Source organism: Platichthys flesus, chromosome 10 (assembly GCF_949316205.1).
Source record: "Platichthys flesus chromosome 10, fPlaFle2.1, whole genome shotgun sequence".
Lineage (NCBI taxonomy): Eukaryota > Metazoa > Chordata > Actinopteri > Pleuronectiformes > Pleuronectidae > Platichthys > Platichthys flesus.
In genome coordinates this window covers 11,213,018-11,356,135 of record NC_084954.1, presented here as the reverse complement: position 1 = coordinate 11,356,135, position 143,118 = coordinate 11,213,018, and the positions used below count along the sequence as shown (strand labels likewise).

At 42.4% G+C, this 143,118-nt stretch overlaps 8 protein-coding genes and 1 long non-coding RNA gene across 12 annotated transcripts in view; 5 read left to right on the top strand and 4 right to left on the bottom strand.

Moving 5' to 3' along the window:
* The window catches only part of grhl1 (grainyhead-like transcription factor 1), an 18,328-nt gene extending 6,798 nt beyond the window's left edge, over window positions 1-11,530 (bottom strand). The window contains exons 1-11 of one of the 3 annotated variants that reach the window (XM_062396869.1): window positions 11,384-11,530; window positions 9,095-9,284; window positions 8,711-8,784; window positions 7,506-7,639; window positions 7,054-7,289; window positions 6,304-6,386; window positions 5,760-5,913; window positions 5,560-5,671; window positions 5,343-5,437; window positions 2,200-2,443; window positions 1,258-1,385 (exon numbers count right to left, since the gene is read on the bottom strand). In XM_062396869.1, coding sequence (XP_062252853.1) covers window positions 1,258-1,385; window positions 2,200-2,443; window positions 5,343-5,437; window positions 5,560-5,671; window positions 5,760-5,913; window positions 6,304-6,386; window positions 7,054-7,289; window positions 7,506-7,639; window positions 8,711-8,784; window positions 9,095-9,284; window positions 11,384-11,403 — 1,470 coding nt within the window. In that variant the 5' untranslated portion in view covers window positions 11,404-11,530. Of the gene's footprint in view, window positions 1-1,257; window positions 1,386-2,199; window positions 2,444-5,342; window positions 5,438-5,559; window positions 5,672-5,759; window positions 5,914-6,303; window positions 6,387-7,053; window positions 7,290-7,505; window positions 7,640-8,710; window positions 8,785-9,094; window positions 9,285-11,221; window positions 11,239-11,383 lie in introns of those variants that run through there. The other 2 variants (XM_062396870.1, XM_062396871.1) reach the window with 2 other exon arrangements.
* Window positions 1,379-3,859, top strand: LOC133961630 (uncharacterized). The gene is made up of 2 exons (XR_009922031.1): window positions 1,379-1,756; window positions 1,834-3,859. It is a non-coding gene; the product is annotated as an uncharacterized LOC133961630 (long non-coding RNA).
* A 28,311-nt stretch (window positions 11,531-39,841) lies between the features above and the next one.
* LOC133961619 (14-3-3 protein zeta-like) lies at window positions 39,842-48,559 on the top strand. The gene is made up of 6 exons (XM_062396846.1): window positions 39,842-39,960; window positions 40,509-40,940; window positions 44,266-44,389; window positions 46,612-46,775; window positions 46,867-46,962; window positions 47,472-48,559. The coding sequence occupies exons 2-6, from the start codon at window positions 40,623-40,625 to the stop codon at window positions 47,550-47,552; spliced, it is 783 nt and encodes a 260-aa protein (XP_062252830.1). The 5' UTR covers window positions 39,842-39,960; window positions 40,509-40,622; the 3' UTR covers window positions 47,553-48,559.
* Window positions 48,560-50,350: 1,791 nt separating this feature from the next.
* On the top strand, window positions 50,351-64,754 carry adam17a (ADAM metallopeptidase domain 17a). Its single transcript, XM_062396847.1, has 19 exons — window positions 50,351-50,566; window positions 50,881-51,013; window positions 52,084-52,217; window positions 52,561-52,649; window positions 53,041-53,221; window positions 54,777-54,907; window positions 55,110-55,196; window positions 55,740-55,865; window positions 56,205-56,349; window positions 56,663-56,754; window positions 57,771-57,923; window positions 58,543-58,742; window positions 58,901-59,004; window positions 59,129-59,263; window positions 59,848-59,978; window positions 60,130-60,208; window positions 60,304-60,392; window positions 60,549-60,605; window positions 62,756-64,754. The coding sequence occupies exons 1-19, from the start codon at window positions 50,461-50,463 to the stop codon at window positions 63,188-63,190; spliced, it is 2,607 nt and encodes an 868-aa protein (XP_062252831.1). The 5' UTR covers window positions 50,351-50,460; the 3' UTR covers window positions 63,191-64,754.
* iah1 (isoamyl acetate hydrolyzing esterase 1 (putative)) lies at window positions 64,056-67,385 on the bottom strand. Its single transcript, XM_062396848.1, has 6 exons — window positions 67,273-67,385; window positions 67,108-67,160; window positions 66,353-66,516; window positions 65,939-66,100; window positions 65,721-65,842; window positions 64,056-65,066 (listed from the first exon to the last, which is right to left on the bottom strand). Exons 1-6 carry the CDS (start codon window positions 67,336-67,338, stop codon window positions 64,890-64,892), a joined length of 744 nt encoding a protein of 247 aa, XP_062252832.1. The 5' UTR covers window positions 67,339-67,385; the 3' UTR covers window positions 64,056-64,889.
* A 777-nt stretch (window positions 67,386-68,162) lies between these two features.
* Window positions 68,163-70,625, top strand: LOC133961877 (uncharacterized). Its single transcript, XM_062397244.1, has one exon. The coding sequence runs from the start codon at window positions 68,323-68,325 to the stop codon at window positions 69,346-69,348; it is 1,026 nt and encodes a 341-aa protein (XP_062253228.1). The 5' UTR covers window positions 68,163-68,322; the 3' UTR covers window positions 69,349-70,625.
* A 108-nt stretch (window positions 70,626-70,733) lies between these two features.
* LOC133961875 (cleavage and polyadenylation specificity factor subunit 3) lies at window positions 70,734-76,186 on the bottom strand. Its single transcript, XM_062397243.1, has 18 exons — window positions 75,991-76,186; window positions 75,828-75,891; window positions 75,296-75,393; window positions 75,037-75,165; window positions 74,784-74,961; window positions 74,599-74,688; window positions 74,354-74,504; window positions 73,993-74,168; window positions 73,725-73,883; window positions 73,391-73,537; window positions 73,125-73,277; window positions 72,895-73,003; window positions 72,557-72,655; window positions 72,347-72,441; window positions 71,879-71,966; window positions 71,705-71,771; window positions 71,488-71,584; window positions 70,734-71,391 (listed from the first exon to the last, which is right to left on the bottom strand). Exons 1-18 carry the CDS (start codon window positions 76,059-76,061, stop codon window positions 71,290-71,292), a joined length of 2,073 nt encoding a protein of 690 aa, XP_062253227.1. The 5' UTR covers window positions 76,062-76,186; the 3' UTR covers window positions 70,734-71,289.
* Window positions 76,187-76,232: 46 nt separating this feature from the next.
* itgb1bp1 (integrin beta 1 binding protein 1) lies at window positions 76,233-80,977 on the top strand. 2 transcript variants are annotated; one of them, XM_062397246.1, is made up of 7 exons: window positions 76,233-76,462; window positions 78,179-78,305; window positions 78,849-78,927; window positions 79,013-79,143; window positions 79,230-79,322; window positions 79,566-79,715; window positions 79,810-80,977. In XM_062397246.1, exons 2-7 carry the CDS (start codon window positions 78,234-78,236, stop codon window positions 79,879-79,881), a joined length of 597 nt encoding a protein of 198 aa, XP_062253230.1. In that variant the 5' UTR covers window positions 76,233-76,462; window positions 78,179-78,233; the 3' UTR covers window positions 79,882-80,977. The 2 variants fall into 2 exon arrangements, with proteins under 2 accessions (XP_062253230.1, XP_062253229.1); XM_062397245.1 differs by having other exon boundaries at window positions 76,233-76,526.
* A 346-nt stretch (window positions 80,978-81,323) lies between these two features.
* asap2a (ArfGAP with SH3 domain, ankyrin repeat and PH domain 2a) lies at window positions 81,324-131,816 on the bottom strand. The gene is made up of 28 exons (XM_062397584.1): window positions 131,256-131,816; window positions 113,257-113,329; window positions 107,201-107,346; window positions 105,615-105,689; window positions 100,000-100,049; window positions 97,623-97,752; window positions 96,993-97,078; window positions 96,824-96,899; window positions 96,629-96,715; window positions 95,555-95,658; window positions 95,206-95,275; window positions 94,671-94,758; window positions 93,982-94,030; window positions 93,378-93,544; window positions 92,260-92,393; window positions 91,918-92,012; window positions 90,854-91,043; window positions 90,648-90,733; window positions 90,111-90,226; window positions 89,334-89,401; window positions 89,113-89,220; window positions 88,173-88,383; window positions 87,176-87,328; window positions 86,649-86,730; window positions 86,106-86,164; window positions 85,844-85,923; window positions 84,791-84,910; window positions 81,324-83,182 (listed from the first exon to the last, which is right to left on the bottom strand). Exons 1-28 carry the CDS (start codon window positions 131,382-131,384, stop codon window positions 83,108-83,110), a joined length of 2,907 nt encoding a protein of 968 aa, XP_062253568.1. The 5' UTR covers window positions 131,385-131,816; the 3' UTR covers window positions 81,324-83,107.
* Window positions 131,817-143,118: the final 11,302 nt, after the last annotated feature.

Below are 143,118 nucleotides of genomic sequence, written 5' to 3'. Positions count from 1 at the left end.
TGTTGCTGTCAATAGAATTCTATTTTGAGCAGGATCCCAGTAAACTCAAGGTTTTTCAGAAACTGATAGCGTGGTCTAGGACAGTTCAGCAAGGATCAATGTCATCGTCCAAACCAAAAATAACCTGCCGTCTGTGTCGCAGCCTCACTGGTAGCAAAGTCCACTTAGCCAGAATGAGGCAACGGGAGAAGAGAGTTTGTGTCACTTGTGTTCAGCTGGGATTGGTCGCATTCTGACCAGCAGGGGGGGCTCTAAGTTCACTAATAGGGACATTTCTCAATTGTTTCTGTGTAGTATTTTTCCTCGTAAATAAAGCAGTTCATCGGACTCGCACAGAAAAAGTGAAAAGTGTCTAATCTGTGCAGGCTGGGTGGACGTGCACAAACATCTTAAAGTGTCATGTGACGCGTTCGTCCTGATTGGAAGAAGCAAAGCTCAGAGTCCAGTCGCAGAGAAGAGGAGCTGCTGGTCAGCACTGATAAAAACATGACAAACTACACACACGCCACGGACTGTAGGATCAGTTTGTAGGTTGTATGTGCCTGTCAACTGTCTTTTATATCCTTATATACACTATCAAACTATATAGCTCCTATTTTATGCATCTGTAACAAAAGTGCTGTCTTCTCTGTATCTTCAGTTCTACCTTTATCCTTAACCTCTGAGCAAATTCTGGGGGTGAGAAAAAAGCATCTAGAACAGTTTGGTTTTATTTATTGTTTTATATTTTAAAGAGTTCCAGAATTGAATAAAACATAGATCTATATAAAAATAACTCTCCTGCACTTATTTTAGTTTAAATACTCATTATTAAGCTCATGATAACATTTTTTTTACTTTCAATGTTGTTTCAATTCAATTTCAATAGACTATTTATCAAATAAACAAAACCATTTGTTGATCTGACAGCTCATTTGGTCTGAAACACCCGATTCGTCTTGTGTCAATGGTAAATGATTAATCTGCTGGGTAGGCAGCCTAAAATACATCCATCACTATGTCGTGCTTTCGCCAGAGCTCGAAAACAGAATTCTCTGTTATTGCCAACTAACAAGCGAGCTGGTCAGCCCGACCCAGTTGGCTGACGAGTGGGTGGCAGCTCAAAAACAAAGTGTTTACGGACCACCGAAGATGCCGCGAGTCGTACGCAACTGTAGCAAAACACATGTTCTTACCCAGAGATGACTGAGATGACTGATTGTTACCGTGTGTTCTACTCTACAGTGCTTGAGCTTTGTGTCTGTGACTGGCACTCACGTGGCGCTGGAAGGTGGAGAAGTGGACGTCGGGAATGAAAAGCACAGGCTGGGTCTCATGGTCGGACATCATCTTGAAGATGGTCACGTCGTTGCGCTTCTGGAGGATGGGAACTTTGACATCTGTAACTGGCGGAGAAAAAAAGAAGCAGTTTAATGAGCGTGTTCATGTTGAAGGTTATTTTAGAAATATCTATTCATTTATTTGTACTGGGACGACACACTCCCAGCCTCAGCGCAACTGGTCCGGCTTCGTTATGTAAGCTGGTGGCAGTCAGCCAGTCTCTCTCTCTCCCCAGACTTTTACCACGTCGTGTTTGTCAGTAATGTTAATTATCTATTCAGTTTTGTAAAAAATATTTATTTTCAGTCCCAACTCATGTGTGGTCTCCTCTTTTCAAACAGGGTTGCAACAAACTGGGGGCTTGTCTTAGATCAAATGAATCATTTGAGTAATTGGACCCGGTTCGGTTGGTGTGGTTGCTACTTCCTGTCACAATGTGGGTTTGGTGCTTTGGTAGGTTTTCAAACTTGGGAAGTATAATACATGAGTGTTATATTTTTCCTTTTCCTGCAGAGTCAGCGTTTTGGATGAAACCCAAGCTAGTTTCAGACATGCACTGAGGTCCGGACATTTTCCAGAACTTTTCCTGGGTGAATGGGGCTGACAGGGAATGACCTGCCAAACTTCTGGTAAGTAAATGACCCAGTCTACCTCGTGAGCCACAGCTGCCCTAGAACAGTTAGGGCAGTTTGTGTATCAGGGTTTGTTTTGCTATGCTTTATAAGGTGTGATGGATCTAATCACTACATCTTTCCTTAAATAAATCAACGCATATCCATTTAATCACTAATATAGCCATGTATGGACACGGAGAACAACCCACAGGTTCAGTCCAGTGTTTGATCAGAATTCACAACAAGTAGCTCGACAGTGACTCACAGGACAGGCCAGGGTTGAGGTCGGCCACCTTGCCTTTCCTGCGGGACTGCTTCCTCTCCTCGTCTCGGATCTTCCTCTCCGCTCCCTTGTCACAGAACACCTTGATCTGGCAGAAGGCGCGGTGGATGGGCTTGTTGCTGCGGTTGTTGTAGCTGTAGGTGTCGATCTGCAGGTTCAGAGGGAGACCCTTCACCCCCTTCTGAGAGGAGAAGTCGGTGCTCAGACAGTTGACGGAGATGAAGATCTGGGGAGAAGAAGACAGGACCAATAAGACAAAGACGAGACAACAAAGAGAAAAAAATCTAATTTCAGAATTGAAATGGATTATAATTATAATATTTGTCAATTAAAAAGGCAACTTATGTGACAAATTCACTTATTTCTAAATCATTACAACTTTTTACTTGTTCTCATCAGTCTTTGTGAAACACTTGAGGCAGCAGTGTATTCTGTGATCTGTGCTGCCCTCTATTGAGTGACTTCAGTCATTACAGGCTTTTTGAACTGGAGACAATCTTCTGTTCACCTGGGGCCTGAACTATACAGCAAGGTCTGAGGTTAGAGAGGTAAGGCCAGGTTAAACTGGGATTTCAGGGCTAAAGTCAGTCTTCATTTCTACAGGATCCTGTAGAAATAATTAATTAAAGGGAAATGGCAATTTTACATATCGGGGCATTTTTCCACAACCCAAACAAACTGAGGGAGAGTTTATCACAATAAATATAAACATAACAACGATTTCATATCAAACTGACTTCTCTGAAATTATTAATAATTTGTACTATTTTATCGCTGTTATTCTATAACATTAGGAGACTCTCTGATGATAATTTGAAAAAAAAAAGCTAACGGAACTCATTAAAAAATGATCACAGGGCTCATCATTATATATGAATATTATAATTTTAAACTCATCAGATATTAACTACTTTTTCTTCTCTTGCTTCTGCATTACATGTTCATGACAATTTGTTCATCATCAGACAAAGGAGCAATCCTTCGTTGAATGTTGCTTTTGGACGTTGCTACAACTGAATTTATTTTCAGATATCAGTGTTTCCTCTCATATAATATTGAATCTTTTATTAATGATGAGTAACTTTCTTTTATATAAATGAGCTCGTAGCAACGTTTAACGGAGCCAGTTCGTAACCAGCTTTCTGATGCAGGTTAACTTATCCCAAGGCGGCTGATGTTAGGTTCAGTGAAGCCAGATAAACAAAAGATATCCTGGCCGTGTCGAACTTCCTTTGTAGAACAGGCCTCTGGTGCTTGTATTGAAAACAGGTTGTCATTATGTCAACAAAACAGTCTCAGAACAGACGGTTTGAAACAACTAACGGACGAGCAGGTCACACTGATATCAGTCATACTCAAATGTATTTGTATTATTTCACAAGAATCATGCATTTAAAAAAAAAAAAAAAAAGTCGATAAAGATTATTGTGCGCCCGGAGAACAATGCACGCTCTATTCGTTGAAACATAACTTTATTTATATGGAATGTGGAGACAAGCTGAGGAATCCAGTTAATCATGCTGATGTAAAATAGTTAATGTCTGGGAATGATTGTTTTGGAGGAAGAGTATTTTAACAGAATTTACAGGCATATCCAGACTTTAAATGAATAAAGCACAATAAATACATATTTGAATTTTAAGGGGTGACTGTGAATCTATTTTTTTTTTAATATATTTGTAGTTTCTGGCATTCTTATGTTGAATTGATTAAATGATAAGTCTGAGTTTGTGATGAATGAAGGACATCAGGCTGAGTAGTGAGGAGAGTTTAAACTGTGCTTTTAAACCAAGCCGTGAAAGATCATATGCACATGTTCTTTGTGATGATTCCAGTGAAATAGCCCCAGAGAAGGTAAACATTAAAAGGAGGGGCTGCCCTTCGCAAACACACAGCAAAAATATATATACACGCTGCAGGGTGATCACCACGGGGGGGAAAGTCACGCTTACACACAAATCATCACCTGTCATCCAACACCGCACTGATGAGACGGCTAAACAAGATGGTGGGCGGTACTTCCAAAAACACACACGGTGAAGTCATGAACACACACACAAGGATGAACATCCTATGGACACAGGCCTCGAGTCATGAGACAGTTGGGCTAACATCCTGTTGTGTGTGTGTGTGTGTGTGTGTGTGTGTGTGTGTGTGTGTTGAATGTGTTAAGTGCAGCGCAGCCTACAGGGAGCACGGCACCATGTTGTCTCTTTATGCGTTTGTCTGCCTGCCCGCCAGTCATCGTCCATCTCAGGCGGACGGAGAAACCGTACCACAAAGCCCCGCGACATCAGGGTCAACGACAGACAAAACAAATGGAGAGCGGAGGAGAGGACAGGAACTCCTCCTTTCTGTCACCTGCTGGAAGCGTTTTTATTTGTCAACCGACCAATCCGGTCCTCGCTGTGTTTCCTCATTCCTGCACACTTTGTCGCAGAAATACCTTAACGTGCGGCATCACAATAGGGGTGACAGGCAGGTTGGACCAGTAAAGAGTGTGTGCATGTATGCATTTGGATCAAACACACGCACACTAACACACGTGACGGCCTCCTCACTCTTATTTCACGCCCACATTTTCCTCAATAACAATTGTTTTGAAGGATCACCTCGGACAAAGTAGATGCTAATCGACAATGACGGGGGTTTCAACACCTGAAACCTCGACTCGGTCACCACAGCAGAAACCGCAGAGGAGAATGAAAAGAGTGGAGCGGTCTATTTTTGGCTTAAGGCTTTAAGTGTGTTCATGCGAAAAGTTAACAGCTCGTATTAAGAGTTCAAAACAAGGAGGTGCATGGAGAACATGGATTAGCAGTGAGCCTGTGAGCCAAACACTGCACTTGTTTTTATGGGTAATGGGTGTAAAGAAATCTTTGGACTGTATTTATATAGAACATTTATTATCTTTTCAAACAATCAAAGGGCAATTTCGGGTTTTTCTTGCCCAAACTTCTTAAAACTGGGGATTGAACCACTGACCTTGTCATAAGTGGACGACACTCTCTACCTCCTCATACATACACATCTAATTTGTGTGTGTGTTGTGTGTGTTGTGTGTGTGTGTTTGTGTGTGTTTGTGTGTGTTTGTGGGGGGGGGGGGGGGTGTTTTATAGTCTTACTTTGGCCTCCTCATTTGTGTCCCAGGTGAAGGAAATGGCGTTGTAGGAAATTTCCTCGATGTTGCCAATGGTGTTGAAGCTCTCCTTGTAATCAGCTGGAACAACAAACAGGAGCTCAGTGACAAAGGAATAAAGTGAACTGAGACCTTTAGACATTTGAATGAGGAACTGTTGCGTCTTTTAATTGAGAGTGAAACGGAACTGCAGTGGCTCTTACCGATATCCAGGCACCTCTGCTTGGCAGTGTGCTGTCTGGAGTGCCAGTACTTCCAGTGCTTCAGCTGATCATCTCTGCACTTCTCCTCTCCAAACACCACCATCACCACACTCTGGAAACGACAAAACACACAGTTCAGACTTAACCAGTCGTAAAGAAGATAGAGTGTGTGGTGACCGGTTTTTCTCCCTCTCACTTACCCTGACTTTGGTGATGGGTTGCTGCATGCCTTGTCTGTCGATCTCCCTGAGGGTGATGGGGTAAAACTGGCCCTTGTTGAGGTAGGTCATGGTCCCATCGCCTGTCTTCTGACGCAGAGACTTGGACGCCTCCAGTGTGTACTCAAAGTTATTCCTGAAAGGCAGGGAAACAGATCCAGACGATAGTTAATATCAAAAACTAAGCAAGTACGACTTTACAAACAAGAAAAACTGTGCTTTTCTTTTTTGTGTAACGTGATCTCTCTGCATTTTAAATTGATCAAAATCTCCAGAGTCGCTGCAGAAATAAAACAGTTTGGTTCAATTTAATGGGGCACGCTTCATAAAGCCTCCGCAGCTGAACTGTGTCAGAGCAGGGGCCAGGAAAGGCCTGTGTGCAGCAGACTCTTCTTTCACACAGGTGGGAGTCTGGTGTCTCCCCTGTGACCGCCCTGAATGAGGCCATTCTGCCACGGCGTGTCCAAAGCTGAATGGTGGTGTGGCGCTGCAAGTGGAGCGGCGGGCCGACGGCGGCAAGACTCACCCCGGCACGGTGTTGAAGTGAGTGTAGTCCTCGGGCGCCATGGAGGCCATGCGTAACTGGAGATCTCCCGGGAAGGAAAACACCTGCGAGCGCACCAAGATGACACAGAGAGAAGGATGGAGAAGTGTAAATTAAGAAGGAGCAAAAAGAGAAATAAACAGCCACTTCAATCTGGTTTCAAATGATTTATCAATTACCTCTCCCTTTAATTCACCAGAAGAATAATCAGCACTTTACATTCGTGTCTCTTCTGTGTTTGCCTCTCTTCCCTCCACCACTTATCATACTTTGTTTAGGTTCTGTTTATTCGTCCTTCCCCTTCATCTCCTTTTTCTTTTTGTTGGAAAATGCCTGTACACTCCGTTTCTAAAACCCACGCTGCCCCCCCCCTCCTGTACCGGAGTTTTGTTGGTTTACGCTTTTATAAGGTAATTCGCCTCCAGGTTAAATAGAAAGAGGAGAGAAAGGGCTTTGGCTATTGTAGGAGAAAAGTACAGCACTTTATTGTGTGGGTGAGACAATGACATAATAACACACTAGCCACTATTTTGGCATGTTCAAATAAAACCAGGGGAAGACTGAGCCCACCGCTGGCTCCATGGGATCGGGTGAAACGTCCTATTGTCTGATGGGAGAGTTCTGAGAGAGGAGAGGAAAGGGAAGGAGAGGAGGCGGAGGAGGAGGAGGGGAGGCGGTGGCGGGAGAGCAGCGGCAGGGTTTTTTAAGAAAGAGGGGGATCGAAACACTCACCTCCTGGGAACCATCCTTGTAGCTCTCGGAGAAGGTGGAGTCGGGCGGCGTGCGGGACTGGTTGCTGGGGCTGTACTGCACCCCGTTGTGGGTGAGCTGCCGGTCAAAGACGCTCACGTGGCCGTCGGTTTCGGCGCAGTTGTTTGGCACGGTCACTGAGAAGCCGTGGGTGGGCACCTCCGTCTTGACGGGCGGGTAGTTTGGCAAGGCAGCGATGGAAACTGTGACGGTCGTGTCTGATTGGACAGAAATCGGTAAACTGATGCTCGAGTTTTCTGCTTTTAAGCTGCTTACAGTGTGTGTGTGTGTGTGTTTGTGTGTGTGTGCGTGCAGGCTTTACTCAGGTTGTGGGGACCAAAATCTGTTTATAGTCACATTATAAAGGACCTCCCTTCAGTATGGGGACACAAATTAAGTCCCCCAAAACGAATATCATCTCATTTTAAACCGACCTGGTGAAGGGAACTGGTTCCTCTTGTCCTGGGCCAACTGAAGGAGGTTGAAGGGCCCCTTGAGGACCTGGATCCTGTTCTCCATCCCAGCCTCCTGCAGTGGAGCATTGGGGTGTCCAGCCTGGATCTGGTGTCTGCAACAAAGGAAAATAACTCATATTAAGTAAAAGTCTTATCTGACATGTTTAATTAAGTTCTCGTACCAAAGCTCCAAAAGTACTGTACCTCACATTTTCTCTCTTTTTTTACATGTCTCGACAAAACTACTCCACAGTCTTTATCGTTAACGTATGTGTGTGTGTTATGTATTTACACATTGTTCATGTGCATTACATTTTTATCTTGTGCTTAAGGCATCATTACCTCGACCAAGGCGGTCATGTTTTTTTTCTCAATTCTTTGTTTGATTGTAAACAGGATCACACAAGAACTACTCAACCACTTTCCATGACACTTTGTGGAGGAGCGGGCTCGAATGGCGGAAGACACCATTAACATTTGGTGCCAGTCCAGGATTATGTTTCTCTTTCTTTAACATTGGGAGATTTTCAACCTTTTCCTTGATTTTTTCTGAAAATAATTCTTGGATTGTACATGTTTAGGGCACTGATGTCTTGTGTGCAAGTTGGTGCAGATCCGAATAAAACTCTGGCTCTATTGAATTTAAATATGGCTTTGCATGATGTAGGTAAAACGGTTAAGTGTGTTTCTACTTTACAATTAAATAAACAGCTCTTAGGACAATTTCTTAAAATCCCCTTTTAAGATTTTAAAGCTTTATATCTTGTGTATCTTTTACAACTCTTGTAATATGTGTCACTTGATTTTGAGCTCAGTGACATGCCCTGATGAGTAAAGGTTCTAAAACCATTAGAACAGCGTGTTAAGTAAAGAACAAAACCAGCTTAAGTAATAAATGAATTGGTTCAGGCTTGAGCTTAATGGTTTTCTTCCTGAAAGTCCACTTTTTGAGCTTTAGGTGAAACAACTTGTTCATCCAAGGATATGACACACACACACACACGTTAGCATGTTTCAATAGACTTTTAATTAATGAGCTCTCGTAAAATAATCCTCAAACAATATTCAGAGAATGTTACGGAGCTGCAATCTCTTCATTTTCGTCGTGCCCTCGTTTACCTGCTGTGCTTTTGTTTTTAAAAAGGTGGGGTCGGGGGGGATATTAAGTGAGGGCCGTCGCTCACCTTTTGTTGGGATCCACATCTGAGACCAGTGCGTCCTGCTTGTTCTGGGTTATTGTTCTCTTTTCCCTGGGCACCTGTATGGGAAGGGTAAACACAGCCGCTCAGTATCTGACCACATCACATCCAACAACTCGGGTCATCCTGCTGTCTATATGGGCAACCGGATCAGTTACATGACACTCGGCTGGGCTTCACAGATGTTGCCTGATGCTGTGTTGTCAGTGTGAATGACGATCACATAGGTAGAGCTTGTAAGGATTTGTAACAAAACCCCTGACGTCAGATTTTGTGCTTTGGATTCATGACAAAAGAGCTCAGATAGTTGGAGATTTTGTTTTTTCTCTGCATGGTCCAGGAAGTAGTTCTCTAAAGTTTCCCCGGTACCTTGTAGTAGTCGTAGAGAAGGCCGAGAGCTGCAGCGCTGTCCTCGTCTCCATTGATGCTCATCATGGCCTTGGTGGCGGCTGTGAGTGGGTTCTCCAGGAACGACTTCCAGGCTTCGTCTTCTGTGGTGAAGGATCGACGCTGGCCGCCATAGCCCGGCTCGTTCTGGAGAACCAGGACCGCACGTTTACTGTGGGGAGACGGAGTTTCATATGTTAGTCATCAGGCTCTTCATGCTTCTTTAAATGCAGAGGTCTGGTTATGTTTCAGAAAAGGAGGTTGAGTAGATGTGACTTCAAATACACTAAATGCGCATGTTTCATACTACTCATTTATGTGAGTTCACCCGGGCGAGGACCTACAATCACGGCCTCCTCAAAAAAACAGACAAACAGGTTATAAGACGCAGATCAACCATGTCAGAGAGACCTGTTGTTCTGGATTTTCCACGATTGTGCAACAAATCTCAGCCATCGAACCACCGGGGTGTCTCGAGACAAAAAAATATGCTCTACAGGCTCGTCCAGTGCGACGACTCTGGTTCGCGACCGCTCATTGGCTGAGGCGGTGACCGCAAGTGACGCACCTGACCGTGCTGCATTCCTGTGTTTAACAGCACTGTGCTTTGTTTTTTTTAAGTGAACCTGTTTGTGAAAAGTAATCACAAGTCTTTTTCTACATATGCACAGTCACCGCCTGAAGGCATCGCGCTCCTCCTCTTCCTCACCTGCTTGTGAGGCCTCATGAGGTCTTCAGAGTCTGTGCTTTGTAAACAGGACAGTGCGGGACCAGAGATAATAGAGCAGCTTGTGTTCTCTGCTGCTTCTAATGGTCTTTATTATGAAATTAGGTGCGATTAACTCATTCAAACAGAAATGACTTTGTTTAACATGTGAGAAAATACTGAACAAGTTGCCTGTTTACAATAAATTTAAATGTTTGCTCGGCTTCTATTTACTTAAGACACGTTGGGCCTAATGATGAGAACACAGTAAAGGCTTCAGTCAGGCTTTTGTTATCAAAGTTTCATCTACATGATGAGCGTTCCCTGTTCGACTGTGGAAACTACACACATACACACACCTTCAATAATCCACCTGCTGAATTTCTGCCACAACAAAGTCATTATGATGGAGTGCAAACGGGACCGGCTCAGTTTCCACGTCCAGTATCTACAACAAATGCAGCTTTTCCTTTCTCCTCTCAATGGCCCCAGCCAAGTGATAATTAGTAATCCTAGATCTAATTGTGCTTTGCTGCAATCTGATATAACATTGCAGTTTATTTTACTGGCAGGAAATGCCACCCATCAACAAAAACAACAGAACGAAAAAAAAAAGTGATGATTGTCTTGCTTTTCGAGCAGTAGTGAAATTAGAAGTCAGGGAATAAACAAGGCAGCATGAATTCCCAGGCCTCTTGAATGCACATGAAGCGTTGACAAATACAATTTTTTAATAACATTTAGACGTCTTCACTCACCACCCCCCCCCCCTCCCCTCCACAATATAAATTTGACAAAAACATTGGAGTCATGTGGAGTAAAATCCTCTAAGACCTCATATAGCCCTATGCTTGCTGACATTGTCTGTACCGGGGCCAACGCCTAGCAGGTGTACAATTTCACTCCCCTCAAAAGTCTCCTTGTCATTACACTCAAAAACATGCGGAATACGACCGATCACCCTCACGTGAAAAATATGAAAACATGACCCTTTAGTTTTTGGGGATTTGGTTTCTCACATGAGCAGGAGAACTCCTCCACGCACACCTTTTCTCCCCCTTCTCTTCAGCTGCTCATGCCCGAACAAACATCGGTAGGACTATCCACATAAGCCAGAACTGTTAAGAGCTTAAAAAGGAAAACCAAACAGCCAACCGCCCATCACGGGACGGTGCTTTTATTCTAACAGGCGCCGCGGTGCTCGCACGACAGGTGGAGGGAGATACACCTGTACAGGCTGGGACATGACAGGTGAAACAAGCGCACCTACACCATGGGAAAGCAGGAGGCTGCGAGCTGCAGTCACTTTCCCACCGAAGTTTACTTGCCCTGAAGAGAAAAATGATTATGTTCTAATTCTAGATAAACGTGCTGCCTAGAATAAAATGGGTCAGAGGTGCGACCTGCGCTTTAAGCGATCCACATGTGCCACGGGGAGTTCTTTAAAAAAAGTGCATTAAAGTAACAAGTCAAAAATCAAAAGTCCAGAAAGCCCGAGTATTGAAATGTTCTGTTGACAAGCTGGTCCCGGTGCAGGCTACAAATGGCGAGTCAGGTTAACTTACTTGTCATGCTCCTGTGACATCTCGGTCGGTCGAACTGGACTTTCTAGTTGGTACTGAAAATCCGATCCGTCTTCTTTGGCCGTGGAAAACACTGGATGAGGGCCGCCGCAACAAACAACGCGTCCCCGGCGGAGTCAAACGGGTTTTGTCGGCTTTTCTCGCTTTTTTGGGGCAATGCAATGAAATCGAGGCCGGTTTTACCTGTGACGGGCCCGCGGATTGGATTACAGGTGGCCGGCGGGGCGGGGCCATGCTGTCAATTGCGCACTCCCAGGTTCTGATTGGCTGAGCCGGTCGCCCCTATACCTGCAAGCTTTGCAGAGGGAGGTGAGGTTGTGGAGGAGCAACTGAGATTTTATCAGTCTGAGGAGAGGAGGGAGAATTATTAATATAAATGGTCAAAGGTAAACAGGGTTAAAGGATTGGGAGGGAAATAAAAACAGTTTGTTTTATCAACAGGCGTCTAAACACACAACTCACATCAAGTATAGATAGATAGATAGATAGATAGATAGATAGATAGATAGATAGATAGCTAGATAGATAGATAGATAGATAGATAGATAGATAGATAGATAGATAGATAGATAGATAGATAGATAGATAGATAGATAGATAGATAGATAGATAGATAGGTAGGTAGGTAGGTAGGTAGGTAGATAGATAGATTTCTCTTTTCTTTGTGTGCTTTTGGGTTTTAAGGTTTTATTGTAGGTTCATGGTCATGTGTTTTATCTTTTTATCTCATGTGGCCCAAGGCTAGTTGTGCAGGATTATGACGAGAATAATCCAAGTACTAAAAGATAATCTTTATTACATTTAAAACACATGGTGCTGACACATGAGAAGGACCGTTAAAGAACAAACATAAAAGATACATACATGAAAACAGGTTAGTGTGCTGTGTCTGTTTGTTCAGGATGGTTATTGCGGATGGAATTTATAAGTTCTTGTAGATATTTGTGAGCCCAGGAGGGACTTTGTATGATGTCTGCCTGATGGCAGTGTATGTGAAGGAGTGGTGGAGGGGGTGAGAGGGGTCCTCAGTGAGCAGGGTGTTTTTCCTGATCACTGAGCAGCTACACAGATCAAATAGTTGAGTTTGAGGTGAACCAATTATTTGCTGGAGCGGTAAACTACAGTTAAAATGTCCTTGCTGAAATTAAATGCAGCTTAGCAAAGCAGACAGGCAGGAAGCCTAAACCGTGTGGAATGATGGCACTTGGGCGGTCCACGGCAATCCTGCAATTCAAGGTGCCAAATGTGGCCCGTATTTGTTTTGTGTTATTTGGGCAAGATTCACTATCCTCCACATGGGTAAAGTAAGGTTCACTTCCAGATTATACCACATAGCGCACATCATGTTTGCCATAACAGGCCCAAATTTTTTATGGGATATTTGGGGCAAATTTTACATGTTCGCAACATTAGGCTCATGTCCGTTTCCCCCCTGCCACAAGAAGGCCTGGAGTGCCTGAATTTAAATGTAATATTTTCTGAGCAAACCTTCAACTTCAATTTATAAACTTATAAATGATATGTCTGAGTTTACATCATTTATGTCAAGCTGAGACCAGCTTCACTTGGCATCAGTATCTATGCAGAGTATTGGCAACAGTGCATCCCCTCTCAAAACCAGCAGTTTCCTCACCAAGGCCATGAATATGGTAAACTTTATCATGTTTGATGCGGTAGACAAAAGCCTCAAATAAGGGACTTCAATCATTAGTATCTCTTAAAAAATGATATCTGAACATACAAACTCCTTATGAGCATCCGGAAATGGGGTCGAAAGGTAAAAAATATTGGACCTTATGTCCACTCAAAGTTTCAGCTCACATTAGTGGAGGATAGCAGATAATTTGTTTACGTTCTCCTGCAGGACAGATTGTTGTCAGCCTGCACTGCTGCTGGGGACAAGCAGGCAAATGAGTCTGTTAAATCATCAAAAGCGTGCAAATGAGACGATGAAGCTTGCAAATCAATGGGTATCTCTCTCTATCTCTCTCTCTCTCTCTCTCTCTCTCTCTCTCTCTCTCTCTCTATCTATCTATCCCAGCCACCCATCTATTCATTCATCTATCCATCATATATTTTGTCACATTTGGTATTTGGATTTGTCTCATCATAATCCTCCACAACTAGCTTTCGGCCACTTGTGATAAAAAGATAAAACGCATGAACCACAATAAAACCTTAAAACCCAAAAGCACACAAAGAAAAGAGAAACTGTGAGTGAAAACAAACAGCTTTGTCTGAGACAGAGGGGGCTTAACTGATGCTATCAGCAATATTCAAAGTGTCTCCCTACATACACACTGAGACAGAAACTAACTGTAACGCCCCCCCCCCCCCTCCACCACACTCATTCCCCCTCTCTGTGACACAAACACACACACACCCGCCTGCTCCTGGATCCTGGTTTAATGTTTATTTATCTCATTGGTAGGACACCTGCTTCTCCCAGAGCTTGTTTGTGTAAGCACTAAGCACATTGGATAATACTGTAAGGGGAGGATATACGAGGATGTGTGCATGTGGGAGTTTGGGCCTGATGGCGGGTCTGACGGGATGCTGACTCGACAGAGTGCACAGAGGCCAGACCATGGGGGGTAAAACAGACAAAAGAAAACAAGAGTCGGCATCAAAGCACAAGATCAAACCTGAGAAAAGAACCGTTGAGTTTCTCCCGGGAAAAAAGAGGATGATGGTGATGCAGACAAAAATCCTAAAAGTAAAAGTGCCACTTCGACAAAGCAAAACAAAGGTGTAGCTTTAAAAATACCACAAAAGCATCATAGTTGTACTCATTCGGTACATTTTAGATTGTTATTACTGATGCAACAATTCTTAAGAAATGTTTTACTGTTGTAGTTGATCAAGATGATGATACTTTGTGCCACGTTAATACTTTGTAAGCAAGTTCTGTGTTTTGAATGCAGTAGGTCTCTGGATGAGCCTTGGATTGGTTCCTACCTCTCTGATAGGGTTTCAGTTGCTGCCAGTAACTATGTCTTTCTATCTGCATGTCTTTTCTTGTGGTGTACCACATTTGGTAACAGTTGGTCTTTGCAGTTTTGAGCAGTAACCAACCTTGATTTCCATTTTTTTATGGTGGGGAAATGCAACTTGGGACTCCTTTAAGATCATAACATCACAAAGTTGACTATTTTACCCAACATTTCAACTGATACTTTAACTGGATGGCTGAGGATTTCCTGCAGCTCAATGGCAATAAAACAGAGATGCTTGTCCTGGCCACAGGCTGCGGAAAAGTAAGACTTTCATGTTTCGTGTACTTAAACTCTCCTCACCTGCTTTGGCATGATATCCCTGGGCTGTTTCCAACGACTCTACAGCAAAGTTTTGATCAGTTCTGTTGGTGTTTTCTTTTCACACTGGCTTCCGATGAAATTTTAACTCCAATTTTATCCAACAGAATTTTCAGGACCTTCTGTTTTTTTCCCTGCTCCAGGATTGTGGATCCTTAACTATGGCAGTTTCACCCTCACTTGTGCTTTTATCGTTACTTTTAAATTGGGCCTGTGCTCCTTTGTTTTGTATTGTGAATCAATTTGTGACATCTGATCAAGAAATGCATTTTGCATTACTTTGCATGTTTACTTACAGAACGGGAGTAAAACCCCAGAAAGGCGAAGAAACCCTGGTTAAATCGTCCCTGTTTTGAAAGACTAGAGTTTCTTAAAATCCACTTTTGTCTCTCTAACAGAAGAGAACCCACATCCAGGGCAGGCTTGCTGTAGTTACTGGTGATCAATAGCCAAAGGCAAAGAGATGAGCTCTTTGGAAGAGATGACACAGACACAAGCACACAGGAAGAGATGATAACTGCTGCAGAACAGCCTAAACCGTAAAAAACACTGATGAAGGAACAATCAAATCTACACATGCATCAGTGCAACTTGACATAAAGTGGTTTCCAACAGTTTCCAACGACATCGAACCCTCCAGGATGCCTAGTGTCCATTTACTTAGAGGGACTCAGAACCCCCCTTCCCAGCCACACACACACACAAACACACACACACACACACACACACCAGTCACCGCACAACCCCTCGCTCTTTCTCCCATCCCTCTTTTCTGCAGCTCCGTTCCCTTATCCCCTCCCTGATCCTGGAAAGGCAGCTTGATCTTAACGCCAATCCCAACTCACTCCAGGCACCAAACTGGGATGTAAATAAGATGCAAATCTGCCTCCCCTTTTTCTGGCATGTGAGCACTTGTCTGAGCCGAGAGCGCGTGTAACTGATCTGAGGTCTGCTGGAGTGGCAGTGGACTGTCAGTTCAGGTGCAGCCAAAGTTTTGGGAGGTCACAGTGAAGCCCTCTGTTGATAGTTAAACAGTGGACCGGCCTCTATGAACAATGACACAGTGTTGTAATGTGTTTGAAGATCATTATCATGCTGTTAGTCGTTGTCTAAATGTTAACAGACATCACATATTGTATACGCTCACGGGGCCCAAGGTTTTAAAGAGATGTGAGTGGGACTATTATTTACATCTACTCAACTCTACCTGGACCACTACAAATATTGTCTTATTGACATTATGGGATCGTCTGCCCTCCCGTCTAATAGATTACTCGTGGTGTCCTTTGTTGTTTCAACCTCATTGGTCTGGACTTTCTCTCTCTGTCATTCTCAGATTACTCTTTGTATTCAGAGCGTCGCATGCGGTATATTTCAGAGTTGCAAAACCTATGTGACGTTCTGCAGTGTTTATTGCTGAGGCTGGTGTTAGATGTTATCACACGTTTTCCCAGTGATGACAGTAAAAACAGTCACAGACACTGAGGGCAATGCAGACCCGCATGCTGCCCTAACACACTTGTGCTCACACACTCACAAAGACACGCACACACACGCACGCACACACACACACACACACACACACGCACACACACACACACACGGGGAAGGAAACAGGTCAGTGGTTTTTCCAGGTGTTGTGGGATTCTGGGATTCTTCAGTGTGCAAGTGTTTTGCTTCACAACACCGTTGATGTTTCAGCCCTGAGCTGTGGATGTTACCGAGCATTCAGGCTGTGTATTAAAGAGACTGTTAATATTCACAACAACACTGTGTGGTGCCCAGGACCGAAGCAGGCTCACTGTGATGATTTGACACAATGTGCCACAACGAGGAAGATGATGATGTTTCATCAACATTCTTTTATAAAACACCTTCCTCTCAACTAGATCATGTTTCCTGCTTCAGTTTGTGTTGACCAACAATTGTCTTAAACCATAGCTATAAGTTGATAAGATATAGTTTTGTTGTTAATTGATTAATTCAATGTGCAGATATAACAGTGATGGAAAATAAAACATTGACTGCCAGTATAGATGTAATGAATGCATAAACAGAAAACTCAGTAGAATAAATAAAATAAAGAGGAAAACAGAATAACATGATGCTTGCTACACGTGCATGGCAATAATTTGCTAGAAACAGCAAAAGAGAGAAGCAGCCAGAATAATAACACATAATGTACAAAATTCAAGTAGTTTGGCTCCATGAGATGAGCCTAAACTACAGTTGAGATCATTTGTATCCAAGAGGGAAATTCTCTTCATCAAGAGATGAAAATAAAATAAAAAGTGGTCAGGTTTAACATTTAATTGAGGTTTTTAACTGTTCATGTATTTTGAATAGAGAGGGAGGTTTTGTTTGTAAACAAGATTACACAAAATCTACAAGACAGATTTCCACGGACCTTGGTGGAGGGATGTGGGACAGGAGAGAAGCCATTCGATTTTGGTGTGGACGTAGGATTTTTCAGTTTTTCACCATTTCCCCAGAAAATAATTCATGGATCTCGATCTTGTGAACTGATTTCATAGAGTGAGTAAAATTTAGTGCAGTTGGATTGAATGTAAGATGACGGTTGGGCCTTGGCGGAGGAATGTGACTGCACTGCACTCTCCATTGTGACACCAGTTCAATCCCATTAAAAAAAGGGACACCGTACTAACTGTTCTGTATTTACTGTCAGTTCTAAGTCTCTGCTGTTTTATAAGCAGCCTGACACAGTGTTGGCTGTTTGAGGAATGCAGGCAAACACCACACGCGGCATTCCTTCATGAGCACGGACGCTTCTACGCCCTATTTTAAGACTCACATCATGGGAAAGTTTGACACCATAACTCAAAATCTACACGGAGGAGATTATTTCACATGCAAGGCAGACATGAGGTCATGAGATACGACAACGTGAATCTTAAAAATGTACATGTGGGAAAAGAGAAAAACTAAATCGCGCTATCATTATATCGTGATCTCACTAGGTTCAGATACTCTCACATGTGCAAATCTGGTGTTATTCTAATTTGAGGGACGTTTTAATGATGAGCTGACGGGAAGTGAGATTATTCAGAAACAACCTCAGGTCAGATGAGATCACATCTGTTCAATTCTCTCAATCTCCCCTGCAGGCCTCAGAGAAAAAGGCGGTTTGTCTGGATCTGCTTGAGCGTCTGGATCCTCACAACCCAACCCAATGTCTTATTACAATCTGAATTTATTCTGTCAGTCTTCCTGAGGTGATTCAGGCTCTGCCATGATCAAACGAAAATCCTCAGATGGCAGCTGATAATTGTTTATGGGCTTGTGACTTACAAGGGAAATTGTGACAGACAACAATGTGTGCATTATGGACACTGAGGCAGCGGCGCGGCGGCGGTGGTGGCTGGGGCTCGGGGATGGAACTCATGAGGTGACCTCAGTGAAGGCAGTGATTGTGGGAGGAATCAGTTGCAGACTGCCAAACAAGCTCAGCCACTCTTAGCCTCCGATTCTGCCCCGTCCGGTTTTGCTTGTGGCGCGACTGATTCTAACGCAATCAGAACCTCCTCACCTTGTCATTTAAGGAGAGTAACTAGTAACTTATCCTGTACTCAAACAAATGCTCTGTTTAATCACATCACTTCTATGTCTGAGAAGTTACATAGTTTAATGTTGGCGGAGTGGTATGGCATATAAAGTTCAGACATACCACATTGTGGATTTGGATGTTAAACATGGCGTTACACAGATGACACTGTGTGCTTAATGCTAAATGTACTGGAACCATATAATGTGGCACAGCTTATATGCATTAAATATGAGATAATAAGATGGTTCACATTGGTGGAGTGATATGATGTGTAAGATGTGATGTGCCACTTTGATGGCTGAGGGGCTTTGGTGTCCCACGTCGGGGATTCTGACATTTAACGGAAACAAAACTGTGTCTTCAGTCTAAAAGGGAAATCCTAACTCACTGTAGTTTTATCACAATATTTACTAAAGTATTTATGTACAAATCATAGTCAAACATTCGTACATTTGAGGTACAAGTGTGTAGTATTTATTTATTAAATCTATTTAAATGTGAATTTGTGTTACTTTTGCATTTAGACGACACAGGCAATGCAATCTGTCTGTAGGCAGCGGCGAGAAATCAAAACTGGTGAATTTGTCATGTTGTTGGACTTGACACATTTGTGTTCATTCAGGTTCAGCCGCACACAAACACGTGTGCTCACACTGGCCTCCAGCTCATGAAGGATTGCGCTCTGTTGACTGGTGGGTTTCACACCAGTCAACAGAGCGCAATCCTTCATTAGCAAATCTGTCGTCAAACCTGAAATGTGTCTTTTGAGAGGAAGCAGGAAATAAACGCAGCATCTCAAACCTTTCTGGAAAATGTGAACAACACATCGACGTTAACATCTTTTTCTGTTTCGAATGGATGCTTCAGTTGTGTGTTATCTCTACATAGGTGGATCCTCAAGATGTTAGATGACGTCAGAACTGTCAAAGCTCATCAGAGATGTTTAAGTTCACAGGGGACACTTTGTACACACAGTTCTTTTCCCTGTGGAATACGTAACAACAGCCTTTTTGTTTCACAGAGAGAAATTAAACTTGAAAATCCCCACAATGGAAAACAATTGTAATAGGATATTGATATAAGGACATAATCTGTCCATTTGTCCGTTTTTAATCCTGATTTATCTTCTAAAATGTTATGTTCTAGGATATATTTGATTTATCTATTTGATTTAATTTTGTTTTGTTTTTGTCTCAAGTGATTATTCCAAGAACTTTTAAATTTTCCAAGTTTTTGGAGATGAATACATTTATTCTTAAGCCTTAAAGAAATATTTTTGTAATAATCACAAGTCAAGTCGCTCCATGAATTAGCGGGGGTGTGAACCTTCGGCCTCTTTGAGACAATTTGATCCAGTGTTGTGTCAAATTCTGTTTCCCCCCATCAAGACGTGTTGCCCCAATCGTCATTCCTGTTGCGTCCTGTTATGTTGTGCTTTCAAAAACAATTGTTTCAAAAAAATAAAGACACAAGCCAGTGTGTCTAGTTTGCAGGGAGGTGCTCGCGGCCATGAAACGGTGCTTCATATGTTGTATAACTCAATGTGAAGGATGTCATAAAAGCTGGATGGACAATATGTTCTTTCTTCAAGACGCCTAACCCTTCTAACCCTCTTTTTATGTTCTTTACATTTTAATGTTACATGAATAATGCATCTCTAAATTTCTAATGTGTTTAAATGTGACCTGTGCCCTGATCTTTGGAATTCTGCATTCATCTCCCAAATTTATATTTCCAAAGTGACAAATAAAGCTGAATCTAAATCTGAATCTGAATCTGATTCTGAAAGGAATATAACTATTGATTTGACGCCACCCGTCGAAGGGAGACACTAAACATAAAGAGGTATAAAACAAACGCCTTTCATGTCTGAAAAAGGCAAAGTGTGGGTGATACAGGAGAGGTTTCGCTGAGGGATTATCAGTTTGATTTGTCGCCACGCAGACACACGTTCACAGACTGAGCCTCAGATTTGATTCCTCTGTGTCGTTGTCAGGGGGCATGTGTGAACCTGCAGGAGTTTCTGTTGTCTTCGGGCCAACCGTCGCTGCCACGTTCATATTGTGAAGAAACTGCTGCAGTGAAACTGTCCTCTCCTTCCACGCCTGTAACATGCGTCCCAAGACCTCCTGCACATTTGGGTTGGTGGGAGCTGGGAAACAGGTTTTCTTACCGCGCACTGGCTAAATGTGTGGGAAGTGTTTCAAAACGAAGGTTCCTCTGCTGGTTAAAACTAAAAAAGTTAACGCCAAACAAGAGGTCGGAGGCAAGTGACACAGTCAGCTAACGTCAGGCCTCAACAGGGAGCAGGATAAACAGCCGAGTTTCAATTGAACCGGGGCCAAGACTTTGAGCCTGAGGGGGGGTGACAAACAGCCAAGGCTGTGATGAAATTCCTTAGCCAATTTCACCCATATTGAAAATTTGTATTAGTAAAAAAAAAGGAAAGAGAGGAAAGCTCTCCACTTATCAAGGGTATGTCATATAATCCGACCTAATCCAGGACACTGAGCTCAAGTCCCCTGCACCTCAATTATATACAACTACTTTTTCACCTGCATAAATTTAGATAGGTTTCAAACATCTGAGCTTCATGTTTCATTTTACACTTCAAACATGAAATTAATTTGCAAAAATGTATGTATTAAAACTAGTAATTACAAAAACAGAGTTCCTTTGGTTAGAATCTGTTTGTGACATGCACAAATGCTCTTTTTAAATACAAGTTGCACAGGATGCAGTGAATCAAGTAACTGATAAAATCATAAATAATATAAGAAATATGAAATCCAACAGACATGTTGAGAATGTTATTGACTGATCGATGACCTCATTCTTTCCACAGCCCTGCTCGCCCGGACTTTTCTAAAGCATTTCATCCTTGGAAGATTTATAACTTCTTGATTAAATTAACTTTGAACAAAATTTGACTTGATACAGATTCAGCAGTCGTCACGGGCCACATGTACAGTTGGATCGTAACGGTAGGATCTCTCTCGTCTCAACTTTCCTCCTGTCACGACCTCACATGTCAGGCCTTACTGTGTGCAGTGACTACAGGGTCAGAGGGAGTGTGAAACCTGCCGCTAACACAACATCTTTACCGGGGATGCCTTTTGTTCACTGATTCACAGACCAGTCAAACCAGCAGCAGCTCTGTCCATCCCAGGGCGGGGCAGAGAAATCACTGCAGTTGACAAGCTGGATTAGACAAACTGTCAGGTTTGGGTTTGGCTCTCATGTGGGTCAGGGTTTCACTCAGTGTGAACACAACACTGTTGAATGATCACATTGTGTTAGTGCCACTTGTTACTTTAAAGTCTTGTAACTCAGAATATAATGTTTGTTATCACCAGACGTGGTTTGACACATTAAAGATATCGAAGTGCATGAATCCTTTCACATTTTTTACAAAGAAAACATTTTATAAAATACAAAGGATCCAATCCAAAGTAAACACACAAAATAATAACTGTCATTATAAAACAATTGATGGGAAAAGATTTACTGCAACAAAACACTTTTCTTAAGAAATGGTGAGCCTTGTCTCCAGGGGGCGACTGTTGCATGGTGTTGTCAAGTCACTGAGACTTTGTTGTTTTTGATGTCACTGACTACACCAGCTTAGTCACCGGCCACTATACCCGATCACTTCAGTCTCTCTTTCAGTATCTGTGTGTGTGTGTGTGTATGTGTGTGTGTGTGTGTGTGTGTGTGTGTGTTTTGTGTGTGTGTATCAATAGTAACGTTATATATTCAAATTCGACATAATCCAGTAAAGTGGAGGCATAGGATTCTGAATAGTGACACAACTCCTGCTCCTTGTTTTTAAAATAAGACGAAACAAATCTGCAGAGACTCGACACGTGAGAATCCACAGATTTTTTTAGAACCTCTGCCAAGGAGGTTTTTGTTTTTCCTCTGCGTCTCTTCGGTTGATTGGTCGGTTGATAGTGTGTTTTGTAGCAGGATTACGCCAAAACCTCCAAACCGGTTTCCATAAAGATTTGTAGAGGGCTCGGCCATTGATAACCCAATCAATGTCTGCGTTGATCCGGATCAGGGGGCGGATTCAGGAATTTTATTTTCTTACTTTCTCTAACAATGTGAGTTAAGGCCCTTTTTCAACATTTTCACTGATTTCGCAGAGAACGATTCATGGACTTTGATGAAAACAGTCAGACGTGTTTGGAGGGCTGATCTTTATAGGTGTGTGATATGGTGCGGGTCTAAAGGAAAATCTGGATCTAGTGAATTTCAATGTGGTTTCATATGGAGACTGTTGGGCCTTGGCGGAGGTGTGTCCTCTCCTGAGTGACATTCGAGTGTATCAGTGTTGATCGCTCCCTCTGGGGCGTCAGCAGTAGCAGTGGAGGCTAAAGGCCAGAGGAGGGCAGTAGATGATAACAATCCTATGAACACAACTGCACTCCTCTGTCCTCTCGCTGTGTTTTAAAGAGAACCGGTTGTGTAACGTTGATCTTTTTTCAGAAATGTGTTCCGACACGCCTTCTGTTCTGCTCTGCTCTGCCTTTAAGGTAGACACACACACACACGCGCACACAAACACACACACACACACACACACACACACACACACACACACACACACACACACTAGTAAAGAGGGCTGTATATACTCTGAGCCACTCCTGGCCCCTCTTGCATGAAGATGTCTTCCTGGAGGACAGAGTGTAGATGCTCTTGTTTATGGAAATTAGTGCCGGACTGTAACTGATGCTTGAGATAAAAGACCATGTTTGATATGAGGCTTCTTACGCTGGGAGGACTCTTATTAGACAATAATCTGCCTTTCACTCACACACACACACACACATACACACACACACACACACACACACACACACAGACACACACCCACACCCTCATGTAAAGCTGCAATGTGTCTGATTCTCTCTCGCTCTCTCTCTCTCGCTCTCTCTCTCTCTCTCTCTCTCTCTCTCTCTCTCTCTCTCTCTCTCTCTCTCTCTCCCACCCTCATGAATATTTCACTGTTTTCATTCTCCTGTTGCCGCTTCTCTCCCCAAACCTCCCTTTGCCTCTCTCATCTTCTTCTCCCCTCCTTCCCCCTTTCTTTCATCTTTACGGTGTGAGGAGGAGGGGTGGAGAGGGGGAGTCGGTCAGTATTGATCTGCTTATGTCCCAGCAAAGAAAAGAAAACTACCACAGGATTTAAAATCACAGGTTGCACGCATGAACAGGAGAGGATGGATGGATAGATAGATAGATAGATAGATAGATAGATAGATAGATAGATAGATAGATAGATAGATAGATAGATAGATAGATAGATGGAAAGGTATGTAGGTAGGTAGGTATGTAGGTAGGTAGGTAGATAGATAGATAGATAGATAGATAGATAGATAGATAGATAGATAGATAGATAGATGGCGAGAAGAGATGTATAGATATATAGTCAGATAGACAGATAGATAGTCTTCCTCCTCCTCTTCCTCATCGTCCTCCCCCTGCTCCTCTTCCTCCTCCATACAATATTTTTCTTCCTCCCCCTCCTCGTCTTCCCACTCATCCTCCTGCTCATCTTCCTCCTCCTCCTTGTCTTCCTCCTCCTCCCCCTCCCCCTCCCCCTCCTCCTCCTCCTCCTCCTCCTCCTCCTCCTCCTCCTCCTCTTCCTCCTCCTCCTCCTCCTCCTCACCATACTCGCACACAGATGTTCTCGTCTAAATCCCCTCATCCCCGTTCCTCTGCACTTGTAAAGGAAAAAAAAAATGAAGCTGGCTAGCTGGTGGTTGCCATGGAAACCGCTGTGCGCTGGCTGCTTGATATCACAGCATGACAACGGGACCGTCCCACCCACCACAGGGAGAGAGAGAGGCTGCTGCATTCATCACCCTGACAAGAGGCGAGCTGTGTGTTCATACGCTCGACTTTACTGCGCAGACAACAAGTGGAGGCCAAGAATTACACATCCTGCCCGTTTCTTTTGTTCTGACAGCTTATATGAATATGTCCCATACAAACGAGTGAGGCAGAGATTTAAACAGAAAGGTGTGGGGGCGTTGAATGCGTTTTGAATAGAATAAATTACTTATCCTCCTTTATCTAGAGAATAAATCTACAGACACGCACACAGTATAAACAGCCTGCACCTCATAAGATTGCCAAACATTTATTCGTAATAAATTTTAGCTTGGAAAAAAACATTTTAGCTAACTAGCCTTTTTTTTTACGGAGCTTTGAACTTGATTTCAGTTCAGTAGCTTGCTTGTTGGTGATTTAACTCGAAGTAGTTCAAGTTGCTCATGATTGGTAATCTGTTTAGCAGGACTATGAAATGTAAATGATACCTTTTTTTTTTAGTTGCAATTAGGTGTTTACCAAATTAAAAAACAAAGTTCACTTTATTATAATGAGTCAACAATAAGAAAGAAAAACTGCTCAGAGGATTTTTTTTTATTTGATAATAGCACCATATAATGACTTGATACAGGCTAAAATGGGCATTTAGTTAACATTCACCTCAGGCCCTTGAAATAGAACATCAAGAGAGGAAACGCAGCACCTATTGTGAAATACATACTTCTTAAAAGTTACGTCATGAAACCACACCCCCACCTGTCCTGGTTCCGGTCTGGTTCCTCCCAGAGTGTCGTGTCTGCTGTTCACACTGACTCCAGCTCGGCCGACGCCCTGGGACAGTTGTCGTGTTGGAATGTAAACAGCACATGTCACTACTCCCGATTAGAGAGAGAGACAATAAATCTGTTTTGTTAGAGGTGGAAGCCACATGAAGACACAGACCGGCCCTTTATCTGTCTGTGTGTGAGTTGTTCCAGGTGCTGGCCCGATTATTGTCCAGTCGCTGGTGACACACTCTCCTGGCATCCTCCCTCTGTCTGCCTCCCCCCAAATCTCTGTCTATCTCTGTCTGACTCTCGTCTGTCTGTGGGTCATGTGCGACACATGACCTCACTGATCAGAGCCGGCTCATGGATGCCAGTGAACAAGCCTCTACGTTTGTCTCTATCACTTTTTTTGTGTTCTACTGGCAACAGTCAAGTTAGAGGGAGGTGGAGCGTAAGATTCTGAGCGAAGCACGTACACAGAGATGAATCATGATCGGCCATTTATGGCTCTGCATGGGTGTGGCTGGTTTTTCAATGGAAATGCTGATTGTACTGTGGTGCGGTGGTTAGCCTGTGGCGCAGAGGTTTTTGGTTCAAATCCAATGTGAATTTTCTCGGGGGTACTTTCTCCCATAGTTCAACGACGTGCAGATTAGTGTCAGGGTTGATTGGAGACTCTAAATTGAGAGTGAATGGTTGTTTGTCTTAAACCTGCGACCCGTCCAGCGTGTACTCTGCCTCTTGCCCAATGTCAGCTGGAATTTGGCTCCAGTGCTTCTGTTTCTGGTGAAATTGTTTCCGAGACCTGCTGATTCAACTGCAATGTTATATGTGTGGACGTCCCTGGTGGTTTACATTGTATAAAGTGAGAAGTGTTTCTGTTACTCTCCCATAGCTCAGTGATGCAAAATATTTGTATAACCCGTCAGTGCGGTCTATTCAGGAGCCATGTAGCAAGCGAGGTTAAAAACCAACCCATCCATCATTCCTACTGTCATCACAGTCCCTGAGTGTAATGTCTGTGAGGGTACTGCATGTAACAGGCCGCAGCCCCTCAGAGATGCATTGATTTAATATATAGGTCAAAAATATACAATCAAGAGAGTGAAAAACAGGTTTACAAGTTTTTTTTAAATAGTTTTTTCAGATAATGAAAAACCCAATTTATCCTCCTGAATACTGTAGCTCAATTTGTTCCCTGTTGCTAATAGACAATGGATCAGACAGACAAATAAACTGTCAAAAGTGAAAGGATGCAGATAATACAATAACACTTAGGACTGTTTTGGGGATATCTTTGGGGCCATTTTGACTTTATTTATAGGAAAGTACACGATTAAAATGAGAGGAATGAGGAAAACACATGGCAAAGGGGCAGATTGGAATCGAACCCACAGCAGCTGCAGGAGTCAAGACTCTGTAAGCGGGCGCCCACCCTACCAGGTATATAGGACTGTATTTGTACAGTCAGAGTGGGCATTGCATGTGATTGGGAACACGATGATACATTTTATTCACAATATATGGTTTTATGTTTACTGTTAGTAATTTATTTATTGTATGAAGAGCACAAAACTGTTTGTTTTATAAGCACACATATTTGTTATGGCAATAAAGTCGCACAAGTAAAAATTTCTGGGCAGAATACTAGAAAAATTGAAAACAAAAAGTGTTACATAAAAGTTAACCGATTCAGGAGAGGAGAGGAGAGGAGAGGAGAGGAGAGGAGAGGAGAGGAGAGGAGAGGAGAGGAATCTCACCATCAGAGCAGAACCTGACCTGAGGCCTGGACACCGATCGAAGCCTCGCTCTTGCTCTCTTTCTCTCTCTCTCTCTCTCGCTCTCTCTCTCGCTCTCGCTCTTGCTCTCTTTCTCATTCTCTCTCTTCTGCCGTCTGTGCATCTTTCAGCCTTTCAGCCAGATCACCTCCATGAAACGAAGCCTGGTGTAGACTGTTTTGTGCCAGTGGAAGAAAAAACATTCATCACAAGTGTAAAAGATAAAAAAAACAAAAAAACATGCAGATCTCCATCTGGGTGAGTCTGATCGTCTTACATAATCAGCTCAGAGCAGATAGCCTAAAGTTATAATATAAATTATTCACCAAAACATTATAGTAATTACAATTTCCAACAAGATATTTAATATCTTTTTTGGAATTAAAATGATGAATGAAAAGATTTGAAGTCTGCTGAAACATGCACAGTAACAAACCTCTTATGGTCCATAATTGGGTCATAAATCACTTCCTGTTGAAGTATTGTTTCCAGGAAGACGGTCTAGCAGAACTTCCTGCAGGGATATCCTCTGTGTGTTTATAGCCACAGGATATTTGTTCCAGCTCTGGCCCCATGCCTGTTATAATTATAGAATTTAGTAAATAGCATAGTAAATTCTGCAGATATGGTGAATGATAATGAATATTTCTGCCAACTTTTCCCACTAATTGCTCTGTAACCTCTGATGACACAGAGAAATTGTACTGATCTGATTGCTGCTGCGTTTGTTCGTTTACTGTAGGGTATCATCTCTGTTCAGTTCTATTCTATGGAGCCATTGTTTTTAAAATGATAATAGGAAAGTGTGGGCAGGCGGATCGCTATGGCGACAAGAGCACAGCAGGAGGCAAGAAACGTCAAAAAAGAATCTGGAAGAGAAAATAGAAGAGAGAGAAGAGAGAGAAGAGAGAGAAGAGGAAGGAGAGAGAGAAGAAAGAGAAGAGAGAGAAGAGATAGAAGAGAGAGCAAGGAGAGAGAAGATAGAGCAGAGTATTGATGCAACAATGATGAACCACGTGAGACAGAGATTCAGACAAAAAATTCAGACGTGGAGATAAAGAGACCCTCAGTGGGACATGAGGGGGGAGGAGACCCTTGCGTCTTCACAATGGAGTTGTAATGATGTAAAGGAAATGTCAGCGGCTCAATGGTTTATGCAACAGGCACTTGAAGCTGAAGTGGTGTGGTGGAGGGTCTGCGTGGCATTCACACAGGTGAGATGAGGAGACTGACACCACGCTCAGGTCCGCACAGTTAACACGAAGCTAGAGCCAAGCTAACTGTTTCCCCCTGCTTCAACTGTTCATGCTAAGCTAAGCTGGTTTACAGCTTGTGGCCTGGGACTCCCATGTTATGCTGTTAGGCATCGGCGTACAAGGCAACCGCCTACATCGTTGTATGGATAGGGCTGGATCAAAAAAATATGCAAAGTATTTCTTTTTATAATTGAAAATAATCAAATAATATCCCTGTTTCTATTTAAGGCCTCAATACGAAACCTTTTCAGCTTTTTAGCCAGAGTTGATTGAAACAGGGACATGTTGGTTGGTTTGTTGAATTGGGAACATAATATTAAATATGTTGATGATTTCATCACCCTACTAACAGGTAACTGGTAAATGCATTTATATAGCACTGTTTTGTATAGCACTGTAGACTCCAGTTTTGATACACACATTCATACAGAGAAGCACTTTCTCTGTCACACATCACTCACACACTGTCAGCTGGCATGGAATGGGGGCGATTGAACCACCGACCTTATGGTTGGAGGACGACCCGCTCTACCTCCTGATCCGCAGTCGCCCCACAGCCAAATCAGATGATGGTCGCTCTATGCTGACTGGCTCATTTTCATGTGCGAGAGACCCCAACAGAAAGAGAGAGCTACTATAAACAGACCCAAAGATGAGTGTGTATAGGTCAAAATAAGCTCTTGTCACCCAATAGAATCGGAGGCTTTGAGAAACTGGTTTTGTCGAGGCTCTTACTGTTTCTTAGGGTTTCACTCTGATGTTTTTTTTTACAGTTCATTTGTGATTTCATGTTGTGAAGATCACACTGACTGGAACCCTCTGGTAGAGCTCAATCATTCACCGTACTCTTCAGGTGAAAACATGAAGCTCCTTCTGGGCTGGGCCACTTCCGCACGCTGCCTCCGGCGATCAGGCATGACAGACCTGACAGAATGAAAAGAACGAATACGCTTAAACATGTCTCACAAGCGCAGTACACAATGGGAATAAGTGTGAAATATTATTATCCCTGAACATTTGGACTCTTTAGTCGTCGTTATTCCCAGTAAAACTGTCCAGAAGTCAACAGAGCGACAGAGAAATGACCCATTTGTACCTGCTGGGCGTCATATTTCTGGAACAGCCCCCCCCCCCCGACCAACACCAGAACTCATTGGCTCTGTCTTTCGCCTCTATTAGCGCTGCAGCCTGACCTGGCTAACTGCTGCTAAGTTTATCTCTGTGCCGATCTGTGCCCCAGAGGCATGCAGAGGCAACCCAGAAAAGACAGAGTGCACTGTCAGTTACGGCGAATGGGGGAGGGACGCGGGAGGAGGTTGATGAAAACTCACCACGGCCTGTTCTGTTCAACACAAGCTGTTATCTGCTGCACTGCGAGTGAGGGATTGTGTGTGACAGTATGTGACCATTTACGCACCATGTAACAGCAGCATCTAAATATCAGCTCAGGGTCTTTTTATCATTAGAAACGAGCTCATTGTCCCGTTTCCGGTGACCTCTGTGCTGCCGTTTGCCTGGAAAGCTGTGGGACTGACTCACACACTTAATAATTAACACCAACCCTCCCAAACCATTTCATGTGGGTCGTACTAATGATGCCACGAAGCCCTGCAATGTGTGAATCTGTGTTTATTAAGTTCACGGGCTGTATTTTTGTATTGATAATTGGCAGATTTAAAAAAATGGGACCTGTCGCATACATTTAATTTTGCATCATTCTCATTCTGACTGAATTAACCCCTGTAAGACTCGAGGTTTGCACAAGAGACAAACAAACATGACCTATGACACGCATGTATGTAAACGCCCTCAGAAGCCACAGGGCTTCTGGTCGAGTACTGCGCAGTGAACACACTGAGCCGTTTCAGCTGCCCACCCGGTTACGCTCCGAACCAATCAGTCGATATATTGATCCAGAATGAGGCATGCTTGTAAATTATTGAGTTTGTGACCTCGATGCAGTGCGCTGACATCATCATCGTTGTGGGTCTGGAGCCAAGCGCTCCGACGCTCTGCACTGGAAAAGCCCCTCTGGCCAGGACTCGGATACCTCGGCTCTGCTGGTGGTGTGCTCCAATCTGCCGGCCTCAAAGTCGGACAGGATGCGGTGGCTCACAGAGAGAAGTCCTTTGGCTCTGTCACACTGAACTGCAGCTATGCATCGTGTCTTTTCTTACATCCGACAAGGACCTCGTGTTTTCATTTGAATTTGTCGGCTAGTTTGTTAGTTCGTTTTTTTCTCTAAATCCAGGAGTTAGTCTTTAGTTATATTTTCTTTAACATTACACGATTTTCATTGATCTCTCAGAGAATAATTCATGTATCCTGATCAAGCAAATCTCTTATGTTTCGGGGACTTATATTTATGAATATGTACAATTTGGTGTGGATCCAAATAAGAATCTTTATCTAGTGAATTTCAATGTGAGTGTTGGGCCTTTATTTTCTACCAGTGACACAATTCTAGAAAGGAATTGCAGGGCAGGTTCTTGCTTATTTCAGAATTGGTTCGGAAGTAAATCAGAGTGGGCCTAAGTGCTTTAGACAGTTGTATATACAGTAGATATAAATGTATCTTCCCGACCAGCTCCATTTTCCCTGTTGGATTTTAGGAGCAGTAGCTCTCTCCTCGGGCATGTCTAAGCAGATTCAGGGCAATGTCTCATTTATCTACTGGCCCAGTGGTTGAGCCCTGCCCTTCCATGACTCATAAAAAAACTCCAGACACTCAAAAAAAAAAGGCCCTGATTGTGCAAATATTACCTTCTATTTCTCAAACTCAAACTGTTGCTTTTTTAATTGGTGGCATGCAAATCCCTGCACTTATGAGCCACAAGGTTCTCATCGGTGCTGCAGTCACCCACAGAGAACATGCCCCTTCACTCATTACAGAGCCATCGCTTCACCTTCGGAGAAACTCCGGGTGTGGCCTGCATATTATAAAAACCAGCCTGAGTAACTTTCCATTTCTCACCGCAGGGGAGGGAGGGAGAGGCTTGTGTGACAGCCAGACTAAGTAGTTGAGCAATTGTATTGTCTGAAAGGAGCGACTTGAGAGTACATGTTAATTCAGGTTCGATAATTTTTTATTAAACATTCTTGAGATTTTCAATCCGGCTGCACAATTATAGTCTCTTCATCTAAAAGGTTTTAAGTTTGTTTCTTGGTATCAAAATGATTTAGTAGACTTGTAAAACTTCCCTGAGCCATGTTATCAGAGCCAGAGGTTATGTTACATCATTTCCATGAAGTGATGCCGTACCAACTGTTTGCATCGAGCCGAGCTCACCTGCATTACAATGTAACAATAATGTTACCCTTACAAAAATGAAAACAGATGTTGTTCAACTCAAGCAAGTGTCAAGATGATAGATTTACTCATAATTTTGATGTAATGTAAAATGATGTGAAAGTAGACAACTACTTTTACCTGACTGGTACTATTATTAGTAAATGGGTTTATTCCCTTTTATTGTTTGCTTAATTTATTGTATTTAAGCTCTTAAAATCTATTCTATGGTTTCCTAGTGTCAGCATCCAAATCTCTGAAACACATAATTTTCTTATTTTGTAAAATATTTTGATTTGGTGTGAAAAAAATCTGTTAATATTAAAAGTGATTATAGTTATGTTAGATTATTATTAGTTTATGTTTTTATCCCCTTTTATTGACTTTTTCATATCTTTATTGTATCTTATTTTTTGATTTTATTATTATGTTTTTCTTTAAAATAAATGTATTGGTACTTTCAGCATTCAACATCTCTAGAATACAGCAGGATTATTTGTAAAATATATAAAAGTATAAAATGTACTACTTTTACCTGTCTGTTTATATTATCAATATACATTTTCATCCCCTTTATTGACCTTCTTCCTATATTTATTTAATTCATCATTGTTTTTAGAGCATTTCAAATCTTACATAGCATTTAATTGTCAACACTGTTATTTGTTTTAGCTCCTTCTTGGCTCATACGTGAATAGTGATGCACTTGTGAACACACTAACCTGATTTATACAAAAAAAAAGCCAATTGTTTCTGACCTTTAGGAAAAAAAGGTGACCATATCGGAAGTAGAAAAAAGGTTTACATTTTTTTATTTTCGAAAAAGAAATGTAGAACCAGATCTCTGCAGGGTTAACACGTATGATTGTTGTGTAAACATCAAATGTTTTTCAGGCTCAGGCTCCGTTTCCTGCCTCTACTGTAAAATGCACTCCTACTAGCTCACCAAAGCCTTTTCCCTCAGGACACAAATGTTCTTATCATGCATACTTCCTGGGACGAGGCATTTACTGTCTCTCTGTAACCTCCGCTACCTTCATTCTTGGCTGCATTCCTGAGCAGAACTGGCTGCGTCTCCTCTCTGCAGGTCGACACAGGAGCCCATCAGCCCTCCCGTCCTCACACCCACTGTTGCATTCTGCAGCGTGTGTACCTTGCAAACACGGCCACAGTGCTTACTACACAGTGGAGCGATGTTGTGGTGACACCGCATGTGTTGTCGTGCAGGGGAGCATGTTGTATCTCATACATAGACTGAGGGAAAAGGAGGGAATGGAAATGAAATGAACAACGAAAAAGAGAGAAAGGCAAATGTGAAAAAGAAAAAGATATACTTCAGCCTACTCCTATCACTGTTTCATTTGGCTGAGTCTCTGGTCCTGTATCACCCTGCGTGGGAGTGTTGGAAGCCCACTTGTTGTGTAACACCTTTTCCATCCTCCACACTATCATCAAAACTGTGCTACAACAAGGTTGAAACACAACAGCTTTTCATCTACTGGTGTGGGACATTTCAGCAGTTTTAAAGGTATTTTCATACCCCCCCCCCCCTCCCCAAATTCCCAATCAATCAAGATAACTAAGTCAATCTGTGAATCAAACAGTACATTCATGAAATTAAAGTCTATCATTTGCTCGAAGAAGCGTCTTGACAAGCCATAAAATACATGAAGAATCTGACACTGTGAATATAAGCAGGAAAAGTACTCAAGGGTTTTCAGGGGACATTATGGAGGTGAGAATGTGTTAAATACGTGAATATAGGAATAAAAAGCAATCTACCTAATCGGGGCAATGAATGTGTACCAACAAACCCCAGCAATATATTTTGTATGCTTTATTTTTTTGGGCCGGACAACATTTTTCATGTCACATTCTCTGTTTTCCATCTATCTTTCATTCTATGTCCCCTTGCTCATATTCTCATCCCTCACTCACCTATTTCAGCATAGCGTTCTTCTGGTTCAGACAAAATATTTCTCTGCATGCAGCAGGCTCTCCTGCAGCCAGCTGCCACTCCACTCTGCAGTGAGGTGGAATCATGGACTCCGCGCGGGAGCTGCTGCGGCATGTTGTATGTCTGTGCATGCGTGTCTTTGTGTGTGTGGAAACATGGCATGTAGACATGTTAATTTAGGTTGTTGGTCCACACTTGTTAAAGGAACAGGACGCGGGGAGTGATCGTATAATGGAGGGGGAAAACAGGCTTGGCGCTTAACAAGCTGCACGATTTTTCTGCCTGTGACGAGCCAGAGAGTGTGTGTGTGTCTGTGTGTGTGTGTGTCTGAACATGTTGGACTGTCAAGCATCCCTGGAAAGGCTGAGTCAGTCGAGAGGAACACGGAGAGAGTGAAAATAGAGATGAGGCAGAGGAGTGGTGCTGAGCACTGAGACTCCATACATTATGAACGCGGAGTAGGTGGGAGAGGGGACGGACATCACAGAGGACGCGCTTTGAAAGGTGCCGCATCTTGGTTACCCTCAATAAACCTTATAAAGGAGGAGAGGAGAGGGAGAGGAGACATTGATGATGGTTGTGCTACAGAGAGCTGCAGCGAACATGTCTTGTTTGATATGCACATGTATATTAGCACACCCCCACATATACTGCATACACTCATTTATATATTTATATATATATATAAAGCTGTGGTGTTGTGAATTTCTACAGCGATGTGCACTTACAGAGCACAGGTGATGTATTATTCATACTAGCAGTCAAAGATTGAGAGAGTAAAATGCAGCCTGCATACCAAGCTACCTACTGCACACACACACACACACACACACACACACACACACACACACAAACAAACACACAAACAGTTTATGCAGTATATTCTCCACACAGGCAACAGCGAATTACCTCTTGCAAATGTACAGAAGCTAATTCCAATTTGAGGACTTTAAAACGCAGTAGGAGCTCACAGCACATCCGTGCCACTGAAAACTACCCAAGCTCCAAGCAGAGGGCACATGGACAGTACTGACAGTACTGACAGTATTAACAGTATTGACAGTACTGTCAGTACAGGAGTCTGAAGGTGATAATGAAGTGACATTCTGTTGGAACTATAATTAGAGCATAAATCCTGAAATCCAGGTGCCTGCTCGCTATGATGCATGAATATGTCTGTGTGTGAGGGGTAAGAAGTGTTTTAATGACCTCTAATACGAGCTGAGAGATGGGCCGTGAACCAGAGGGCAGCGGTCTTAGCTGTCATCAGACGACCTCCAACCACTGCAGGGTGGAGAGCAGCTTCCTCTGTGGGCCTCTGTCAGTCAAACACCAATAAATAAACACAGCCAGGTTTGCATACGATCAATCACAGCCGCTTGTCAGTGAATTCATTCAATCATTTCCTCTTGCAAGGAAAAGCTCCACTCACTCTGTAAATGCTGAATCTTACAAAGTGCAGCTGCAGTAGCACATCGAGAGACTGAGGTCAGAGGTTTTCCCTGAGTGTGAGAAGAGCGAGACCACACCGAGCAATTATAACAATTCTATTCCTAAACATTGTCTAATGTGTTCATTATTAAACATCTAAACACACAAGCAAATCTAGAATGGCACTCAACAGTCCCCTACAAAACCATTAGATCTGGATTTTTTGCTGGATCTGCAACGTATTGCACACTTACATATAATGGTCTCCTAAATGTGCCCGATTTTTGATATTAAGATCCACTATTCTCTGAGAAATCAAGAGAATGTTGAAAAACAAACAAACGCAGATGAAACCATAATGTCTTTGCACAGTTTCCCATCTGCAACCCAACAATAGACAGGAAAATTTGGCAAGGGCAGAAAGTGCTTTCGATGAAACAAAACAACAAGGCAGCTTCATCTGCAGGTTGAGTTTAGGTTTTTAGTTTTGGAAGCAGCCAGGACATGAATAAGACATTGGGCAGCGTCTTGATACAAACCTTGTTTTCAAACCTCATATTTTGGAAGCTATTCGTGTCAGATCGAACAACAGGAAATGTGCACATGAGCTGCAGAAGTCGTCATGCTGCTGGCTAATATCTGCACCACCCGCTCAGAACTGGAGCTGAAGCCTTGGGATTTCCCAACCTATTAACCATTACTATTTATAACCATGTGGCCTACTGTGCACAAGAAAGTGTTCATCGAATGACAGAAATAGATGCCTTAGTTCTCAGCCTATAGAGTTTAAGGTGGTGATTCAAATATATACTTTGAAGTAGAGAACGAAAGACTTGGTTGTGTTGCATCATTTTACTCATTTATTTGTATTATTTCCATTAATCGTTAAAAACCGATTGCAAATCAATATTACCAAAACATTTGATTGTATTTAATAATACTAAAACTAGACAGCGTCCATATATCATTTTCTAGTCTTTACAACTACTCAGTGTGCTTTGTACTTCAAAAAGGGATTCACACATTCACACCCATTTGGGGTTCGGTGTCTTGCCCGAGGAAACTTGGATTAGAGAACGAGAAGAGTCTGGCATCGAATGACCAACTTTCAGATTAGTGGACGACCTGCACTATCCAAAAAAAGCATATTTTAGGTCCTAAAACGCATTACGTTTATATACGTGGGGATCCCAGGAAGGGCAGCGTCAACTGTGAAGTGTTGGTTGTAGAGAAAATGAAAAGACAGAGGGTCAGAGAATTTTGGATTGATTAGTAGGATGTTGCCCACCCACAGGCACATTTTGAGCAGGCAGAGGCTAGCAAACACTGGAGGCTGTTGACCACAAAGAGTCATTGCATGTTTGTTTAAAGACATGCAAACTACCACAATCGAGTTTGTGCTATGGGACGTTGAGCTGTTTGAGAATTTAAATTGTCGACGCAGGTGCTGTCAGGATGTGAATGGAAGCTGTTCAGCTGTAAGATTAAAGTAAATTCCTGTGAGTGTGTAAAAACAAGAAACGGCTTGTTGTGTGGTTAGGTTTGGCCTGAGACAGGATGCTAACCTTTATGTTCTTTCCTGTACAGAGCAGAAGTAGCTGCTGTCGTGTATCCTGACCCGCTCTGCTCTGCAAGGGGGTCCTCTGCACCGCCTGTGTCAGTTTGTGTGCTGACACAAAACATGGTCCGACGGTGGAGCTAATGTTCCCTATGTGTAAACTGTCTGTTCGGATGTTTCTGCATTGTCAGACAAACAACAGTAGCTTCAACAGTAGCTTCATCCTTTTCAAGAATAGGGACACAATAAACACAAGTAGTCCAACTGGGGAATTAACATCTGTCAAACCATGTTGGCATTGAAGTGATTAAACACAATTTTGGCATCGAAAAAGGCTGATGCATCATTTGGGAATAAGCAAAAAGAAGAGAGATATGTATTCATCACAATGTAAAATTATATATTGATAGCGCATTTGTATATTTACATATATTTTTTTTAGGGATTTTTCGTGAAGTTGAACTAAAATCATTTTAATCCACGATTCAAACATTGTGAATGAGTTCATTCACCTTTGAACTACAGCGTTTGGATTGTCTTAACTCCTCTCTTGGTGCACAGTCACACCCAGCAGGCAGGTCTCAACTGTGTACTCAAGCTTTGCTTTCTGTGGGTTAAATGCGGTGAGAACAAAAGTCTGCCCAGTTACACTGTTTGAAACTGCAATGAGCACAGAGCTCTGTCCTTTTAAACCCTGAGTCTCCTTTGTGTCTGAACTATATCACGAGTTTATCGATCGAAAGTTTTGTGTGAAAAAGAAGAATTAAAAACCTTTAAAGTGTGAAAGCCCATAATCCAATGATCTTGTAAAAGATGTGCATCAAGGATTTGCATATGTGCTTAAACAGTGGCTCATTTTACAGTGTGGTACAGAGAAAGGCCAAGATTTTTGGGGAAATGTTATAGAGCCAAAGCACAGACAGAATAACACACCGAATACTTGAAAAGCATTCAGTAGAACAAGAGGATGATGTAGATCCACACCTAAATGTAAGGGCTTCTTGCCTCACCCAAACCACATCCTTTCACTGACCTTCACGGTAATCCATTGAGTCGATTTTGTGTCATCTTGTTTGCATACAGACAAACCAACAAATGGACATATTTGAAAACATATGAAATATAATAAATATTAATAATAAATAATTTATGTTTACCAGTATTATATTATTTATTATATTAGAACATACATTTTCAGAGTGACAGAGTGACTCATCACAAATTTTTCCTGAAATCCCTTGAGGCCCCTCATTGCCACCACTGAGTGTGCGGGGGAGCAGACGCATTCAAGCATGAAGAAGAGAGAAGTTCGTAAAGTAAATTACTAATTTTAATCACTTTCACCTTCACTGTGATCCCCTATTAACCTCAAAACTGGGATTGACTACTGTGGCAGTATTACTTTATTAAAAATGCATTTCCAACCATTAAAGTGAAGAAGAACGAATTCACAAAGCCTTAAGAAGAAATGTGTTTGCTTTATTGAGATTCAGTCCTGTCTATCTGCCTTATAGCGTCTTCCAGCTGAGGCTTTGATGAAAAGCTCCCGAAAGGTCGTCCACTGTCTGTCGGGAATAATGCGTAAATAATGCGTCTGTGGTTACCGTGGCAATGTATGACTAAGCACACAGAATAAAAGCTGGTTGTTTAGGGGAAGGACAGAGGCTGTATTGTGGTGTATGCACTCAAGCTCAGTGACGTACCTTCTGTGAATTATATTTACATTTCCCTCATGTTGTTTTGGGGGTAAATAATTGTATGGTATCAGCTACTGCATGGATCTAAATAGGGAGAATTATTAACCAGCCGGCATTATAGACGGGGACGCATGTGAAACACGCCACATGGGATCTGTGTGTTCACAGACACGATGATCTGTGGAGCATCGAACAGACTGGGCGACAGCCGGTTTCAGCTTAGACCAACTCCACCCAGGTGTTTCTTTAGGACTTTGTTTCATTACGTAAGCCAAAGCCTTGTCATGACTTCAGCAGCTTGTCACTCTGCCCTCCTCTGTGACTGAGAGGCAAAACACGGAGGGGGATGAAGCTAGAGCAAAGGTCAGAGCGAGGTTTGTATTGTGCAACAAACAGGCTATGAGGAGGGCGAGTGATGGCAAACATGATCTTAAAAGAAACTGCCCCTAATGTTTTCCCATGCAGCTCATTGAATAACCACCGTAAGTTTGTGTCATACACATGTAGGGCTGCTATAGTGCCGACGACCTGACGTGTAATGTAAATGTTTCAGTAACGAACATACAAGGTAAATGTGTTGTTGCAGCAAATAAGTAGATTAACTAATATGTCTGTATTCTGGTTTGTCCTTGTCGTCAAAAACTCCCAAAATACCAAACTAACAATGAAATGAGCCGAACAACAGTTTATTTGTGCAGCAAAGGTTAATACAACTTTCCCATCTGTGCCATTAAGCTTTATTGTTGTCCAAAAACACACATGGGCTCTGGGGTGTCCCCATCCTGCCCACCACCAACCCAACCTTCCCTGATACAGGCCCAGGACCACCTAATCCACTTGGGTCTATACTTTGGGTCCTGTGTGTCGATCCAACCACCATCCAGATTGGAAGAGAGAAAGATCGCTGGGAAGTAATGTGGATTCTATTGCAACATCCATGATCAGGTTGCTCAAAGAGCTAAGAATCCAAGGACAAACCCTGACTAGACAATTAAAGAAACCTGACAGACTTGAAATTGCAGCAAATGACTCTGGATCAGCAGGAACGACCCCAACTGGGCCCCAAGATGTCTGATCAGCCTGCGGTGGCCCTGCCTCTGAGGAGGGTGTCTTGTGACCCAAGGGCAAAACATCCTTTGACAATTAAGGACACACCATATGTTATTGTCAAAGGATATGTCCCTAACATCAGATCAGCATATCCCTAAAAGCAGAAGACCTTCAAACATACGAGGGACCTTCGCCATCTTGTCTTATAGCTCCAGACAAACCCAGGAAGCTGCAGAGCAAAGCCAAGTTTAAATGAATTATTCTGGCATTATCTTTTAAATGGAAAATTCCTTCCTAACCAGACAAGGCCTGTTTTGTGCTACGTTTTTCCTCATGTCAACATATTTCATGAAAAGACAAATCAACCATATCCACCATATCAGTGCTTTTCAACTTCTTTGAGCCAATTGATTCCTTCTAGTAAAATAAAATAAAGATGATATTTCATATTAGTCAAACATCCTAATGTAGAAATAAGCTTTGAGTTTTCAGTTAGTGGAGGCAGGGGACACAAAGACGATAAGCTTCATCATATGTATGGACTTGTAAGAGGGATCGAGCCATTTTAGAGGGGTTGGTGTTAAATGTGATTAGTTCACGATAAGAGAAATACTAAATATCACGATATGAAGTATTAAAATCTTACGCATGTCAGGGATGAGTGTGCATGGAAGGAGTGAGCGGGCCACACCCGCCTACAGCGCGTGAAGGCGAGGAGTGATTGGCCGAGCATCTCCATGGCAATGCGATGACGTCTTCGTCCCTTGCTCTAATTGGAGGAAACCCCGTGGCCCCAGCCGCTGCAGCGTTCCGGTCTGTCAAACTATCCCCCGCCCAGAAGGCCCGCCTCCTTACCCCGCGTTGACAGACTACTGGTTCGCTCGGCAAATTATTGTCTGTCAATCAGCACAGGGGCCGGTTTACGATTGGCCGATTGACTGCCATAGGACCCGCCCCCGGTCCTGCTCACTGCTGTTAGGTGTCCGCTGCTGTTCTTCGCCTCTCGCCTCACTCTGTCAAATCGGATCAGTTCGTGGAGCAATCGGATCTCAGGAGGTCAGAAACGATGAGTATTTCACTGCGTCCATTTCCCCGGTTAGATGCAGCATCGCGCGCTAATCGCTAAACTCTCGTCTGGTTGATCGGTTCGATTTCGCTGAACGCGGCGAGTGTCGGTAAATGGACGTTTCTTCGTTGGAAGGAGTGGCCGATGTAGCTAAAGCCCGTTAGCCGTGGCTAACCTGTTAGCTGCACCCACCAGACAGCTTTGTGGCGGCTCCTCCATCAAATCCCGATTCTCGTAGCCGACCTCAGCTTCGAACCCCGTTTTTAAAAGAAAGGGATCTATTCGTATCTTCAAAACTCGAGTCGTGAGAAATTCTTTATTTAAAATGAATATCACCGCGGGTTGGTGCGTTAAGCTCGGAACAGCGCCCGTCAACCGATTGTCTTGAAGGATATAAATGGCTGCTGTTTCTGAAAATAGTCCCTCTAGTTGTGCGCTAACACCGGGCGGATGCATGTCCTTGTATGCCTCGATAACGATCCGCGGGATTATTTCCACCCACACGTATTAATTGCATTTCCTTTTTTTCCCTCCGCAGCTCATAACGGTGAGGAGTTACATCGTTGATCGCCCGCTGCACACGACCCTTCAAGCACCGCAGCCCGTGACTGTCGCGTAGCTTCCCCCTGCAGTTCTGACTCCAGTCACAAACATGGATAAAGCCGTGGATAAAGTGGATCTTATTCAGAAGGCCAAGCTGGCCGAGCAGTCCGAGCGCTACGAGGACATGGCGGACTTCATGAAGAAGGTCACGGAGATTTCCACCGAAGAAGAGCCGCTGCTGAACGAGGAGCGGAACCTGCTCTCCGTCGCCTACAAAAACGTGGTCGGGGCGAGGCGTTCCGCGTGGAGGGTGTTGTCCAGCATCGGGGCGAAGACCGACCAGGCCCAGACGAAGAAGCAGCAGCTGGTGACGGAGTATCGGGAGAAGGTGGAGAAGGAGCTGCAGGACATCTGCAACAACGTCTTGGTAAGGTGTCAAAAAAATATTTTCGTAGGTCTGCTGCATGGATCCATACCTGAGTGAGGTGGAAACCCCTCCCCCTCCCCAATGCACAACGGTGGCAGATTGCTGCTGGTTAATGTTGTAATGAATTTGGCCATTTTGAATCCGCATTGACTCAAAATACATCGTGTTTTATTAAACGCTCCTGCTCTTTAGTCAAGTATTATTTAAACACCAATGTAATGTGCGGCGCAATTATTTATGGATGCGCATAAAAATGGATCGAATACAACTTAAAATGTGAACGCTATTTCGTTTAATCCCGATACGTGCCCGCACATATCTACAGTGACTCATGATTATTTTTCGAACGGCATCTTCCCTGTTCCTGTGAGCGCCCTATTGTATAAATAAGGCCCCTACAGGCGGAGAAGGACAAGGAAGTATTATGTAGTCCTCCCACTGTTCCTGCCTTTTGGGAATCTGGATTTAGAACAATGGGCTTGAATCCTTGTGAGGGTGTGAACTGACAAAAGGTCAGAGTGACTGCACCAGCAAGGTGTGTCTGAGAGGAGGAGGAGGGGTTCAAGCCAGACACAGGAAAGATAAGGGCTATACTCTGTTTTCTGTACAGCAATGCTATGTTATATGTCCATGCAGTCCCATCTGGCAGATTGACGCCTAATGTGGTTAGCCAAGTGCAAGATTTTTTTTTAACATGCCCAAACGACTCCTACTCTAAGCCCAGTTTGTACAGGAAGCCAAAAATGACACCCTCCTGCTGAGCTACAGATTGAAGCCTAAGATACTGTGCCATTTGGTTTTCACTAAAATTCCCAGTCATTTTTCTCTCTGCGTTTTTAATGCCACCATCTACTGAAATACTGGATGGGACAGGGGGGGATGCTTTCACCTCTCGCTAAATCTAATGCAACAGCACAGATTGCTTTACATTTATTTCTGGCCTGCATCCATAATGGATTAGAGGCGATCTGGGTGAAAGCTTAGCCGAAAGATTGAGACACTTTCCCTGAGCTGCTGTCTCTAAAATGCACTGCGGAGCTGCTTGGGCAGGGATGGGTGACTTAAAAAAAAAAGGAAAAGGTGCTTCAAATATTGCAATAGGAATATAACAAATTTATGATATATATTGATATAAAAGAAGTCTAATTTCTACTGATAAGTACATTTTCATAAATTCAAAACTACAATCAACTGACTAGTTTCTTCAACTTTCACTCGGGAGGGGGAAAAAGGTCTTGCGACATGAAAGAAATTGTGTGTTGCCTCTAATGGCTTTATTTGCAGATGTGTTAGCATTGTAATGATACTTAATTCAACTAATTAACAGCATAAAGGAAGTTTTGTTATAGGAACTCTGATCTCAAGCTGTCAAAGAATCTAGTTGAACAACCATTAACAGCAGCTTGGCTCACAGCCCATCGGACGAGTTCTATGTCCACGGACCTGTGTGGGCGGCACTGATTTCTGAAGTGAAACTGCTTTATTCACTGGTTCTCCTGGATTTATTGTTGGCTTCTGTTAAAAAATATATATATTTACATATATCCTGAATGTCTCAGGTTATCAGAGGGACAACCTGAGCAAAATTTAGGAGCAGCTTAGTGCACTCCCTCCACGATGATTTTTAAAGTGCCCCCCTATCTTTTGTCATAGATTTTTAAGCCTGTAGAGGGTCTGCTAGATCACAAAGGCCAGAGTCTTCAACAAAGGAAGTCCTTCTCCCTCAAAAAACTGCTCCTGGAGTGCCTGAAATGCCCTGTTTGCATTCCTTCCTATTTTCTCCCCCTGTAAATTATCTACCGCAGGGCCACCTCCATTTTTACCATGGCTACAGTGGTGTGTACGTACAGCAGATCAGGAAACCTTTGGGTGAGCGGAAAGAAATCGTCATGCCATGCTCTTAAGTGGTTGACCAATGACCTAACAGTGGGCCAGCTGACTTAAGCGCTAAATCTGAGTGTTTCTGACCAGAGCTTTATTCTATCGTTTAATTTGAGTTGGTTACCTCCATTTGTCTTGGAAAAGAGTAGACCTCATGAACGACTGACACTGAAATAATACTGACTGGAAAAAGCTGATGCAATGGGGATGAAGTCAGCAACTACAATGATCCCCTGCTACATCACCAAACACCCTGTAGCTATCAAATTGCTAAATAGTTTAGTACGTTTTTGGAAAGTATATATTCTTGTTTAGGCATCTGGAGGTTCAAACAGCCAGTCAGGCTTTCATTTAGCAACACTTTTTGTACTATATTATTGATAATGGTGACTGAAATGAGATCTTTGTGTGAATGCCCTGAGAGCAAATCCAGTCCTTGTCTATTGTGTAGCGCACGTAGTGAAAAATGAATGCTTTGCACTTGAGACATGCTCATATTTTTGCTGAGTCATTAAATGACTTGGGAGTGGCTGATCGTGTGCGTTTGACTCATAAGGGAGACATCTTGCTCCTACGTTCAGTAGAAAAAATTTTTAGTTTTTTAAATGGTTGCATTTTGAAAAGTCAAAGCCGATATTAATATCCTATTCAGACAGACAGGGCTGTCATCGGGTCGAGGTGATGGAAGGCTTTGTCATTCAAGGCAAAATGATTAATCTGCTCTCTAAATCCGTTAACTTGAGCTTTATCCATGGTTTCACTGACACAGATTAGCCCATGTAATCTTCTCAAGTCTGTGGAAACATGGATGAATTGAGTGTAATCACAGGGTGTGATTGAGTAAATATCATTAGGCAGAGACATGAAAACCTTGACCTGGTTGTGGACAATTTGGAGCAACTTTAGTCAAATCTGACACGGACCAAAATGTTTCCTCTTATGTTACTGGTTGAGTACATTTTCTTGATTCCTGATTGAGCAGAACCGTTTTCATTAGTCATTGAGCTGCTCTCTGGTTGACGAAGGCTCATGGGACACTCATTGGTATTCACACTGGACCCTTTTCACATTTTATGTTGCAGCATTATTCAAAAAACATACAATACCCCATAGCAATGAAGCAAGGTTCCTTTCACTCAAACATCTTGTGAGATGCTTCTACACCTTGAATGGAGGCACAAACCCACAAAAGGTCTCGGAGCTGAAAAAGCATATTAGTGCAGAATCAAACCAAGAGATTCTATCCGTAGAGGTCAGAGTAACTTTAAAAAAAATTAAATAAAGAAATGTCAGATAAGCTATAACTTCAGTTAAATAGCATGCCTAGAGTTTCACTAAGTGATTAAATCCTCCTCCTTCATATTTGGATGTTGTGGTTTAGTTCACTGTCTGCTGTGCATGTACTCTATTAAATTGATCTGTTTTTTTTTTTTTGTCTTCACAGAAACTGCTGGATAACTTTTTAATTCCACACTCCAAAAATGGCGAGAGCAAGGTCTTCTATCTTAAAATGAAGGGTGACTACTTCAGATACCTTGCTGAGGTTGCCAATGGAGATGACAAAAAAAGTGAGTTAGTCCTTGGTTTAGTTTTAGAAAGACCAACATCTTAAAGTTCAATTTTTTCTCTTTGCTTTTCTTTATGTACACTGGGTAAATGTGAGGGTTTAAGGAATCCATTTGTCTTTCATTTATATGTAGAAACGAAAATAAGCCCCCCCCCTGTCTTTTTGAATCTGGGGCCCCTTCACGCTCCGTGACAGATTTTGTCTTGGAGCTAAACGCTTTAAATGACGTCAAATGGGTCTGTGTCACAGTCCTGTGACCAGTGTCCTATAGGAGGGGGGTGGAGGTGGACAGAGTTTCCTCATGGGGGGAAAAAAACTGTATGTTTAAGAATTTCTTTGCCTCAGCCTTCACTGCTCCATTATTAGCAGTAAGTATTGCATGTAGATCCAAGATTTCCTGTACAATCAGCTACCTGGCTATTTCTGCAACATCTAAAATTATTTTGAAGCTGTTCCCTTAGCATTTATGCTTGGCACCTATGGCCAAAACTATTTTTGTGTTGGGCTCTGGTACCTGGAATTCAGTCGCTTTAGGTGTGTCAACTGCATTTTCTCTTAAGTCGTCATCCCTATTGTAATTCTTGCATAGTTCTGCTCTAATATTTCCCAGTTACCAGCATGCGGTACATGTACCTTTTTAATTTTTATACTAGGGCTTCAGACATGCAGGAACAAGCCTGACTCACTGCTGGAGAGTACCAAATGGCATGTTGGCAGGGAATTTAAAATGCAGCCAGTGTTTGGTAACGCTTAAAACAAATACTAGGGTAACTTGAAACGAAGCTCAGTTATTACAAAGACCAGTTATACCAGTTAAAGGGGAAAAGCAATCAAACCCAACTCGCTAAAATGTCGACGATGCCTTAAACGTCAAATCGTCCATGGATGATTTATCTTAATCAGCGCTGGTTCCAAGGGAGCTATTGCTAGCTGTAGCTACTGCCATGGCTCAGAAGCTGTTGGTTCATCAGCCTTTAACAGTATTTGTCATAAATATTGCAGCCAGTGTTGACTTTCTCAAGTGTACTCACACTTGAGACACATTTACTCTTGCCCTCACTCAGTGCAGTTGCATTAGTTTCTTTTTTTTTTTAGGTTCCATTGGGAAAACTGCTCTCAGGCACATTACCGCCACCCACTGATCTGGTGTATGCAGCATCTTTTTAACTACCTCCTAAAAGAGGTTTTCTGAATAACTGGACCTTTACTAAAATCCTTTCTTTGTCAGTTAACAGTTAAACCCATTTGCTCCATCTTTACCTGGGAAACGGACAATCTATGGACAAAAAAAACATGTTATAGGTTGTGGAGATAATCTATATTCTTGCCATCAGCAGATCTTGTGAAAAAAACTGAACACAAAGGAACAATAAATTAGCGAGGTTCTCATTACTTTTAGACATCCACATTGTGTAGCACTTCAATTTTTTTGTAAATGTGAGCACTAGTAAATAATAAACTTGGATGCTGATGTTTTCACCTGCAGATTAATCATTTGCTTGGTCTGCTAGTGATTACTAATGTTCAGCAGCTTGAGGTGCACAGTACAGTAATGTCGCTCATCAATTTTGCTAATGTTTTACCAACAATGTAATTTCATACACAAAGGAAATTTGTTTCATGGTTAGGCTACACATACAATACTAGTCAGATCAGTTCACTGTTTGTGTTGGCTTTTCATAGGATCAGTTAATGATAAGAAATGTAGAATAAAATCTTTCCTTTTAGTTAAATAAGTTGATTTCGATGGAAAATACTTCCTTGCTGAACGTTGGATGAGAAGATTTTTTGCGCTGTACAAATTCGTGCTGAAAATAATAAAGCTTGAGTCACCTGCTGATAGTTTAGCTGGGCACAGAGCCCAATTCAAAATATGAACATCTAGTGAAACAGAAGTGTAAAACAAACATTTTATTTCATTGGCAGTTCATTTCTAGTGCCAGGAACATTAAATATCCAGGGTTTTCTTTGCAACCATTGTAGCAACTTGTATAGAACTCACTTAAAACTAAAGGTTTTACCAGATTTGTCTCGATAACAAAAATGATTTCAAGTTACTTTGTGCAGTTGTCAGAACTTATGTTATGCTCAGACAAATTCTGGTCAAATTAGACTGAGTGTGGTCTTAAAATGATATTTCACTTAGTGGATTTGTTTCAACCTTGACATACATTGAGTATTTCAAGGTCACTGATTATGTTTTTTGTCTTCTTCTTTCTCCAGAGACCATCAGTGACTCGCAGGAAGCGTACGATAAGGCATTTCAAATCAGCAAGGACGAAATGGACTCCACACATCCCATCCGCTTGGGCTTGGCACTTAACTTTTCCGTGTTCTACTATGAGATCCTCAACGACCCAGAACAAGCCTGCTTGTTGGCCAAGGAGGTCTGTAGAATCTTGCAAAAATCTGTCACTTGTACTCAGTTGTCTGCAATACTTTTTAATGTGTAAATATTTTTCCTCTTTTGATTTACAGGCATTTGATATGGCCATCGCAGAGCTTGACCATTTAAGTGAGGAGTCCTACAAAGACAGCACTCTTATCATGCAGCTCCTCAGAGACAACCTGACAGTGAGTGGTCTGCTCTAGCATGGAATATAAACAATCAATACTGTGGTGCTTGAATGTCTGTCTTGAATCTCTGCTTCAAACAAGATGAAACTTATTAATTGCCAATGGGGGATAAAATGCACTTTTTCAGACTGTTTGATCGATGACATGCGTTTCTTTTTCAAATCAGCTCACATATTCTCAGGCTAACCACTGAGTAGGACACTTCTTAATTGCCTCAAGTATTAATTCACTATTTAGGGACCAGAATCTTTTCCTTTTTTAAGCAAGAGGAACTGATGAAATAAAAAAAATGGAATTATCTATTGGGAATTTCAAGTCTCTTAAGTAAACGGTCTAAAAGGCAGCGGTGTTCTCACATTAAACTCAAATTTGTTAAATCACGTCAGTAGCTCAACAGTGTATGTGAATGAATGAGGGCTCAGGTTGTCGTGTGCATATACCAATAGACTCATAACCAATCAAATTCAGAACTGTTGCTTTAAGATGTATATTGTTTTTCTTTCCAGTTATGGACCTCGGACAACGCTACCGAGGGGGAAGAGGCCGGAGAAGGTAACGAGGAGAACCAGAACCAGAATGAGAACTAAAACCCAAGCCCTCAATGTTGGGTTCATCTCCTAAAACGACAAAAGGAAAAAAAAAACTTTTTACACATCCTTCATTCCTTATTGCTCCACTCAAACATTCTACCAATGAAACCCACTGCTGAAAGAGTTGTGTACGGAAACAAATGAGAAAAAAAAAAATAATCATTCTTTTCACATGGCTGATTTTGACAAATGGTGAAAAAAAAAAGAAAAAATAAGAAACCCTCCATTCTTCTAGTTTGTGCTTGCCCTGGCCTTCCCATGTGTGCAGTTTCAGCTGTAGAAAAGTGATTAGTAGCTTGACGATGGTATCAGATTCCCTGCTTAATTTGCTGAGAAAATTATGTCCCACCATTGAACAAGACTAAACCCCACCATTGAGAGTTGGATTTAAAAATGTTTTCCCCAATAAGAAATGTTTGATATAAATAATTTGTTTCCCCTATAGCTTTCTCGTAGTGCGTCTGTCTCTACAATAATGTGGTACGGTTACAGCAGCTGAAGTCCAACATCAAAACAAATGTAATTTTCATACTGCAGGGAAAGCCAGTGCACTTTACATGCTGGCAACAATACTATAACAGAGCTAAGTAGTGCCCATTGGTTAAATCCTCACTTTCTGCCCTGGTTGTGATGCCACTCTATCACTGAAGCATGTCTTTTTGTGGGGGGAAATGGTGGTGCTTGTTTGTCTGACCAAACGCAGGGACCTTTTTAATGGGAAGAAGACAATTCTGTCATGCATGTCTCTTCAGATATTACACTGGAATGGGAACAATTGCTGTAACACACACAAGTCCAAGTGTCAGTTTTAGTAATTTTCAATGCAGGTTTGTACACATCCTAAATGAGGGTGATTTGTTAGTCTGTCCAGTGATTGTCATTAGAGATTTGGACCACTATTGTTTTGCTATTCATTCAATTGTAGTCCCTGAAAGCCTTGTGGAACTGTTTGAATCCCTATGTATCAGCTATGTTAACATGAATAAAACATTTTATAAACCAAATCCATGTTTGTCTGTTTTTACTTGCATAACAAATGTACTGTATCACTCTTCCAAAGGGCTTTATTCAACTTTGTTTTCCATAAACAAATGAAATGTGGGAATAAGGGTACTCAAGAACTGCTAATTGTTATTTTGCTGACCACTACATTTTGGAGGAAAATATTCTACTTTATTATATGAATGAAACAACAGATTTAACAAGCTACCTTCACAAATCTAGAAATTATTGAATTATACAAAGACGCTTTGATTAAACGTTTCACCTTGGTTTTCGCTCGCTCTTACTGCAAGAGTCGAGGTGTTTGTTTATGGCTTAGCATCAAAGGATTCATGGTCCATGTATGTACACGAACATGTTTTAATGGCGTGTAATCAAACTTTGACGTCACATCGTTTGACGAGAAATCGATCTTTGAGTTAGTTTGTATCTCTTACTTGTGTCAAATTGAGATTACTCATCTCAATTTGAAGTTGATTTGATGTAAGCCCTTGTACCTCAAAGTAAATATGTGGAATATGGCCACTAAATGCAAAATAGCAGGCTTCCTGTTGTGTTTTTCAAGTTGCACTCAGACTTTTCTTTTTGTCTGGTCATAATACACATCGTATTTCTGAAGATCGGTCAATGTGAACATGTTCCCTTACATGTTGCTAGGAATGATTTATAATATTTAATAATCCTTACAATTTCAATAGGGCCTCACTTTCTATCAGTGCCTTTCAGTCATCGGGCCCAAAAAAAAACAAAACCAAAAAAAAATCAAATTAATGATTGATTTGATTTTGTATGAAATTGTAGGGATTATTATTATATTATAAATTATTCTGACCGAAAAATCAATACACATGTGTATCATGACCAGACAAACAAAAAAGAATATAGGTGAAATTTGAAAAACGCAACAGGAACCACGCCTGTCAGTGCTCAGGCCCTAATAAGCTGTCCATGCAGGAGTTTTGTTTAAAATGTATCTTTGGCAGCAGTGTTGAGGAGAAAATGTATGATCTGAAGTCTTTTTATTGCGTATTTAGATTCAATCATGCTGTTAGTTGCACTAGAGTAAAGGTGTAGATAGATATACTGTACTTTTTACTGTAAGAAAAAGCAAAATGCAGAGAAAAATAAAAATAGTTTCTGACAGAGTTAATAACTGCAATTCTACATTTACCCATTAATATCCAGATGTATTTCTGTATTTCTATTTCCGTGTGTTAATTGGGTTCGCAGGGTAACATAGGATCTTCTAATTCTATCTTGAGTTGACATTAATATAGACATTAATTAACTGAAGAAATGCATAAATACATGTAGAAATAAATAAGTAGAAATACAGCATGTCTTTATTCATCTTTTTCATTTATTTTTTATATTTAATCATTTATTTATGCATTTATATACATATATTTTATTTTGTCCTCCATATATATCAGCCTTAGGGATTTTACATAAAACCGCACAGGTCTCTCTGGCTGACTGTAGGTAATTTCTGTATGTGTGGGTGGCACAGGTCACTGAGTTACATTTTTTGGTGTAAACATAAAAACATGTGTATGTAGAAATGCAGAAGTCAATCAATTGATACATGTACATGAAGATAATCCAGTGAAGGACTGGTATGACAGAGGCCATTCAGGGATATTTCGCTCACTGTTACTTAAATAACACTTCACACTTGCTACTTTTACTCACAGTTAAGTATTTGAATCTAAACTTATTTTTTACCACAGATAATAAAAGCACATCAGGGCCCTTCGTGACAAATGATATATAGTCGCTTTGCGAAAAGCGGATGTTTTCCACCCGGTGCACTTCCGGTTGGCTGAGCTAACGTTAGCGGTGCAGACAAACAGTAAACCCGGGACAATGGCAGTATTAGACTAGCTCTGCGAGAGGCCTGAGGATGAGGAACATACTAATAATGGTGCTTCTGGCTCCATGCTGGGTCAACGGAGCTGTCAAGTCAAGAGCTACCAACGAGGACCACCTCGAGGAAAACCCGGAGTTCGGTGAGTAACTTAGCGAGCTAAGCTAACGTTAGCCTTAAAGTTAATGCTAGCTCTCATATGAATGCTAACGGTAACAGCGGCTATTATGAATGTAAAGTGTTTACGTTGCCCTTCATCTCTTCTTATAATCAATGTCGCTGTTTGTTTATTACGTCATAAAGTGTGGAGTCGTAGGTTAGGGCTAGCTACTAAAATATAACCACATCATATAATTTGAGGAACTGGGTTTGTCAGATCCAGTCACGAGTCTGTGCAGGGACACTGTTAGTTACTGACTCTTCTTCTTCTTTTTCTTCTTCTTGTGTGTTTTCCAGATGTTCTGAACTCCTTCCTGTCGGACTTTGAGGTGCTGCCATGGTCGGGCCTCCAGCTGCACTCAGTCAGGAAGAGGGACGTCCACACCCAGTCCCACCTGGAGCGGCTGGTGAGCTTCACAGCCCTGCACAGGTACAGCAGCAGCCACATGTCTTGCGATCCAACTCAGTAGATCTGTGGAGTAGTGTTTGCATGGAAGGATCTAAAATGGAAGATTTCATAATCTTGTTTATCTGGCTAATGATACAATATGTAGGTTTAAAAAGTAGAGCTCGGCAGATTTGACCGTCTGTTATTGGTATTTGGACGCGAGCTTTACTTGCTGAAAGAAAAATGTGACTGAGGCTTTAACTGTAAACTTCCCGAATTTATTCATAGTTATAACACAAATAAAACCAAATTATAGTTCCAGAATTAAAATAATAAACACATTTCTCTTAGATTTAATGTAAAAAAAAATGCACACAGCTTTATTCTGCAAAATGAACGTTTTCATATTGTTGCATATTGGCAAATGGGAATGCAGATGCAAATATGTCTTTCCAAGGCTCATAGCAACTGCTTTTTATAGGTCAAATGATAAACTGGTCGATTAATACAAACTATTTTATAGTTGATGGTGAAAGTCTACAGTCTGTCATGTGAAAATGATCAATGTGAATATTCTTTGTTTGCCAATCACAGTTAGTCTGATTCCTGTGTGAAATTCCAACTTTTTGTTACAGTCCTTCAACCGAAAATTACTTTAAAGATTGATTTTCATTACTCAGATGGCTTCATATTAACCGCAGCTGATCCTTGGAATGTTTCTTTGATAACTACACATAATGTAGTATTAACTTTATAATTTCAAGTTATCCTCTTGACTTTTAGTACATAAATAGCTGAAGATGCATCTTAACCTCAGCTGATCTTTGGGATGTATATTTGTACAGAACTAAAGCTGAGGATTTTGACCCCCAGTCAGTTCAGTTAGAGTCACACTAAGAGAGAATCACGTCACTGCCTTTATGGACAGAATCTACAGTTACAGCCATCATACTGACGACTCTGTCAATATACTGTTCATACGATCCTGCTTGTGTTTGTGTTTAGACAAGAATTTTAAATATAAGTTGTGTGTGTCACTAAATATGACCCAAAAACCACAGTGTTTGGGTTAATGCTTATGCCTGTTTTTCATCTTCTTTTTCTGACTTCAGGCATTTCAAGCTTTACTTGACTACCAACACGGCACTTTTCACTGATGACTTCAAAGCTGTGTTTGTAGATAAACATGGGATGGAGGAGAACTATGATATTCAGCTTCAGAACTACTTCACAGGACATGTTGTTGGTAAGTTACACGATTAGGGATTAATTAATTATTTTATTTTTTTACAAAATATGCCCCTTTCCTAAGAGTCTTCATTTGTATGTGCAAAACAAGTCAATTTAAATAAGAAAAAATTGACATTTAAGAACTTAATCTGAGAAATTACAATCAAATAAGTGACTTAATTGTTGAATATCAGGAGTAACTACAACGTTTTGGTTTATTAAGCACTGTTTTGTTCAGATGATACTGGCTGACATGATACTGAGCCAATATATGTGTGCACCTCATATGAAGAGAGTACAGGATACGGGCTGTTGTTAGTCTTTCATTAACAGTAACCTTACCTGTTTTGTATCTGCAGGAGAGGAGAATTCCCGTGTGCAGGCACACATAGACGGAGATGAGTTTTCAGCTCACATTCTAACTGAAGAAGCAGAGTACAATGTAGAGGTAAGGAGTCTCTGTGAAACCATTGTTTCTGTGGAGGGACCGTCCATCGGGTTTTGACAGTTGTGAGGCCACAGTATTGAAACTGTTATGAACTTATAGGCTTTACCAGAGCTAAGAAAACCAAGCAAAGGGCAGATGTTCCACGTAGCATACAGTAAATCCAGCACTACAATGATATAGTCTGTAAATCTGGGGAGCTTTTAAGTGTGCAGGTGACTTTTTCAGTTTTCTTATTTAAAAAAAATTCTATAAAGGTGAATTGTTTGTACATTTCACGAAGCTGTCGAGTGCCATATTCCGCCTTTTTACACTGTCATCATGGTCATACTCTCTCCATCTTGTGACCGTCTCTGACCCATATGTTTCACTCTTTGTGTTTTTGTCCATACAGCCCATATGGAGGTTTACAGACTCCCCTAATGACGGCAGGTTGTTGGTTTATCGCTCCGAAGACATCAAGAATCTGAGTCGCATCGCCTCACCAAAGGTGTGCGGTTACGTCCACATGGAGGACATGGACCTGTTGCCCAAGACTACCAGGAGGGATGGGCAGGAGGTGGAACAGAAAGAGGGTGAGCTCGGCTGTCTTTTTTCCCTCACTAGAATTGTTGTCTTTTTCAAATGTGTTCACATTTCTTCCTGTGAAGTGGTAATGTGAAGATAAAGATCAGAAATCTGGTTCAGCCTGTTGTGGAAAGCAAAGAGTAGATAGAGAGTAGGAGGATGATTAATGATTTAAGGTGGAGAGAAGGAGGGAGGAGGAGGGTGTAGTAGTGAGACAAAGGAAGTGGGTGTTAGATTCTGTAACAATCACTTTTATCACAGCCTTTTTTTTATCTGTAAAACATAGCCTCTTTTATGCACATACACACAACTGACAAGTGGGTATTATGTAAATGCATCTGATTCTCTTGTGCTGTGTTAGAAACGTAAAGGATATAATGCTGATATGTGCCCAGAGGAGATTTCTATAACAACACTCACTGGCTTCTGGTTGAAAGCACTCGTTGGGGAGATGAGTCGAGGTGAAGGTTCTTCTGGAGGAGGCATTCAAAATCATGGAGGCTTAGCGGCCCAATGAGAATACTCTCAGTTGTCACTGGTCTCCCACTGCTTTTTGTGGAAGCCAGAGCGATGCACACCCACACTCTTGAGCAGTGAAGAGTCATGTGTACAGAACAATGTAATGATCGAATGAGGTTTCTTACTGTTGTCTTGTTGATCTTCAATTACTCAGATTTTTCGAGTGGAATTTAAACATGCTACACACATATTCTACAGGGAGATTATATGAATAGATTCAATTAAAGAAATATTTTGAAATTAGAATAATTTGGGCTTCAACTATGATCATGTTTTGTCTGACCAGTAGATGTACTGGAGAAGCTGTAGCGAGACAATGTTTTGGGTTTTTGCTTCTGATATACAAAAATATTTGCCAGTGAACTTTAATGCGAATGGACTAATTAAATTATAACTAGGACTTTGTATTTAATTATTTAATCTCTCAGAGGACAAAACTTATTAGACTTTATACATTTATTACTGCGAGAGGTGGCTGCTCTGCTCTGATAGCGTCGGGGTGACAGAGAAGAAAGTGCTGTCAAAGTTTAGTTCGGCTTTTACATGATTCACTTATTAGCATAATATCAAGATGATCGCCTATGAAGGTAAAGAGTTTATCCTGAAAATTGCTGCTCCAACTGTTAAACTGAATTGAAACATAACTGTATAGTGTGTTTGTTAATTCTGCTTCGGTTTACAGTGACTTTCTAATCTAATTGTAAACGTAAACATCAGACCTTTCCATTATGTGCTCAGGCCTTTTCCTTCATGTTAAACATCAGCTTTACACTGGCTTTAAGAACCAAGGCAGAGCTTAATCCGTTCACAGGCAAACGTTAAAGAAGACATGTTGCTTGATGTCAAAATTAGGGCAATTAATGATGGGAAACTGGAGCGTGGCCTCATTCCTTTACTTCTTACTGTCCCTATTTATTTGTAAGGTTAATCTGTTAGATTTTTAAACATATGATAATATCCTCTTTTTGCTGTTTTTCAACCTCTGTCCATTTTTCTTCTAAATAATTAATCTATCAAACTGCTCCTGCTGCTTCTTCCTTGTAGAGAACCACCACAGAGAGAAAAGACAGGCACACGACCACAAGAAGAACACTTGCCCCCTGCTGCTGGTCGCAGATTACCGCTTCTTTAGACACATGGGCCGTGGACAAGAGAGCGTCACTCTCAACTACCTGGTCTGACTTTATGATCTTATGTACAAAACATAGCTCAGTATGGAAGAGAGACATTTAAAGCTTTAACATGTATTCTTAGGGTATCAAACCCTAACCTGATATATATTATAAGTATGTTTTATACATTATCTGTGGAGAAATCATTCTGTTGTTTGCTTAAATCATTATTGCTGAGTAATTTATTTTTATTTTCTCACTTCAGATTGAGCTGATTGATCGAGTTGATGACATTTATAGGAACACAACGTGGGATGATGAATTTGAAGGCTATGGGGTTCAGATCCATCAGGTCTGTAGTGCTGTCTGTGTCTCGTATTCAATCCAGTCACTTGTCGAAGTAAAGCTGAGAATAAAAGTCCTGCAGAGTTCGAGAGCTGCATTTTTCTGAGGAACTGAAAGCTTTTGTGTGTGGCTTGTGGGGTAATTGAATTTGTTCCACGAGCTGTGGGAATGAATGGAGACACTGTTTTTCATACGATGAGTTGTGGGTTTCCTCTTAAAAGATATGCATTCATTTAGCTACTCAGAGTTATATTCCATTTTTTTTTGTCACGCTAAAGTCAAGAAGAAATGTCATATATATATATATCTATCTATCTCCAATATGTCATGTGTGTCATAGCTGCCGCTGTAAGTCTGGGGTTAGGCCAGCTATGAAAGCCATTGTTTTAGTTTACTTTAATTTATAATTCAACAGACATTTGAGAAATAAATGTAATATCTACTATGTATTTTGAAATCTTGATCTTTCCAGACTCTAAATAAAATCATAAAATTGCGTAATTAAACACAAGGAATTTACTTAAATAACATCCTTGGTTGCTGTTCTCAGATGATTATCAACAAGGAGCCTACGAGGCCTCCCCCTGGTCATGCTGGCAACGGCTGGGTCCACTATAACATGGAGAACAGCCCTGTGAAAGGAAAAGAGGTGTGGGACGTGAAGCGGCTGCTTGAGGTAGGAATAGTGTGGAAACTTAATTTTATTCAAAGATTGAAGAATTCGCATAAATGCAAAAAATCCTCCATACTGCTGCACCACCCCTCACCATAATAATGCCGAGGAATTGCGGTTGTGAATGTGTTTGTGGGGAGAATCTCCCGCTGACTTGTGCGTGTGTGTGAGTGAAAGGAAAACTCTGGATATTAAGTCTGCACCAAATTATCCGGATTTTACCCACAGGTCATCCTTATAGCTTTAATGATCGATATCATTTATTTTGTTATTGTCTTTTCGTTTAAATAAACCTATTCTAATTCTACAGTTGGTATATAATAATTCCTCTTGTTCCCTCAGCAATTCAGCTCAGACATCGCTGGCAACGCCTCCACTGTGTGTCTGGCCCACCTGTTCACCTACCAGGATTTTGATGAGGGCACATTGGGGCTGGCCTACGTGGCCCCCTCCAAAGCTCAGGCCCTGGGCGGCCTCTGCCCAAAACGTAAGAGCACAACGACAAATCTGTATGTATTGTCAAATAATGTTTAAATTACAAGGTCAGTGAAATATTTTAGTCATCTTGCTCTTCTTGTGCTGCTTGTGTTATATGTTTTAGCGACTATGTTTCTATAGCATGAATATTTTTTAATTAATGGGAAGTTAGTTGTGTTGATTTAGGAATACTGATCTGGGGATTTATAGCAGTTACAAAGGATTAAGTTGAAGCCATCCCATTCAAAAGGGAGGGCTGCTTGTGTAAGCCTTTTGAGAAACTAAACAAACACTGTCTTCTTTCTCTGATTGTCATTTTGTAGCTTACTACCCGTCTCATTCCATCAAGAAGCCCAGTTACCTTAACACGGGCTTGACCAGCACCAAGAACTACGGCAAAACCATCCTCACAAAGGTCTGTTTCTACTTCATTCTCAACCGCAGTCTTTGACAAATATAATTAGTGGGTGCACTCGGCCTCAGTCAGGATGTTATGCAACTTGCCAACCTGCCAAATTGGGATTGGAAGTAGAGCAGACACTCCTTTTTGTGTGGGTGTTATGAGTAATGATTATACCACGTTGCATTTTGACACTTACAGTAACAGTGTATTGAATGCTCCACGAACAAGTTTCTGCATAGTTTCAACACATTCATTTGACCTTGATTTGGAGCTATTCTGTAAACTCTAAGATGACTTGTACGTGCAGTAACTTCTCTGTAATGAGTAGTGCAACACTGAAACACCAGCACCTTTCTATTGAATAGTAACAAGTATTGTCAGTCCTTGTTGAATTTTTATATTAACGTTTTATCATTGTTTGTTCTCTAAGTTAGAATTGGTTCATATTTTCCAATCCAATATTGTTTGTTGAATCCTTCTTCACATCCCAATTAGCCATCAAAAGTTTTCAAGAATAAAAAATAGAAGAAGGCTGGTGTCTGTGGCCTTTGCACGACTGTGATAACAACATCAGATCATTTTTTTCAAACCGAGCACTGACCGACTTGTCTGCCTGTGCTCTCACTACGCATAACCGGAGTCTTCAACCTTGGAGATGAACACCACTGAAGCAGAGACGATAGCGAGCAGTTAGCGAGCGAGTCACACAAAGGCTGGCTCGTAGGCGTTGACAGATATGAGCCTGTTCGTGTGTTTTTGAGGCGTAGCTTAGACAAGAGGGCTGATAAGTGGGTTGAATTCTTTTCAACCCTTCTTCTAGTGTAGCCTGCTACTGCTAGCTCGTCCAGCATTACCAACCCTAGATTTAATGCTCATTTATGCTTTCTTTACATACAAAAAGAGATGTGTCCACTTGCCCCAGTACTGCTTTTATTCGTATCTGTAAGATTTGAACAAATATGGACAAAATATATGTAGAGCACAGCAGAAGAGTCTTTAATAAATCTGGTGTGTTTGTGTCTCATCAGGAAGCGGATCTGGTGACCACTCATGAGCTGGGCCATAACTTTGGAGCAGAGCACGACCCTGACAACATCCCCTACTGTGCTCCTAGTGACGACCACGGGGGGAAGTTTGTCATGTACCCCATCGCAGTGAGCGGGGACCATTACAACAACAAGGTACACACAAGTCAAAAACTGCTTTTAACCTCAACATGCAGCGTGATGCCACAGACGTATAAATAAATATATAAAACAATCCGTGCTGTCAGTCACGTAAGAGGACTCATTGAGTTAATAATGGCAAAGTGAAATGTGAAAAGGTGTGAATACCAGTTCTGAACGAGCTGTCCTGATCAGTGTTATGTAATAGTGAGTCACAGACACTGTTGTGAAATGTGACAGACAGTAAATGTACTTTACCTCCTCCGTCACCAGCTTTTGCAGCAAATTTATATGTGACTTTGAAAGAGCTGTTGATTATCTGTTGTGGCTTTATCGGCAACTGAACCTCTACAAGATATCTGCCAGGGTTTTACACTTCTTCTTAATCACATAAATATACATAAAAAAGACTTGATACAAAGGCAATGCAACTGTTGATGTGATTGTACATGCATGCTTGGTTTTGTCAAAAGACAACATTCCTTACAGGCAAAATCCTTGTTACAGCAAGATTGTGTACTTTTTAATTGATGGAGCTTATTTTAGTTTCATGGCAGCACTTTATCACCATGTCCTCGGCATCCACTCCCAGCTAATATCTAACCTCACTCTACTTGTCCTTTTCCGCCTCAAGCGTTTCTCCAACTGCAGCAAGATCTCCATAGGAAAGACATTACGTTCCAAAGCTCCAATGTGCTTCAAGGAGAGGAACAGTAAGGTGTGCGGGAACTCCAGAGTGGAGGAGGGGGAGGAGTGTGACCCCGGGCTACTCCACCTAAATGATGACCCCTGCTGCTCCTCCAGCTGCAAGTTCAAACATGATGCGCAGTGCAGGTATGTGGCCCAAAAGATCCTCCGCAAGAAAATGTAGAAAACCAAAGACATCAATTATAAATACACACACAAAGATCAGGTTGATTCATTGAACTTGACTTAATGATCAGAACATGTTTGTTGCTCGTGAGATTCACATGCTCTTGTTCTCTTAACAGTGACCGAAACAGTCCCTGCTGTTTGAATTGCAAGTTTCAACAGGCAGGTGTGAGGTGTCAGGAACCCATTAGTGCAACCTGTAAAGGCATATCCTCCTGCACAGGTGAGCGCCACCTGCTGGTTTATCACGAGAGCTGCAGCAATCTCTGAAGGGCTGTTTGCCACCCTTATTTATTTAAAGGAAATACTGTGAAAAACTATATTTCTTCTGTTCTTTGACAACTTAGGCAACAGCAGCCAGTGTCCACCTCCCGAAAATGCACTTGACAACACTGTGTGTGTTGACAGCGGCCGCTGTCACAAAGGAGAGTGCAACCCGTTCTGTGAGGCCATGCAGAAACTTCAGTCCTGTGCTTGCAACGGTAAAATATGTTGATTTGTCTCAAGAGCAGGGGAAACTGTGCAAGAGCCCCAAACTGATAAAAGCTAATCTGGATGATCTGTTTCAGAGATGTGACTCTGGTGATTTAAGATAATAATCAAATACAATCCTAACTTTGGGGAAAACACTTTTTTTTAAGTTTAGATTAGAATTTAAACCTTGAGGTTTTGGAGGATAAATGATCAAACATCCACCCATAAGCGTTTCCCCTGCATACTGAGGCTTGAGTCCTCTGTTTACAGCCGTGGGTTCAATTCCGTCCTAACCCTTTGCTGCGCGTCTTCCCCCATATTATGTCCCCATTTAATGCTTGCTGTCCATTTTTCTATCATTTAAAAAAAAAGGCACTAAATGCATAGAAATTCAAATAAATTGCTGCAATATAGAAACTGGTTGTGCACCACATGGGAACTTTAGTTTAGCTGTTTTTGCAGATAGACAATACAGTCTCAGCAATCACTTTAGTCAGTTTAGCCTGGTAATCTCTGAATGAGCTCCCCTTTGATTAAATATTGTAATTTAATTTAACGTTGTTATAGAAATCCTCTTCTCTCTTGTTTCTAGAAACGGATAACTCCTGTAAAGTGTGCTGCAGGGGAAAAGATGGCCTCTGCTCTCCGTTCATCCAGCACAATACCAGCTTCCTTTACCTTCGCAAAGGAAAACCGTGTACTGTGGGCTTCTGTGACGGGGGCGTGAGTCATCAAACCTTTGATATCTTTCAGATCTAGAAACAGATTGGTCCTCCTTTTGTTGATCTTAACACAGTCCTGCTCTGAAATGTCTTTAAAAGTGTATTAGTGTTACAATGAGTTTCGTTCATCAACCTTTGACTTGTTAAAACAGGGAAAGTGCATGAAGCAGGTGCAGGACGTCATCGAAAGGTTGTGGGATTTTATCGACAAACTGGACATCAACACTTTCGGTAAATTTGAGAGGATGTTTTTAGATTTGAACAAGCATGGCAATGTGAAATGCTAAGAAACATTTCAATCATCACTAACTTTACCTCTCCACCAGGGAAGTTCCTGGCTGATAACATCGTGGGTTCAGTTGTGGTGTTTTCCCTCGTCTTCTGGATACCTCTCAGTATTCTGGTCCACTGTGTGGTAAGAAACTGGTTGACATTTGTATTCCCTTGCTCCCAGTGTCGTCAGTGTGCCAATAACTGCTCCTTTTTCGGATTTTTATCACTTGGGTTTAAGTCTGATCTCTTCTTCAACAACTGCAGTAATGGTGACAGTTCTGTCTGTGACTTTTTGCAGGACAAACGACTTGACGTTGAGTATGAGGAGAACACAAAGTCCTTCTACCCTCCAAGTGTAAGTTACTCCTTCTTTATTTGGATCCTGTGCATTAGCCTTGCTGCCACTCTAACACAACTAATACAATCCCATTCTTTTTGAAACAACTGACATTGCTAACAAGGATAAGGAGCTTGAAGGTGCATTTTTCAGGATGAGGCTTTTCCCTTCTCTCTGTCTGGAGATTTATCACTTTAAAAAAACAAGGTCTCACAACATGTTGATTCAGACACAACACTGCTGAAAAGGGGAAATCACCAACTATAATTAACACCAAGATTATTCTGTTGTTTGGCAGTGGGTGAAAAAAGCTTTAAAAAACGTCATGTTATAAAATGCAATAAATAAATACATTTATTACAATTATAATTAAAAACAGTTATTAGGCCATTTTAAGTTTCTTGATTTTCTACATTTTCTATCTTCTGTTCCCTGGTTTGATTGGAACTTAACTCTGATTGTAGCTCATTGAGTCAAATATTCTCCTTCTGACATGTTTTAAGGTAATATCTTGTGTCATATACAACTTTTTACAAAAAATCTGTAAAAATACATTTACTCCATCTCCCTCATTGAAAAACAAGGAGTCTCTGAATTGTTTTGAAGTTTAACTGATTGACCTAATGATTCTACGTCCAACTAGTTTAAGTTTCATTTTAATCAGTCATTTGCATCTGAACCAGTTATCAGAGGATTCCGTTTGTGTGATTACTGTCTTCTTCCATAGAAGATACATGTTAAAACACAGATTAACTATAACTGTGCATCGTTCAGCACAGTCAAGGTCAAACACCCAAGTGAGGTATCAATACGCAAAATACATTTTAGTGTACAGCTGAGACTTGAGGATTGAAAACACAAAGTTTCAGTTGTTTTATGTACGACATCAGCAATCCCTCGGTTCTCAGAGGAGTTTGAACAGATCTGGTGCTGAATGCGCTCACAGTCGTGAACATAGAGAGCAGCAGGAGAAGAAGCTTTAACACAAAGTGGTGTACACCAGGGGTCAGGTTATACGTCTGTAATGGCCGCGCTGTCTCTGCTGGGTTCAAGTTGCAAATGACACCTCCATCACTCTTTGCCTTGGCCCTTTCTGTTCTCATCGGAACTGCAGCAGATGGTGGAAGTTTGTAGTAGAGCTCCCGCCATAGGTAAGTGCGTGTACCATGGTTTGGTGTTGCGATGCGTAGCCATCGATTCCGTGAGGATGCATGGTCAGTGGCCCACGTTTGGGATACTCCTGCAGTCAGTCACTCCTTGATGTAATCACTGATCTGGCTGCACATTCACAGCCTTCAAGCTCCCTCAGGTCGTTGATCCCGAGAGGGTCTGAGTTAGAGACGCTCAAACTAAAACCGTTATACTCGACCTTATGGCTGCGAGTGTGTTGCTCTGCACAGATGTCATCAATGCAGAGTCGTCGTCGGATCAGAAATTACCTCAAGAGAACAAGGGTGCATTTGAGGAGTATTCAAACAGAGAGAGGGCCCAACAGGTCGCACCGTGTCGTCTTTATGTGAAAACCTATGGAGTGTGTCAGCATTTTACGTTTGCATCGGCTGCTGCTCTAAGCCACACGATGAGGGCAATGTCGTTTCGGTGATTGTTCCTTTTCTTTGATTGTTTCTTAGCCTTTTTTCTTTTTGTAATTTGCTGTTTGCACTGTGTCAAGTCGTTTGTCAGGTCTGATTCAGGACTTGTGGAGACTGAGGACACATTCCGCTATAGATTTTTCTCACAGCAGACATTTTGAATAATAAATAAATGGTAATAAGATAAAAAGGCCAGGTTCTAAGTACATTGATGACAGATAACCTGACTTAACTAATCCTGTTAGTGAGTCTGTTTGCTCCATATTAGGGTCCAGGTGCCTTTAAAGGGACCGCAGGTATTATAAGTATTAGTTACACTTCTGTTTGTGAAAACACAGAATGTCCACTGTGAGGAAGATTTACTGTTTCACTCATTCCAACTTCCCGTTATTTTCTTTAGTATATTAGGAATAAATTGACGGTTACTAGACTAAAATGACTGTATGTCACATGGTTAAAGTTAAAGGATGATGAGAAGTATCTGAGTAGTAAAAAGGGAATGACTTCAACCTCAGTCAGAGACCCTCGGCTCTGATGTGGTTCTAACTCGCATGTTGTTGTTTTTTCGCTCTTCAGAGTCAAGAAATGCTGAACAACCTCGAGTCAGTGTCAGGCATGCGCATCGTCAAACCTCCTCAGCCTCCCTACTCCTCCGCCGGCCGGACCGCGCCCTCCTTCCAGCCCCTGCGGCCTCTTCCGCTAAGCCAGGTCGGGGCCCCCCCTGTGGCCAGCAGCAGCAGCAGCACCAGCAGTACCCCGGCCCCCGGCCCGAGTTACGTCCCCACCCCGGACAGCGCCGGGGGGTTGCGGATGGCTACCATCCAGGAGGACAACAGCAGCGACTCTCACCTGGGAGAGGAGGGCCTGTCGGACGATTTCACAACCGCAGGAGCCTGCTCGTCGGCTACGAAGTCCTCCTACGAGGATCTGACAGAGCAGAACCAGCCGGGCCGAGAGCGGCGGCGCCTCCAGAGGCAGGACTGCATTGAAACTAAAGAGACCGAGTGCTGAGTAAACCATCCGCACTTTAAAAGCACCATCTTGTACATGCGACCTGCGAGTGTTTTAGGGAACATGCAAATATTAGCAGCTGCATATGCTTTTTTTTTTTCTTATCACAAGTCACATACACAAAGAGTTTAGAGGGAAAATCCATGTCATTTAGATCACGTTTCTAAGAGCATGTCAGGCAACACTGGATATTACTCACTTCCTTGCATTGAGTTACTGAGAAATGATTCATGAAAAGTCTAGACTCGCTGTGAGTGCAGACAAAATAGTTGTTGTGTGACTTAAAGTTTATGTGTGAAATAATGCTGTGCCTTTCTCAGTGAGGCAGACGACATCCTGGGCCAGAAGAAGCCTTGGAAACCGGAGGGCCTTGTGGATAAATTCACATTGACCAGGTTCTAAAAACACATCGTCTAGTGACAGTAGATCGGCCCATACCTCCGTCATGGCCCGACTGTCCTCTTAAAGTCTATCAAGCTCCACCGAATTGCAAAGACTCCTAGATATTAGTCTTCTTAGTATGTTTTCTTAAGAAAGCGTGAGTCCTTTCTCACAAAGTATCCTGGATCGTATTGACTAAATCGTTTTTTTGATAATAATTTTATTCCTAAGAACAAAAGCAAGAAATCTAATTACATTGATCCCGAGGCTCTGTCTGCGTGCTGTGTTTAAAGTTCGATGGTGGACCATCAGAACAAATAGGCCTCTAGTTAACTGTGTCAATCTCGACTTTCCTGCTCAACTCGCCTGTTAACGGGTGAAAGATGTTAATGTTATTGATGTTGTTGCCGTGGTTATTTACCCATCGTGGGAAACATGTCAGTGCGATACACCAAACAGAAAACTTGATTTAAAAGACTTGAAGTATTTTTCACATCACCAGAGTTTCATTAAGTTTTGTACATGCTCTTACTGTTGTCAGGAATTGATGCTTTGAAAAATCACAGGCCTGTTCATGTTTTTGACTCACTTGTTACTCCTGTGCAAGGAATGAGCGGAAGTCTCTCCAGCGTTACACTTACTGTATTTGTTCAGCTGTTGAATCTTAAAGAGAATCAAAGTGTCAGTTTTTTGTGTGTGTGTGAGTGATATGAAACAACATGGTGCCTTTTCAGATTTTGTGCCTCGCTGTTCCTAACGGTTTTATGGAAAGGAGAAGAGAATATTCCCGGTAGATGAATGCAGACAATGCTGAAATGTATTTCAAAAGAAACCATCCGAGGTGTTCAGATATTACGTTTCCACTTTGTTTCTATCCTTGTGCCAATGTGAGTTTGTGCCCCTTTTCTCTTTTTTTTTTTTAAGACTGTCTCTGTCGCCTGCTGTTTTGTTATAATAATAAAATCTGTAATTAACTGTATGTTGAAAATGAGTCGACTGTGTAGCGAACATAAGCTCAACCGGATGGATGTGAACTGTGACACAATTAGAAAATATTTGTATCTAATATTCTGATGTTTTTATTGTTTGTTTCTTTCTCTACAAATATTCACCATCGTCTTCCCCTTTAAATGTCATGCTTGCATCTCATCTCAAAATAAAAATCTTAAATGTGCATTTTAAACGTGAACACTTGGTCTTGTGTTGCACATCCCAGCTGCGTCAGTGACTCGCAGCAGGAATGCAGTGCAGTTTCAGGCTCCCTTCCAAATATCAAGTCCACAGTATTTTTTTTTCTAACTAATGTGCATGTGAGTGGTCACTGGTCGCAGAGCAGGCTGCTGTCGGGGCTCTTGGCGTCCACGTCTCCCCAGTAGGGCAGGATGAAGGGCAAGTGGGCCACTCGACTTTCCAGGAGCCCCCACAGGTGCTGGGCCACAAACTGGTTCCCTTTCTCTGAGAGATGGAGTCCATCAGACAGGTAGACTGTGAAGTCCTGCAGATCAGAGGACAAAACAAAGATCTTGTGATTGAAGCTGAAATTAAGCTGTCTTCAATTTCCTTACGCTCAAATAAACCCAAAGATACTGGAAATGATACAGAACAGCACAGCTAATCATCTTGTTTTGAAAAGCTGAACAGGATGTTCATGAGCATCATAGTGATGATCATGGTTAGTCCTTAAAAGCCCAACAATATTGATTTATTATTTATTGAATTACTTCAATAATTCAATCTAATAAAAGATTAGATTTTCTGTCAAGTCATGATTCAGTCTCTCTTTCTCCTTTCTCCTCCCCCTAATTCTCTCTCCCCTCTTTTGCACCCATCTCCCCTCTCCTCTCCATTTTTCTCCCCCAACCCGGTCGAAGCCGATGGCCCGGGTCTGGTTCGGCTTCTTCCAGTTAATGAGCCTCTCCACAGTCACCAAATGGATGCTCATTGTTTGGTTCATCTAAGATTTTAAAAGCCTTGGCCATCTATGTAAAGGGCCTTAGATACTGTTTATTATGATTTGGCGCTATAAAAATATAACTGCATTGAACTTAGTAAAGCTCATTTATAGATTTAGTGAAAGTTAACTTTGCCCCCCATAGTTAACTTCAAGGCCTTTCACTGAAGCTGACAAATACTGCTGCACTGTGCTCACCTGTCCATCTTTCTGCATGAGTGTCCAGAGGTCCAGGACGTCTGTACCGCACTGACCAGCGGCCTGGACACACGCCTGGGCGTACTGCCCCGCTACAGAGTTGTGTCGATTGAGAGGACATCCTGGAGGAGATGCAGGGAGACCCTTGTGATCTTTGTAGGTCTTGAGACTTTGACAATAAACGAACTAGAGAGAAAAAGACTGTGTTCACGTGTTACCTTTTAAAATACACTCCTTCTCCCAGGCTGGCTCGTGAAGGGGTGGGGGGGTGATGAAGATAACTCTGTCTGCGGACACTCCGGCTAAAGCCAGAAGCCGGATGATCTCCTTTAAGTTCTCTGAATACTCCTGCAGAGGGATGTGCTGCTGCGGGTTTTTATCTGCATGACGGGAACAGACCGGAATGAGACAGAATACATTAGATAATAATAAATATTAAAAAGACAGTGACAGGATTTGTATGTGATGTATTTAGAGTAACAGATCATTTGGATTAACTGATGAAGCAGAATTTCAAACGAGTGGATTTCCATAAAGTTGAAGGAATGTCTGTGTCTTGCCCCTTTAGACGGGAACAATGTGTGTGATCTATACTCACAGCTGCAGTATATGCTGTGTGAGTGAGTCTGTACCTTCCAGTGAACTGTCGTTGGCTCCAAAGAAAACAGTGACAGCGGCGACGTTGTTGTTGTTGATGTTGTCGTCTGAGCTGTGGCTGCTGATCAGACGAGGGAGAACGATCTTGGCCCATCGGGAGTTGTACCCGGACAGTCCTCTGTTCACCACGTCGCACTTTCTGCAGGGACAACTTCAGTCATTAGAGGGACACATTTCTACTCTGCCCCCCCAATGGTCAACTTTATTCTGTGCCCTTTGATTCTGCCGATCACGTTTATTTCATTCTCTCTGTGAGACCTGTACAATTCAAAGTAATCTTCAGTGTTGTGTTTAATTGCAGCGATGTCCGTTCACCTCTTCCTTACTGGAACCAATCACCATCAACTTCCTCTTTTAAGTTTCATGCTTGCATCACATCTTGAAATACAAATCTTTATTGATAACACTTCTGTGCATGGCACGTGCAAAAGCAATAATTAAATAATGATAATAATTAGAAGTCAATCATTATTATTACAATTTTACCACAGTTTGGTTGAATTTCATATTGAACCCCCCCCACACACACACACACACACACACACACACACACACACACACACACACACACACACACACACACACACACACACACACACACACACACACACACACACACACACACACACACACACTCTGAGCAGTCTGGGTCATGGCCTGCACATCACATCCCACAAGAGCCTCTGTAAAAAACAATGACTCATCAGATTGATGAAGAAGAACCACTCACCTCGCGAGTCTGTTAGCGATGTCTGCTCCCCACCCGTTGGGCTGAAAGGAGAACTGAGAGACACCACTGCGGGTTTATTCATCTCGAACTGGAGCTAACAGGCTAACAGCTCACGCTAACACAGGGAATATAACGTGACTCTGAGAAGTGAGTGTGGAATCGAACCTGTGTGATGGAGTCTCCGAATAAAATCACTTTGGGCCAAACGATTGTTTTCAACTTCGACATCATGAAAGTTCAACGCGCCACTGTCGGATAACTTCCGGGTGCTTGGCAGTTTGTCCACTTCACAATAAAAGTGTGAGCATCTACTATTTATATAACGTGTTAGATAAAGATAATAAAACACAAACATTCCAATTGACGTTAATTCTTTTTAACCAACTTGTGCTGGGAAACGGTCATATTTGACTTACTCCTGCATGTCTTATACTTTATACAGGAAGTGCGCAGTTCGGTTCTGCGCAGGATGTGCGTGCGCAGTTTTTTTTAATGAAATGAAATGAAATGAAATTTAATGGGCTTATAATTTTTTATATTTAATTGGATATTTGATTTTGTTATATTAGATTTTTCATCATCCTCATCATCATTTCTCCGCGCTGGTTCAGGGGTAAATGATGCTGGTCTTCACAGGTGACTCACCTACACAAGCCTGTAGCCGCCACCCTCCCACAGGAGATGATGTGCTTGTGTTTGTGTGTGTCCGCGGCGCTTCCCGGTTCTTCTCAGCACTACGCTGCCGGTGCGAACCATAGATATTTATATATCTACAGAATGCAAGAGAAAGCAGAGAGGGATTTTTACACACTGTCTGATAAAGATTCCGACAGTAAAGGCAAGGGTTAGTGATGGATAAGGTTTTCTTTAACAAGTTAAGTCTTTCATTCTCACTTTCCACCTTAAAACTATGAAATGAACTGAATTATGAACTAGTTCAGAATCTAAACTATTCATGTTTCCTTTTAGGAACTGAACTTTGAACTAGTTCATGAGAGGTGTGAACTTGCACAACAATGCTTATGCTTAAACATTAAAATCCCTGATCTATTACTATACTATACTTTTACTCGTAATATTAAAATATGAGTATTTTTTGGTGACTACAATCATATTTCCTGTAACTTTGCATTTTACTTCACCATACTCACCACTGGAGGGCGCTGCAGGTACTCGAGCCTTGCTCAGCTACCCGGATATCCGTCTTCTTCTGTTATGCCAGTAAACATGGCGGAGGTCAGGCTCTGTTTTGGAAGAGGAGCATTGGACAGATTCTACCACTTTCACCTCCGGGAGAGTTCCATTAGACGCGGTAACAGTTTAACCCAGACCTCGTCTCTGACCTCCGCCTTTCTGTCTGGTTGTTTTACAAATGGCGGACTGCAGGGAGGTGAAAGAGCCACGAACAGAGTAACCGGTGCAGCCTCACGGGACAGTTACACAAGTGGGACAGTGGATCCCGGTGCTGTGGAGGGTATCTGTGGAAATGGAAATGTCGCTGAATATCAGTGTTGTCACGGACTTAAAGATGTTTCACTTTATAATAAGACCCGGGGTCAGATTACAGGAGAAACTCTGCCTCGGTGCTGGAGTCGTACGAAGTTGGGCAGGAGTTTCCTGTACACTCAACGGGAGTGCGGGGGACAGGTTGTGTTCATCCGGGAGTTCGGGAACAATAGTACCCGATCCGAGCCCCTGTTCAGAACCAAGACCGGCTATTATGAAATGCTGGAGGTGTCACCCAGCGCCACCCAGGCCCAGATCAAAACCGCATACTACAAGCAGTCCTTCGTCTTCCACCCGGACAGAAACGCCGGCAGCGAGGTGGCCACCGTCCGCTTCTCCGACATCAGCGAGGCCTACACGGTGCTGGGCAACAAGGCGCTTCGGAGGAAGTACGACCGGGGGCTGCTCAGCCAGTCGGACCTCATCTCGACGGCCAGACCCTCCCCCTCCTCCTCCAAGGACGGCCCCGGGGGCTCCGCCACGCAGCAAGCCGACCGCGGGCGGCCTGTGGCGGGCGCCTACAACCGAGGAGAATTCTACGACTTCGACAAGTTCTTCAAGTCCCACTACAGCGATCAGCTGCAGAGAGAGCGAGAGATGCGGGCCCGCAGGGAGGACATGCTGCGGGACAGACACGAGCCGATGGTCGAGAGGAGGAGCAAGATGATGGAAATGTGCGTCGGGCTCATGGTGGTGATGGCTCTGTGTTTAACTTACAGTCTAAAACGGGGGTGATGGAGGAACGTGGACCCGGACACGGCTGCTGGACATTGACATAGATTCACCGTGCCCTTGAATGGTCACCACACTTCACACTACTGGGGAAAACACCGCCCCTGTACCAACTCTTAGGAACAGACATGAAGCTCCATCATGTTTTGTTCCTAGAGAGTGATTTTCTATAGATCACACTGTCTTCATGCAAGCTGCTAACCAAACACCGGACTGGTATAGAAGCATAGAGCTGCAACAATTCATCTCCAAACATCCACTGTCACGTCATTATCAATGAATTAGTATGTCACAAAACATCCCTCAAGAACAAATGAGAGGATTTGTTGCTTTTCTCTATCGAGAAATACCAAAGTAAATGTTTGGTCATATTTTAGACTAAATTATTAATTAGTGATGAAAACAATCCACATTTGCAGCGTGTATATGACTAATAATTCACCAGAGGACAAGTGCAGTGATCTTCTTGTCACTGTGTGAAGTCTGTGTTTATTATGTGTTGTTAGAACAGTTAAATGTCACCTGTTTCATTACCTCCATCAAGGAGGTCCGATTTTCACCCATGTCTGTTTGTTTGCTGGTTTGTAAACAAGATTACATAAACAAACTCAAACCTCAGTGGATGGATGTGGTTTGGGTCGAGGAGGAAAGAAGATGTGAGAACTTTGTGCAATAACAGACTTTTTTTCATTTCACAATTTCTGCAGGGAATAATTCATGAGTATTGATGAACAGGCATCAGTATGGAAGTGGTATCTATGAAATTTGGGGCCACTTGAATTCATTGTCGGGCCTTGGGGGAGGTAATGGTCTCTGTTGAGTGTCATTCTAATTCTGTACTGTTTTTACTCTGTGGGTTTTTATTTGCCACCCAGTTCGTCAGTGACACACACTCAGTGCCAGTGCTTGTCCTCCGTGCCACATGTTGTTGGCATGTGACCACATGCTGATGGAGGAAGATCCACTGGTTGGTTTACAACCTGGTAATGCTTCAGTTCAACTCCTTTTGGCTTTTGTAAAGTCATCTGCCTCAACAGTTTGTTTTTGACCCGGGTTTATTGCAATTTATAAAATATTTATAGCAATATAAAGAATGTCAGATGAGTCAGTTCTTGAAAATGCATTAAACAGGGGCATTCAGGATCTGTAAGCTTATGCTCACATAGGGAAGTTAAAGAATGTGCCTTGGGTAAAATTTATTGTACAAATCTTTGGTTTTATTTTGTGCCGATATTTAAAGAATAAATGATTAATGTTCAGAGCCTGTCAGAGCTCAGTGAAAAAAATGTTGCCTGATTCTTTAATTGTTTATTTATTATCCTTAGACATTAATATCAACAATGATTTAATACAGGACAACGGTGACAAAATAATTCACTAGAAACAGGTTCTTTAAAACCTTTTAGTTCAAATAACAATAAACACAGATTTAGTGCATTTAGAAATTCACAGTTCACATCACAGTTAGAAGTTAACACAACGTCAAACAAAAAGTACAGTGCAGATACATCAAAATACAGTTAAATTATTAATAAATACACGATAAACAAAAGTGCTTACATGACAAAACTGAAAGCTGAAATCCACGAAAATAAAGCCTCTCGTCAAACGGTAGCTTATTCAGTTCCTTCTCTTACATCGTAAATGCTTAGAGTTTATCCCTTAATTTGCAAGAGGCCTATCTCGTCTTTTCAGATTCAATTAAAATGAGGGGGGGAGGGGGGGGGGGACGGTTTTCAGGACGTGTACAGGTTAAACAGCTGCATTGTGTCTGATATGTTTTGTCAAATCACAAATTACAAATATGGATCCTGACGGTGCAGAAACATGGACGTCAGGCTCATCAATAAGTTACACACACTTGTTAGGCAGTGTTAAACACAAAAACACGAGCTCCTTCGTTGTTTTCTGAACGTGTGCCGCTCGCTCGTCCACTCCCCGTCCTCAGATGACCGGGTTGAGGGCGTCGTAGAGCCGCTGCACCGCCAGCTCCACCATCTCTCTCAGCGTGTCGTCCTCCGTGCACTCGTCCTCGTGGCGCACCGCCTGAGGAGGCCGGAGCAATTCAGTGGGAGATTCAAAAACAACACAGCACCAAATACGTTATCTGTGTGTCGGTGTGTCAGGCTGAGAGGCTCTCACCCTCGTCTCCAAGCAAAGAAGAACCGTCTTCCCGTCGACTGTCACCGCGATGTTCCTACCGTCACTGAAGTCCACACACTCCTCTCCAAACATGTCCCTGAGGACGGTGAGCAGACAAATCACAAAGTTCACAGAAGCAATGTTGGTCTAAAGAATTTCATTCAGTTAAATTTGTTATACTGTAGGCGATGTTATAATTGTTGGCCCAGACACTCACTGCAACATGACTTCCAGTCGGGCTTGGAAGACGTCCATGTCCATAGCAACACTCTGAGTCTGCATGACTGTTGATGAAAAAGGACTGCATCAAGGTTTTGAAGTGTTGGCACAACAAAAATTGGGTTTACACAGTTCCTGCTGTGGACAGACACTGGCAGTGGGACAAACGGACCTTTCTGAGCCCTCGGGTTCGACTGCACCTCCAGCACCACGGTGGTGACGGCGTCAGCGTACATGTCGTTCAGAGGGTTCGCTACCCACTGAAACAAGAGAAACATGGCGTCATTCCTGAGCAAGAAATGTACGAGTTGGAAAACATAAAAGTACATTTAGTAGGAAAATACATTCTATATTGAACATATTTCTCATGCAGGCCGAAAATTATTTAATTTTGAGCAAACAATTATCTTTTCTGTGATAAATAAATGTATTTGCGTGCTCACCTTTATTTATATTATAAATAGAATAATAACTTCTCTCACTTGCATTGTGTCTTTCTCCCTCTACCTCTCAACAATTTGTACACACGCTCAACTTGGTACAATTCTAAAAAGGTTGTTTAGGGTCCAATTATATCGCGAGGAGAACTTTTTTTGGTTTATTATTTATTTATTATACTTTATTATAACTCCGTACTCACCTCCAGCACCACCATCCCGACCTCGTGAGTCAGAGTGACATTTTTAAAAAGCTTCAAAGTGTTCTTCTCAGTTCTGTCCAGCTCTTCCACGTCACCTGAGACAGAACAAAAAAAAAAAGACAGTAAATACGGACTGAACTTGGATATATTGACATTGAAAACAGTTGAACTTTGCAGGAATGGAACACAACCGATATTTCCAGGTCTCACCAGTGAGGTTCCTCAGGTGGCACACGAGCAGCGAGTAAGGTCCAGTGAAGGGGATGGCCTGGCTCTGTTTAACCGTGCTCATGGCCAACTCCGTGTATGCTACAAGACAGAGCCCTCCGATCAATACCGCTGACAGCACAGTGCACAAACTGAGGACTCTGCTGTCAGCTCCCTGGTGCACAATAAACATCCATAACAAAGTCACACTAGCATCTCTGCAGCTCATCTGTTTCTGATGATCTTATTGGATTTATCATGTTTTTTTTAAGTCAGTGCGTAACTTGCAAAAAACTGGAAGCCTCAGTCTGGAGAGTTTGTGAGAAATGAAAGTGACCTACTGGAAAGGTCGGAGGGGTTGAGGATGTGGTAGTTGAAGTTCTTCTTCACCAGTATGCCTGACACCCTCTGACCCTGAGTGCACTTCTTATCCGCCAGAGAGCCCATCACCTGCGAGACGGAGCAAAGTCTGTGTCACTGTCGGTGCTGGACACAACATTCTGAAGTCTGAAGAAACACAGAGTGGCTCAAATGCTTAATGGAGGAAAGAGAACACAGGTGGTTTGTCCACCTTGGCCAGTTTCTCTCCTCTGAAGTTCAGGGTGACCGCCTCCGTGTTGCGAGGGTTGTGAACTTCGATGTGAACCTGGTCGTTATCCTCATACTCTCTGATCAGAGCAGCCTTCAGACGGGCCATCTCGTTCTGCTCCCCGTGAACCAGGATCTGAGAATAAGGAATAAGCGCGGAGAACTCAAATTACGGCCAAGAAGCATCAAAGAATTTATACCTAGGGGACAAAAAACTGCACATTTTTAACAAAACAGTTTTTTTCCTACCACGTGTGGGGGTTTGAGCGCCCGGATGAACTCGCTGGTCTGCTGGTAGTCGGTGTGGGCCGAGAAGGAGATGTAGTCCACCGACATCTTCAGCTGCAGCTTCTGTCCCGACATGGTGGTGATCTCCTCCGGCTCCGACATGATGTGCTGCAGCAAACACACAATAACACAATAAGCTGCTGTGGCTACACATGATCTCTTTCAATAGAACAAAACTGATGTAAGCTTAGATGACAAAAAAACTGTTGGACACGAGTGAACTTTTATCCAGGGAACTACATGAATCTTTGTTTCTTAAAGAAGAAACAACTCTTCACTGTCGCTGAGCTCTGACCTTAGCGAGTGTTCCCTCCACACAGTATCCGGCGATGATGACGCCGTTTCTCTTATCGGTGCACCAGCTCTCGAAGAGCTCCCTGGACAGGCCGCTCTGCATCATACCAGGAGACGCCATCACCACGCTGGGGCCGATGTCATCGAAATGATCCATGCTCTGTGAAGAACACACAGTTACAGGTCGGCAGCAGCTTCCAGACGCCACACGGAGAATACACAACATTTAACTGGGCTTAAAGAGAGGGATGCACAGTAACAGGCGCCACCTTCAGGTTGCTGATGTGCTTGAAGACAAAGGGGTTGTTGATATTTATGGCCTTGCGGATCTTATCATTCATTGCGTTGACGTACGTCTGGTACACAGCCATGCACTTCTTGGCCAGGGATGAGGCGTAGTAGATGGGAATGTCGTGGAGCTCCGGGTGGTTCTGCCAGTACTCGTCTAGAGGGGGAAACACAGCACAACCTCACAGACTTTCTGAGGGACAGATAAATGATCAAATAAAGACACAACAGACAAAACCAACTTTAAAAAGAAATGAACTAACATCCGGTTCCATCGCTCAACAGATGAATTTGTAATTTACAGATAGTTTCCTGAGCAGGGAGTAGTTCAGGACTTCTCACCCAGGATGAGCAGCAGTTCTTGGGCCCGTCCCAGAGCGAACACGGGGATCAAACAGCGACCTTCTCTGTTGACGATGTCATGCACGGTGTTACAGAACCGGGCTTCACGCTCCTCCCTCTTCTCATGGATGTGGGTTCCATAGGTTGACTCCTGCAGAAGGGAAAAAAGAACAGCATTTATCACATGAAGCTCCATTGAAGGGAGTATCCACTGTGAATTTAAAAACAAGGCCTTTATTGCATACTATGATTAAGATGTCGGGTTTGACACTGGGGATCTCAGCTGCCATCAGATGTCGGTCTTCTTGTCGGGAGAAGTCTCCTGTGTACAGCAGCTGTAGGGGAGAGGATTGCATCATCATCTTAACTTAAATGGTTTTTATGCAGAAACAGAAAATCAAAGAAACCAGGACGTCCTGTCATTCTGTACCTTGACTCCGGCTATTTCGATCATGAACATGGCCGCTCCCAGCACGTGACCAGCGTGGTAACACCAGAACTTGATTCCAGCGACCTCTTTGACCTCATGGAAGTTGATGGTCTCGATCTTTTCCATGCTCTCCTCCAGGTCGGACTCGGTGTACAGCATGTCGTCCAAAGAAATGTTACTGCAATGCATATAATGATTAAGTTACATCGAGCAGAGTAGAGAGGAACTTCTGAAGACGGATCTCTTCTCCTACCTGACTTTGACATAGTCCGACAGCAGCCAGCGATAGATGGCCTTGGTGGCGTGGGTCATGAAAGTCCTGCCTTTAAAACTGGTCTTCTGGAGGAACCAGGGCAGAGCACCACAGTGATCCAGATGAAAACTAATAGGAGGACACGTAATGAACACCAAATTACACATCAATGGTAGGGTACAGTAACTTTATTCAACCAACCCAGTACAAGCAGATGGTCTGATGGAGAAATCTAGATTCCTTAAGACTGAAGACTCACTGGCTGATGAGCAGCAGGTCGATCTCAGCTGGGTCGATCAAGTCGATGTAGGGGAGAGCGTCCATTCCCTCCAAGCCCGGGTGGATGCCACAGTCCAGCTGTGAAAATATCATTTGATTTGATTTGCCCAGGGAAATCCACACGGTAACACACACCACAACAGAACAACAATAAACCAAAACAGCAAAAATCCATCAATAACAGAAGCAGGAACAAGGTAACGATGTTAAGATGCATGTTGTCCTCGAACTAACAGGCCTGTTGTATTTAAATAATAAGAGCAAATATATTTGGTACACAATAACTTTAATCTTAGGGCTGCAACTAATATTACCTATATTTTAATCTGACTACTGACTTCTGCTTTTGTTATTATTAAATCTATAAAAAACAAAACCCATAAATATTCAGTTTTCAGTTTGATATGGAAAAAAATAAAAGCAGCAAATGAAAACACAAAACGACGACTCTATTATCAATCATTGATTTACTGATCAACTTATACATTCAGATCTATATCTATTGTATTTACCATGATTTTCCTCCCTTTGAACTCCAGGATGATGCATGATCTTCCCACTTCCTGACCAGCTCCCCTGCACACGACAAAACCCATTAATGACATTTAATTCACGTGCATTGGTTATTTCTGTGGTTCCATGTTGAGTCAACATTAATAATCTTAATGAACTCACAGCGGGCGGATAATAAGCTGATCGCTCTCCTCAGCCGGAACAATCACGTCTACTTTACGTTTCGAAGCCATGATCGCTGAATTTAACGCGTTAATTTAAAAGAGACATTATAAAAACACATCCGGTCACAGGTGCCGCTTGTGTGATGAATGAATGAGGGCGAAGACGGCACACTTCCGGTTGGTGCTCAAAAACACCGCCGACAAGAAACCAAGCGCGTGGAGAAAAGCTCCGAGTCATACGTTGGACATTTTTTTTGTTTTTTTCGAATTCGCGCCTTAAAACAAGGAAATAACGAAGAACGTAAAACCACACGAAACACAACAAACACATATTTTCACTACACTAACGTCCAACGTGCTTTTCCGACACGTACGTAACTTTAACGCAGTTTCTCGTCGGGCTGGATCTGCGTCGCCTTTCAGCGCAGCTGGGTGGAGGCTGCGGGAGAAGCTGCGGAGACGAACCGGAGGTAAACACACAGAGAAACTCCAGATCCCACACCGTGATCACACACAGACACACGAGCCACACAGGTAAGAGTGTGTGTTGTGTTGGTTTTTCCACTTCCTGTGTGTGTTTGTGTTCGTTAGAGCCTCCGGAGAAAGTCGCGTTATAAACCGGGGGGGGAGCTATTTAAGGTGGAGCTGGATGAGTTGGGCTTTTTCTCTTCCAGCGGATGGAGGTTAATGAGGATTAGAGATTAGCTGAATGTAGAGATGGTTTGATTCGGGTGTTGTACTTGTGTAATGGAGACTGTGGTGTTTGAACGATCCCCCCAGTACAGAGCTGGTTCCACGGTAAAGAAACACCACCATCTCTAAACCTCCATCTCTAAACCCTGCTGTTCCTCTGATGGAGGACGGAGAAGTTCTAAGGCTGCAGGTGTAGATCATGTAAACTGGTTCAATCGAGGCCTCTCTTCAGTTTCACTTTATTTTTGCATGGCGACAAAGCCCAACACACGTGAACTCAAGATAGTTTGTGGAGTTTGTTTGTGACTTGTCTTTCTTTATAACAGAGAAATACAAGAAGTTGGCTCCGTTTCAATGGGGGGGAGACCTCTGGTCGTAGTGAGATGAGAGAGAGAAGAAAGAATAGAGAGAAGAAAGGATAGACAGAGATAGAAGAACGAAGAGAAACAGAGAGAGAGAAAAGAAAGAAGACACAGAGAAGAGAAGAACAAAGAGAGAGAGAGAGAGACCATCATATCCGTTATCTCACTCCTACGCTCAACCACAACATAAAGAATGATCATCTGAACCAGCTCCATCTGATCAAACTTCAATACTCACTCAATATTTATTACAAGCACCATATAGGTCATTCAAATCTGTGTTTATTACTGTTAAATGGTTTTTATTATAAAGTTATATTATTATATTATATATGTGTGTATATTATATTATCTGACTCAAGATGTTGAATTGGGATCTTCATGAAACGTTTAACAACTTCTTTCACAAAACAAAAGTAAGGTCATTTGAAACTGAAAGTAAATCATAAAAAAATTCTTTGATTCAGTGTCTTCAAAGCAGTGTTGTTTTTGGAAATATTGACACAAGATCAAAACAGGACGTCGCAAAAAAAAAGGCTATTTGATCCACACATATTTAAAAAGAAATAGAAAAAGAAGTTTGCTGATATGAAAACATTTATTTTACAGAATACACAATGCAGAAAATATGTATGGATATTTTGATTAAAGCAATCTGTTTATTTTCGACATTATTTTGAATGTTCTATCTGGGCGTATTTGTAAAACCCGGAGCACACGTTACATTTCTTTGTCCTAAGGGTTTTTGGAATCATTTCACATTTTTTTAAATATGTAATATTAAGAAAATCTCGTTTTATCAAAGTTTTACCCCTGAGTCTTGGTACCAGCCTTGGCCCCTTTGGCTCAGCTCTTATTATTATCGTGTGTGGCTTCAGAATGAGTAAAGCTTAAATAACACTCTATAATTCATCTGATGTGAGAGGCTGTGCAGCTGTCACAGACACACAGACACATTAAGAGCAAACAGAGGATCATAGCTACAAGAACTGTTAAGCTGAAGGTCTCCACTCTCATTCAGCCGAAAATTCAGTCGACTCTGTGTTTCACACTCAATTATTCATCACCTCCGCTGAGACGCGAGAGGACGGCCCTGTCTGGTCTTTAACTCTGTGGTCCTCGATGATCCAGGTCGGTGGTGGGGGGGGGGGGCTCGGAGGCCTCGATGGTGTCGTCATGGTGAAGGATGTTCCGGAAAGTCAAGAAGCGCCACAGCAGCAGCAGCTCGCAAAGCAGCGAGATCAGCACTAAGAGCAAGGTGCAGTAAGACACACCCAGACACACACACACACACACACACAAAGAATCATTACGTGTTTTCATACCTGAACTTTAGACATTTTACATCAGTGTTTTTCTAATAAACACCAGAATCGGCCCGTATCACCAAATGCTTTCAAAGTTCCAACTTCTGAAGATACTATGACCCGGATGACTCATTGTTTTTCCAAGTAGACATCTTCATCAGAGTCTTCCTCATGCATGGCTCCTCTTTTTCATTCTGAGATATATTTATTGTTCCAGTTTTGGTCCATCAAGTGTTAGAAACATCACCAACACACCAACTTTCCAGAAATGTTCCTGCTTTATTCTCACATTGGCACAGTTAGATATTATCCAGACATTTTCACAGGGAGTGGGCAGGACAAGTTACTCAGAAAATGTCCAGAGCAACTGACTCAGCAATTTGTATCGTCACATATCAGCTCCTCCGGCAAATTTCAGGAAAATATCTGGACTTCGGTGATGTATGAACGCAGGTACTGTCTTCTTACCTGCTCTTGTTCGGGTCTCTCTCCAGTCGGTAGATTCTAGTTTGGGGGGGCTCTCCAGATCGAGCACGGTCGCCAGCCTCGACACAGACTCCACCAAGAGCTCAGGTCGGTCACCAGGCACGTTTCACTCCCCTTCTCCTCCTGCCGTGCACTTCTCTTCCTTAACCAAGCTCGTCCTCTGACACTTCAGGTAACAGTGCATCTGACGCGTGCGCTGAGTTCCGGGTGAAGTACGTGGGAGCCATCGAGAAGTTACAGTTTGACATGAGCAGGACGCTGCAAGAGCCTCTGGACCTCATCAACTACATCGACGCGGCTCAGGTGAGAAGAGACAGGGACTGTGATGGAGGGACGATGCTTCCCGAGACAGAGACACGCTGATTTACACATTCTGCTCCGTCCCTCAGCAAGACGGAAAGCTGCCGTTTGTGCCCGGAGAGGAGGACATGATTCTGGGAGTGTCCAAGTACGGCGTCAAAGTGGCCTCGCTGGACCAGTGTGTGAGTAGCAGCGCAAAACTTAGAAGACTCATCAATGGAGTCAAACTGCAATGTTCAGGTAATTTAGCATCATTGAAGTTATTTCCCCCGAAGGATCCCTCTACTTTATGGGAACCGTGCTGAACCAAATTACATCTGAAACCACACTGGCAGTAAACGATCACCTCTCTTGACCTTGAGCACAGTCCAAGAAATGTATTCTGTATCGTCTGAGTCCCTGATGGCGTGTTTCCCCTCGGCCAGGACGTGCTGCATCGTCACCCTCTGTACCTGATCGTGCGCATGCTCTGTTACGACGATGGCCTCGGCGCCGGGAAGAACCTGCTGGCTCTCAAAACCACTGACCCGCCGCAGGAAGAGTGCAGCATCTGGGTGTACCAGTGCAGCAGCTCCGTGAGTGGGACCGATCGCAAAGTGAAACAGTGTAAACAGTGACACAAACTTAGATTTAAGGTTATTAAACAAGAGTCTCCGTTTGTCTGAACAGGAGCAGGCTCAGTCCATCTGCAAAGTGCTGTCGGCCTCTTTCGACTGCGCTCTGACCTCCGACAAGTCCTGAGGTCAGGGACACGGACCAGTGCCGAGATCTGTCCAGGAACAATCCCAGCAGCTGACAATAAGAAACCCAGCATACCTGCAGTTCGTTTGTTAAACATGTGACCATTTCCCTTTTCACCCAACTTTTACCGTGTTATTGTTCACAGAGGCTAAAGGCTCAGTGTGTAAGATTTACCTGAAAGAAAACTATTGGCAGAAATTGAATATAAACTTATCCTGTGTGTTTCATCTAAATTGTGGTGAGGGGGCATTCAGCTGCCACATGAAACGTCACCACTAGATGTCACTAGAGTCTACACACTGAGCCTTTAAGTGCAGGGTCAATCTGCTCTGCTGCTCTTTGTTAGATTTCATGAGTCCAGCCTTTGATTCGATGGCAGAGTCTCATTCAGTCTCATTCTACAGTGAATGTGTCGTAATCATTTCCCCTCCTCCTTTGACCTTTCAAAATAAAGTTTGGAAAGGAGGGAAATGGTTGCATTGACGAAAAAACAATACACCTTTGGAGGACAGTGCACGGTTTTTATCTGGGAAATGTAAACGCCTCATATTTATATAAATGACGGTACATGATGCTGCAGCACATCTCCACCTAGGTGTGTCAGCATGTGAGGATTCATGGGAGACATTCAAACTTGACGGTACACACAGTATTTATGAGCCACAGTTTGTTTCTCTTCACGTGGAAACCTCTAGATCACTTTGGAGGTTTTAAATCTTTTTGTGTCTTTGTGTTTAAAAAACAGTGTCGTTACAACAGCATGTCAGCATTTGTTAATAAATTGGGTTCTGTGCATATTTCTTATTTCCTCTTGTTTAAAATCTCCTGGTACCAACAGCTTGATGTATTTTCTGACTTGTTTTTTTACACCTGATACCAGAGAAACCTGACGGGGCTGTAAAAAAGCACCAGAAAGATTTAGGAGCAACAAAAAAGATTTTACATCCGTGGCACAAACTGGACATCACTTGGGACATATGCTCTTCCTGTTCACCTCATTCCAGTTGGGTAATGAAATGTATTTGATCTGGTACAATAAAAGAAAGGAAGTTTTGTATTTGAAGTATTTTACTGATTAAAATGTTCCTTCTCTTTATGTTAGTGTTGTCTTTTCTTTTTAAGTGGTTTTATTAAAGAAATACTTTTTTCACATTCTCCCTCTGCTTTCTAAAATGTGGATGCAGTAATGCTGAAATATCGCCCAACAGAGGGAGCTCATGTTTCATCATCTATCTTTGACTTGAGATTCACAACAGTAAGTTTATACTTACTAATACTTAAATATGAGTCCATTAGTTTAAGTAGTTTTGTGCATTTAGGTCTTAAGACTCAAATATCCTAAAATAAAGTAAACTGTGTTCATATCAATTATTTACTAAAACTAGGAATCATTTCCATAAATTGACCACAAACTCATTTAACACTCAGACCAGTCAAACAAATCATTGTATTATTTCATATTTTATTATTCCAGTTTCATTTTCCCATTTTCTTCCACAACAGAGTTATGAGTCGACGCAGTGATCCACAGACAGTTAATGAGAATGAACTGATGAGGGTATTTTCCCAGCAGTGTGAGTGTGTTTGTGTTCTGAGCGCACGTGCACGTACACACACAGGTCCAGCTGAGGTCACAACTATAACTGCTCATCACCACAGTGCATTAAAAGGACATTTACTGCCCACGCTAACTCTGCTCTTTACATTTAAATATCAACAAAACCAAACCAAACATATTTACATGAATAGGTTATTAAATCTTCCTGTTTCCAGTGAGTTCATATTAAACACGATGAAGAGAGCGAGTGAATCAGCTCCGTGATTCACACGCTTCTCTTCTCGTCATTCACAAATCCATGGAAGGCTCGATATCAACATTATGAACAGAAAGAAAGTTGCTCTGCAACTAAAGTTAATTACATTGTGTGTTTTATATTTATTTAATAACACTATAGATCAACTAATCTTTCTACATTATAGAACCCCGGTTATGTACAAGTATGAGATGCTTAAGCTGTGGGAAGGACATTCTTCTCTGCGTGTGGTTGTAGAGCGTCAAAATAAAAATAAAAAACCCAGCACGTTGGAGCGTTAATGCGCTAAAAGACAAGAGGAAGCAACAGAAGTCACAGCCAACTTCTGCTTTTCATCACATTCACTCGATTTTACTTTTTTGATTTCCTCTTTCTTCAATATTCTTTAATACTGTCATCTTCAGTTTATTCTGTGAAGCCGACACACACTCCCTCTTTCTCTAATAGGGCAGATGTCAGGTGAAAACAGCCTGAGGTGTCAGACTGGACATGAAGGTGATTACTGGCTGCTGCTATGGCTCCAGTCACTGTCATCCTTTGACCCAAAGAAGCTCGGGAGGAAGAAGTGTTGCTGTTGGATATTTTCCTAAAATTGCTCAGGCAGAAAAAAGGGAGTAAGGTGTGTGACCACAGAATTCATGTGCAGCTCTCTCACTCTACACACACGTGGGGGGGAAGCATCTTCTCCCAGAACAGCTGAGGTGAAGGCTTTTTTTTTTACATGCAGCACTTTAATGTCTCTCTATCAAAACAGGGACAGGGAGGATAGCGCCCCCTGGTTGCAGCTTCGAGCATATTCTGGGGTTTAAGTTAGCACCAATAGAGAAACCTCCACACAGGAGGGCTACTACACCAAGAAGCAGTTGGGCTTTTATAAAAACACACATGCACGGAGGTGGAATGTAAGCCTGTCGTCTACGTTCACTCTTACAGTCGTTAGTTAAAGTTAAGATACATTGCTGGAGTCTTCACTGGTACATTTGCAGAAAAACGGGAGAAAAGAACTCTGTACACAACCTTCATCATGTCACGTCGTCTCATGTTGTAGCAAGGATAAAGACAAGAAAGTGCATTTATTGCGAGAGGCCGTTCACTACAATCATAAAGAGTTTCTTCAATTTTAAGAGGCTGTCTCAGAAACGTTAACAGCAAGCATTAAAATCCACGACACCGACACTTTCTGGCCCGTGTGTGTGTGCTACCGCGACGGCCACACAAATTTGCAGCTAAGGTGATGGATCAGCAACGCTTCCTCAAAGCACGCAGATGATGCTGATGATGTCGACAAACAATGGGATGATGGTGGGTTGGTGGGTTGGGGGTTTGTGGTTGGTGGTTGTCGACAGACACAGGCAGCGGGTGGAGGTGGGACGCTGCGTCCTGGGACACGTCCTGAGACCCAGTGAGATCTTTCAGTCAGCGATGAAGTGCACAAACGTGACCGGGAAGGCTCCTCGTCTCATTGGATCACCTTCGATGTGGCCCAGCTAGAAGAAGGACGACAGAGGTGAAAGGTCGGAGGGCAGACACAAACCAAAATCCTGGATTTTAAGGGTAGTATTCACTTTTTGGGGAAAGTCTTATTTCACCAGGACACCAAAACATTGTACTACTCTGTAGTGATGTATATGTCACCTTAAGCACATATACATCACTCAAACACAAGTAAACACTGGGACTAGCTAAAACAATAAACTGTTAATTAAAGTTGTTGAATGATTCCGTAATGATTCATTAATTACTAAATTACTGTATGGAGTTTAGATTCAAACTGGTAGAGTTAGAGATAATGAAATACATGTTTACATGGTTTTAACACGCTGAAAAGGTTATTTCAGTCAAAAAGGTTTAACACATTTGTCGCAAGATCAAAATAATAATAGTTTTTTTATGATGAATTCTTATTGTATTTTGCAACCTGATTTAAGCCAAATTGCAACACCTAAACCAAGATAAGACAAATAAGAACTGAATCTAAATTGAATTGAATTTGAATTGAGAAAACAGTGTCAACATCCATCTCTACTAAACACCATCTAAAACTATGAGGGTCTAAATCACAACCACTATCTCAGTAATCTATAAAAAATGAATTTACTGTACGATATTACCTTAAGGAAAGAGAGTACTTATTTATGTCCATTAAGGCTTTTTAAACATCTTCTATACCTGGAAAAAAAAAGCTAGGACATGTTTCTGCTCTGAAGAACAAAATACAGAATAACAATTAATGGTTTTATCAAGTGTTGATCCAGGCTGGTCTGGAGATAACTGACAACACACAAGAGATAAAAGTCATGTTATCAACACGGCGTCTTCAATGGAGTGTGGAGTTTGGACAAAATGCTGAAGTGATATTCAGGTTTGGTTTGGTCACGTTGGCTGGGCAGATTCTTACACCTAACATGTCGTTTTAATCAGGGAAAACAAGCAATATCCATGTGTGTCAGGAACAGAGTATCACAAACTCAGTGCGGATTGAATTTACTTTGACAGATTCAGAGATAAAAACTAGAATTCCTGTCAGGTTCAGGTCGGGCTTGGCTACTCATCTCCTGGGCTTGGACAGAGTGTGGACAGAAAAATGCTGCCCGAGCTGCACTCTTGTTTAACATACAACAAAACACCCTTCTGTCTTTTTACGCATATACTCAAAGTACAAAATAATCCAATTAAACTCCAATTATGCATCACAGTGACTTCATCGACTGCTAGTACGATGCTTTCCTTTCAGTACGAGAACCACAGAAGGGGGGATGACGCAGAGAGGAAGCGTGGGGGACGGGACCTCGTGGGACACGGAGAGAGAGAGAGATCGACTAAATACTGTCAGATCTGCCGAGGTGGCTCCGAGGAAAACAAGCCACAGCTGGTCGGTGTTCACACAAGGAGCTCCACAGAGGAAGCAACAGCAGGAGGAGGACGAGGAGGAGGCGGTGCGGGATAACGGCCAGAACGAGGTCACGGCTTTTTTCTGCTGTGAGCCACCGTGGTTGTGTAGCGCTGGTAAAAACAGGACCACAGTGGGACAAGAGACGCTCATGTAATCTCGTGTGAAAGAAACCAGCAGCGTGAGTCTAAAGAGTGATACTGACCCACCACTCCTGGTCCTCCTCTCCATCCACCACGATCACCTCGCCCTCGGAGAAGGTCAGCTCGTCCAGGTTGTCGGCCGCACAGTTGTAGATGGCCTTCACTCGCTTCGGCCTCTGCTTCTGTGAAACAAGACAGGGCTGTTAATAAGTGGGAGGAAGGAAATGTTGACGACTGTCTACAACACATGCAGCAACACAATCGTGGTTGATTCTGTTTCACTCTGACTTTTGTTTCTGTCTCTTTTTCACCACATTTAAGATGTTGTACTTGTGTTATTGAGTATCTTTGCTGTGTATTGTCTGCGGGTGTGGATGTTGTGTAGTTTCTAAATTCCTCGAGGACAAACGTGTGCCTTTTTAAGGTTGAATGACCAAACTTGTTTTGACTTCTCTAATTAAAGTAACTGGAACAGGGGCGCTCACAACAACAGGAGCATTCTTGGAACATTCAAGCATTTTCTATGTGAATGACACCTCTTTATTTATGTATATATGTATTTATAAAAAATGTCTGATGCATGTTAGAAACATCATTGACACCCCCCCGCGCTTGTGTATTTTCCGGACATGCTACTAGGGGTGCTGGCAGGAAAAGAAAATGATTTCCGTTCTTGTGAACAGCCTTTCCAGAGAGGTTGTTGTGTCATGCCACTGACAAAGAGTCACCAAATGAAGACAAAGGAAAACCTGCTATAATCCTAAGATTCTCCGCCAGCTGACAAAACGAAAAGAAATGCAATCAGCTACTTTTTCGTAATTTCCACCTTCAAAATCTTAAATAACGATTTACGCAAACAGTGTCCCTCCAGAAACTGTGAATCAGTCTTTGCATGAGAACAGAGTGAGAGTACAGGAAGGATATTTACTGCTTAAGTCGACACTGGAAACACTGAGACAATAGGTCGACCCTACACAGGAGGAAACCGCACAACATGGCATGAAGCACGACTCGTTAAATCAGCAGCCGATGATTCAGTGCTACAGTATCAATGAATAAGCACTTTACACGCTACAGTATCTGGACGATAATGAGGAGAAGCATGAGGCACTCACTGGGTAGGCCTTCCTCGGCATGGTGGCTGGAGGCAGGGCCTGACCTATGGAGTTCTGGGGGCATCCTGGCACTTCCTTAGCTGGAACAGGAAGAGGAAATGATATCATGCAGGCCACAACTGAACTTTCCACATTTTCCACGGAAGAAACCGGATTTGACAGATTGTGAAACAACATGTGTGAACTTTGCGGAGACACTGGACAGACGCAGATTTGACCTGGGGGGGGGGGATATTTTCCCTCTCTTATGCTTATCTCTCACCTGGTCTCTCGATGGACTGGGTTCGATTTAGAGGACCTCTGTTGAAGCTTTTATCGTTGCTGAAAAATACAAAGAATATAAAAAAAACACGTGTCCCCATTATTAAAGTAGTGGTTCACATAAAGACACAGTAAAGTGTCCAGCTCTCGGAGACGCCGCAGCAGATTTATTGAAGCACTATCAGCCCTGTGGGGAGATAAAACAGGAGAAAGGGGCGACCGGGGAGGAGAGTTATTGCTCTTCTGGCACGACGCCTAGTTTAGCCTCGAAGCTAATGAAGTAGCTAAACAGCAGCCGTGAGGAAACAAAACAGCACATTACGAGACAAGAGTTCACAGCAGCAAGAAACACAACCCTGAGGAAATACATGATTTCCCTTTGTGTGTGTGTGTGTGTGTGTGTGTGTGTACTGAAATATATGAATCTATTGTCCTCTGGTGTAAGATAATGAAGCAGTGGAGTCACCGCTCAACTCCTTCTGGTTTTTGTACATGGTGATAGTTTTCTTACGGCTGCAGACACACATCGGTTTTATATTCTTACCCAGCAGGAGACTTGGGGGGTGCCGCTCTGGACCCCGGGGGCCCCTGGCCTGATTTGGACTGTAAGTTCAAAGGAGGAGGAACTAGAACACATAGTGAAACACCAGAGTTAATTTCATCTGGTTCATGTCATCGTCATCATTATTATTAATATTAAACTTGTTATCATTCACATAAAATCGACCTGCAAAATTATCAATAAAGAATCAATCATTAAATCACTTAGCGCCTTATTAGCAACACCTGTACAACTGCCTAATCATGCAGCTTTACAACCAGTCGGTTGTTAGTGTGGTATTTGTTTCAACCTGTGTAAATAAATAATAATCAAACCCAGCACCTGCATAGAAACGACAGATGTGCCTATGTCTCCAAGATTTGAATGTTTAGCAGAGCCCATTAGAAACTGGAATATTTACATCTTCTTACAGAGGCATTTATGATTGGATCAGTTTTGAATCCATGATTGCTTTTAATTAGAAACTGGTTAAGGTTGAGAGGGATCAATGGGTGGAGGTCTCTCCGTACCTCCAGTCGAGGTGAGTCTCAGAGGCGGGACAGGAGGGTGCATGTTGGGGGGGTCTGAGGAAGACCTTTGTCGCCCCACCAGGTCTAAAGGACCGGGCTTCCAGCTGCCGGACCCTGAGGACTGAATGATCCCACCTAGACCGGATAACTGGACTGAGACAGAGCGAGAGAGAGAGAGAGAAAGATAGATTATTAATAGGGAAGAGAGAGAGAGTGCCTCACATTGCCCAAACCAGCATTCAGCCGTTCAATTGAAAATCCATTTCCATTTGAGTGTAATCGAGAAAGACATTAAATGGGGAGAGGGAATGTGCAGAATGTCGAGGCTGTGGTGAGGTGAGCAGCTGGTTGTTTCTCCTCCGCTCTCTTGGCCGCACTCCAGACGACCACTAATGTTATTAAAGATCGAATGCGGTGGACTTGTCACAAGTCGGTTTGCCTAAAGAAATAACTTTTCCCCGAAGCACATACACACCGAGTTTAATGAGAAAAGGTTTCAGATGTTTTTTCGTCAAACAGTATCATGCCTTTTTAAAACAACTGTGTTTTCATGAAGTTCAGCTTCGGTGTCACAAACTGCTTCTGTTCAACATGAAAATAAATCCTGCCCTTTAGACCTGAGTTCATTTGACTAGATGAGACCTGCTCTTCCTGGAGAAGAGGTCAGAAACGTTCTGCGCAGGCGGCCTGTACATCTTTCCTCTGCCTCTGTACCCAGAGGCATCTGTGACGTTAGAACAGGTCAAAAGGTCACTCACAACCGCAGAGTAATTAACATAAAGGCAGAGGCAACCGGCGGCACAAGGGGAAAGGAGACTTCACAGATACTGTGGAGGTGGAGGAGGAGTTTCCTCTGAGGCAGATTTTAGGAATACAACTTCCAAAGTACAAAAACGTCAGACACGGTTTCTCAGATTTAAGATTTCATTCATTCAATCTACAATCTACATTTGCCTTCCACTCTTCTATCTCTGATGCTGCTGTGTCTGACCCTTACCCAGGTTTCTCGGGGGCAAGGGCGGAGCGGAGGTGGCGGCGTTCTGGTTGTTGTTGAGGATGGTGCCGTAGGTTTCGTTGTTCACCAGGCTGGGCATGTAGCCACGCTGCTTGTCCTTGGAGAGGGCGTCGCGTCCTCCGGGGCCCAGGGTGGAGTTACTGCTCGGGGTGTAACAGCTGACCGGTCGCTCGTCTCTGCGATGAGGACTGGGCTGCAAGGACAACAGAAGGTCAGTGTGGGTCAAAGGTGAAATATATATATATATATAGTGTATGCATGAGAGATTTGTGATTGCTCAATTTGAGAATGTAACGGGTCAGACGTGGTTCATCAGATTTGTGGTTCTGCATTTCATTGGTCTTTTCCTCTCTGACTTTAAGGCATGATGTTTTTGATTTACCTAGTTTTGACCTTATTTTTAACCTTTGCCAATGAGATAATGATTTCATCTGTGTCCATTTGATTTTCAGCAGGATGACGCAGAATCTACTGAATGGATTTCCATGAAAGTTTATGGGGGGTTGTGTCATGACTTGACGAAGAACCAGTTAAATCCAGATCGTCCTACAAAGCGGCCTTCCAGTGTTCTCACTTTGCCGTATACTTAAAAAAACTAATTCAACACATCGGTAATACATGAGTACATTTTCTAGTTTCTCAAACCAAATGTAAAAAGCAGGTCATTCTATTTCCTTGCAAATAATATAGATCAATACTCAAGAGACTTTTAATTCAGACAATCCTTACTCCCAAGCTGAGACGTTACAAATCACATTTGATCCAATTTTACAGAATTTTTTAATAAAAGGAGTAACCGGATATGATGCATGTGTATTTTGGGTCTAAACTTTCCTCAATAAGCTGCAAATCCTTTAAAATAATTCTCATACACTCTTTGTAAAGCAGCTTTCTTCATAAATACTCCCTAAATGTCTCTTACCTTCTCATCCAGATCCTCATCACTCTCATCCATGTCTTCGTGCTGCAGACACCACTCGTACTCAACGTGGACATGGGCGTTGAATTTCCCAGCCAGTGCTTGGTTCAACTACACCGACAAAAAACAACAACCATGCACATATAAACACAGATGACCGACGTGGTTTTCAGGAAGTGATGTGTTTGCAGATATAAGCCCGAGTCTAAACACGGTGAGCTCACCAGTTCCTCACACTGTAGGTGTTTGAGCCTGCGAGCGATATCCAGCGGCGTCTCCCCGGCTTCATTAGCTGCAAGAGAAAACAACAGAAACATATAATCACTGTATCCACATGCCACACGAGCACAAACACACAGCCCGTTTTCTTTCCTCTCTTTCCAGAGTGGTGTGAGAAATGTGTAATTTGACTGTTTCCCACACCGAGCAGCTCCCTGGTTTCTCTCTGCGGCCCGTCTCTGTGAATCTATTATGTGCTTGTGTGGCTGGTGTCAGAGCAGAGCAGATAAATTGATGTCGTGAGAAAAAGTTGCCATGGACTTTTGGCAAAGCTCAAATCTCTGGGAACTAAATGTGTAGGACTTGGAAAGAGCTGTATGAGAGAAGAATTTGTGAGAAAACAGACGTCTACTTGTAGAATCAACTGTAACTTTACAAAGACTAAAAACCATACAAAGTGTGTACCAAAATAAGGTTTATGATGCTTAAATAATAAATTTCCTATTAAAATAGGCACCTACATGTCCTGCTCATTCACCTATCAATTAATTGCAGGAATAATCCAAACTGAATCATATAATTGTACATGCACTTATAAAGAAAATCTAAGTTTAAACGGCTATTTAGCTACTTCTTAAGTCTTTTAATGGAGCATCCAGCTTTAGGAACTGAATATTTATATAGTACAATCAAATCCAGGGGTGAGAAAAATAAAGAAATAGAAAGAAAGAGGAGGAGAGAGTTGCACAGTGATGAATCATGGTTCATCCTGGTTTCCTCACCGATCTCTATGGAGGCCTTCCCCCGCAGCAGCAGTTTCAGACACTCGCTGTTGTCGGTCAGACAGCAGTAGTGTAGCGCTGTGCTGCCTTTGGCTGTCTGCTTATCCAGATTCAAACTGTCGGGGGACAGAAAAAACAGAGAGGAAAAGTTTAAATACAAACACTGGAGGCATAAAATAAAGGCTTGGTTTCTTCTGTACAGCCTCTAAGATGCACTGGATATATAACATCCTCCAATAAAAGACAAGCAAACTAAGCTTTGAGCAGAATGTCAAATATGTCTATATTATTTCTATGAAGGTTCGCATTGAGTATTAATCAGAAAATAGTTTAGTGATGATTCATCTTAAAACAAAAAAGTTTTAAGATGAATCACTTCTCCAGTTTATGTCAAAATTGGACAAATAGAGTGTTTTCATCGTGGTCTCTCCAGTGTTTTCTGCACAGTCAGATTAACTGTCAGAACTCGTTGGAGCATATTTCATTCTGCCAGTAAAAAAAGCAACTGAGGTGATGCACGGGGTTTTTTCACTGTACCTGTTCTGAGTGAGGAAGTCTACAATGTGAAGAGATGTTCGATCCACCAGTCTCACTGCGAGATGAAGGGCCGTCTCCCCTTGTTCCTGGAATAAATAAAACATTTGAATCAAGCCACTATAGGAATATGAGGTGTTTATTTAGAATCATCGATGAGCAATAACGATGCAACAGATTATTATGACTAAGAAGTAAGGTGCACTCACGTGTCCGTTGGCCAGAGGTATGGGCTCCATGAGGTCGACTCCCTCGGCGTACACCTGGATGAGGGAGAAAATGTCTCGGGCCTTCACGGCGTCGCACAGCGTGTGGAGCCGCGACATCGCCTCAGGATCCTTCTTCCTGGCAAAACGTTTCTCTGTGTATTTGGCTGTGATGAAGTCTTTCCTCGCCTGCCTGGTGGAAGATGTAAGGAGGGGGGTGTTGAGTTAAAGGCAGCAGGTGACACTGTATCACACGTGTATGTGTGATTGAGCAGTAATGTAGGGAAAGTGCCAATCGAAAGCCAAGAATTTGCTTTTGGTTAGAAATTTTACAAGAAAAAGACACAAAAGTAGAACATATTAATCTGCATACACTATGTGCTACCTTAAAATAAAGATGTAATCTATTACCTCTTATGGTTGATATTTTGATGAAGGAGCAGCGATTTTTAGGCCTCATGTCCATTTAGATTCTGTGAACCTAAGTTACTTCTTTTTTTTTTTAAACCCATTTTTCTGCAATATATCTCTTTATAAAATTTGGACTTCTGTAACATTCACTATCCTTTATTTTAAAAAACAACTCAAATCAGCTGTCCTGTTTAAGTTACGTGTCAGACAGGTTCGGAAAACAAACACAACCACTGCTCTTCTCTGTTGACACATTGATGTGATTTGTACAGCCGTGCACAGTATGTGAACAGTGGAATCATGAGATAAAACGTCAAATAAAAAAGGATTACACCTAAAATATGATGCATAAAAGCATGATGATGGATAAATACCCTGAAAAGGCCTTTTCCCTGAAGGCCAATCGTGTCATATAATTGATATTTAACATGTCATCACTGATATAAATAAGTTGGTTGAAATGTCTGCTGATCTAATGCTGATCATGCAGTTTAAAAAGACGTGGCACCGGATCATTTAGGTGTCGCCAGTTGCGGACCGGCTGTGGAAGAGTGTAATGTGAGACGAGTGAAGGAGGCAGGAGAAGTGAGGGATGAGCGGAGGAGGAGATGGAGAGAGATGGAGTGTGTCGGAGAAGAGTTGTAGGGGTGACTTACATGTCACTGGCTGGGTTGGGTTTCACCACATTTTCAGCACTTAAACAAGCCTCCATGATTTCATTAAAGCCTGCGTTCCCCACATTCTTGGCCAGCTGTGGAGCACGCACACACACACACACAAACAAACATTAAAATTGCACAACACCGATCTGATTGTGGTCAACAAAACTTTTTAACACCACGCAATCAAGACTGGAAGCGTTGAATACTGGTCGTCCAACAGGCGGTAAATCTCTGCACCAAACGGAGATTAGAAAAGCAAAAACAAAATCTCAGCTAATCTCGGTGAGGAGGGGGACAAGAGGAAGATCAACTACGGACGCCAGAAAGGTTCTTTACCAAGAGCTCCGAGGTGCTGAGTACATCCAGAGTGAGCGACTGGATCCTGGAGTAGTGGACGCCCAGCTCCCTGTGGATCCCCGAACATTCAATACAGGTGAGAATACCCAGGTTGATGGACAGCCACGTCGGGTCTGACACACAGAAAGAGGAGAGAATTAAAAGTAAGTAACACATGAGTGACACGCTTTCCTCAAGCAAAATTCACTGAGGTGAAAAAGTCATTTCTGCAGCTTCGATGTGTCCTTGTGGGAAGCTGTGGGCTCTGGATATCTGATACCTGCCTGAAGGACATTTCACTATCTCATGGCACAAATAGGTCTGAGGAAAGTGACAGAGCCAAACTGTGACTAAGTCTGGCCTAGATAAACTTCACATATCTCAGTATATATATGTATGTTGTACACTTTAGGTTTAAGAATATACATTTACACATATACATTTAGGAAACTTTATTGGTAGAAAGATTTCTTAATAGATCCGGTCTGCAAGAATTTCAGCTTTTTTTAAATCAGGGAATTAGGACAAACATACCAGTGGTTTTAACATGATTTAGCTGATAACTATGAATATGAACCACTGCTAACACTTTTCTAAGTGCATAACATTAATTTGTTAACCAAATCATATCTGTATATTTTTTTTCCACTTCTGCCATTACAGTGCACATATCACTGGCTTTACAAATTCAGGAAGTTGGAACGACCAGAAGGTCAACTCTCATATCACAGAGTTGCAGTGTGGGCAATATATCATTTTCCAGAGTTCAACATACACAACAGATATAAACAGGTTCATGCTATATATCTTGTGTTGGTGCCGCTGAATGCTGTACATCTGAGGGCACAGTGTACTGTTAATCTTTGAGGGTTTCCCAGTAAATATCATCTATTTACAATCTAAGATTGACTCTGTGCGTCACGTGGGGATGATAATGAATCTAAAAAGTTAGGAATCAATCACACTTCACACTTCTTTGGTTGAGTGATGGTGGCAGACTTCTACACAACAGCAAGTACATGTCTAGGACAGTAACTAAATGTTGCCTGGAAGTTAGAACATAAATCTAGTTTTGATTCTGTTCGTGTTTTAGTGGTTTCCCTATCTTTGCCACTCACTGGGGGCTCCACAGTCGCAGCAGACGTCATTTCCCGTCATCCTCTTCACTTCTCCGAGGATTGCCTTGGTCAGCTCCTGCACAATGTTGTTCTCGCCAAAATGCTGGTCCCCTTTAAAGGCCTGATTCAGCGCCTCCTCCTTACTGTTCTGCAGCACCGAGATCCAGCTGGTGGAGGGAAGAGACGAGACGAGATGGAGAGGGGCGTACAGGAGAAGTGAGTCAGATAGAGATGACCATAATGAAAGAGGAGAATGAATAGAAGGGCGAGAGGAGGGGCAGGGAGCAGCTGAAGCACAAAGTTTAAATTGTGAGAATGGAGTAAAAGGCAGTTAATGTGCAGGAGATGCTGGTTAAACACAAGGTCAAACAGCTGAACCGGTGAGCTGTAGGAAGCGTGTGGAAAAAGTGGTAGAGATGGTAAACAGGATGCACTTAGGCACAAGTCTGAACACACACACACACACACACACACGAAGGAAGGAAGGAAGGAAGGAAGGAAGGAAGGATGGAAGGAAGGAAGGAAGGAAGGAAGGAAGGAAGGAAGGAAGGAAGGAAGGAAGGAAGGAAGGAAGGAAGGAAGGAAGGAAGGAACAGGCACTTACATCTGACAGTCCTGGTCGTCCTCAGCCTGAAAGTGATACGTTCTGTCATCTGAAAGAAAAAAACAAACAAATAAATGAGGAGAGGAGAGAAGTGAAGTAAAGGAAAGGGAGGTAGAGCATTAATCACGGAGGAGAAGCGATGAAGTCAAAGCTTTGAGCGATTCCCCTCCGGAGGGCATTTAAATATCCCTCTGTCAGGTCGGGCTGAGGGTGAGGTGCTGAACAGAAAACCAAAAACTCTTTAAGCTCTAGTTTCTGTCTTCAGATGTGAAATGAGTCGCTAAAGGCCACGGAGAGTTTACACCACTGTATCCAAGCAACTTATATCATGAAGTTTCATAGTTTCCCCTCTTGATAATCATTGTCATCTTCTCTTCTTAATTACTTTAAAAGGGGGTCATTAGCCACACCTCACAGTCCAACCGGATTTGTTAACTTGCTCTCTTACTAGTGAAGCATTTGTAGTTAGAACCTCCAAATGGAGAAAAGATGAGGGAAAAGGGGATCTATGTGGCACCTGCTCAACCAGGTGAGCTATTGGGCGGTAGAGAGATTTGAGGCCTTCTGCAGCGGCCAGAGGTTCGATTCCCACCAGGCCCCGCGCTGCACTTCTTCCCTGCTCTCTCTCTTGCTTTCACACCCCAAAAATTGGAGGATTACTTAAGTGATAAAAAGTGGGATGAACTTACGTGATATGAGGTCAAAGCTCCTCTTCTCATCAGGATTGTGTTTCACCTGGCAGGTGAGCAGGTTGAGTTTAGCTGGCGGCCGATTAGCCTGCCGGAGAGAAGGGAGGGTGGAGGAAACACAACAACACAAGTGAGTGAGGCTGGCGTGTTTAACCGTATCTGACGGCTGCTGGAGCAAAATGAAACACTTGATAAGCTGCTTGTGTGAGATAAACTATTGTGGGCAAGTTAAATCTTTATATGGGAAAAACTTGAGTTAAGTGAGGCTCGGCTGAGAGGTGATGTGAGAAGAATGCTAACTGGTGACCTCGGCCTGTGATCACCGATGCTCTGCTGTTTATGTATTCAAGCCAGCGAGGGGAGAGAAGGCCTGGAGCCAGGACACTGAAACTGATGTGGGTCAGGTGGCAGAGTGGAAGTGAGGCACAAGTGGAGGTCTGTTCTCGGTTTTACTCAGAGCAACCGCATCGGACTTGTCCTGTCTTCAGCTGTGTTTTCAGAGACTAGAGAGAAAGAGGTGTTAATGTTTGCTCACCGTGCCGTGTGAGATGGTGAGGTATCCGTTCTTCGCCGTGCACTTTCTCTTCTGCCAGACTTTCCTCAACCTGCAACACACAAACACAGCAATCAGTATTTCATATATACAATGGCATAGCAAACTACAAAATTCATAGAGGAGACATTTAAAGACCTTTTAATTATGAAAATGATCTGCAGATTATTCAATAATGAAAATCATCATTCTTTGCAGCCTAATTTAATCAAAACTTACCTTCCTATTATGAAGAATCTTTATATTAATGTGCTCATAACATATTTAAAGTTCGTTACTATAGAATCTGACGTCTGATCTTTGTAAGTAGCTAAAAAATTTAAATACTCACCCGTCACTTTTCTTGAATAGGTACCCACTGCGCTCGGTGCCGTGCTCCTTGTTGCCCTGTGGCTGGTGCAGGCTGTAGGTGGTGCTCGGCCGCACCTGTGAATCCTGGGAAAAACACAGGCGAAGCAAAGATACTATTAGCTTTTTTAGACTCATTAGTAAATCTGAAAGGAGATAAAACCTTAACTAAACTAATTTATGTTTATTTATCTTTTGAATATTCAGTTTTGACAGCAATGTTACAATAGCTAGGACAAAAAAAGACCAAACACAGGTCAGGAATCTTTTGTGAGTGATGTTATTTCCTGTGGGACATCATGACGGATTCTGAAGGCCAGCATTGGCAGGACATTAATGACCTTGTTGGTACACACACATACACACAGTCAAAGGAGCAGGACTGTTGCTATAGTTCAAACATTTCTCACTGACACGTCATTCAAACTCAACAGTTGAACTAAAGGCAACAAAAGAACTGAAACATGAACATAAATGATCATCTAGATTCTAGGGTAAAGGAACAGATATCATCTAGTCCTGTAACTGCAACAACACCGACACGAGGATGAGGAACATGATGCAAACGACCAGGATTTACATGAAGTCCACTTACTCTCCTGGACTTGTTTCACAAAAGATGGAGGCAGTGGAAGAGAGAAGAAAACAATTTTCAGATGAGACCAGGAGCTGCTGCAGCAGTTAGCAGCATATTTCATAATTCCTAATAATTAATTAAATAAAAAGTCATCAAACAACAGGGTACACTTCAATAAACTACATTTATATTACTTTTCTAGTCTTAGCGAATGCTCCAAGGGAATAAACAGTGCAAGTCTCACTCTCATTTACAAAGTGCTTCTATATTCTGCACTTCATATCACACACATTTACACTCATTAGGGTTCAGTGTGTGATCAGTTAGTGGCCTGAAGTGTTTGTAATGCTCCCAGTCATCATTTTTTTTGGGGGGGGGAATAAAGTTGTTTGACTGGCCTTTTCTTAAACTTTGAAAAGTCAAGGAAGACCTTCAGCACTGTGCGTTTTGCGTGCGTACATTTGTGTGTGTGTGTGTTACCTCTTTCTGCTCCACCTGTAGCGCCGACTTGAGGACGTCTCGCAACTGAGTCAACTGCTTCCTCTCCACATCCTGCACCTGCTTTATCTGAAGTGAAGGAAGATAAAACAGGAGAGAATGAAAATAAATATTTGTAAATCAGAGAGGAAAATAAAACGTGAAAGTTAAGACATTGGGGTTTGTTGAGGTTCTCACTGTGTGTAGATCTGTGGACAGTTTCTCTATGGAAGGCTTCAGGTTGTCCACAGCTTTAAGACCATCCTGAAAGAAACTGAACGAGAAGCACATCATGTTTCATATTGATATTTTTAATAGCATAAAAATATATTTTTCTGAAGATGGGAATCACATTTATATGTCTTACTTGCACTGTGCATGGAAGTACTTGATGAGGTTCTGCAGCAGGTCCACTCCCTTGTTGATTTTGATCTCATTGACTTTGAGGAGATACTGTAAACATATTGAATACAGATGAGTTTAGGCAGAGTCAGGCCAAGTTCACTCAGAGGGGAAAAGCAACTGGGGCTTCATATCAAACAGACGCATCACTTTCATCTCATGTCTCGACACGTCAAAGTAAAAATCTACATCTTTCAAGCGAAACTTCATTAAAATGAAAAAATGAAACAGAAAAATAGCTAATGTAATGAATTCAAGCTTTGCAGAAGTTTGGCAAAGATGAACTTTTTGGAATCTAAAGCATAAAAACAAACTAGAATGGAGAATCAGTGGAGCACATAGGTCCAACAGTCTCATTTAAATTAAATAAAGCCGCACCAAATTGCACAAACTCAAAGATATCAGTCCTCTCAGCGGGCCTGTTCATTCATTAAGATCCTGCATTATTCCTTGGGAGATCAACAAAAAAGTTGTTTGATCCCCCCGACAATTCGGTCCATCAGTTTTCGTTGTATTCCTGCTAAGAAATAGGTGATGATGAAAACATAAACTCTGTGGTGGAGTCAAATATAAATACTCTTTTAGTCAAACCAACCTCACACATCTGCAACTGAAAGAATCTCCTCTCCTTCTCCATCTCCTCAGCGATCTCCGCCCCGCTGATTTCTGTCCGGATCATCCCGTGCTGCCTCGCGTGCTCCTTCTTCTCCTTCTCTATCTTGGTGCTGTAAGGAAGTGACATCACAGGAAATTAAAGAGCACATCACACATCCGTGACCGCGCCACAGAATGCATATAAAGTGATGTATTGTGTCAAATCAGCCCTGTTGTTGTCTGGCAAACAAATAGAGGGGATCAATGCTTTCACATATACAATAGTTATTGGGCTAGAGATGGTTAAACTACCAGAATGGTTAAAATAACAGGGATTGTTGGTTAATTTAATGTCAGTCAAAGCATATTCACCTCTGTTGTCGCAGTGATATGAGGATTTAGAATAAAGAGGATTTGTGATGAGGACAAGAAGCTTCCCCATGAAAAAATTTGGAATCTGCTTCTGGGGAGATGTTTCACACGCTACGTTGCCTGTCAGTCAGTGCTCAGGGCTGATTCATCACAAAGACCGTTAACTCTGCATACAGCATCTCCCGCAGGCAGTCAGGAAACGACAGGAGGGGGGGGCACCAGTCCATGCAAGAAGGGGCATTCTTTTTATTTCATATGCTGCTTTAATCACAGCATATTTCCTGTAAAAAGGATGCAGCAGTCTGTTCACTCCCTGCGCGGCGGAAGGAGATTGTGTCGGTGACTGAGCCGTTTGAAAACTGCGCCGCCTGGTTCATGTGTGTCTATAGACAGACTCGACCCACTGATGTCTGATTGAGGAAAAGCTGTTTATACACTTGAAGCATCAAAGACGGACGTGTGGTGTGACTGATGCGAGCCAGCTTTGGATTTAAAAACAAACCAACTGCTCTTCAAGGAATAGTTCAACATTTTAGGAAATATGCTTCTTCACTTTCTTGCTAAGCTTTGGATTCCTTGGTTGCGTGCCCGTCTACCTCAAGGTGCAAGGAAAAAGCTCCAGGATGTTATTGCTGTTATTTTTTTTGTTTACACATTTCAGCTTTTGTGCGGCTCAAACTCCCTCTGTTAACTTAGATTTGACACCTTGTCCGAGGTTCAAACTATGACTAAATGCCGCCTTTGTCATGGCCTTTACATGTTAAATAGTGCCAGTTATGAATGAAAAGCTTTTGGGCCATGTTAAGAGAAGACCAAGTTAAAGTTGTTTTTAATAAGGTAATCAACCATATAATGAAAACTTAAATACATAACCTGAAGGACTAATACAAAAAGCTGTGACAGCTTTCAGTTTTGGTCTTAAACTTGCGAACGTGCAAGATTTCATATCGCTGCGAGGACACTGCTGGCCGTTGTCAGCACATGAATCTTCAGGCCTGGCAGCATTACAGCATCATCAGGGCTGCAACTAATAGCGAGACACATGTTAGCCAGGCTTACTGGCTCCTGGCCAAACTGACGGTCGTTCAACTGATGATGAGGCAGAGAATTCACTTTCAGTCCTGTCACCTCAGGAAGGGAGTCAGCACAAAATTACAGGACTTTGGGGCTTTCTATGTTCTTTCTGCATTTAAATTGCATTGAGTTAGTAAATAAATCAAACATTGAACTCCTTCCTGACTCGACAGCATTTAAAGTGAGATGATCTCCAATCTGGAGTGTCTGATGCACGCAAACCAAAAAAGGCAAAATCAGAAATCAAATAAATTTCATCTCTCTGTGGCTGTGATATGAAAAGAGACTCTTGCTGTGTAGCAAAAGTAGACAGCAGAGAGATCCCTGATAAAGTAGAGCGACAGCACAGGGTAGGTTCGGTGGTTTTTCAGATCAGGCACACAACTGCTGGACTCTATTGATGGCTTCAGTTTCCCATCAATAGAGTCAAATCAAAAGAATAAGTCGGGCCGTAGAGGAACAGTCACGAAGCATCCGGCTGAGTTCTGAACGCCAGTACAAAGTCTGCACTGTCCGATCCAAACGGTTTGGAGACGAGAGGCATTATTACCCTTTCAGTAAAGAATGTCCTTTGCAGCTTGTAAAATATATGAAAGTGCTATAAAAGGTTGTGTGTTCTGTGCATGCACAATCACAGTGAGGAAGAGGAGAGGCGGCAGTGAGGGCTGGTCATTCACATTATCAGGGATGTGTTGACAGTTAGACACAGGGGGAGATTAGAGAGGGAGAGTTAGTCCGGACAAGTCGGACAGAGACAAGACACAAACGGCACATTTAAATTCGACACATGGCATCACAGATACGGATTAGTTTGACAAACGGATTGAACTCCTGAACACAATTTTAACAAATTGCAGCAGGTCCACTCCCTTGTTGATTTTGATCTCATTGACTTTGAGGAGATACTGTAACAAAGTTGTTTAGATTCTTACACTTTAGTTTCGTAGTCCTTCCAGGCTTTGTCAAAAGGCTTTTTTAGATCCTGTGAAAGAAAAACACAAAAAAAAAGACATATTTTAAACAATAGTAAGCAATATAGAGCTGAACTGATAGTTAATTAATCAATTTCTTTAACATGAAATAATCACTACCATAATTATACGACAGAAACCATTAAAATACCTACGGTTATGTCAAGTATTGTAATTGATCTAATAACATAAATAAAAATAACCCTTAGTTGCCGACATTAACCCAATGAAATTCACCAAGTTAAAAGGAAACAACTAATGCAACACCTGTTTCAAACCAGAAAAGGAATTTCAAAGGTCGAACCCACACGTTCACAAAGATGACACCATCATGACCACTACAGGCGGATAATTGACTTTCTTACTAACTAATGAACATAGTTACTGCAAGTGTGTGTGTGTTCGTTTGCAGGTGTGTGTTTCACCACAGTGTGAATCAGTACGCTGAATCACCCTCCTCCCAGTCGGCCCACAGCTGTCTGAGCAGGGACCTGGGTGAGGTCACATGGATGGTTTTTCTGGAAAGGCAGGAGCGTGGCGCGATTTCTGGCAACGCTGATTCCTCATTGTCACAGGGTGTGATCTCAATAGCTGCTCGAGCAAAATGCTTGATTAAACCTCATCGCTACCGCAGTGGCGCTGATTTAGGAGCGATTAGGACAAACAAAAGCAGACGTTACCGGGTGCAACTGCCTGTGTCACTCCGTACAACAAGAAACACAATTCTGCAACAGGAATTGTGGACTAATAACAGAGAGCAGATGCCAAGCTCAATTGCTTGCAGCTCAAACAGTAATCAAGAGAACCATGATGCATTTAACTCCACTTTGTAATTAAATCCCCCAAACTACAGCGAGCACCTGCTGAAACATGGCGTCGGAATGAGATTCTGAACGCTAACAGCTTAGCACAAAGTGGTTAAGCAGAATTCACGTCAAGCGTATTGCACATTTCTGTGTGGTATATGTAAAACACACACACACACAAACACACATGCATCTCTGTTCTGCAGTAATGTGACCGTTAAGAGCCGCAGAGAGGACTGTGATCCCACTGTTGACCTCTGCTTCAAGAGCAGAGGAGTGGCTGGCTCAACCTGTCAGCTCACAGGATCACGGTCTGGTTCGCCGGGCCACGTCAAGGAGCACTCAGCCATTCACTCAACCGGCTCAAGGGGAGAAACCAACAGAGGAAACTGAGCGTAAACATAAAAAAAAAATATAGTGGAAAAACTGACCAAGCAAAGAGAATAAAGGCAGTGGGAAGGAGGAAGCCGCAAAAAAACGAGCTGCAGGTCAAAAACGTAGCCAGAGAAAAAAAAGAGAGGTTGAATGGAAGGAAATGTCAGCACCGGAGAGAGGAGAAAGATGTAACAATGGCTAAAAATACCAGATGCAGGCATCGCTGGGCAGGGAAGGGCAGAGCCGAATAGTTCAAAGCACTGGGGCAGAGCACTCCCTGAGAGAGACGAGAGCTCTTAGCACCCTGTCTGAAGGACGGAGGAGGAATGAGGAGGAATGTCATGCCATTGACAACGACCTGGATACACAAAGTTATCACCTCTTACTTCTTACCACACATGTCCAGGAATGGCAGCTCCTGTTCCACATAACTCTCACCTTCTCCCACTGCTGGACCAAATGTGCTACCTGGGCCGCAGCAATGAGGGAGTTCGGTCTGGATCAGAAGCACTCTAGTGGTATCCAGTCATGTCAATAGTGTAACTAGTATCAGGAGGTTTTGAGATATCCCTCCTCTCCCACTAGGGGTGTAACGGTACCGACAATTTGCGATTTGGCACGTACATCAGTTTTGAGGTCACGAAAAATACAGAAACTTAAAAAAATGTCTGTATTGGGGTAAAAATTGGGGTGAAGATAAGTTGTCTATCTGTATAGCTCGACACCGGAATTAAATACAAATGGCTGAACTTACACTTGAATCCATTATTAGTGCTGTTAGTTAAAACCTAGTTCAACAATCACAGATGCTGATGTTTTAGGTGATAGCAGAGTATGGAGTATTCAACTAAAGGAGGACCAACGTTCAACGGTGACCTGCTCTTATCAACAATCTCAAAAAGCGTGCACGCATGAGAGGTTTACGGATGTTCGCGGTCCACTGAACCACAAAGAGGCAGGACACAGCTGGACTAACATCAGTCCAGAAGCATTAAACTCAGCCCCCCCCCCCCCCCCGTCCTCACACCAACACAGTAGATTCTGCTACAACCATCCAGACTCTGTGACTGAATGGTGATAAGCTGATATGACTCATGGTGGGTTAGAAACACAGACTGGTCAATAAGCAGCGGATGAGGAGGTCCGCTGCAGGGAATGACATCATGCCTCCGTCCACTCTGAAAGTCCGCTGTTAGCGGAACGTCCCCTTGGACTCAGCACTTTCCATTTTCCACTGACTGCGAGTGAGTGTGTGTGTGTGTGTGTGTGGTTATCGTCAGCACTAATACAGCTGGGTCTTCCAGGTACCCAACCCCTGCCTTGTTTAGTATTTCCCTCTCAGAATAAAAGGTTATTTCCCTTTCACTTAACCTGCTGTTATGTCTGCTACACTTCATCAACACTGCACCAATCATATTTTTTTTTTTACTCCCAAACCGTGCTCTGTGGTGAAATGAGCGTGGAGGTAGCTGAGGTGGAAAATGGTGGGTTTTTAAGCTGAGTGACAGCGGTGACAGGTTGCCGGGTAGAAGCCCTCTAATCACACAGCCATTAGGGGCTGACTCCCTCGAGGGTAACTTCATCGCACTCATTGCCAATGACAGCACTGACTGAATATTAACACGTTTTCAGGGAACAACGGCCACTAGAAAGCCATTAAGTCCTGAGGTAAATCAAATGAAAGGACTGGTGACTATTGTAGCTGCCACACAGATGCATTAATTGCGGTGCTTTTTTTCTAAGATACCAGATTGCTCCATTTACCACACTCTCCTGAAAGTATATTCCTACCTCGGGCTCCCTGCTGAAACCTTCTATTGAGAAAAATTAGCATTAATTTTCAATTTGTTTTCAAAATACTTCATGCATGTACAAGGATCACCATGTGTACATGGATCTGACATGTAAACATTATTTGTAAACAGAATGTTGCATCTTCCACAACGGCATATTATCTTTCAGTATCTGGCTTTTCAGCATGTTTCATGTGGAATTTCAAACACACATAAATACTCATATATAGTATGAGTAATTATTATGAGTTTTTAAAATTGAATATTCTTGTTCATGTTGCTTGAATTTTGAAAACTTCAAATTCCCTGACTGTTTTTTGACCATCATGCTTGATCTGATTTTAAGGAGACTGTTGAGGTTTTTTTAATTTTTTTTAAATTGCATTTCCCAGATAATTTCTGGATTAATGGACATGCCATTCTAGTTCCATACGTTGAAGTGGGTGGTGATTGGAAAACTCATTAATCAACACTTTATATTACATATCATCATACACATGAAAATTCATTTGAGAACCAATACTGGGACTCATTACTCTCCATAGGCTTCTGTGATCTTTTTAATACGTCTCTCTTATGACATCTTTATGATACTTCATCATAGTCTGCGCCCTCCTCTCCCTGCAGTCTAAACAGCCCTGTCACACAGGTCTGGACTTCTTCCTGCTTCCCCCTCCTTAGGTACTTCCCCTGGGAGAAGACAGGAGTGAAGGAGCAGGATAATAATAGAGGTGGAGGAGAAAGATGAAGGACAGGGGAGGGGCGAGGGAAAGGCCTTGGGCTGTGGAGGTGAGCAACAGGTTGGGTAGCTGCTAACTACGACAGGAAAACCTATAACGTCTATTTCTCTACTTCCGTCTGCTTTTCACTTCTCCTCATACTGACAGTCTGAGGTTGATGGACGTTACAACAGGGGTGACATTTATGAGTGTGCAAATTCTGTGTGGTAGTCCTGAGGTACAAAATAGCCATGAGCTCATTAGCCCCATGTCAGTGGGGTAATGAGAATTATTCAAGAGCTAATGAGCAATAAGTGGGTAAGTATTATAGATGTGACCGGCTGCAGAGTGAAGGGCGATTGGCACAGGCTGAAGGAAACACGGGAAAAGGAAAGTGGAGTCAAGAGAAAAGACAAGAAGACAAAGACAGGAAATCGTGGAAGAGAGAAAAGGCCGACAGGGGCTGAAAAGAAAACACTGCACTTGAGAGATGAAGAAAAGAGCAGCAGAAGAGCGAGGACAACCGAGGAGCAACAGTTCAGAGGTTGTGACACTGCCAAGTGGCCCAGGGTCATGGGGACAAATAACCGCTCTATGGCGACCGGCCTCATTACAGAGCCAGCTTAATCACATCATACCTCAGTGAGAACCGCAGCCAATCATGTGCCTCGAGAGTGAAAGGTCACAGAGGGCCACAGACAGTAATGAGTCTGATTGTATTATACAGAGCCACAGAGACTGTTGATGAGTGTCTGTCTGGGTTCAGTCCAGTTGGTCGACACCCATGATCGCCTGACTGACTAGCCAGTGTGTTGCATCAGTATAATATGTTGCGTCAGATTTGTGATTGTTTTTACTTATTAGTCAAATCTAATATATTACACACAATTTGAAATAGGCGTTCTAGAGTTCCTGACTATGGCTTCAAAGAAAAGTATAAAAAGTAAATCAAAAATAAGTGAAACCATTGTATATCAAATAGTCGGTACCAGATGAGGAGCCATAATGGGTTCAAATGGTTTAATTTATTCTTGTTGTTCAATCTGATGGTCCTTTCAAATATAAGGTATGTTGAATGACACTTGAGAAATCCAATCCTTTCACTGCTTTAACTTAAGTTAAACGATTTTAAAGTTCATGGTAAAATATAAACATACAACATGTTGAGCGATCACAGCCTCCAATCGAGCACAACACCCACCGTGTTGAGTCTTAACATTCAGCATCATATGTACAATCAAACATCTTATTAACACTCAAACCATCATTGGGGTGAACAGAGAAGGATTTTGGCAACTATTTCGTCAGATCAGCTCTATCACCCCAACACAGCTCTCACTTGTATGCAGCCTCAGCTTGATCAAAGCAGCTCAGTATCAACCTCGCTAACAAGATCAAAGTGCACCAAGTGTAGCTATGATTGTCAAGTAGTTGCATCAAAAACCCTTTGAACAAGCAGAACGACAGGAGGTACTGCTGCTCTCTGCTTTTTAACGTTTTCTGTGGTTCAAGGTTTAACAGCTTTTAGGTCTGTTATTTTCTATCTTATTTGTTTTACTTCACTCACAAAGCAAGACATTATAGGTTATTTATAAGGAAAAAATGGCAATATTGCATCAACAATTATTCAATATTATTTCCAATTACAATCCAATTACATAAATGTTGTACTTATAGGATGAGTCTCATAACATGTGATATATGTGACATGTTTGTCCAAAGCCGTATTGAGATATCCCCTAATTACACACATTAACATATGGTAAGTTTTAAGGTCAATGATGATTCAGGCACTTGACTTGACTCAGTTCAAAAAAAAATCTTAAATGCACTTCCTGTTCAGTCGCAGTGTAAAACTAGAGCCTGATGTTTGGTTATCTTACCCCTTTGACTCCCTTCAGCTCTCCTTTCAGCAGGCTGTCCAGAGGAAAGGTGATGATGTTGTTCATGTTTTGGAACTGGAGGAGAGTGAAGACGGAGGCAGAGAAGAGTTGAGAGGTTAAAGTAGAGGACTTGTGTGTCGTCTCTGTGAGTGCTTGTCTTTGGTGCACTTTTATTGTCGCTAAATGTTGAAATGACGTCAGTACCCATTCGCAAAGAAACGGGGCAGAAAAGTTAATGATGCTTTGCTAAGTCTCTCTCTTACAAGTTTGAATGTTCGCAACAACAACAGCTGCATCTTTTTAACATCTAAGAAATTGAATTCTCACACCATTAAGGACAAGGAAATGAGCAGATCCATTATGAGACTCTGTGGAGGTTACTGCTGAGCTCTGCCTCTGTGTGTAAGGCTGCTTTTGTTATAGCTTTAAAAGATTACATCCAGAGGTTTAGGGCTATTTGTTTAAGCACTGCAGCACTTATGACACACCTGCACATGCGAGGTGATGGCTTGCTTCGAAGACTACATAACCACCCTTCAAGTGTACAAGCATTAATGAACTTAACACAAAACAGACTGACGGTTTAACAGTGCTGATAATATTACGCCACAGTCATTATAAGACGATACTACACAGGTTATGTTTGTAATAAAAAGTGCTGTGAAGCAATGTAGGTGAATAAACAACAGCAGTTTGTGTTTTGACTGATTTAATTCACTCCTTAGTGTCTTTCTCATAAAAAAATGTTTTTATCATGAAGCATTTATCAACTTTGAAATGTCAGTTTTCATTCTCTCTTACAGGTAAGTATATTTTAGATCTAACTAGAAAAGGGCTACATTTATAAAATGTAGGATTATTTTGTGTTAGTCCTGTCGAGCAAATCATGTGGCAAAATCCACTCTGGGGCAGAGTTGCAATGCTGGCAGGAGTCCAGCTCATCTAAAGGCTGCACAATGAAAACGTAGCAAAGCAAAACCCTCATTTCCAGCAGGAATTGTGGATGCAGCACAAACTGTCCATGTTTAATAGGCTGACTTTATAATGTGTCTCTGAAAATTTGTTATAAATAAAGAAACGGCCAGAGGAGTGAATGATACATTTTTGCTGACTTGTATTTCAATTTTAATTGGATTACGCAAACTACTTTTTTCAGTTGGAGAAATACAAGTGGTGGTGCATTGTATGATTATATCTTCACATCCAGGTCCATGGAAGCTCATGTTCTCTTAAAATAAGGTGTGGAGATGGACTCATTGTGAGTCCAAGGGGCAACGACGGACCTCACAATATGGTGTCACATTTTTGTTATAAAGCTTTGGCCTCCACACACTAACTGGCTTTAACAGGTTGAATTAGATCCAGCAGTATTTGGTGTTTAAGCTACCCCGGCTGTGTCAATGGAAACCTGGAGCTACATCCTGAGGGCTTTACTCAGTGTGTTTGTTAGAGAACACACACAGCGACTCAGGGGGATTGAGACAATTAGCGACAGGATGGAAATCTTTCTCATCCCCGGAGGATTTCATTCCTCCCTACGCTATTGACCATAACGACCTATGCTTTCACACACAAAGTAGACTCACCAGGTTTTTGAAAAGCGCAGTGAGCTCCTTCGTGAAGACAGAGAACTTGAGGAAGGCTGAACCGAGATCAGGATCGTCTCTGTACACACAGTTTTCTCCAAACTTCTCCAGGGCCTGCGTGTATTGCTCCTCATTCTCCACATGGGCTGAAAAAAAAACAACACACACACACGAGGGTGAGCTTTGACAGGTGGAACCAAGGTCTTTCACTCTATGATCGTTACAAGTCAAAAATCAATCGCTGTGTATTAATAATAAATGGAAACCTTTCAAGCGAACAAATATGGACTTTTTAGGCTGATGCATTCTTCAATCACTATTCAAGGTTTTCCCCTGTCCAGTACTTTGTGGGGGTCGTAAGCCCTGTGTACTAGCGCTGCACAATCTATAGTAAAAACGTGATCTTGATTCATGCCTCTATGCAATTTCATTTCAAAAGGAAAACTGTTTTCATTAGGAACATCAGTTGCATCACAACGAGTGCTGCTACTTCCCCAATAAATTACCACATGATACAGAGCAGCAGAAACCGGCAGGAAGGAGAATGAACCTAATGGGTGAGACAAAGATGTAAACGTCGCTTCAATCAGAGAGGAGGAGCGAGCCACAGAGGTCTGCTCAATTAATTCATTCAATTAAGTCTCCAGACAAGGCCAGGTGAGGTTAGTTCATTTATATGGCAATATTCAGACAACGCAATTTGAAGTGCTTTACAGAGGCAGGTTTATAAAACTGCTGAAAATCCTTCCATTCTCTCAGTTATCACCCCAAAGTCTCTGCACCAGTTGGAAACCTGTAAACTAACCGTGACCAAAGTCTCCCAGCGCGTCTTAAGTCGGACTAATCTACTACGAGGTTAGGCCCAGATGATTCTACTTAATACAATTCACGCCTGACTAGACGGCTGATAGCAGCTAATGCTATTGGGACGGTGATGGAGCGAGGGCTGGAGCACAGGGGACGGTTGCTATGACGACGCTCACCGAGAGACGTGACAGAAACGAAAAGGAGGTTTGTAGAGTGATAGGAGACACACGGGAGGGGGGGGGGGGGCACGATGTAAGACTCCTGCAGCTATATCATGAGTCGGTAGTTGTTCGGAAACACACACACACACGCACGCACACACGCACACGCAGACGCAGATTAAAAAGCAGCCAGACACAGATTGTCAGATGTGGCAGGTTTACAAATGAAGCCGGATCATGTCTCAGCAGCAGAGATATCCATCATGTTATTAAAAGGGGAAAGCTGTGGGCCTCTGAGTCACTACCTGCAGACCTCCTCCCATCAGACAAATCTAATTTAAGTCTCCAAACATCAACTGAAGCAATAAGTGAGCTGGATGATAAGGCTCCAATGAAACTCTGTGCACAAAGAGCCTTTGGTATCATGTGCCTAAGACTGCCGATTTCCCCCCCTCATCACAACCAGAAATAAGAGACACCAAGTCATTTTATTCTATTAAATAACATATTATAGTAGTAAGGAAAATATAGAGTTCCCAGAACCAGCAAGCTGCATATTTTGTCTGACCAAATACTAAAATCTTCAGGTATATTAAACCAGACTGTCACACCCTAACACTAAAGAAATGAAATAAACTGTCAATACATTTTCCAAAAAATAATTTCGAATCTCTTTTGAGTTAGTTTTTCTTGCTTTTCTCTTCTCAACTCGGACTCTGGACCAATGTGACCGACATATTTCCCTCGTTTGTGGCTCAAAGCAGTGAGATGTGACATATGAGAGATCGACTTCAATCATCGTCAAGTGTCAGACACCGACCCTCACCACACACCCACAGTCCACTGTTTACACATCAGCTCCCACTGTTTGGCTGTGGCTCGGAGCCAACAGGGCGGCGGCCTGCTGTTGTTTTTGAAGTGGCACAAAAGAGTCCTCAGCTCTGCTTTTCAAGATAAACAGCACCACCACCCCCCCTTGGCTGCTCAGTGAGCACATGCATATTTGCTGTAACAGGACCTAAACACATCACACATGCAGCTTATAGTACGGGGCAGCTTTGGTCCTTAATCGATTTATATGGTGCGCTGTGGTAATTTGTGAGAGTCGAGATAAAGGGAAAGGAAACAGGAAACGTTGAGGTCCTATATCACATCATATATAGATAATTCTGTGCAAAACCAAACCTCATTGGATAGCTCTGTTTTTACACTTTTTGTTCATCTACAACCCCGGATCCATTTAAACGGAGGCATGTACAAAGCTTAACCTCATAACTGCTACACCAGCAGAGTCCGCCTGGATTCTTAGCTCGGTTTTAAAAGTAAGATGATCATCGGCGGTGAAACCTGCTTATGACTTAACTACCAACTTAGAAAGCAGAAAGTCCTGCTGTTTAACTGCTGTCACAGATTTCAGAAGTAAATGCTTGATTGTCATGAAATGTCTTCAAGGAAATGGCCGTGGCAAAGAAAGAGAGAATGATTATTTTTGCGTGACTTCTGGAAACAATGACCTTGTCTTTACTTGAGGACAGAGACATAACGCTGTCAAACACATAAACACACTTATTAACTCCAAACTACGCGAATTGCTTATACCCAGTTGTGCACAACATTCTTTGACGCATCGCCTACTGTGTCTCTCTCACACACACACTTGTAGAGGCGTCTGTTGGGGATTATCTAACATCCCAAAGGCCTGTTTTGCAAGTTCTTCCATGTGACACACACACACACACACACACACAAGCAGAGTTTAATCACCAGGTAGCAGGCTGGCCTCTGCTTCCTCTCTCCTCTATCCCACACTCATTCCCTCGCACACGGCTCCATCAGTCCTGGTCAGCAGACGCTCCGACACTCACTAAAACAATGTGCAGCCGACCTCAGATCTAATTCATATCTCTATGAACACTCTGTGAAAACAACTCTGGACTCCGTGTCCACTTGGCAATATGGCCACCGGCCGACAGAGAGAAGGGAGGGTTAGTTTGAGATTGACACCAAGGTCATATCTGTTAATGTGAAAAATAAGTCAGTTAAGTTAGAAAAGTATAACGACAGGAAACAGCAGGAAACGGTTAACTTGGCTAAACACTCCTTTGATCCAAATCAAAGAAAGCAGATATAACATTAATTCGAGATTTAGAAGGGGTAGTCAGTTATTATAAAATAATCGTTTATAAATGATAATCCAGTACAAGTTTGAAACAATCGTGATATTGATTTTTAAGGCATATCGCTCAGCCCTAATGCTAAGCTTAGCTTACAGTCTCCAGGTAGTAGCACATGAGTGGTGTCAAACTTTGTCTAAAATGACTAATTGAATACTATTATACGTGGTTCTCTGTTTCATTTCATTAGACTTTTTCTGTGTTCTTCCTCCTTTACTTCCCCTCAGGGTTTCTCCCTCCGACATCCATCCAGTGTAATTACATTAGCTCTTGTGGGATTCTCATTTTCTTGGTTATTAAGAGAGAAATTCTTGAGGAATGTGTAGCAGCGAAATTGAAGGACATTCCAGAAGCCATCAGATTCAGTTTTTTCCTTAAAAAGCAAGAGGTGAGTGCAGCGTTATTCAGACACTCCATCCAGCTATCCTGCCGAACGATAGGTGCGATAGCATGAACACGGTGTTCACTCGTCTGCCTTGGGTCATTATCTGTTCAGCAGCTTTGGCAGGTCTGTCCTGGTGGCTGTGCTTGATCAGCTCCAGCTTCTTCAGGGGTTTGAGATGCTGCTGCTGGTTTATTCATCAAAACCCTTCTCGCTGACAAACCTGACAGGCTCCTGCAGCAACTCAGGGCTCTCTCGTTCGTCTAAAGCTTCACCTGGATCACCCGTTCTCTGTTTTCCTTCCCTCTGGGTTAAGCCATAGACTGTATACAAAGCAGCACAGATTGTAATTGCTCAGCCTCTCAGGTTCACACTAACATGGCACTCTTGTTTAGTTTTCCTCACCAAACCTCCAGCTTCACTATCGCCCGTTCTATCCTCCTCCTTCTCCGCTTCCTCCTCATCAATTCCTTGTTTCCAAAAATATCCCTGCAGGTTCATGAGAATGACAGCCAGTGACACTAAGAGATAATTCTCTGTCTATTGTTGCAGTCAGCGTCGAGGCTCCCTGTGTGTACCTCATTATTCAGGCTTTATCCCAGCATCCTCTCTGGAGAACATTAAGAATACTCTGTGCGTTCACTCTCTTTCTCACATGGCAGAGATTCTTGGCTTTTAAATAATGCAGCACGATTGTTAACGTGCATGTCAGTATTTTCAGTCGATGCCTGTGGGAAGTTAATTTTCGTAGTTCAACTTCGCTGTATTCCAACTTTTTAACTGCATCTTTTTTCACATTTTTACAAACCACTTCAAGTGCCATACATTTGATACCTAGTTTGCTTGTGGATTGACATGAAATGTCAAAACTGCATCAGACTCTGATATCCTATAAAGAAATTAAATACAAATGGAGGATGTTTGAAATGATTTGAATATATCTGAAAAACAGCCACAAGTTTTCACATTTGACAAACTAGTTTTAGGTTACTTGATAATACAAGTATAATATGCCCTTTCCTTGTAGCCCTGTATTGGTCTCCACCAGTTCCTGTGGGGAATACCTGGCTCTTTAGCTGCTAAATACTACAATTGCCAACTTTGTCTGTGTACCATTTTGTGCAGTGAGGTGCAATGCGGAAAACAACTGCCTGATGTGATGGTGACCGCAACACTATGAGAGCACTGAGAGTGAAGGAACAGTAGAGTTCAGGGTCACCAAGCCAAAACTTGCTAATAATTCTTCATTAGTAAGATCAGCTACTATAAAATTACGCTGTTATTTGATAAATTATGAATACAATAACATTGATTCATGCACCCTTAACTACACAATTTCTAAGATAAATGGTGTAAAATACATACTCTTCTCTATACAGGACACTCGTTATTATTTTTCATTTATACCTGGCAGCGTTTCCATAATAACTGTTGTTAACAAAAAGTGACCCAGGTTACAGTGAGTTTCTCTTGGTAGACCTGTAAATAACAGCTTTGTGGTTTTTCCACAGACTAAACACTGTTTGTACTGTAAACACTGACAGAATCTGGACAGGTCTCATGTTTCAAGGCAAAAGGGCTGGTTTTCTTCCTCCTGGGGTTTCCAGCAGCAGATTATCTTGTTCATTATGAAAACAAAACTCAGCTACCTCTCATTCTTAGGCATGTGCGTCCTGCTGCACTAAACACACACATTCAAATGAAGGCAATGTATCGACAATGGTGGTATTCATTTTGGCAGCTGAACAGTGTGAGAAAACCAAACAGGTTAATCTTCTACAGACACTACTGAGTCGATACCCAAACAACATCATACTAAGAGTCCGGCCAGTAGGAGCCTACGCGTATAGGACATATGTGTAAATGCATGTTCTGTAGTGAGGTGAAGTGAGAACACAAGTGTGTGTCCATGCCTCAGCACCCACACACAAACACAGTGGGTGCCCCTCCCCAGCTGTTCCTCTGGGGGTCTGGATCAGGCAGCTGTCCCTTTGGCATGAACAGAGCCCACTCTGTTCTGAAAAAGGCATGCTCAGCACATTGTTCAGAGGTCTCTCTCCCTCTCCCTCTCCCTCTCCCTCTCTCAGCGGGGTACTGTCAGGCAGGCCAAACAAAAGACACTGGAAACACCCAGCACTGGCACAGCCAGCCACAATGAGCATGGTAATAACACACAGTCAGACAGAAACAAAACAACTACACTCCCTTCCCCTCCCTTAGAGACGGTGAAACAAAGGCTCTGCAGATGTAATTAATAATTATTTACATGTTTAATCGATTATTTGTGCGATATTTGTGGATTAAACTAATAATGCTTGGATTCAGGTAGAGAGAAAAACCTTCAGACACCACAGTTCATGGGATTTCAAATTGCTTGTTTTATGTAAAAAAACAAAATCTTCATTATTTTTAAAGCGGAGGGAAACAAATAAAACATCAGAAGAGCCAACTGCTGGATTGAAATGGGACTGAGCTTGAAATGTCTCTTCTGGTTTCTGGCTAAAGTGGGAATGTAAAGACAGGAGGACTCACCCAGACCAGACGTGTAGATGGTTTTCACAGACTTCTTCATCTTGTACAGAACACTGCGGTCCACATCCAGAGCCTGGCCAGACAAACAGAGGGAGACAGGGAGATGAGGAGTGGGATAAAATCATTCAAGCACCAGATAGTCCAATTACTGTCGGTCAAATGCGAATATATTTTATAGATGGTGATGAATTAAGAAGTGTACCACTGCTGCCTGTACAACTGCAGTGCAGAAAAAAATAATAGAAACTGTGTCATAGTGCAAAAATATTATCAATGGGCATGCTGAAAAGGTCCATATACAGCATATAAAACCACAGCCAGTGTGTGTTCATGTGAAGTACCTCAATGAAGCTATAAGTTGTTCGTTAGTTGTTACATTTGAATATTCAAATGTTAACGTTTTTTGTTTCAAGTTTGTGTTGACGTAGTAATGCTTATTTATTTTTTGTTTCCTGTTGTACTCGTCTAATATTCTTTCTGACTCAAGACTCAAAGAGCTCAAACCTCAATGCTGAGCTTCATAAACCCCAGACACTCAAATCTATTCTTATATGACAGCCCTGCAGTCACATCTGAGTATCTGTAAACTGTCCGTAAACTGTCAGCAAGAGATTGATTGAACTGTTTTGTAATGATTGTGTTGTAGCTAAAATATATGATATTGGGTGTTGTTCCTGTTATTTTGTCCACACTCATTATACGTGTCTGCATGTAGAAGATGTAGTTTGTGTGTTGTCTCTATGCAATCTTTCCACTCGGGCTGCATCTAATGCATTATTCAAGGCAAAGCTAAGAATAGACCAGAGCTCCCATGTCAGTCATTATGTTAGTATCTGTGTATGTCTAAACGTTTGTGTGTATGTGTGTTTGTGTGTGTGTGGGTTCATCAGTGTAATAGCTTGTAGGACAGGACCAGTGAAAATCGGAGGTCCCTTAAATGAAGAGCAATGTTCGTGAGTTTCATATCTGCACAACACACACAAACAAAACTATAAATACCAAGCCACAAACGCGCACACACACACACGTCTGCATTAATCTCAGACCCACACAGGAACCAAGACAAACACCAGAAAGTCCAGTGCAGACAATGCACCACTATATCAGCGTTGAGTGAGGTAGTCTCTGGAGATCAGGGGGATTTTGGGGAAATTAGCTTTTAGGGACTTTATTATGAAGGTCCACCCAACCGGGTTAAAGTCAGAAGCCACTTCCCCCCCTGCTCCCCATCTGAGTGACACATATCAAATCTCCCAGACCCTCTGAAAACAAAAACACACAATGGCTCCCATTCAGATGCTATATACACACACACCAACACTGTACACTAGAACCAGACCGATGTCAAATGCTGATACAAGGTAAAAAAAATAATACAAATGTAGATATATGGCCGAGAAAACACAAATACAACCAAATACATAGAACTTGAATCAAGAGCTAAATTAACATCTTTTCTGCATCATTTATAGTGTAAAAATTTCGCTGCATATCACCAAACACACACACAATCTCTTTCCAACACAAGATATGATGACAAAACGTATTAAATCCATAAATCTTTTTATATCGAGGCTTTGAGCGATTTTCTATTGAAAAGTGGTGGAACTGCTCAGCACCTATTTCCCCCAGCGTCATATTTCTCTCACATGCACACACACAAACACACACACACACACACAAAGGCAGAAGTGACTTTGAAGGGTAAGTGACAGATAAATGAAGTGTAACTGGCTTTAGATACACACTTCTCAGAGAAATGACAAAAACTGTCACAATGAGCTGTTTCCCTATCAGCAGTGGTTCTCAGGGGCGACACACGGCTTGTAAAAGACTTGTCGCTTGTTGAGGCATACAGTTACACTGACTGAAACAGACCCCGGTGAAGAGGATACGACCATCTAAATGATGAGGAACGAAGGATCTGATCAAACTAAAACCACATTCATCAAGATTTAACCTCTGTTTTAATGGATCATTCATGCACGTTTCTCCACCAGCCACTGTCTAATGTATACTCGAACAGACCTGAATTAAGCAGTGAGTGTAACACAGAAGCTACTTGTTCCTCTGTGTTGAATTAATACTTTCAGTGCTGTAGTTCTCGTTCCCTCGGCTCCTGTTAAATGACTCATCTGCTAATGTCCCATTAGTCGTGTCTCGCTCAGACAGACTCTCTGACTGTAGAGCAGGCTCCACACAGCTATGCACATGTATGCATACCCTTATACAGGTAAAAACAAAAGGTAAAGACAAATCCACCCACAGAAAGACTTTGAAAAAGGGAACTGGAGAAGACCACTGTTTTCTTCGCAAAACTGATATCCCCTTTGGTTTCTACATTAAATCTAACGTCGTAGTACTGAGGGCAAAAGCAATAAAAGCATTTCTGCTGGTATCTGAGCTGGTGAGCTCTACAGGAGACGTGCATTAATTTCCTGTTCATCAGTCTCTATGCAGCAGCCTATGATCATAGTATAGCTGGGCCAACGCAAGAGAAGATTAATGTAATAAGGAATAAATGTGCCAGTAATTTTCTCGATTAATCCCATAATCTGTTTTCTAAACAATGTCAGGAAACAGTGAAGCCAGTCTTAATTGCACAGCTCGAGGTAGTAGTGGCTTCAAAAATTCCTAGAAGCAAAAAAAAAAAGCTATATAGATTTTTTTTAGGAAGTTTTATCTGAATGATTAGTCCATTTTAAAAATATGAATTCCTCAGCAAACTTCCCTATGTAAACATGTAAAATACACTCAAAACAATGAATAAGTTGAGACACATTGTGACATTTTAAGTTTGACGTAATTCAGTGTATTTATAAGAAAATCACTTGCATGCTAAACTCTCTCTAAACTACACCAGTCGTCTGTGTGTGTGTATATTTAAAACAAGCCCATAAAAAGATGTTGATTGTCGTTTATTAATTGATGATCTGATGGTGTGCGATTGCGTTCCGGCAGAGACAATGTGAGGTCAAACACGGGTGAGCTACTGAATTTAAAAGTGCAAAGAATCAATTAGACAACATAACATGATGAGCCTTTCTGTTGGTTGTTGTCTGAGCTTAATTGTCTTCTTGTAGTTAAAGGAAGTATTACTGCTGAGTTCAATACCTTTATCACTATCTGCACACAGTGACAACAAAAGGAGACAAGCAAAAAAGGCAGCACTCTAAATGGCTCTGTGGCAGTAGCATGAAGGTTTCTGTGATGGCTAACAAGCCTAACAGATAAGAGATTTATGGCAATCTGTTCACATTTCTGTAGCATATGTTGCATCATCACAGTCAGATGGCAGCTACTGCCAGTCTTCTCCTAAACAGCTTTATTTTATAAGGGGTTATGGTACTTATATTACAGCTAATTATAATTAAATATGGTTTAAACCGATCAAATGATCGAAATAAGCTTTGTGAACCAAAATGACACATATCAATGTTGAGAAATTTGTATTGAACACATTTTCATTTAATTTTTACCTTTTATTTTTCCTTTTTATTTAAGACTATTCTTACTCAAGTATCTTTGTATTGACTTTTAATCATCTTTGTATCATTCACATTTTCAAAAAAGATTCTCCATAATATTTGCAGTTACAATCTGTATTTCTCATGGATATGATTACATATATATATTATATATATGGTGTAATTACCATTTTTAAATCATGTTTTACTTGTTCAAATATTTTCTCTTTTGTTTGCTTTATAACTTTATTAAAAACATATGTGCCTTTCACACATTCTACTTTATGTTGTGTCTTTTATAGACCAGTCAATAATGGACTGTTGAGGCTGCTATGATACTGGTATTTAGAAGTAAAATGCAATAATTGTACCCACGAACAAGCATTTCTAGTGATCCCCCTTTTCATTTTTTCTAACAATTTCAACTAAGAAATACAGTGAAAAGGATATTTTTAAAATTTGAACTTGTCACTCCCAACGCGTCTTTGGCTCTCTACTTCAGTTTGTTATGATTCATCAGTGGAAGCCTACAGACAAATCTGCAACCAACTAATGTGGCTTCAAGCATCACACGAACATTGACTTGGACATCACAGCTCCAACCAACCCAAAGTCTCACACACACACACTCGCACGCACGCACGCGCACGCACACACATACACACAGTATCACGCTCCAGCAGACCCTTTCAATCCACAGAGAGTGGTCTGCACGGGAACAGGGGGGAAGACAAGAGAGAGGGGGGCAGCCAGGCGGGGTAATAAACCAGCTGAACACAACAAATGCATAGCCCTAAATCACTCACACACTCTCTCACACACACTGGACTCTTAAATCACTTTCACACATTTCCACTGCTCTCCAGGGTTGAGCGGAGTGACTCTACACTGAGCACTGGGCCACCTTTTGTGAGAGCCCTATTGTTTGCAGCACAGGCCGCTCTAAAATTAGACACATTTAACCCAAAAAGAAGTATTCACAGCGAGAGGGGATTTCCACTGCTGTGTAGCGCAGGATCAGAGCTAAATCCCCTCACAATAGGCCTGGCCCCTGAGCCTGGAGCTGCTTCACAAGCACACTTCATAAGACATTATTGCGAGGTCAGCACTTTTCTTCACCTAATAGCGGCTCGCGGTACAGTGGCTCTTTTCTCCCTCTCCTGCTGACCTCAGTGGACTGAGTGAGAGGAGGAGAAAAACCACAAACTGAATTGAATTAGTCCTCTTAATGTAAGACATCGTCATCATCATCATCATTGTGATTACAAGCGGGCACCATCTGCCGCAGCCCCTCTACAGAGGCTATCCCAACACTGCTGGGTCAGGGAGGTCGTTGCCACGGCGATCGTAGAGCAACTTGTGTCAGGTTACCAATCTCTTAAAGTGCAGGTAGATAATATCTAATGTGTGTACAGAGATGGAGAGAGAGGGAAAGAAGATACTGTGAGTTTAACTAATGTTGAGGAAGTTCAGAGGACAGGATGAGTTAACGTTCAGAGACAAGCAGGTGACAATGTCGTCAAACAGTTCGGTCTTTCTGAATGAAAATATGGAACTAATTTGAGAGGATGAATAAAATGTGAACCAAGGAAAGCAATAATGAAAAGTAAAAGGAGAGTTGATCCTGCAGATTTCCCTCCCTTAGTGTTCACAACCACTTCCTGTTACCACAACTAACTTTGGGAAGGAAAACACAGTGTAAAACAGGAAACCAACTCCTGAATGAGCGAGTATTTTTGACTGCTGTCATGGCAAAAAAAGCTAAGCTGAGTGAGCACAACGTTCAACTCCAAGCAGCCACAGCAGGTCCAATCCATCCATCGTGCTTGGGTCGGCATTTGACAGATTCTTCATAACCAAAACAAGGAGGGGAAATTTGCAAAGGTAAAACCCTGAAGTCGCTTCATACGGCCACAACTGAAGAAGAATGCAGAGTTAATCTTGAATACCAAATAAGGTAGGGATATAAACTTTCAGAGAAGAAAAGAAAAGTAGAGTATATTGGGATTGTGATACTCTGGCAAAGCAATGCATTCACTGACAATGTAGTAGTACCTCTCCATTGCCTGTTAAAATGCAGGTGGGATGAATTAGATAACCATGTGACTTAGGCTCATAAACTGCAAAATACAATGATTAATGGCTTCTTTATAAAAAGGTCAGAAAAAATACCTGACAAAATGATATAATGATGAGCCAACATACAGTTCCCCTCCAGTCAATAGGTGACGGTATTACCAGAACTATTTACAACAAGGCTGATGTATAAAGCGGACATGCAGGCCAGATATGATCATTTCTGCAACACTGTAAAACATGGAAGAGATTCAAGTCATGCTGCTGTTGATCGTGAATCACTGCCTCGAATATTAGGAAATTCAGTCAATGTCGGAAAAGAGACAAGCTTTAGAAGCAATGGCCTTCAAAAGGCCTGAAATGCAAGAACAACATGATTGGCTGAAGCTGACAACCTCAAAGTTCCTACTGTCGCAAATCCAAACACTACAAAGGTTCCTATTTCTGGGGGGAAGTTCCCACAGTCAAAATGCGGCCATAATACCCTATATTTGTAGAGCACTTTTCTTAAAAGTTACAAATTAAGAGGATAGAAAAGGGACAGAAACAACAATAAAACAATACTTAATATAAAATACCCTCATATTTAAATTCAAGGTATTAAAGATATTCAGTTTAGCAGAAAGAAGCTCGCACCACCAATCTTTTGTTCTTTGTCCTTCACAAGACATAATCACAAATTCAAATCTTTTTCACTCCTAATTGACAATGAGTCGTTTTAAGCAACTCGTGAGTCTAGTGTCTAAGCTAGTGTTAAGACAAAAAGAGCTCACTCCACACAGTGGGACAGGGAGGGGAGCAAGACGCCCCCGGGCTACAACAGAAGTGAGTTCAGCTAACGAGCCTGTTTAATCTCAGCGCTCTCTAACATCGTCCTCCGCTGTCTGAAGAAGAAAGACATTCCTGGATGATTGCATGCTGCACTGACTGACAGACGCGGCAGAGACCCAGCCCCATTGTTCCTGCTGACCAGCTATCTGCTGATGACAGCATGTCTGCTTAGCAAGATGCTTTCCCGCTTCTGCAGAGGCCCCTTCGCCACACAACACACACACACACACTCACGTTCAATTTTAACAATCCAAGAAATCCCCCATGTCTGCAGTATAACTGTTGTCATAACCACACTTCTTTAAATCTCTCTCATACACACACACACACTCAAACACACTTCGTGTTTTTTTTTAATCCTCCCTGACCCTTTAATCCATCCCTCTGCGACAGTCATGTGAGGAAACAATCTGCCACATACGATGAAAATCAGACATAAGAAGGCGATTGCCTTGGATGTAATCACCCAATTTATTTGGTGCATGTGTGGGTAGAGTATCTGTGCAGCTGGCAACGTGTTGTAATCCATGTTTCATTGAGGTAACAGATGTTACATGATGAAAAACAAACTTTACTCCTCAGAGAGAACTTCTAAGCTCTCGTACAACTTCCACAAACTCAGAAAAAGCCCTGGTTTTGAAGTGAAAATCAAGGGCAAGATTTGACATCTCGTTATTTCACCACTGTGCCGTGGTAAGCCCACAGTGATTGGAGAAGCAGTACGATGTGAAAACAGATCTCTGACTGAGACAGATGTAATCGATTTTCCTCCTTGATCAATTGTCAGATCAGTAATGGCAAATTGCAGTGGCACGATCACAAAATCACTCCCTCACCATCGTTCCGAAAATATTACAGATGAGATATGGATGGAGAGGGGTCAGTGTGCTTCAGGGTCATTACTAGGAATTATTTACATGCTCCAATGTTTCGAAAAAGCATCACCTTCCTCATGCTGTTCATTGCAGCAGCTCCTTTTCTCAGACCCAACTATAAGGGCTCTGGGCTACCTACTGGATCTATTTAAATGCACATGCCTGTTATCGGGGAAACCACAATGCTTCAACCGGACTACTGACGAGGGAAATTTTCTTCTCACTTGGAACCTTTATAACCCACTGGAAGAAAGAAAAAGTCAAAAGGCATCATTTGTCTTCTTCAAAGACAGAGCCCGTCACTGAACTGTGAAGATGGGTTCTCTTATCGCCTGCTTCCTGTCTTGGCATTATTTTGAGGTGCTAACAGAGAGGACACAGAATACCAGAATAAAATGGTGTAATGACATGCTAGTGTGAAATGTCCAAACCCTGACGTAAAATGGCTGACAACAGTTATGCTAGGTATAAATATATAAAAAATAAAAAATTAAAAAAATGAAACATCATATCATTAGAAGGTAGTCTCATCCTCCAAAGTGCAGACACACGTCAGCTTTTCTGCAGGTTTGGCATGAGAAGCAGCCGCCGCGTCTGGCAGCTCTCAGCCAGACACAAAGCTACGGTCTGCAGCTCTACATGTGCCACACGAGAAGGGCACTCGCTCTGCCTTGACATCCACAGAGAAAAAGGCTGTGACTCATTCAAAACATGTGTCAAAAATACAGAACAGTTGAGCCCCGCAGGCAAATAAGAGAAGACAGAAAGTCATCGAGGAAGTTGTATTTTAGCCTCATCTATTTAGGGCGCCACCACTTAGAGACCGAGTGATTTTGCAAACCAGTCTATGCAGCCAGAACTACAAACCCACTATAAGAAAAATAAGTCCAAAGTCATCTTTAGAAGTGTTTCATTCACAACTTCTCTCCACGCTGAGTCAGTTAAGTCAATATTTGGATAGAGGTGGGTTCCATTCAGGGGACCGCTAACGGCCCGTGGCTGCAGGGTTTCTCTGTGCTCACAGACAGCGGAGATGTGTGTAGTCAGCCGGCCCCGAGGCAGCATGGAAAACTCCAGCATGCAAGTTCAGTGCAAGTGTGAGAAGGAGAGAGTGGGCACGGGGGAGTGAGCGAATTGCACAAGCTCATTAATACTTGAGCTGATGCAATGTACACTGCACCACAAAGCTGGGAAAGCTGTACTAGTATTGTTAGTGGTCAAATTTATTATAGAAACATCCACAAAAATGTGTTTTAGTTTGAAATGCTGTATTTTTTTATATCTGCTGTCCACTGAGTTTTTAAATCCCTAAAAACGACCAAGTTTGGAAACGCTGCTGACCCCATTTTAGTTTGAAGTCTCGAGCAGAAACAGGAAACCAATAACACAGTCGCCTGCACTCACTTTCTAATTGGTTAGTTTCATTCTTATCACAAGTCCACTACCGGCTGTGAATGCAAAACACTGCTGACACTTACTGTCATTAACAGTTCCACCTCATTGTGGGTCCAAGAAAAGAAATCCCTGCTCCTACTCTTCATCAAAGATGTTCCTCATTTTTCTGTAACCAAGCAACCGACTGTATAGACAATCAGCTTACTTCAAAATCGTAATACTAAATTCTAAATTTCATCAATAAATCTATGCAGGGCAATTTGTAGTGGCAGTTACATGGAGTACCAAGTAGTTAAAAATGTCTAAAGGTTTAATCTTAAGAATTCAACTTTTTCTTAATATTTGAACTTTATTCTCCAAATGCATAATGCTAAAACAAAAATCAGGACAGGACCTCTCACTGCAGTTTCTGTTCAGACATCTCATTTACCCAAGCCTTCTGCTATTTTAGCACCGGGACACTTGCTGCTTTTACTGCTCCACAGGGAGCACAACAAAGACCCCTGTTGGACCAGTGCCTTGACTGCCAGCTGCCAGAAATCACACTGAGATGACAACATCAGCTGCAATATTTCAAGTGTTAGAAATAACAAACTTTCATGTTAACCACTCAGGCATTTTTCAGGATGTTTTACAAGGTGACAAAACCAGGCAGAACTTTTGTTTTCGTTTGGTTTTCCCAGACTGCTTCAGAGCCTTGTTTTTTCTAAAGATCTGGGTTGTGGCAATGTTATTTGTGTGTGTTGTGTAAAGAGTCCCAATGTATAGTTTGTCATCGTTCTTAGCTGACGAGAATTTCTTCCCTCAACCTTAAAAAAGCTTTAAAAAATGAGAGATAAGTGTGAAATGCACACAATCAATCTATGTGTCAGACTCTGAAACAAGATGGATTTCAAAAGAGGCCTAAAGGCACCAAGTTTAAAAACCTGTTAAAATTGTCTCCCCTTCTCTGAGGGGAGTATTTAGTTCAGTTAATAAACTAGCAGGAGGCTGATAAAACCCACATTTAAAAAGGAGGGGCTGGGAAATAAAGACCAAATGTGCTGCAACTGGAGGGGAAAATCTCCTCAGACTTCACATTGGAGTCTCTGTTTGACTCTTTTCACGTAGACGTACACTGCCGGTGTGAAGGTAGTAGTCCCAGAGGCAAAACGGCCAACAGCTACCACAACATTTTAGGAAATACGATGAGGCTTGAGAGAGAGAAAGAAAATGATCTGGAAAACACTGCAGTAAAACATTACAGCGAGTGTGACTTTTGTGGGCTCGAGAGCACACTTCAGTCACAAGGGACTCCTTTTGAACTTCAATGGGAGCTGGAAGCATGAAAAGAGTTTTCCTTGACATAAAACCAGCCCCTGCCTGCAGGAGTTTAGACTTCAGGAGAACTCCACCAGCATTCTCTGCGGATGAAACTTGCTGCATTTGTAAAGCTAGATTTAAATAGTGCTGCTGCCTATTGTGCAGCCTGAGGAAGTTTTTGGGTCAGATCACTTGGAATTAATACATCATCACATGTGGCTACATTCAGATGTTAATGAGCAGAAACTCCTTGATTTGTCTGTTTAATTCCAGCATCGTACCACAGATTTGTTTTGGTCCCAACTGAGTTAGAAACAGGCCACAGAGCCCAACAGAGAAGAGGTCCAGGTCTGTTTTCTGAGTGAAAGTGACAGCAGGACAACACAATTGCGAGGACTCACCCCGTGCACCCCGCCCCGGCCCCAAGCAGAGCCGAGTGGCCAGGACTACAAACCAGTGACAGAGTTCATTAATGAAGAGGCAGGGCCTGTCCGCGAACAATAGCCCTCAACAGGAGCTGTCTCGGGCGATCTGGGCCGGGACACTGATGGATGAGAGGAACTTTAAGTTCCCACTTATCCCCAGTGCCCCCACTGTCCAGCCCCATAACCTCTGTGAAGGACAGGGAGCAGCTAGTCTCCCCTTTCACCTCAGTCCCCCTCACCATGTTGGACTGAGCGTTCATGATTTTTGCCCTGACATCCCTTCCTCAAACAAAACAGAATCACCAGGCCTGACAGTGGCCCACGGGCTCCACCCAATGCCAATCAATTCACAGCCACGTCCCGGTACGTTCACTCACTCAAGGACAGACACAAAACTGAGTGAAATATCCTATCAGTCAAAGCCCCTAAGGGGATAAGAGAGATTATGGTTTGGAATCGATTGGGACAGGACCGTGACCTTCGCCCCTAGTAGATCAACTAGGAGGGCTGCTGCATAACAATGAGGGTCTGGTGAGAGCCTGTGTCAGAATGATAACACAAACACAGAATAACCAGGTCCTAGATTCTGGAGGCTGGGGGACACCTCTAATTTCAAACAAAGATCCCGAGGGAACGACTGCAGTAGCAGCCACCCAAAAAGGATGAAAGGAGACTTGTTATATCCAAGGTAAGCATTAATGCACCACTGAATCGTGCAATGGCTCAGCACATCCAGTTAGACGCATCAGTACAAATGAGAAACAAGTACTTGAGCTCAGATGTTTTGGATCATAACTATAACCAAAATTATAATAATGCCTTACAGCCCTAACTCTAACCCCCTGACCTTGCAGTGCTCACCTATCCAAAAAAGACCAATGATGTCAACACTGTGAAAAATGTGATTAAAAATATTGCATTCTTAAACAATAATGTGCCCAGATCAGAATCTCATCAACAATTCTTACATAGAACCAAAGTGATCTTGTCCAGGGTTTTGAAGAATGAATGCAGTTGGCTTCGCTTCAGTGTGCTTTGCCTCCTCTGGTGCATTAAATACACTGAAGCAAAGCCAAGGGACAGTGGGGACAGCAGATGTAGAGTGAGGGTGACAAGACTTTGTTCAGCCAGAAATCCCCATTTCAATTATAAGAGGCATTAAGCTTCTTAGGTGGTATACTGAAGACTGGTCAGTGTGGCTGGGGGCTTTGGGCTGCTCACTTTGACCAGACAGCACAATTAGGCCATGTGTGCATGAGAGCAGATAGATCTGTCCGTGTGCCTCTAAAGCTATTAGATGCGGATTGTCCCCGCATCGATAATCCTACTGTCTGAGGCCTTGTTAAAACTTTCCTCGAGGCCACCTGTTCCACGAGGGGCAGCTGTTGTTCACAGCCAGGCCACAGCCGGTCCTCCCAACCGTGCCTGGAATTGGAGGCAGGAATCTGGGCAGAGGAAGGCAACGACAGAGAACAACTCCAGCGTCAACAGAAGCCAACAGACTGACACTTGGAGAAGATATACGAGTGCACACTTGCCTTCAGATGTTGACATATACGCCATATATCATTGAACTTAAAGTGAGATGTGTCAACACCAAGCAGAAGTACAGAAAAAATACATTTTGCTTTGCCACAACTGCAGAGAGCAAGCAGTGAAGCCACTGAGGCAGGTGGGAATTTAACAAGATATGATTATGGGTTAATACAAGATAAGAGTTGGACTAAGGTTAAAGCACATACTCAAAATGAGTGGCCAGAGATTAAGGTTGGAGGTGCTATAAAGGGATGAGAGACTAAAGCTGCTCACAGCAGGCGTTCATCAACTGTGTTTTAACACCCATGAGTTCAATGAGAATCTGCTTACTGCTTTGAAAGCCTCATTACCTTGTTAGACACCAACATTGGAAAAGCTACAGACAGTCTGTGAGAATCCGACTGTGAGAACCAGCTGGCAGTTACCTGTGCATGTCCTGAATACCATCAGCCTTCCCAGAGGTAATCCCCAATAATCTCCCAACTAAATCAACCACCATCATGCCTCACCAGTGCATAGCTGGCATGCCGGCGTGGAGGACCTCTGTCAGAGGAAATAATAGGCCGATGGAAGACTAATGATGCTAGATTTAGGGACTGAGCCCCCCCCCCGCAACACCAGTAATGGACCATGAAAAGCTGACTTGGCTATAAATAGCTGTTATTCATTGGCGAAAAATGAACCGGACAAAAGGACATGGGACAGAGGGAGAGGCCTCCTGGGCGAGTTTCCAAAGCTATAGGGACAGATAGACTGTGCAGCAGCTCTGTCTTCTTTATAAGGATACAGGCCTGCAGTTTATACATGAGTGTTGATGGTTATGTGGCCCAAAGATATACCCTCTACAATAATTAAGCCCCATATAGATATGAATAAGTAAAACTTTGTATACCACCTTTTATGCAGGTTCATGCAAGACGCACACAACAAATAAAAAAAAAACATTAAAATAATCAAATGTATACCATAATATTAAAAGCAATAAAATAGATTAAGTCAAATATCATAATCAATAACCAAGCTAAAGAGGTCTTTGTTTAAAGAAATCAGCACGTTCAGCTGCTCTCAGATCCTAAGGGCACCTCTGAGCTTCAAACCTAAAAGCTGCCTCATCCAAAGTTTTCATCCTGCCATTTAGAACAAATTCTGAATGCTGGGGAGGCACTGACTGATGCCATGTACCTGTCCCTTGTATAAAATATAATTGACAGCGCTGGAGGGACGTTTTGCCCGCAAGCTCCCTCTCCACCTACCAAACAACTATAAATCACAAAGCAGCCGTCATGTCATGAAACATACTGTGTCGCTGTCTGCTCAACAGTAAGCAGCTGACAGACTGATCAAAGGGCCACGCTGCTGACAATACAAAAGCTAGTCTTGAATGTCAAGTAGTGACGGCTGTTCTGCAGCCACAAGCCCTGATACTCAGCAATCTCCTGCAGTCTGCTGTGTGAGTCAGATCCGCTGTCATACCCATTGATTCAGTCAGCCGACACTGTGTGAGGGCCGTTGATGTGATACGCCGTGATCCCAAGAACTGACCCACTCCAGAGAATGAATACACCATCAAAGCTTTAAACGTCCGTCCCGGCCGCCCAGTGAGCTGTGAGTGCAACACCGTGATATTACACACATTTCATACCTATACTGGAAGTGGATGCACTGGAGATTTGTTCAAGGAGACAACGTTATTGATTGCATCGTTGCAGTGGTTTCTCTTTGTCTGGCAGGATTCAGTAACTGGGGCATAAAACAGTCACAGATGCAAAAATAGACCTCAGAAGACTAGAACGTGAGCCAGTTTCTAACCGCAGACAGACAATGCGTGGACGTCCTCGTGAGTTTTTCTTGGGTCAAACAAAAGCACAGGGGAGTTTTCAGCAAGATTGGCACTTAGCACAGAGGTCAGCTCTGCCTTAGGGGCTAATACTTCCTTCAATGGACCTTCTGAGGTCATTATAATTAACAGTGGATACCTCCATCAGAAGATGTTTTAGTTTTAAAACTGCTGGCTGTCCCAGACAAGCATTTTATCTCCCTCCATAGTAACACACCGAGAAATACACATCACACGACTATTCACATACACTGGGCGTGTGTTTAACAGGAAGTAGATAGTTAACTTTTCAGTAGATTTCTTATAGTTACAGAAATATGAAGAATTCTGCGTCGCCTTTTCACCATTTGAATTTCACTAAACTAGAAAAGAAAAAAAACACATGCAACAAGAAACCACTTTTAGAAGGGGCCACATTTTCAAAAACAGTCACAACACACTAGGTAAGAACATTCAGACTACCACAACAGTAGGCCTATCAAGTTGGCATAGACATTTTTTATCGTCAGGAGTGGATCATATTATTCAAGCAGTTAGCACTTGTTATTAAGTTAATGTTAAATTAAACATCGGGGAGAAACCAGATAGCCAGAGCTCTTGTTCTTTGTGTTAAAAAAAAGTGTAGAGGAAGAATAGTAGTGTTGTACAGCAGCACAAAGGAGGGGGGGGTCATGACACAAAGCCTGTCATCCTCTTACTGGATAAACAGGTTTTTATTGGTGTGGTTTTACCAACACAAACACGCACACACATGCACAGAGGCTCAGTGAATAGCCTCTTAATAGCCAGCAGTTTTAAACTACTATCCTAATTAAGATTATGTCCATTGCAGTTAAGTTTAGAAAGAGATAATTACACTACATTGTGCTGCCTTTTTACATAAAACCTCTGAGTGCCTGAGTCCCCTCTCCCCTTAATGTGTTTAAAGGCTTCCTATAAACAACCAGACCCAGAGGTCAGTCCTACAGGTCCTCTAAGTAGGTGAGACTATAAGTGCATCAGCTATTTAAAAAGAGCTTAAATGGGAAATTCAGATCATTAAATGCAATCTATTTCATACATTTGGATTAGGATGGCCTGAAAGACAGAGACGGAGATGTATGTCTTTAACCGGATGAGGAATCTCATAGCAGTCTATCACTATATAATTTATTAATTTATTTTTGATAAATGTTTCTGCCAATATATCAGTCTGGCTCCTATTTTCATTGGTGACAGCATTAAGACAAGAACGTATTTTTAATTTGTTTCAAACTGTAAAAACTCAAAAACATCTGGAGAAGCAGATTTTCACAATATGTAAGACTCTTCTACAAATGTATCTCCCTTGTCAATTTGACAGAGCTGATGAAATATAAGGTTGTGTGTAAAGAACAGGAAGTATCTTCACCTTCTAATGCTTTACTTCCAGAAAATGGTGTCAAAATTACAACATATATATTCTCGTGCAAATATAACCACATGTTTAACGAATGGAAATATATTCCAAAAATATCGAAACAACTACTAAAGTCTTGAAACCAGCAAGATAACAGACAGACCCTTATAGAACCTCAGCGGTGCCATGTCTCAAAGAAACACAGGGCGTCTTCTGAAATAATACACCAGCCCCGCTGCAGCATCACAGAACACAGCGATGCTTCAATCAGCCTGTCCGAAAACTGTCAGTTCAAGGGTACAAACTGAAAGGTGAGCGCTTATTTAACAAACCGCTACTGCGGGGGAAAAACTGAATCAGCACAATGTTTGAAAACTCAGCATAATGCTGAAAACAGCTAAATCTGATATTTGTGTTTTCCTGAATGAAAATACAGTATGCAGATGTGTGATTTTATTCCTCAAGGGTGAAAGAGTCATCCTCCTGCTGGTCTGTCAAAATGCAAACAGAAAGACACTGTTTTGTAAACCTGGAAAGATGGAGGCTGCCTGTGTACGTACAGTAGATGTGTTTTGGGTTGCGTGCTTGTGTTTGCTGGCTTGAGGCCGGCCTGGCAGACAATAAGTGGAAGTGTTCCCCTGTTTCCAGTGCAGCGTTTAATTGGTCAAAAAGACACAAAGTGACTGAGGTCTTGTTGACCAAACAATAAGGGCTTGTGTTCCCTGAGCCTGAGCGTGGGGAGGTCAATGTGATATGACAACACGCTACTCTGCGTCTCCAGCAGCAACAATTCAGCAGCTTTGACTGCAGCACGGCACTAAAACAAAGCTGCTGATTGGACCCTCGCTCCAACAATTCACCAGCACAAGCCTGCTATTACAGCTGTTTAAGAAGGAGTAAAATCCACACATTTATACGCTCACTTCCCCAGAAAAGCACATTCCACTGCTCTTAGTAATGATGAAATCATTCCCAACAGCAGATTAACTGCTATTTTTAAAACAAGCATCATCATCATCAGCAGCAGCAGCAGCAGCAGCAGAGGTTTGAATGAAACGGTGGGTAGCAACATGTCTGCCGCCCGGGTGGAGCACCTGTCAGCCTGAGCAGGTGTACGTCTGGCTCACGCCTCCACACAGGCAGGATAAATATAAAGCCACAACCCTCACTTAGGTGTGGAAGATCAGGGAGCTTAAGGTGACGTTGACACTGAGCCCAGATGTGGATTAACCGAGTCCAACTGGCATTAGACGGCAACGACTTATCTCGTTTCTGCATATCCTGAACTCAGACATCTGTTTTTACTATTTAAAACAAGGTGTAAGCCACACATTTGTCTTGATCCCATCTGGGTGCAACTTCTCCTCATTGGAACCAGGAAGACGTATGAATTTTTCTTTCTCTCTCCTCACACGTCACCTCATACCTACAAGCGGAGCAGAGACACACTAACACACATAACACATCGAGGCAGCTCATGTGGGAAATTCTATTTTTACAGTCAGGCAGGGCGAGGCAGTGCTACACAGCAACACAAAGTAGGGAAACTGTAACAAGGCGGGAGGGAGGGCTGTCAGGGAACAAAGCGGAAGTGTCCTTCCTCCTGATGACCTGCAAGTTAGAGGAGGAACACAAAGTGCTCTCTGTGTGTGTGTGTGTGTCTGTGTGCATGCAGAGTAGCTCTGCAGCAGCAAACTGGGGCAAATCCATGCTATTTATCCCACCTTGTAACTGCAGGGATAACCAGTAAGCAAACATAATCTGTATGACTGCTGCAGGAATGTGGTGTATGTGTGCAGACGATTGTGCTTTCTTTGTGTGTATACTCTATCCTATTTACCTTGAAATGTGATAGCGGTTTCTTTTTCTCAGTGTTTATCCTCTTTTTATCCATCTGTTGTGTGTCCAACATCCTAGAAGAAGGATCCATCCCATGTTTCTCTTCCTTCCCCCCCCCATTCAAAAAGGATGTTTATGGAGTTTCCCTTATCTGGATTAAGGGATGAATATATACTACAAACCTTTAAAGCCTCTTTGAGACAAAACAGGATTTATGATTTGCTTTAGCTTTGTACTGTAAATGAACTTGACTTGAGGAGCTCTTACTGCCTCATCCTGGAGGGGGACTGGTCCAATTCAACTTCCTGATGAAATGAGTGTCACATTTGAAATCGCACAGTGATCTTGATGTGCAATGGCTGAGCTAATTGGAATATCAATTGGGCGCATTAATGAATAAATGAAAGTGGAAGTGGGGGGCAGATTATATTGAAATTAGACAGGGGTGACTTTACAGCTCTATAACAACCCTTTTTTCACTTTCTCAGTTTTACTTACACAAACATTTACCATGTTTGTCTTAGCCACAACTTTGTATAGCTTCAGTTATTCATCTTTAAATCTGTATTTATATTTGGCTTCGATGCTCTTTCAATTAACTTGTAGTTAAATATATTTGCATTGTCAGTGTCTCCTTAAGCACACACTTCTTCACAGTGACATCTTTGTAGTAGTTCTAAGTAGTGAACTTACTCCCGAATCATTTTGACCTTTTATTATTATTATGCTCTTGTGTTTGACTCTTTAGTGTGTTGTCAATCTATCTATCTATCTATCTATCTATCTATCTATGGAGTATACAGATCTATCTATATATCATTCAATGGAGTATACATATCCATTTATCTATCATTCAATGGAGTATAAAGATCTATCTATGTATCTATCTAGCAACATTAAGAATATTGCATTTCCTCAACTTATGGTCAATTTCATGATCAAGAGAAAATAAGTACCCATGATGGACGTTTGCATTATCATATGAGTGGGAAAGGGGGTAAGGGGCACAACCACATGTCCAATCCCAGAGACACCCACCTCCTCCAGTGCAGCCACTGTGTTCCTGCAGTGGGACATCCTGGTGGTGAAGTTGGAGGCGGTGGGCGACTTGTAGTCCTCATTCGTCTCCGCCACAAACTCCGAAACTGTGATTTGGTCCGGCATCATTAATCCTTTAGCTGCTGATAACAAGAAGGAGAAGAAGGAGACGCACTACTTTCTCTGGTCCGCTCTCCCTCTCCGGTCTGTAGTTTTAGGACAGAGAAGTTCACAGTAGTAGCAGCAGCAGTGTCTGTGAAGGTCCCCTCGGGTAGTAGACCATCTCCGGCTGTGTGTTTATGTCATTTCCCTCGATAGCTCCACACACGGTCCGGTGCTGCACGTTGGCTCCTGGCGCTTCCACAGGGGGATGGAGCTTCTTATCCCTTCCGCCTTTCAGTCCCGCTTACTCCGGTTTAACACCCCAGGCACACGGCTCGTCCTCGGGCGGCAGGTGAGAGGGACGCTTCCCTCTCTCGGTGCTTGTTTTTTCCCCCCGCTAACGTGCGACAGCGCGGGGCGAGCAACTTCTTCTTTCAGCGTCCGAGTCCCGGGGAGACGACAGCGATTCAACGGGAGCGCAACAAAGTGACAAAGGTAGAGGAGGGGCAGCGGTGGAGGCGCGGCAGCCAATGGGAGGCACCGGCTGCTAATTAGGAGCCAATCGTGAGCGAAGGGCGTGGTGACACGATGCCTTCACACGCTCCTCGTAATCGGGAATTTTCAAAAAGTCGCCTTTTAACGGTGGCCGAGAGAGGTCAACGCACCGAAAATGAAGAAAACAACACATTAGGAGAAAACACGTGCTCATTAAGAAAACAACTTCGCGCGCAGCAAAAAGTTACAACACATGCAAATACAGAAATGCAATGCAAAAACTTTGAACAAGTCAGAAAACAAATTCATCGATTCTTAAACGACAACGGACATTTTCCAGGGGACCCAAAAAAGGGATGAACCTGGATGTAGTTGGTCAAGTTATTGAAGTCTGCTTCTTGTCAGAGGTGATGGAACTTCTGGATATGAAGTCAATCAATTAAGAGGTTTCAAGTGAACAAACTCAATCTCTGAGATGTAAAAACAGTTTCACGATGCTGCAGCGTATGTATCCAGAAAAACAAATTGTAAAAGAAAAGGGATCAAGATGTTTGTGTTAAGCAGTAATTATCTACCAATGCTAGAGTGCTTCTTTTGTATCCTCGTGTGCTCCAGGATTTACATGAAAGCAGCTACTGCAGACGCCCCATGTGAGAATATGTTTAACATTTTCAATATGTCACAGCCAAGAATAGAAATGAAAAAAACACTGAAAACATTCTATCATTGGACACTGTCTGAGACCTGGGAAGACTCTCTCCCATGCCTGAATTTCGGGCAACAGGATTTTTTTTCAAACTTCTCCCAGAGCTCCAATGTTTTGTTCCTGTCCTGTGCCTTAGGATGAAGAATATTCTGGTGTTTCCCAGCTCCTTAGGCCCCGACAGGACGGCTACCGGTATAAATAGTATCACAGCGGCCGAGGCAAAAAAACCATGGGCAGCCTTTAAATCACAATCTGGGCAGTGTTCACACATTCTTTCAGCTCTGCAGCGTCTCCTGGCAAGCTGCTAAATGAAGAGCCCGGGACCCAGGCTGACCCTGAGTGGCGACTCAGGCCTCGACTCCCTTATGAAATGAACACACACACACACACTCGCACACTCCCGATGAACATCTGCTATCCAGAGACACAGTGAGTGAGGTCAGCAGCACCAAGCAACACCAGCTTTGCTCTTCACGACCGACATGGCTTTATGTGTTCAGCACCATCTGCCTTTCTGAATGCGGGGTTTGAACTTTAAATCATGACCGAACCAAACCAAAAATATCAATTCTCAGACATGAACTCCAGAAAATGTCCAGAAAATTGGGTTTCACACATGAATAATGCATCAGGAGACTGGCCGGGTCGGATTCTTTCAAAACAACTGGGACATTTCCGTAACATTCAGGTGAGGGGTGATGTCTGGGTAGCGAATGCAGGAAACGACAAATAGATTTCGCTGCAGCTCAACACCAGCGTCAACGCGCCCACTGTGAGTCTCACATGGGCTCACATGGATACAATCAGTATTCACTCCCGGTTCCAATGACTCTGCAGGAGACACAGGTTCTAATTGGCTCTGGCTCCGATTGGCAGTGATGGAAGCGAAACTCCGGGGTGAATGCAGTAATTTGGCAAGTGAGGTGAGAGAGCTCCTCAGTTTCCCTTGTGCTCATTATGTTGAATCAGTTTGCATCAGGTTGAATTTCCCCCGGATAAAGTGCTGCACTGGAAACCAAGGTGCATCGGGTCATTCAGCAGCTACAGGACCAGAACATAATATGAGAAGCAAATTTTGTAATTTATATGAAGTGGAAAACCACAACCAGGGCATCCCACTGAGGGATCATAAAAAGGAGGAAACGAGGAAGCACTGATACTGTAAAATGTACTGTGTCATGAATGTAGCCTTTGAATAAATAATATTCTCACCGGAGATTTGCCCTGCAAAGCCATATTTGCTGCTCCCTCAGAAAAAAAAGGTGCCAAAGCAGCTGCTTTATTAAAGCGAACAGAGGCCTCATTCACCCGCGGAGCCCATCCTCAATATAGACCTAGTTTGCATGCAAACAACTCACAGCCTTGAGTAGCAAGTCGGAGTGGAAATTGTCGAATCTGCTTTGGCGACGGCTGCTGCTGCATTTGAACATTCTGCAGTGATTTATCGAGACACAAATGTGAAATCGTCCACTGCCTTTGGTGCACAATGTGATATTTCCACTTTTGTTTAAAAAGCAAAGCTGATCTGGTGATGAACAAACCAAAACCCAAATGCAACCAGAACCAGACGGCTGCAGGCAGAACAATCGCCAAAGCAGATGTCACACTGTTCCCACACACACACACTCACACACACCCAGACACGCAGAGACACTCTGAGAAAAGCTGTTTGCAATTTGTAAATGTGAATTTCACCAGAAGAGGAAAGCACAGGGTGTGTCAGTCCTCCCATTCTTTGGTCAGCATGAGCCACAAGCATCCAAAGTGTTAGCAGGAACTGACAACATGGCACAGTGAATACAGGGGGATTCGGGGGGGATTGGAGTGCTGGAGTCACTTTTTCCTAATTGCTCTGCCATGACATCATGATTGTGGAACAGGTGGGATCACCTCACAGTCCAGCGTCCTGTGTTTCAAATAAGAGGAATGAAAGACGTCTTTGTTCAAAGTCATTTTCTAACTGATTCTAACCGTCCACATTTTGCAGCACATCGGCAAATGAAACGAGGCCGAGCTCGGGTCCTGAAACACTGAGATGTGGAGGAAGTTCTCTCAACGTCTCCCCGATCACGTCACTGACTAAAGACTGCATTAAAAGAAGAGCTTGTTACACAAATGAGTTGGCTGCAGGAGCTGAACAAGCTGTGCCCGGTGATCCTGAGCGAGAGCTTGCACACGCTGGGATTCCTAATGGGAGAGGGAGGAAGGGCTTTTTTTTGGGAGGGGGGGGGGGGGGGGGGGGGGAGCAGTGAATTATAACAAACCTGGATCTTTTTTTCTCCCAGTGATGAAGCTCGGTAACGAATTCAGGGAAAGTGTGAACTAGTGGATCTATATGAATGGATGCTCTGTGCAGGCATCTTCCTATTCACAGAGAAGTGTCCATCATAATGTACTATACTGTCGTATTTCAACACTGATACAGCCATTCAGACTGTTTAGAAAAGTGCTGTGGAAATAAAGTTTGCATCTATTTGCATTATCAGGGCCACTTTAAGGGCAGAAATCTGTCATTTGGGGAATAAAGTCATGATACTATGAGAATAAAGTTGTAATTTTAGGATGCATATATTCTCAATTATATTACATCAGAGGTTCAGCCTGTTAAAGTGGGGAACGTGGAGCTTATTGTTAAGTTAAAATGTTGTATAGGTTTCACAAGTCACAAGATACTTGTTTCTATCTTTTGTCACATAAGCACAACATTGTCATAAATATCAAGATTGTGCAAGAAACTTTAGGAGAAACTCTATTCTGTATAAAGATCCACATGGACCTGGAGGAAATGCCCCTTTGTGTTTAGTGGTGGTCGACTTTATAGCAGTTTCATCCGTGTGATATTTAAATAGAATTTCTGAGTTTCTCAAGACACAATGAGATTTTGGAGCTTGAAAAGTGAAACTCCAGCGGGCATGGATTCTCCTTACAGCTTATTTCCTATTCCCAAGATATTTTGACTTTTTTCTCATTCAATTTTGTCTTATTCTTGTAATTCTAGAATTATTTCTCATCAGATTTCGACTAAATTCAACTCGGGAGAAAATGTCAATTAAGGTCAAAGGTCACCATTTGAGGCAATTACTCAGTGTTTGGTTAAGATAGAAAATTCTGAAAACTGGTGGAAATTAAAACATCTCCTGTCCTATGTAGCAGATTATTATATATGGTCGTTATGCTGCATTGTATAATAGATTTTTTTTTTTACCCTTCCAGCCCCTGAGCGCAGGGTTTTTCCATTAACGTCCAAATCTGAGCACGACCACACACTTCCACCACAAAACAGTCTGGCTCCTGGTCTACATTCAACCTTGCCACCTTGAAGGACACCCAAAAAATAATGTTCGGTGAAATAATTGCCTGACATTTTTAGCCAGCACCCACCACACACACCCACCACACACACCCATCTGAGGGATGACTGCTAAGAGCTGGGGGTTTGCAGCTGCTTCACTATCATCATTAGGAGCAAGTGGCTTTTACAGTAATTATTGCTCCTCTCGGGATTTGGCCCCATGAGCCTGAACATATCGAGTGTCCCTGTTCTTCATTATATTCTGACGGGCAGCTTGTCAACCAGCCCCATCCTTCCTCAGTTTCCTAGTTACCATAACTTGAAGTGTTTAATCATGCATCTCACTTCCAGGATTCCGCTCTGCCTCCCCTGGAGAAGAATCTCTGCACAGCTGTTTATCTTGCATACTGCAGCAAAACAAGTTCTGGCTTTCTCTTCGTGTTGTGAGGCAAACCGTGTTATTCAGTGCCCCCCCGAGACAGTGTGAGGACGAGGACAGCGCCAGTGAACTCTCACCGGTCCCTGAACTAATAAAAAGTCAGTGGTGGCGAATTCTCCCTCTCTTTGTGTGCTGCTGATCATCTCCTCTGGGTCCCGAGCGATGTAAACCACAGGATATTAATTGTTAAACCACAGAACAAACACACACGATTATGACCTAAAACAATCTGAGCAATGCATCCCCAGTGTCCCTTTGTTGGAAGTATAACACTGCCCATACCACAGCTGTTTTAGACCATTAGTTTAGATTCAAAATGATATTATATTACCTTCAATTGCCAGATTTGTCTGTAAATCAACATATATCAGATGCATTCAAACTCCATGGGAACAATGACACTGTTAAAAAAGCCCAAGAAAGTGATACAATAAAAGTTCCTGGATCTGCAGCAAATTTTAATGAGTTTTTCCCTGACCCATCTCGTAATTTTTGCATTATCCTGCTGACAAACAAATAGACAAGGGGAAAACTTAGCATCCTGGTCAGACGTATTATGGCCAAATAAAGGTAAATCAAAAGCACTGACTGCACTGTATACCTTACTGTATCTACTCTCCAAATCAATGTCACATATGGTCAGTGCAAACATTTGGAAGAAAGCTGACCATAAAAAATATCTCCATTATCACAGTATAATTTTTTCTTTTAATTTTTCAATCCTAATTTCCCCTGAATGCCTGGGGTTCCTCCAAACCACTTATTCCAGGCCTTATGGAGGACAAATGATGTTAAGCTCTGTGTTACAACAGTCATGACCAACAGTGACATGCAAGGGACTGATATTCTCCCTCCTTCATTTAAATTTACAACCACACACATAAATATATGGAGCATAGATTCAATAGTACTTCATTTGCACCCAAGGCATTCCTAGTCGCTCTGAGAGGAGACCCCATTTCAAATCGCTGCTTCAGGAAACTGTCAGCCCCTTGAAGCTGGATCTCCCCGGCTGATCCACATTGCTTCACTTTAACCCTGAGTAAACATTTAACTCGACTTTATGACGGAATCAGCACCGTGAATCCAAATCAGCATCACTGACATTCCTGTAAACTCCCGGAGCGGCTGCCCTCACGGTGCAGACTCCCAGAGCTGTGTTGCATCTGTTCAGTCGCCCCAACCGATGAGTTGAAAACCTCTCAGGCTTTTGAACTCGAGTGAGGGATCGTGGTGGGAGACGATAGAGGATGAAAGTGTACCTTTTCGGGTGTATGCTTTTCTTCTCTGTGTGGGATTAATGTCACAGTCTTGTATCCAAATTCTCAAGAGTTTGATAAAGGAGGCGAGGGAACAGTATGATGTCCCTCAGGAAAGAATAAGGTGAATGAAGCCTTGTGTGTGCAGTGGATCTGCTGGAAATCCTCCTGGGAATGCTAATGGAGGCGAAGTGAGTCCATGTAACTCAGTGATTGTATGTATGAGCAGGTCAGACTGAACAGAGCGTATGTGGAAACCCCACATCCATTATCTGTTGAGAGAGAGAAGAGAGAAGCAGATTATGAGAAACTTGTCCTTCAGTGAACGAAATTACAGCAGTAAAGGAAAGACTGGATGAATATAGGAGAGAAATGGAGGATTGTCGTCTTTCCTGCATCTTAATGGATCTTAATGGAAGCAATCTGGCATTTTAAAGGACTGATATTTATGATTGTGTGCAACTTGATGGAGGATTACTTGGAGGATTATGCGAAATGTAGGGATGTGATATTTACCAAACATGGTGGACAAAGGAGGCTGGACTAGCGAGACGAGAAAGGACAAAGGAGGGAGAGACGACACATGAGTTGAAACTTAAAGATACATATTTCTATGTACTCCAGTCTGGAGGTCTTTACACTGATATCCAAACGTTGAGGATTGTCAGCGAGCAGGAGCATATTGATCGTGTAACACTATTTATTGATTGGAAAAATATGGCGTAGATCTCTAACAACATGTCTGTGATTCCTGCAGGTTGTATTGCTGAGCTATTTTCAGTTCTGCTCCTAATGTGCTCCCAGACAGTTCCCTCTGGAAACCCAGTGAGAGGGCCGACGCACTTACTAAGCTGTGTCTTGCAGGCATCACTCTGACAAGATGGAGAGGAAGAGAGTGGAGACGGAAATACATTGCAACATCAGAAACATTAGGATTGTAGTGGAGTCGTCCAATGGGGCCTGACACCAGACACTTCCTGTCTGATCTGTAAAGACAAACGCTCCATGTCCCTGGAGGAGCACAGAACATGAACTTCTGACTATATAAGGAGCTTATGTACTTTGTCACCACAATACAGATCAGCCACACAGGCTGGCCTGTAAATAAATAGCAGTCACATGGTGATGGGGTGGACTTTGTGAAGGGGGGGGGGGGGGGGGGGTCAAGGAGGCTGAAAGCAGAGGTTTATCACACATGTGTACACTTGTGAGTTTCCCTGGTCTTCATTATGAATGAGTGGGAACCTCCAGTGACTCCTATGCTCCGACAGCCTTTTACATAGATTAGAGGCTTTGTGTCTCCCTGCTCCTTCTCCCCGTCTCTCCTCTGCCCTCTAAAGCCGAGCTCTATGGGCGGAGCATCAGTCTGTGAGAGAGGGCTGGTGTTGCCATGACGATGCCAACTTAACCACACTGTGTGCGTCCTCCTGATTGAGGTTTAAACGTGGAGCAAACCGAGACAAAACAAAAAGGTGTTTGAATGGAGTGGCATGAATGCACTGGATCTCTGTGTGGCTGTCTGCTTGTTTCACACTACACCTCCTTTGTGTAGATAGGAATGATGAATGGTGATTATATAAGAGCAGTAATAATTGAAGTGCACGTTGTCCACTGAGGACGAGACAAGAGACTTCAAGAGCTCAGCACATTTGCAAATATATTTCTTAGTAAAACAAGCATTTCTGTGATTTCCACGTTTTAAATAAAAAAAAACATATGTGATGAATGAAATCTAAAGGCATAATTTAGGTGATAATTGTTCTCATTCTTTCAAGGTTCTTCTTATGTAAGAAACCCTGGCTTGAAATGTGTTTCTGCTGTTTTCTCTAATTATTGATGAAATCCTTTCGCTTTGAAAATGATGCGCAGCCTCAAATGACCTTGTGATACACCAGTGTTAACACAGTATCAGGCCTATCCCTCACAGGCAGGTACACACAATATATAGCAAGAAATAATAACTTTACATACAGGTTGAGGTCTAACTAGTTTAATCCTTAGGATCACATTTATTTATCGTGGGGTTGAGACATTTCACTCATGCTCATTTAACACACATCCCATTGAATTAAACCCATGTATTGCATTACTAATTCATATTTAATGTGCTGAATACAGTGTTTTATGTGTGGAGCTCCACATCCTCCTCGTTTCCCCGCTTCCTTTACCTTTGCTCAGATGTAAGTATCCAGCTTTGATGTGATAAGTGGAACCTGTCCACCAGGGCGCCTGAAGGTCTTCACTGTTTATTGCTCCACTGCCTCAGTTCCTCATCCTCCCTTAATTCTTCCTCGCAAACGTCGCTTTTTCTCTGAAGCCAAGCATATATGAGACGTCACATATAATGCTATGTTGAACATCTTTTTTATGAGTTGATTTTATCCATGATAAGAACTGTGTGGGAGATAGAGTTTCATGTGCGTAAGTCCACTACTAACTGTAGTCTATATAAGGTGAGAGGCATATGCATTGTCTAAGTCCTATAGAAAAGGGAATCAGATTTATTAGCGTCAAATGTTCCCTGTCAGAATTTCATTGCACCAGTGTCAACATGATTCATCCATCTATATTTATAAATCTCTCACAGATGAAAAGTATATACCAGTAATTACTAGCTTTTTTATGAGTTGATTTTCTCCATGATAAAAACTGTGTAAGTCCAGTGTCAACTCTATACTATATAAGGTGAGAGGTATATGCATTAAGTCCTTTAGAAAAGGGAAGTCATCAAAAAGTTTCATGTCCGAATTTCTTTGTACCAGAGTCTCAACATGATAAATCCGTCTATATCTATAAATCTTTATAAAGGGATTCTCTCACAGATTAAAAGTACATATCAGTAATAACTTGTGTGAATATTTCTGCCTTGATTCATTCACTCCCTATAATTGGTTTTCCATTCTGGCACGTTTGAAGGCTTTGTTATGATACAGGAAGATTGGATGAACCAAAGTCTAAAAACGTCAGTCCAGTGCTGCTCTCTACTGGCAACTGTGAGCGGGTGCAAATCACTTCCCTGCTTTATGTATTCAGTCATCCATTCAGAAACAAAGGGAGAAAAAGAAGAAGGAAGAAGGAAGAAGGAAGAAGGAAGAAGGAAGAAGAAACAAGAAACAAGAAACAAGAAACAAGTAAGAAGAAGGAAACAAAAGAATGTAGGAACAAAAGAAAGAAAAATAATTTCATGGAAAATACGTGGAATCTACATGATTCAAAGCTTGATGACTTGAAAATATGATGTCAAATTCTTCTGCGTATGTCCTTGATTTAATCATCTCTATTTTAAGTATTTATTTCATCGTATTTGAAGAGGAAAATGCATTTACTTAAACGCCATCCATGTGGTGCGCTAGGAATCGCTATAACCAGTAGGTGGTGCTGATAGACAGTGGACACTAAAACGGAAGGCTGCTGCAAGTTTCACTTCCAGTCTTTGCATAACTCCAGCAGCCACTGCTGATCTGACTGATCACGGTAGTCTTTGCAAACATGACCTTTATCTTGCAAATGCACCAATTTCATTTTCACTCCCTGCCAGGTTAGTATTTGGAAAACCTTGAACTATCTTTTCATGTAAAACTTCAAAGTCATTCCAACCTTTGACCTTTAGATGGTTTCTCTTCACTGCAACTTTATGGTGTAGTGTAATTGTTATCGTGCATTTTTGTGGAGTGGAGACTGGCCGTTGTTGCCCAATCCACCACAAACTGATCTTAACAACACACTCAAGTCGTCAGGTCTCTCACTGCTGTGTAGCCGCAGACTGGTCGCCGTGTGCATAGTGACCTGAGCTCTCTGCCAAAACCACCAACAATGGGCACCTAAGCTTTAGACCTGGACCATGGAGCAATGTAAGAAGGTGGCCAAGTTGGACGACTTTACATCATGTGGACAGCCTGGTATGTGTGCGTCATTTAACTGGGGAACCGGTTGCAGAAGGACATTGAGAGGTCGTTGTGAAGAAAGGCATTTCACTTGGACAGTCAGGTCTGCCACCAATCTAAACACTGTTGCAGACATCACGCCCCTTCATCTAACGTGCCAAACTCTGCAAAAAGACATTGAGAAACATGCCAAAGAGTTCAAGGCACTCCAAAGGCCTCAGATCTCAATCGAATCGAGAGTCAGTGGTTGTGCTGGGACGAAAAATCAGATTTTGGAGGCTCCACCTCGTTACTTTGAGAATGCCATGTTGACATCTTGGTACTTGATGCCACAGCACACCTTCAGAGGTCTTTGATGGCTCAGCGCTGTTATAGCAACATGTGGTGCGGCTGATTGGTGTCAAGAGCAGGTCGAGATATAGGATGTGCCCAGACAGTCCTAACATTTAAATTTACTGCTGAGACTCTAGGAATATATTGTGTCCTATATGCATGATTTAAAAATGTGACATGCATCATACTGTGACCTATGATCCTAAAGGGTGAGTATACCACATTTATGGACAGTGCTTGGATGCATGCGAGTGTGGGATGCTGTTCACATTGGAGATGCATCATTGTCTCGTTTCCTGCCCCCCCCCCCCCCCCCCCCACACTTACGTCACACTCGCTCTCCTTCACGTGTGGAATGCTTCAAAATCTTGAGGGCTAGGGACAGAGGCTCCACATGAATCATCAGCTCCGGCACAATTCGATTTGCTCTCAAAACTGTAAATCAAGATTCACCCCGCCCCCTGCCTCCATTTGGAAAAACCCGGTTGGCTGGCGGCTTTCACTTTCCACTTCGCGATAGGTCGAAAATAGATGGTTATTGCTGAGGGGTGGGTCCCCATCTCTCCACCCACACTTACACCATTTTTAATGTCGACAAAGGAGCTCTGCAGTCAAGATAGTTCACCAACTACTCTACTGTAATGGTAACCTTTGTGTGGGTCGTGTGTGGCGTAAAATTATCATTATAACCACATTATAAATCATTATACAGCACAGTCGCCGTTTAACAAGGTCTTACCTCATTGTATTTTATTATTTTACACAGATTTATCTTTTTTATTTGTATTATTTTAACTTCTTTTTAGATTTTCATACAGATTTATATAATTTTTTTTGTTTATCTTATACATTTGATAGGGACAGAGCATGTTAATGAACATCAGTATAAAAAAACACTACATGTAAACATGCCAGTTTCGGCAAGAATGCACTTTTACATCCGTAGTACAAGTAAATACATACAGAAACAAATTTAAACATCACACAGGTTACAGAGGACAATGAAAGACTGCATTGTGTCAAAACAGAAGTGGTCAAGGTTCCGGTTTGCCAGAAGCCATCATTTAATATTGATCTTAGAGGTGAGATATGTGGAGGGCTCCCATTTTTGTAAGGCTTCACTTGATCTCTTATCTCTTTACCACTTTCACTGTGCTCTGTTTAATTGTTTATTTTGTTTGAAAATAGTTTAAAATGGTGTTTTCTATAGAGCCCCTGAAGTCCTAGAAAATATCATCTTTTGGGACTTCGGGGCAACAATTTTTTGTCAGATTTACCTTGAGCCTCAGCATACCCTCAGGTTCGGCTTTTAACGTCATTGCGACTAAAAGGCGGAATCCCCTGATGACACCA

Coding starts and splice junctions, on each gene's coding strand:
- LOC133961619 (XM_062396846.1), top strand. CDS start 40,623: ATGGATAAAGCCGTGGATAAAGTGGATCTTATTCAGAAGGCCAAGCTG. Junction 44,390..46,611: donor CAATGGAGATGACAAAAAAA/GTGAGTTAGTCC, acceptor TTCTTTCTCCAG/AGACCATCAGTGACTCGCAG. Junction 46,776..46,866: donor CCTGCTTGTTGGCCAAGGAG/GTCTGTAGAATC, acceptor TTTGATTTACAG/GCATTTGATATGGCCATCGC.
- adam17a (XM_062396847.1), top strand. CDS start 50,461: ATGAGGAACATACTAATAATGGTGCTTCTGGCTCCATGCTGGGTCAAC. Junction 59,264..59,847: donor TCAGTCCTGTGCTTGCAACG/GTAAAATATGTT, acceptor TCTTGTTTCTAG/AAACGGATAACTCCTGTAAA. Junction 60,209..60,303: donor ACTGGACATCAACACTTTCG/GTAAATTTGAGA, acceptor CCTCTCCACCAG/GGAAGTTCCTGGCTGATAAC.
- iah1 (XM_062396848.1), bottom strand. CDS start 67,338: ATGATGTCGAAGTTGAAAACAATCGTTTGGCCCAAAGTGATTTTATTC. Junction 67,161..67,272: donor TCGGAGACTCCATCACACAG/GTTCGATTCCAC, acceptor GGTGTCTCTCAG/TTCTCCTTTCAGCCCAACGG. Junction 66,101..66,352: donor CAACGACAGTTCACTGGAAG/GTACAGACTCAC, acceptor CCCGTCATGCAG/ATAAAAACCCGCAGCAGCAC.
- LOC133961877 (XM_062397244.1), top strand. CDS start 68,323: ATGCCAGTAAACATGGCGGAGGTCAGGCTCTGTTTTGGAAGAGGAGCA.
- LOC133961875 (XM_062397243.1), bottom strand. CDS start 76,061: ATGGCTTCGAAACGTAAAGTAGACGTGATTGTTCCGGCTGAGGAGAGC. Junction 75,166..75,295: donor GACCTGCTGCTCATCAGCCA/GTGAGTCTTCAG, acceptor TCCTCCTATTAG/TTTTCATCTGGATCACTGTG. Junction 74,689..74,783: donor TCGAAATAGCCGGAGTCAAG/GTACAGAATGAC, acceptor TCTCCCCTACAG/CTGCTGTACACAGGAGACTT.
- itgb1bp1 (XM_062397246.1), top strand. CDS start 78,234: ATGTTCCGGAAAGTCAAGAAGCGCCACAGCAGCAGCAGCTCGCAAAGC. Junction 78,306..78,848: donor AGATCAGCACTAAGAGCAAG/GTGCAGTAAGAC, acceptor GTCTCTCTCCAG/TCGGTAGATTCTAGTTTGGG. Junction 78,928..79,012: donor AGACTCCACCAAGAGCTCAG/GTCGGTCACCAG, acceptor CTGACACTTCAG/GTAACAGTGCATCTGACGCG.
- asap2a (XM_062397584.1), bottom strand. CDS start 131,384: ATGATGCCGGACCAAATCACAGTTTCGGAGTTTGTGGCGGAGACGAAT. Junction 100,050..105,614: donor AGCTGAAGGGAGTCAAAGGG/GTAAGATAACCA, acceptor TTTCTTTCACAG/GATCTAAAAAAGCCTTTTGA. Junction 96,716..96,823: donor TGTCCACAGATCTACACACA/GTGAGAACCTCA, acceptor CCTTCACTTCAG/ATAAAGCAGGTGCAGGATGT.